The 144179-nt window shown below is 45.9% G+C and overlaps 1 protein-coding gene across 3 annotated transcripts; it reads left to right on the top strand.

Annotated features, from left to right (window-relative positions):
* The first annotated feature begins 55889 nt into the window (after positions 1-55889).
* DSP (desmoplakin) lies at positions 55890-130447 on the top strand. Of its 3 annotated transcripts, none has more exons than XM_075314783.1 (24): positions 55890-56326; positions 84264-84360; positions 101478-101626; positions 101712-101880; positions 102940-103068; positions 103836-103886; positions 104537-104698; positions 107463-107567; positions 108335-108430; positions 108676-108801; positions 109034-109186; positions 111511-111665; positions 112092-112218; positions 112728-112968; positions 113786-114018; positions 114886-115052; positions 116721-116859; positions 120755-120948; positions 121222-121384; positions 121547-121630; positions 121960-122067; positions 122599-122697; positions 123335-125629; positions 126709-130447. In XM_075314783.1, exons 1-24 carry the CDS (start codon positions 56121-56123, stop codon positions 129883-129885), a joined length of 8625 nt encoding a protein of 2874 aa, XP_075170898.1. In that variant the 5' UTR covers positions 55890-56120; the 3' UTR covers positions 129886-130447. The 3 variants fall into 3 exon arrangements, with proteins under 3 accessions (XP_075170898.1, XP_075170900.1, XP_075170899.1); XM_075314785.1 differs by having other exon boundaries at positions 55891-56326; positions 123335-123832; XM_075314784.1 differs by having other exon boundaries at positions 55891-56326; positions 123335-124300.
* Positions 130448-144179: the final 13732 nt, after the last annotated feature.

The raw sequence follows: 144179 nt of genomic DNA, 5'->3' as shown, positions 1-144179 counted from the left end.
GGGTAAGGTCCCCCTCAAGAGGAACCCCAACGTATGTTTCACATTCAAGTGACTTGCTTCATCAGGGAAAATTCCCAGAGGGTTGAATAGTTATGCACACTGACGTTTTCAGTTATTTCTTCCTATTTGTTGTTTGCTTCACAATTAAAAGAAAACCAAATGTTCACAGTTGTAGGCATGTGCTTTAGGCTACTTTCACACATCCGGTTTGAGCAGTGCGGCTCAATCCGGCTGTGAAACCTATGCAACGGATGCGGCGAAAACACCGCATCCTTTGCATACGTTTTTACATGCGGCCCGTCCGTTTTTTTCTGGTTGCGGCACGCTACTGAGCATGCGCAGTGGAAGAAACCGCGGCGGAGGCCGGATGCGTTTTTTTCCGCATCGTGCCGCATCCGGCGTCCATAAGCATGCATTGAAAAATGCGCCGCAGCGGCTGGATGCGGCGCGATGCGTTTTTTTTTGCCGGAGCAAAAAACGTTGCAGGCAACGTTCCATCCGGCCGTGGCATCGGCTAAATCTGCCGCATGCGGCAAAAACCGGACCGAACGCAAGCCCATGCGGCACAATACGGCACTAATGTAAGTCTATGCAAAAAAAACGCAACTGGCGGCAAAAAAAAACGGTTGCGGTTTTTCTGCAGAGCGCCGTATTGTGCCGCAGAGCAAAAACCAGATGTGTGAAAGTAGCCTTACATGAACTGATGCAAATTCTCAAAAAAACAGTGAAATTCCAGGTTGTGAGGTAGCAAAACATGAAAAATGCCAAGGGGGTGAATACTTTTGCAAGGCACTGTAGATCAATTCTGTGGAGGCATAATTAATTATATGGTTTCAAAAATATCACAGAAAAAAAAGAGGACATACGGTATATCACAAACATAAGTATACTTCTCACATTTTTTAAAGAATTTTATTACATCTTTTCATGGGACAGCATTGATCATATGACACTTTAATACAATGTAAGGCCCGTTTCACACGTCAGTGAAAAACACAGACGTTTTTCACTGGCGTGTAAAACACGCACATGTCCCTGCGTATGCCGAAAATTACGGCACACGTGGGTTGTCTAAGTGCAATCCGGGCTCCGTTCTCCGTGGCCCGTGCTTGCACTTAGAGATTCACTCACCTGCGCCCGCTCCCGCTGTCCGTGGTGCTGAATCCTCCCGCGACGCAGCATCCGGCCGGCGGTGACCCCTGCAGCAGCTGCTTCCGGGTCGGCTGTGTCGCGCATAATGAATATGCGCGACAGTAATCAGCCGGCTCAGAAGCAACAAGCTGCACGGGCTGCAGAGGACATCGCTGGACGCCGGGTGAGTTAAAATGTTTATTATTTTAAATGCACGTTTTTTTCTGGCACGTGTTTCACGGACCACACCACTGCGTGGTCCGTGGAACATCAGTGATGCCAGAAAAAAATGGACATGTCTCCGTGCGGCAAACATGCACACGCGGGTACGCCGCACGGAGACACGTGCAGTGAAAAATCACTGACGTGTGAGCAGACCCATTCATTATAATGGGTCTGCGTATGTCATGACCAGCGGAGGGAGGATTCTCCGGTCGTGATGTTTGTGTAACCAAACACCTTATCCTCTAAGAATAAACACACGGACTGCATGCGACTTGGTTCAAATGGCCACAGCAGCCTTTTATTGCCTATTGTTTTACAAACTAGCACCTTAGGGACGCCGTCCAACGGGCGACCCAAAACAACCACATAAAGGTAACAATAGACAATAACATTTACAATACCCCCCGGGGTAGGCCCAGTCCACTAACTACTACTCCCCCTGTCCCCGGCCGCAACACACCGACCCAGAGACGAGGTGCCAATCAACCACGGATTGACACCCCACACTTTGGCAGAACCCCGTGCCTGCCACATCCCGGAACCGAGAGCCACCATACCAAGACAATGACTCCCGGTCCAGCCACCAATCACTTCCAAACCTCTGGACCAGACCTACCCCACTCGCCACAGGACAGACCACGTGACCCCTTACGTGGCCTGGACCCGCCACACACCAAAAGCCCGCTCCACACCATCCTGCAGGCCCAACGCCCATAAATCCGCACCGACATCGTTGAGGTGCACACCATCACCCCTCCGAAATCGCCAATCTGCCGGCTCCAAATCCCTGTGCCTTACCACAATCCCACCATTCCTGGTCACAAACCTAGCCACCACCCTATTCACCTGGGCCCTGGCCTTGTTGACCTTCTCCACTGACCGAGCCCCCCTCCATGCCAACCTGGTCACTATGTCGGACAACACGACCAGCAAACCAGGATACTGCTTCCACAACCGCAGTAAGTCGATTTTTATATCTCGGATCAAATCCCGCGACGCCCGGGCACCAAGATCATTACCCCCCACATGTAATACCAGCACATCCGGGGGCCGCTCAACTTTACAATGGAAACGAAATTCCGGGACCACCCTGCCCCACTCCATGCCCCGAACTCCGATCCATCGAACAGTCGCCTGCGCGCGATCCAAACCCAGCTGTCGACCATTCGGGCGGACCTCAGCCCGACGGGCACCCCAAAATACGAAGGAGTGCCCCAAGATCCAGATCTTCCCTACAACAAATAAAACAGAACGAAAAAATCAAAACCAATAACATCACAACCACCAACACGGCTAGAAACACCCCCTTTCGCAAACCTCCCGCACGTAACCAAATTACCATGATGCTACAACAAGTGCGGTCTCAGATACCGCCGAAAACAAGAAGATTCCCATCTACCAATACGCTTTACCACCTCATCTCCAAGCCCCCAACGAGCTGCCTCCGTCGCTGCACCAATTCGGAATGAATGCGACCCGAATTCCTCCGGGCGCTCACCCGCGTTACGTAGGCTTAGCCGCAGAACCGCCACAAACTGAAACCTTGACAAAAACGACCCATTCAAATGCCACAACAACGGGCCAGGTAAGCCTCCCCTCACGGCCATAAATCTCTCGACTAAACACACAGGGCACAATTCCTCTCCTGGAACCACATATAACACAACCAACCTACCACGGCCCAGCTGATCCATTTTTGACCGGCGAATCCGGCACTCCACCTGACTACCGCTCAATCGCACATCCTCAAGCATCAAACCACCACCCGTCACCCTGGACGGGCTTACCAGCTCGCCTATCCGGAAAGCCCCATAAAAAGCGAGACCGAAAGCCGTTGTAAACAGAACCGTCTCGTACACCGACTCACAAATGCCGCTCAGGCCACCCACCATCCGTCTCAACAAACCGAACGATACAGGACGCCTCTTGTCCCTCTCCCGTACGCCGCGGCGAAACCCCCGCAAAGCCTGACGAACCCGAAAATCCTGCGAAACATCACGCTCCCCTCTCATTTTTAACCAAAACGCCACTGCCGACACCCAGTGTGCCACAGCCGATGCCGATCGCCCGGCTGAGAAATCCGTACTCACCAACGACAACAAAGCCACCAAGTAATCTACGCTTTCCCCACCAAACATCAGACACAACAACTCCTCCCATTCAGCCCACACCTTAGCATACCGGCACCGTCACCTCGGTCACCGAGTTCCGAATCAATTCTGAGATCACCGCCTCACCAGATGCCACAAATCCTCGGGACACTCCACTCCGACTTCATCCGCCCACGGCAACAGCGCCCGAAACCTGCTGAACTGAAAACGAGACAAAGCATCAGCCACCTCGTTGTCAACACCCGGAACGTGCCTTGCCACTACCTGCACATTCAACTGCAGACATCTCAACACTAAATGCTGCAAATACACCACCACTGGCTCCGACTTAGCAGACAAGTTGTTAATCGCGTGCACCACTGCCTGGTTATCACAATGAAAACACACTTTCCTTCCGGCAAAGTGCGACCCCCATAGCTCCACTGCCACTACAATGGGGAATAGGTCTAACAGAGCCAAATTCCTAACCAAGCCGCTCTCCCGCCACGCCTGTGGCCACTGCCCGACACACCAATGACCTCGGAAGACGGCCCCAAACCCGGCCGACCCGCCGCATCCGTAAACAGCTGCAACGCCCCGTTAGACGCCACCCTCTCCATCACCAGCGCCCGGCCGTTAAAATGCTGCAAAAATTGATCCCATACTTCCAGATCGTCCCTGATCGCCTTCGTGATCCGCACAAAATGCGCCGGAGACCTTACACCGGCCGTCGCCGTCGCCAAACGCCTCGCAAATACTCTCCCCATCGGCACAATTCTGCAAGCAAAATTCAATTTTCTAAGCAAGGACTGCACCGCCTTAAGCCGCACCTTCTTCGCCGCTTTCACCCCCGTCACTGCGGTCCTCAAATCACGGACCTTCTCCGCCGGAACCTGCATTCCATAGCAATGGAGTCAATCTCAATTCCCAGAAAACACATCACCGGCGCCGGGCCTTCCGTCTTATCCGGCGCCAAAGGAATCCCGAAGCTGGCCGCAACTTTTTGCAACGCAAATAGCAAACCCGCACAAGCCATCGAACCCGCCGGCCCGACACAAAGGAAATCGTCCAAGTAATGAATGATGGACGTAAGCCCGGACACGTCCCGGACCACCCACTCAACAAACGAACTAAATGCCTGGAAGTACGAACACGAAATGGAACAGCCCATTGGCAAACAACGATCAACATAATAACTGCCATCCCACCAGCAACCCAACAAATGCTGACTATCTGGATGAACCGGTAACAACCGAAACGCCGCTTCTACATCCGCCTTTGCCATCAATGCACCCCGCCCCGCCGCCCTGACCAGGTCCAACGCCTTATCGAACGACACATAATATACCGCCGATAACTCCGGTGCAATGCCATCATTCACCGATAACCCTTCCGGGTAAGACAAATGATGAATCAGCCGAAATTTATTCCGCTCTTTCTTTGGTACCACCCCCAACGGCGAAACCACCAAATTCCAGCACGGCGGGGCGACATAAGGACCGCCCATCCTGCCCAAAACCACCTCCTTTTTTAGCTTCTCATCCACCACTTCCGGATGATCCCGAGCGGAACGCAAATTACGATACGGCGGAACCGATGCATTAACAACCGACGGGGTACGAAAACCATCAGAAAAACCAGAACATAACAATGCCGCAGCCTCCCCGTCCGGATACCTAGTTAAAAACGGAACCATCACTTCGACCTTCACCGGCGTCGTCCCTCTTACCAACCCCGTCACCAGCCTTTCCTTTTCCTTTTTTAAAACATTTGGACAAGCTATGTCCTCCCCCACATCCGGAGCATTCATGCTTAAAACGGCATGCCGCTCCAAACCTGCACTGCCCTTCATTGTACTGCCAACAGACACCTTTTTTGAAACTTGCCGGGGACCCGGCCCCCGGATCCCCGGCGCCCCCCCGAAAGGGCTGAGTCGGTGCCAACATCAGAAATGTCCTTATGGTCCCATCGCATACCTGGCCGCAACACCTTCCGCTGCCGGAATTGCTCGTCGTAACGCAGCCACGCCAGCCCGCCGTAAACCCGATAAGCCTCCCCTATCGCATCCATGTAACCAAACAAAGCCGAACAATGCTCCGGCTCCTTCTCCCCGACCATGCTCGACAAAATCGCAAATGCCTGTAACCAGTTAGCAAAAGTCCGAGGAATAAGCCTATAACGGCGCTTTTCCTCCTCGTCCTTCTCCTTTTTGGAGTCGCTCGGCTTAACCCTATCCAGATTAAATTTCTCCAGGGGAAGCAGAGAAAATATCTATACATATTCCCCTTTCCAAATCTTTTCCCGCACCTCCTTCTTTAAATGGGCCCCCAGCGGGCCCTCAAAACAAACATAAACTTCGCTTTTAGCCCTATCATCTAGGCGCACCACCTCATCCTCCTTCTCCTTTTCCTTCTCCTTTTCTCCCCCCGTCTCACTCCCCCCCTCGTCCCCCCCTTTGCTCGCACCCGCTCCGTCACCCTTCGTCACCGATGTGGCCCCTAAACCGGCCGCTCCCACCCACGCCGCCACTGGCGCCTGAGCCCCCTCCCCCGCTGCCCCCGAAGCCGCCGCCAGCCTCTGCAACAGCCCCAACAATTGGCTCCACACAGCTAAACCAGCGGGCGCTGCCGTAGCCGCAGCCACCCTCCCCCCGAAGCCCCCCGCCAGCGCAACCCCTGCCGCCTCCGCGGCCGTCTCACCAGACCGCAGCTCGGCATCCCCCGAGACCGCCGCCTCGCCGTCCTCCGTCTGTCGTCCATCCGACTCCTCCGAAACAAAAGCCTCTTCCTCCTCCTCGCCGCTGGCCTCATCTTCCATCCGACATCCGGGGAGCGCCGCCGCAGCACCCCCCCCACCACGGCCGCCAGACCGGGCCGCCGCGTGGACAGAGTCATCCCCGCTCCGTCTCTTGCCCCGGGGTGACAACCCAGGAGACCGTCCTGTCCCCCGCGCCGGCACCCCGGGCCTCGATCTCTTGCGCCCGCCCCCTTGCCGACTGCAAGGGGCCTCTGGACGCGGACGGACAGACGCCTGGCTCCGGGTCCCAGCCGTCGTCGCCTCTGGCCCTCCTGGGCTACTGCAGGCCTCCGTCCGCCGAGTCCTCCCGCTCCCACGGGAGACTGCCACATCCGGGGGCTGCACAGCGGTACTGAGTGACCCGGCGGTCGCCGCAGGGCTCACGCCGTCACTCCTTCCCTCAGCCGCACCGGGGTCAGGCACCGCAGACCCCCCCCGGTGCCGGACCTACCGCCACCTGCAGCCCCGCGGTCCCCCTGCCGACTGCAGGGGGATCTGCTGACCTCTCTCCTGCGCTGAGCGCGCTCCCAACCTGGAGCCGCTGCACTCACAGGAAATCCAGCCCGGAGGCCGGGACCGGAAGTAGGCCCCGTGCTGGCCACTCCCACCTCCCGACCGCCGCGGCTGGAGCGAAGATTCCTCCCGCCGGCTTCTGCAGCAGCCAGACGCTGCTGCTGCGCAGCACTCTGCGGAGGGTCCCTGGAGGGGCTCTTGCATCTCCTCCTCGCCCCCCCCGCGCCCGGGGAATACCTGCGGGGGGGCCGCGACTGGCGCCCGCCGCTGCTGAGGGGACGAGGGGCAAGCGACGACGGGTTAACCCCGGCAGCCCTGATGTGGGTCTGCACTGCCAGGGGCCCGTGCGCTGCGACCGCTGCCTGGATCAGACGCTGGAGCTCCTGAAGGTCTGCCATGGAGGTCCACGTGCAGATCGTTCGGCGTCCAGAAACAGAAGAGGAGGTAACTCTTCCCTCTCCCGGACTAACCCTTTCCCTACTCCTCCTCTTCCTCCCATTCTAAGACCATCCCCAAAATGCCATATTAGGCATACCTCCAACTGTCCCTATTAACCCCATCACTCCCTACCTCCCCCTTTGTCATGTCGCCCCTCCCCCCAAGTGGGTCCGTGGCTTTCTGTGATTCTGGTACGTTTAAAAAAAAGCACAAACGTACCAGAATCACTGACGTGTGAAAGGGGCCTAAAGTAGTCAGTGCACAGCTTGTATAACAGTGTATATTTTATATGCCCTCTAAATAACTCAACACACAGCCATTAATGTCTAAACCACTGGCAACAAGTGAGTACACCCATAAGTGAAAATGGCCAGATTGTGCCTTTTTTTCATCCCGGTGTCAAAATAAAATTTGTCTTTAAATATTAGAGGATTGAATTCCCTTGCAAAATGGTCTATGATGTGGCGAGAGGCAATTAAAGCTATATGTGATATTCTATGTATAAATATGTAGTATAACATAGAAATCGAGTATATACCGCGCTGATACTCAATAGTAGATTAATATGATTCCTTTATTGTTCATGCAGGTCTACACGTTTCAGAGACATCCGTCTCCTTCCTCGGGACATCAAAGGAACAATACATCAGCAGTTCAGAAGGAGCCTCTATATACAGTTAGGTCCAGAAATATTTGGACAGTGACACAAGTTTTGTTATTTTAGCTGTTTACAAAAACATGTTCAGAAATACAATGATATATATAATATGGGCTGAAAGTGCACACTCCCAGCTGCAATATGAGAGTTTTCACATCCAAATCGGAGAAAGGGTTTAGAAATCATAGCTCTGTAATGCATAACCTCTTCTTTTTCAAGGGACCAAAAGTAATTGGACAAGGGACTCTAAGGGCTGCAATTAACTCTGAAGGCGTCTCCCTCGTTAACCTGTAATCAATGAAGTAGTTAAAAGGTCTGGGGTTGATTACAGGTGTGTGGATTTGCATTTGGAAGCTGTTGCTGTGACCAGACAACATGCGGTCTAAGGAACTCTCAATTGAGGTGAAGCAGAACATCCTGAGGCTGAAAAAAAAGAAAAAATCCATCAGAGAGATAGCAGACATGCTTGGAGTAGCAAAATCAACAGTCGGGTACATTCTGAGAAAAAAGGAATTGACTGGTGAGCTTGGGAACTCAAAAAGGCCTGGGCGTCCACGGATGACAACAGTGGTGGATGATCACCGCATACTTTCTTTGGTGAAGAAGAACCCATTCACAACATCAACTGAAGTCCAGAACACTCTCAGTGAAGTAGGTGTATCTGTCTCTAAGTCAACAGTAAAGAGAAGACTCCATGAAAGTAAATACAAAGGGTTCACATCTAGATGCAAACCATTCATCAATTCCAAAAATAGACAGGCTAGAGTTAAATTTGCTGAAAAACACCTCATGAAGCCAGCTCAGTTCTGGAAAAGTATTCTATGGACAGATGAGACAAAGATCAACCTGTACCAGAATGATGGGAAGAAAAACGTTTGGAGAAGAAAGGGAACGGCACATGATCCAAGGCACACCACATCCTCTGTAAAACATGGTGGAGGCAACGTGATGGCATGGGCATGCATGGCTTTCAATGGCACTGGGTCACTTGTGTTTATTGATGACATAACAGCAGACAAGAGTAGCCGGATGAATTCTGAAGTGTACCGGGATATACTTTCAGCCCAGATTCAGCCAAATGCCGCAAAGTTGACCGGGCGGCGCTTCATAGTACAGTTGGACAGTGCAAAAAAGTGGAACATTCTGCAATGGCCAAGTCACTCACCAGATCTTAACCCAATTGAGCATGCATTTCACTTGCTCAAATCCAGACTTAAGACGGAAAGACCCACAAACAAGAAAGACCTGAAGGCTGCGGCTGTAAAGGCCTGGCAAAGCATTAAGAAGGAGGAAACCCAGCGTTTGGTGATGTCCATGGGTTCCAGACTTAAGGCAGTGATTGCCTCCAAAGGATTCGCAACAAAATATTGAAAATAAAAATATTTTGTTTGGGTTTGGTTTATTTGTCCAATTACTTTTGAACTCCTAAAATGTGGAGTGTTTGTAAAGAAATGTGTACAATTCCTACAATTTCTATCAGATATTTTTGTTCAAACCTTCAAATTAAACGTTACAATCTGCACTTGAATTCTGTTGTAGAGGTTTCATTTCAAATCCAATGTGGTGGCATGCAGAGCCCAACTCGCGAAAATTGTGTCACTGTCCAAATATTTCTGGACCTAACTGTATACACATGTGTGATGCCTCGTCAGTAGATCCGCCCGCCACAATTCAAATCATGGCGGGACGTTCGACTATTATATTACCGGTCATATAAACATTCATATTATGCATAAAAATAAATGCAGAAATTCACAGAATTACATTAATTTAAAATTGTGCATGAATTATTTTCAAAACATCAAAAATAAACAATGATAAAAGTGGAAAAATTGGGAAAGAAAAAGGCTTCATTATTTGAAAGTACGGGAGGACCAGGAGAAACTGAGTCTAGAACTCTAAAACTTCAGTGGAATATATTGTCAAAGTATTGTGGATTTACTCACAACCCTATTACTACAGGTAAGGTCAGTGATATATCACTCAGGTGGGCTTTGAAGGGTTAAAAATATGTGTATTTAAACCAATAATATGATAGTTATATTTGTAAATCATTTGGTGTCATTTTATATGTCCAGGTAAGAGACTCTTGAATTACGGTACTTGATGGGATATAAAAATTACTTCATATATAATTTATTAGTTATTAGAAGAGCAATTGACAATGTGTTATAAAGTGGGGGGCACCTGATTGCTTATTCCCAGCAGGAAATGGATATTGTCGCCAAGACATGGTTTCATTGAGAGTCCTTTCTCTCTTCCCCCCTCTATCGTCACATCCTGAAATAACGTGCAATGATCTGTTTCTCTCCTCTTTTCTAGGCTTATGTTCCACTCTCTTTCTTTCTCCGCCTTTATCTTTCTTTTTTCCTTTCCTATATTTAAGAGACTCCCACGTTAGGGGGTCTAGGTTGGTGATTCGCCAGAACATATGATTGGCTATAAATTCTCCACTGACTATAGGATTTATCAATGCCAGGAATTCTCTGTAAAGTATTTTGTCTGATGATTATCGTTATTGCTAACTGAGCCAAATTTATACTGTATTGTGGTGATTGAAATAATTTTGTATATAAAGGCCACGTCACACTAAGCAACATCGCTAGCAACATCGCTCCTGAGGCACAACTTGCTAGCGATGTTGCTGTGTGTGACATCCAGCAACAACCCGGCCCCTACTGTGAGGTCGCTGGTTGTTGCTGAATGTCCTAGACCATTTTTTAGTTGTTGCTCTCCCGCTGTGAAGCACACATCGCTATGTGTGACAGCGACAGAGCAACAACTGAATGTGCAGTGAGCAGGGAGCCGGCTTCTGCGGACGCTGGTAACCAATTTAAATATCAGGTAACCAAGAAGCCCTTACCTTGGTTACCTGATATTTACCTTCGTTACCAGCGTCCGCCGCTCTCACGCTGTCAGTGCCGGCTCCCTGCTCTCTGCACACGTCGCTGGAGTACACATCGGGTAATTAACCCGATGTGTACTGTGGCTAGGAGTGCAGGGAACAGGGAGCCGGCACTGGCAGTGTGAGAGCAGCGGACGCTGGTAACAAAGGTAAATATCGGGTAACCAAGGTAAGGGCTTCTTGGTTATCCGATGTTTACCGTGGTTACCAGCGTCCGCAGAAGCCAGCTCCTGCTGCCTGCACACGTAGCAGAGTACACATCGGGTAATTAACCCGATGTGTACTGTGGCTAGGTGTGCAGGGAGCCAGTGCTAAGCGGTGTGCGCTGGTAATCAAGGTAAATATCGGGTTGGTTACCCGATATTTACCATATTACCAAGCGCAGCATCGCTTCCACACGTCGCTGCTGGCTGGGGGCTGGTCACTGGTTGCTGGTGAGATCTGCCTGTGTGACAGCTCACCAGGAACCCGTGTAGCGACGCTCCAGCGATCCCTGCCAGGTCAGGTTGCTGGTGGGATCGCTGGAGCGTCTCTTAGTGTGACGGTACCTTAACTCAGTAGTATATTCCTGCTATCTCTTTTCATTGTGTGTATTGATGACTTCAAAACTTAATAAAAATGTATGGTTTAAAAAAAAAAAGTGGGGGACACTATTCTCAAGGGGAGAAATGACGAAGAACCATGGGACTGTTGCAATGAAAGCGAACATGAAGAACGGAAGGGGAATGAGAACTCAAAAAGGAAGCGAGTGCCTGAGGATTGTGCAACTGCGCCTGCGTGAAAGGGTGACAAAAGTTTAATACCGTGGGAAAAAAACCAGTGCACCTGCGCAGGGTTGATCAAGGTCAATACCATGAACTGGAGTAAAGGCCCCGTCACACGCAGCGACGTATCTAACGATATATATTCACTGTCGTGACTAGTTATGCACACTGATGGTTTCAGTTATATTTTCATATTTGTTGTTTGCGTCACAATAAAAAGAAAACCAAATGTTCACAGTTGTAGGCATGTGCTTTACATGAACTGATGCAAATTCTCAAAAAAATGTTGAAATTCCAGGTTGTGAGGTAGCAAAACATGAAAAATGGGGGTGAATACTTTTGCAAGGCACTGTATATCAATTCTATGGAGGCATAATTAATGATATGGTTTCAGAAATATCACAGAAAAAAAAGAGGACATACACGCAGGGGTCTCAAACACGCGGCCCGCGGGCCGCATGCGGCCCATCAGGCTGCTTCGTGCGGCCCCCAGGCCCGTTTCCCTGTTCACTATCGCGGCAGGTGCAGGGGCCGCAGCCACTGTCTGCACTTTGTTAGATGAGTGTTTTGCCGGCGCTGTGCTCTCAGAGGCAAGGACTGTGCGCGCGCTGCGCCGGCAAAACATTCATCTGACATAAATCGCTGCCAGGGGCAGTCACCGGGGCACGGCCTGCAGACAGCGAGAAGCAGAGGTGAGGAGCCGAGGGAACGCGGGACAGGTGAGAAGAATGGTGGTTTTTTATTTTTTGTGTATGTGAAGGACGGCACATTAACCCCTTAGCGACCTATGACGTACTGGGTACGTTATGGCTCCCTGGTACTTAAGGACCCATGACATACCGAGTACGTCATGGCGAAATCGCGGCCCCAGTGGCTACGATCGCTGTTTGCATTGCAAATAGCAAATATACCTTAGATTCGGGGAGGAGGGAGCCTCACGAGGGGTGGTGTCTCCTCCCTGGACCTACGGAGGCTGTGATTGGCTGTGCGGCGTTCGTCAGCCAATCACAGCCACTGTAATGTTTCAGTCATTAAAAATGGCTGTAACATTGAAATCCAGCCCTGATCAGTGCAGCTGTAGCACTGATCATTGGCTGGAGCTGGGTGACCTCAGTTTCACCCGCCCCCAGCTCTGATTGGAGAGATCGGTCACAAGGCCGGTCTCTCCAATCACTGTGGATCAGGGGCTGGAGACTGCTCCCTCAGCTTCACTCCAGCGTCCGTGGGTGGAAGCTGAGAGCGATTGGTAAATTATAGCGCCCCCTTTCACAGGCCGCCGCCACTGCCCCCACCACCCATTACTACAGGATGGGGACATTACTATAGAATCGGGACAAGGCGGGCACATTACTATAGAATAGGGACAAGGTGGGCACATTCCTATAGAATAGGGACAAGGTGGGCACATTACTATAGAATAGGGACAAGGTGGGTACATGTCTATAGAATAGGGACAAGGTGGGCACATTACTATAGGATGAGGACAAGGTGGGCACATGTCTATAGGATGGGGACAAGGTGGGCACATTACTATAGAATAGGGACAAGGTGGGCACATGTCTATAGGATGGGGACAAGGTGGGCACCTTACTATAGAATAGGGACAAGGTGGGCACATGTCTATAGGATGGTGACAAGGTGGGCACATGTCTATAGGATAGGGACAAGGAGGGCACATTACTATAGAATAGTGACAAGGTGGGCACATATCTATAGGATGGGGACAAGGTGGGCATACTATTGAATAGGGACAAGGTGGGCACATGACTATAGGATGGGGACAAGGTGGGCACATTACTATAGAATAGGGACAAGGTGGGCACATGACTATAGGATGGGGACAAGGTGGGGACATTACTATAGGATGGGGACAAGGTGGGCACATGTCTATAGGATGGGGACAAGGTGGGCACATTACTATAGAATAGGGACAAGGTGGGCACATGTTTATAGGATGGGGACAATGTGGGCACATTACTATAGAATAGGGACAAGGTGGGCACATGTCTATAGGATGGGGACAAGGTGGGCACATTACTATAGAATAGGGACAAGGTGGGCACATGACTATAGGATGGGGACAAGGCGGGCGCATCACTATAGAATAGGGACAAGGTGGGCACATGACTATAGGATGGGGACAAGGTGGGCACATGTCTATAGGATGGGGACAAGGTGGGCACATTACTATAGAATAGGGACAAGGTGGGCACATGTCTATAGGATGGGGACAAGGTGGGCACATGTCTATAGGATGGGGACAAGGTGGGCACATTACTATAGAATAGGGACAAGGTGGGCACATGTCTATAGGATGGGGACAAGGTGGGCACATTACTATAGAATAGGGACAAGGTGAGCACATGTCTATAGGATGGGGACAAGGTGGGCACATTACTATAGAATAGGGACAAGGTGGGCACATGACTATAGGATGGGGACAAGGTGGGTACATGACTATAGGATGGGGACAAGGCTGGGGACATTACTAAAAGATGGGGACATTACAAGGATGGGCATAATACTATTGGATGGGGACATTACTATAGAATAGGGACAAGACTGGTGTCATTACTATAGGATGGGGACAAGGTGGGCACATTACTATAGGATGGGGAACATTACTAAAAGATGTTGGCCAAAATTTCTATATAGTGATAATTGTAAGACTATTAGTTACAAGAAAGGGATAAAATGTAAAAAAAAAAAAAAAAAAAAAAAAACATGACTTTTTTTTACCATCAAAATTGTTTTATTTTTTTTTTTATATTTAACCAAAGAATGTGCACATTTGTTATAATAAACAAGTGAAAAATGTTGAAAATCAGTGATCCAAAGGTGTGTAAAAAAATATATATGGTACCAAAAAAATGTCACTTTGTCCCGCAAAGAATGCGGCCCCCCAAATTATTTTTCTCCTCTGTGTGGCCCATACACCCAGCCGAGTTTGAGACCCCTGACATACAGTATATCACAAACATAAGTACACTTCTCACATTTTTTAAAGAATTTTATTACATCTGTAGTCAGTGTACAGCTTGTATAACAGTGTATATTTTATGTGCCCTCTAAATAACTCAACACACAGCCATTAATGTCTAAACCACTGGCAACAAAAGTGAGTACACCCCTAAGTGAAAATGGACAGATTGTGCCCCATTAGCCATTTTTTCATCCCAATGTCAAAATAAAATTTCTGTCTTTAAATGTTAGAGGATTGAATTCCCTTGCAAAATGGTCTATGATGTGGCGAGAGGCAATTAAAGCTAAATGTGATATTCTATGTATAAATATGTAGTATAACATAGATAGAAATCGAGTATATACCGCGCTGATACTCAATAGTAGATTAATATGATTCCTTTATTGTTCGTACAGGTCTACGCGTTTCAGAGACATCCGTCTCCTTCCTCGGGACATCAAAGGAACAATACATCAGCAGTTCAGAAGGAGCCTCTATATATACACATGTGTGATGCCACGTTAGTAGATCCGCCCGCCACAATTCAAATCATGGCGGGACGTTCGACTATTACATTACCGGTCATATAAACATTCACATTATACATAAAAATAAATGCAGAAATTCACAGAATTACATTAATTTAAAATTGTGCATGAATTATTTGCAAAACATCAAAAATAAACAACGATAAAAGTGGAAAAATTGGAAATAAAAAGGCTTCATTAATTGAAAGTACGGGAGGACCAGGAGAAACTGAGTCTAGAACTCTAAAACTTCGATGGAATATATTGTCAAAGTATTGTGGAATTACCCACAACCCTATTACTGCAGGTAAGGTCGGTGATATATCACTCAGGTGGGCTTTGAAGGGTTAAAAATATGTGTATATAAACCAATAAAATGATAGTTATACTTGTAAATCATTTGGTGTCATTTGATATGTCCAGGTAAGAGACTCTTGAATTACGGTACTTGATGGGATATAAAAATTACTTCATATATAATTTATTAGTTATTAGAAGAGCAATTGACAATGTGTTATAAAGTGGGGGGCACTATTCTCAAGGGGAGAAATGAAGAAGAACCATGGGATTGTTGCAATGAAAGCGAACACGAAGAACAGAAGGGGAATGAGAACTCAAAAAGGAAGCGAGTGCCAGAGGATTGTGCAACTGCGCCTGCGTGAAAGGGTGACAAAAGTTCAATACCGTGGTAAAAAAAACTGTGCGCCTGCGCAGGGTTGATCAAGGTCAATACCATGAACCGGAGTAAAGGGGGCTTTACACGATAGCGATATCGGTACCGATATCGCTAGCGTGTGTACCCGCCACCATCGTTTGTGCGACACGGGCAAATCGCTGCCTGTCGCGCACAACATCGCTAACACCCGTCACACTACTTACCTGCCCTGCGACGTCGCTCTAGCCGGCGATCCGCCTCCTTTCTAAGGGGGCGGTTCGTGCGGCGTCACAGCGACGTCACACGGCAGGCGTCCAATAGAAGCGGAGGGGCGGAGATGAGCGGGATGTAACATCCCGCCCACCTCCTTCCTTCCGCATTGCCGGCGGCTGCAGGTAAGGAGATGTTCCTCGCTCCTGCGGTGTCACACACAGCGATGTGTGCTGCTGCAGGAACGAGGAACTACATCGCTAATGAGAGGTAAACGATATTTTGTTTTAGGACAACCTCTCCGCGGCAAACGATTTTGGCCGCTTTTGCGATCGTTTTAGATCGCACATAAGTGTTACACGCTGCAATATCGTTAATGACGCCGGATGTGCGTCACTAACGACGTAACCCTGACAATAAAACATTAACGATATTGTAGCGTGTAAAACCCCTTTAACACACAACCATTGCTGGTCTTACTGTGATAACAGAGAGAGATAGTCATCAGTGCAGTATGGTCGTGGTTAGGAGAAAGATGGTTGGGTGTGCAATTGGCATATTCTGTATATAAAAACATATCCTGATTGTATATGAATAAAAAAGCGACATGAGGAAATATATAAAAAGGATGTATGTCCGATCATGAGGAATTTATAAAAATTAATAAATAAATAATAAATAGTAAAAAGGATGCCATTATATGGAGCTGTGCGGTACACTAAAGATCGCTTTACACGCTACGATTTTGTAAGCGATCTCGTTAGCGATGTGACATGCCCAGGTCGTTGATACGATTTGCCGAGATCGCACATAGGTCGTCTAGTAGCGGTCACACGTGCATATTCTAAACGATGCAAAAACGTTAAACAATATATCGTTAGGTCAAGGCGATTGTGTTGACGCTGTCACACAGCATAATACACAACGATTCCGGCAATAACAGAGGCATATCATTTTCCATAGTATACACCCTGGCATGTGTGAAGCCTCGCCCTCTCCACGCCCCAACGTCAATACCGTCAAAATCTCCGCTCACCTGATTTTTGCGATTGGTCGTCTTTAGTATATAAGGCTGCATCTGCGGCTGTCCCGTGGCTCAAACACCGGTGACGCAAGTGCATACTGTGGAGTGTGTGTGTGGATTGATAATCTTTATCTGCGTTATACAAGGTATGTTTTGTTGAATGTTGGTTTTTACTGTAATTTATCTGAATTGTGTTTTTTGTTTATAGTTATCTTATTTTTACAGGGCTGGTCGTCATATGTTCATTCTGTCCTGCAATACAACACCATGTTCATGTTAATATGTTATTTTTTTTTTTTGTATTTTAAAATTTTTTAACATGATGTGTTTCATTTTCCAGATGTTGGGGTCTCAAAATGAGAATTTCATTAGAGAATTTATTGAAAAATATCAGACATTGTCATGCTTGTGGCCAATTAAATCTGCGGAGTACAGTAACAAACTCATTAAAAAAAAAGCCTATATGGAGTTGGTTGAGGTAGTCAAAAAACATTGCCCATCAGAACGCGTAGACATCAATGTAGTAAAGAAGAAAATCCAGGGTCTCAGAACAGTCTTTAAGCAAGAATTAAAGAAAGTTGAAGACTCACAGAGGTCCGGAGCTGGCACAGCGGACATCTATGTGCCACGCCTCTGATATTACAACTTGCTACTGTTCACAAGGGACCAGGAGCTCCCTCGACCCAGGACAAGCATGCTTCCCCTGAAGGAGGAAGATCTTGAGGCAAATCCACCAGAGACTCAGGTTGAGGATGTAAGTTTTCTTTTTTTTTTCCTTTTTTAATTACAAGTAATCTAAAAATATTTCCATTAACTAATTTTAAAATGTAAACTTTGTGTGGCCTTTGTATATTCATCTCATTTATTCAAAAGTAACCTTACAGTCCTGGACATTTTTCATCAATAATTTTGTGTTATTTTAACATAACCTGCCTACACACAATAATAATATTATAAAATAGTTTTAATGAAAATCTACAATTATGTAGATATTGCATGGCTCTCCATGTGTTTAGCACATGCTAAACCTTGGCCACACCCTCAATTATGTCCTCAATGTATGTTCTTCATGTTATTTTTCAGAAGCTAAATAATACCCAACTTTTTTATAACCACAGGAAACAATTATTGAATCCCAATCAATGGGCGGACCCAGTTCAACACCATCCATTGTGCCAGAAGTTCAGGAGGAATGTGTTGGAAATCCTGCAACTCCATCCATTCCTATGCGTCTGATGGCAAGACGCAAGCGAAAGGCATCATCCCCTGCAAGGTCCAGTGACTGGTTGGCCTTTGTCACAAAATTCTTGAAAAATATAATAGACCACCCATAAGTGGCTTCTCACACTACATACAGTAGATGATAAACTACAGATGGTCACAGATGTGCAAAGAGAACATGCAGAGCGTGTTATCATTGATGTTATAAGGGCGGCCCAGGGTGGAGTTTTGACAACATCATCATCCTTATCTGTAGGGGATCAACCAGGTCCATCTTTAGTTGTCCATGAGGCATATAGTTAAGGTACCATCACACTAAGCGATGCTCCAGCGATCCCACCAGCGATCTGACCTGGCAGGGATCGCTGGAGCGTCGCTACATGGTCGTAGGTGAGCTGTCAAACAGGCAGATCTCACCAGCGACCAGTGACTAGCCCCCAGCCACCAGCGACGCGTGGAAGCGATGCTGCACTTGGTAACTAAGGTAAATATCGGGTAACCAAGCGCTTGGTTACCCGATATTTACGTTGGTTACCAGCGCACACCGCTTAGCGCTGGCTCCCTGCACTCGTAGCCAAAGTACACATCGGGTTAATAAACAAACCGCTTTGGTTATTTACCCAATGTGTACTCCGGCTACGTGTGCAGGGAGCAGGGAGCTGGCACTGACAGCCTGAGAGCGGCGGACGCTAGTAACCAAGGTAAATATCGGGTAACCAAGCAAAGCGCTTCGCTTGGTTACCCGATTTTACCTTGGTTACAGCTCACCGCAGGCTGTCAGAAGCCGGCATACTGCTACCTGCACATTCAGATCGTTGCTCTCTCGCTGTCACACACAGCGATGTGTGCTTCACAGCGGGAGAGCAACAACTAAAAATGGTCCAGGACATTCATCAACAACCGGTGACCTCACAGCAGGGGCCAGGTTGTTTCTGGATGTCACACACAGTGACATCGCTAGCAAGATCACTGTTGCGTCACAAAAAACGTGACTCAGCAGCGATGTTCCTAGCGATGTCGCTTAGTGAGACGTGGCCTTTTAGACTTCGGAGCTAAATCCTAATGAAATCACTGTATCAACCAGGTTCCAAAAAGGCAGGGGTTCACAGAGGCAGAGTGAAAAATTGTGAGTTTGGATGCAGCATGGTTGTTGTTTTTTTAGTATTTTTTTTTTTTTTTTTTAAGAAACAAAAATGTAGAACTAAACATTCTTTTTGCAGCCAGTGTTTTCATCATTGTTTTTTTTTCTGCTATGAATGATGGAAATTTGAATTGTGATTAAATAATTTGATTTAAAACTTTTATTAGTTTTATTTATTGATAATTATGTGTAATTAAGACCACATGTTAAAAGGGGTTTTGAGGCATCGCAAACTCTCAATCACACACAGCTGGTACACATTTTCTAAAATCAGTTATTAATAGTGTTCTTTCACCTCCTAGGCCCTTCTAAGAACATTGTTAGCTATATGTTCCTAACCATGAATCCATATTATTTAACCAAACCCTGCATCTTGTTAGTACTAATGGCCACTGACACTGCATGATGTCATATAACAGGCTTGCAGCTGGACACACACGCATTACTCAATAGTTTTTGTTTTTTCAAAAACATAAAAAAAAACAACATTGTTATTTTTGAGTGTAATTTTTGTGCCCTGTTTGCTTTCAAACCTAATTGACTTTATAACAATTGAGTGAGTGAAAATTTGTAGCATTTAAAGGCCTAAATTTTTATTTTGGGCATATGTTAACAGGCTTTAACATATAACATATATTTTAACAAAAACATTATATTAACTAAAACAATTATCTGGCGGCAACCAGTCCTTCCATGTACTTGCGAACAATATCCTCATGTTTGCGGACAACAGCTTTCAGCCTACTAGTTGATGCCCACACATCATGGATTGTTGGGTAGCCTGTAGATGGAATGTGATGGATTCATCTTTTCACAATTAATATAACGTGACTGCAAAATTTGTATATTTAAACATAACTAAACCACACTTACGATTGTGGGGATGCATTTGCTCCTCATCTGAATTGGAGGCTGAACTCAGTTCCCAACCAGCTTCGGCAGCACCAAAAACTATGTTACCAAAATAAAATAAAAAATGTAATACATGATACCAAACCATTTATAAATAATGTTGCATGGATGTTTATCATTGAAATTTTTATATGGCATAAAAATACCTTGAGGAGAACCTGCACCTATGTCCTGAAGTGATGCAGGTGAGTGACCTTCTCCAGAGGAGGAATGTGGTGACATTGCAGCAGATGGTTTATTTTCTGATGTCATACTTTCAGCAGGTGATGAGTGGCTGAAAGAAACAGGAGGGGTGGCATCAGGGGGTGGTGTGAGTGTGTTGGTTGGGCTTTGGGAATGCAGAGGTGTTCCCGTAGAGGATGGTGAGGCTGGAGGTGATGGTGTCCCATCATGCTGTGGTAGTTCTTGTCCTATTGTATGGAGACAACAAACAGCTATGAGTAATGCATCCTAGCTAGTTGATTATTCTTTTCTAAAACTTTATTATATTTCTTTAAAGCAGGGGTGGGGAACCTCCGGCCCTCGGGCCGCATGCGGCCAGCCATGACCTTTTCTGCAGCCCGCGGGCTCATTTCCGGGGGTGGCAGTGCTATGGCCGCCACCACGGTATTACCGGTTGCCGGCTCTTTAAATCTCCACATGCCCTGCTTGCGCACACCAATGAGTGTTCTCGGTGGCAGGTGCCAGCGTGCTCAGGACTTACTTTGTGGGCGGGTTTATCGCTCTGTGATTCCGTCCCATATCACCTTCACCGCCTCTAGCATTGTGCCGCCCACTCTCCAGCACTTGTGTGCCGCCCGCTCCACAGCGCTGTGTGCCGCCCGCTCCCCGCCCCTTCTCCGGTGCAGCATGCCCCCTCCACTGCTGTGTGCAGCTCCAAGTGCTGTGTGCAGCCTCCCCAGTCTCCTCCTAGTGATGTCTGTGCCCCCCTTAGTGAGGTCTGTGTACCCCCCTTAGTGAGGTCTGTGTGCCCCCCCTTAGTGAGGTCTGTGTGCCCCCCTTCAGTGATGTCTGTGTGCCCCCCCTCAGTGATGTCTGTGTGCCTCACCTCAGTGATGTCTGTGTGCCCCCCCTCAGTGATGTGTGTGTGTGACGCCTTCGACTAGTCAGGTCGTCCCAGGTAGTCCCATGCACACACCCCCCCTCCCTGAAAAGGTGACAGCAGCCAAACTTCAAAACCTTGTCACCACCCTCCAGGTTTGATGTCCACACCAGGGGGGCGGAGCGAGGTGGTTGGCTCCGCCCACCGAGGAGTTCACAGGCCTGGAGGCGGGAAAAAGACACAAATTCAGAGTGTGTAGTAGTCTAGTCTTGACAGTGAAGGACAGAGGTCAAGTTCAAGGGCAGACCTGTGACTAGGCCTGCCAAGAGTCTACTCAGGTGTCTGGGTCGGAGCCCAGTCACCTCTGGCAACAAGACAGACGGTGGTGGCCGCCTGCAGGAGCTGGGATTACAGCCGGTGGAACCGTAGGGACCAGGGTCGGGCGGTGGCCGAACCGGGGAACCGATTGGAAACCGGAGCACCAGGAGGGGTACTTAGACTCAGTACGAAGCCCCGAACCGACAGGGCCGAGTCAAATCAACTGATTGAGGACTGGACTTAAGGACCTTTCCCACACAAGACCCGTTAGAAGACAACAGCCCAACCATACAGGGTAAAGCCACCGCCAAGGCATAGAGACCGAAGGGGCCAGCGTCTGCGGGCAAACAGGGCTCTTCCGACACCCAGCAAGCCGGGGAGCGGACTACCGTTGCTTAGGCATAGGAGTCAAACATTCACACAAAGAGGTGCAGGAGAAAGGCGTAAACCACGAACCTGTTAAGGGAGAAGCTGCAGCCGGCTGCGGGCCCCGTTCATCACCTTGTTTGGTTTACCAGAGACTCCAGTGTGTTGTGTCATAGTGAGTACACCAGTGCCTTTGGGCCACGCACTGTGCCGCATCGCACCAGCACCCAGCACGCACCATTCCCTACTCCTTAGCACTTCCCTTGGCCCCCCGGGGCCATCACTCCCCTACCCACGGAGGCGTCAACACCAAGGTGCGCAACACCATCCCCGGGAGGCCTAGTCAACGGCAGCGGTGGTGTCCATCCATTCACCACAACCCGTGGGTGGCGTCACGAACTTATATCCCTTACAAACCACCGTGGCCCTGGCCGTGGAACCCCCCACCAAAGTCCCTGCGTGTAGCGCCAACCCCCTTACAGAGTGACGTGACCCCGAGGTCCGTGAGGAGCTCGAGCCACCCACCGTACGAGCACGGATCCGAGCGGCTCGGCGGTCGCAGCCGAGCCCGCTGGGTGGTACATGTGTGCCCTCCCTCAGTGATGTCTGTGTGCCCCCCTCAGTGATGTCTGTGTGTCCCCCCTTAGTGATGTTTGTGTGCCCCCCCAGTGATGTCTGTGTGCCCCCCCTTAGTGATATCTGTGTGCCCCCCCTTAGTGATGTCTGTGTGCCCCCCTTAGTGATGTCTGTGTGCCCCCACATTATTGATGCCTGTGCCCCCCCGGTGATGCTTGTGGCTCCCTAGTGATGCTTGTGACACCCTAGTGATGTCTATGCCCCCCTAGTGCTCTCTGTGTTGCCTTAGGGATGTCTGTGCCACCCCAGTGCCATCTGTGCCCCACAGCAATGCTTATGCCTCCCAGTGAACTAGTAATGTCTGTACCCCAGCCCCTCTTGTCATGTATATGCCCCCAGCATCTCTTGTCATGTATATGCTCCCAGACCCTCCTGTCATGGATATGCCCCAGCATTTCCTGTGATGTGTATGCTCCAACCCCTCCTGTGATATATACATCACATTGGAGATGCTAGGAGCATATACATCACAAGAGGGGATGAAGCATATACATCACAGTGGAGACGCTGGGGGCATAAACATCACACTGGAAATGTTGGGGCCATACATATCACAGGAGAGGCTGGGGCATACACATCACAGAAAGGGCTGGGGAATCTACATCAGAGGAGGGGCTAGAGGGGCTGGGCGCATAGATCTCACAGGAGGGGCTGGGTACATATACTTCACAGGAGGGGCTGGGCACATATACATCAAAGGAGAGGCTGAAAGCATATACATCACAGGAGGGGGCTGGTGGCATATACATGTCCCCAGCCCCTCGTGTGATGTATGTGCCCCCAATGTCTCCAGTGATATAGGTGTCTCCTATGATGTACAGTATATACAGCAGTCCCAGCGTCTCCTATGTGATGTATATACAGCAGTCCCAGTGTCTCCTATGTGATGTACATACAGCAGTCCTAGCGTCTCCTATGTGACGTACACACAACAGTCCCAGCGTTACCTATGTGATGTATATACAGCAGTCCTAGCGTCTCCTATGTGATGTATATACAGCAGTCCCAGCGCCTCCTATGGGATGTATATACAGCAGTTTCAGCATCTCCTATGTGATGTACATACAGCAGTCCCAGCGTTTCCTATGTGATATATATACAGCAGTCCTAGCGTCTCCTATGTGATGTATATACAGCAGTCCCAGCGTCTCCTATGTGATGTATATACAGCAGTCCCAGCGTCTCCTATGGGATGTATATACAGCAGTCTCAGCGTCTCCAATGTGATGTACATACAGCAGTCCCAGCGTCTCTTATGTGATGTATATGCCAATAGCCCCTTCAGTCATATATGTGTCTCCTGTGATTTATATACTCCAGTCCCTGTGTCTGTTGTGTGATGTATATAGTGTACCAATCTTATTATCACAAAGAGTTGCCTGCGCTCCAGACCATGACAAACCTGGAAAAGAGAGAAGCAACATAAGTATCGCCGAACATCACAGCCGCATAAAACAGAAGCAGCTCCGGCCACCACAATAGGGGTGAGTTAATTAACTGTTTGACCAAATATAGTCGGTTCATTTTCACACTGATAATTTTGTGCGGCCCCCGAAGGTTGTCAGAAATTTCCAAATGGCCCCCAGCAGTAAAAAGGTTCCCCACCCCTGGTTTAAAATATTGGTCATGATACATATCTCAACATTACTATCAAAGATCATAAAAACCGCAAATTATACCATACACAACATCCCTATGTGCACCTTTTTTTCAGCAGCAGCGTCAAACGTTGATGTGAATAGGAATATGCTAAACATTTTGTGTCCTTTTTGTGACACAAGTAAGTTTTGTGCGCATTTGCGTCATGTACAGTTCCCCCCCCGCAACTGACACGGTGCATTATTTAACATTTGTAATGTTGTAATCTCGTTGCAACGTCACACTTATCACACACCAAATTTTTAATGGATATATGTGTTTGCAAACTTAACACTCACCACGCAGCCTGCGTTGTGATATGCAGATGCTTTCAATCCTAGCTAATGATCTGTATAGGAGATCCGACCATTTTTTTCTGACTTGTTTACTCCAACGGACAACTCAAAACTTGCATTCCAGGCCTCGGCGGATCTTGCGCAGGACCGCGGTTTTGTGGGCCATGGGGCGTCCATGGAGACTGTGGCATCCATAATCCAAGCCATCCGTATGCTGAATCAGAAATGCTACCTCCCCTTCACCCCATATGGTGCTACGCTGACGGTGTGCCATCTTTTTTTCCAGAGCTTATTACATCCTGAAGTTTGCATCATAACAACTACGTCCAGAGGAGGGAGGGGGGCCATGATCTCACCATGCACCTAAAACCACTTACCCATTTGCATTGGCATCAGTGTCAGCATATCCAGGTGGAATGTAGGTCTCACTATCCCTTTTTACGTAGGAAATTATGGAGCACGCAACAGGCCAATACGACACTATCTATTGAGGATAGCTTCAAATTGATTGGTGTTGCAAAAACTCTAAAACTGCTTGCCATGATGCCAAATGCGTTTTCTACAACTCGCCGTTCCCTAGATAGTCTATAGTTAAAGACACGGCGAGATGCAGACAATGTAGATTGGGAATAGGGTTTCAATAAATGCGTTTGAAGGGGGAATGCCTCATCTCCCACTACTACAAAATTTAAATTGGCACAATTAGCAGAGTTTGCAGGAAATGTAACGCCTGCCTGGATCAACAGACTCAGGTGGGATGTAATGGACAGACTATAGGGAAGCCACTCACCAAGCAGAACCCCCATAACCCTGAAACCCTTTAACCCCATGGGTGGCACGGTGGCTCAGTGGTTAGCACTGCAGTCCAGCAGCGCTGGGGCCTAGGTTCAAATCCCACCAAGGACACTATCTGCAAGGAGTTTGTATGATATCCCCGTGTTTGCGTGGGTTTCCTCCGGGTACTCCGGTTTCCTCCCACACTCCAAAGACATACAGATAAGGACTCTAGATTGTGAGCCCCAATGGGGACAGTGTTGCCAAAGTATGTAAAGCGCTGTGGAATTAATAGCGCTATATAAATGAATAAAATTATTATTATTATTATTATTATTATTATTATTAACCCGTCTACAAGGATTTGGAATTACACAGGGCCCTGGAGATCACTACCTGTGGAAGGCTGCAGTCTGATGAGAGTAGTCGTCAGGCAGGGTCAAACCAGGAATAGCAGAACAGGGACAGAATCGTCAGGCAAGGACGCAATCAGAAAACGTAGCAGAGGTCAAATCCGGATCTGGCAGCGAGGTACAAAAACAGCAGGCAGAAGGGTAGTCAGAAAACACGCAGAAGTCAGCACACAGGAATCACAAAACAGAATAGGGTGGACCAGGAGCCAGGAAATCAGAACTATCTCTGGCAGAGGTCAGCAGACAGGAGGGGAACTAAGAAGGGTGTGGTGTCTTCCCATTGGCTGTAGCTGAACGCTGGCAACTTCAGCTGGAAGACACACGCCACCCACAGTCAGTCAGTAGTACTGCAGATCCCAAGATAACCCAGCCCAGTGGGTGATCGGAGCCTGCGCCCACCGGTGCCGCTGGCATCGACTCCTCTCCCATCACCAGCACCATCCACGGCAGGAACACGGCGTCGCCTGGCGATCGGAGCAGAAGTCACTGGAGCGGACTCTGGTGGTGACGTAACAGGAAAGGGGAAATCACATCTGGCAAGGCGTTGCCCAAAAATGGTGTTTTCTAACACACCACCATCTGAGACCCTACCATTCATGCCAACATCCACTGTTATGAACTCATACTGGGAATTGACTGGGGCCATTAGTATGATACTAAAGTATCCTTTGTAATTATAATAGTACGATCCAGTGTTGGGTGGCTGTGTTATACCGACATGTTTGCCATCCAAGGCACCACAACAATTGGGAAACTGCCATTGGCTTGCAAAGCCTTCACCTATTATTGACCAATCCTCTGCTGTTTTTGGGAATGGCATGTAGTCACGAAGGCAGTGTATTATTGCCTCACATGTTTCGGGAATTCACAAACTCAGTAGGGCCCGGGAAACAGCTGCAGAATATTGAAGGTCCGTTGTTAGTGACCGGCCAGTGGCGAGGTAACGCAGGGTGACGGGCAAACGTTCCTCAACAGGCACAGCAGCACGCATCACGGTGTCCTTTCTCTGTATATATGGACGCACACGGTTTACAATGTATGCAAATGACTCCTCGGACATCCGCAGGTAGTTCCTAAAATCATGTGGATGTTTTTCTTGTAAGTCACGAACTAGCTGCATGTGCGTTATCTCTGGGCGTGTCATTAGCCACTCACGAGACCACAAATGCCGTCTTTGCTGAGTGCCTTGTGGTGGTTGTTCCTCCTCCTCCAAGTACGCAGTCAGAATAAAGCCAACTGTCAACACTGCATCTTCAACATTGGAGAGCATGGTGTCCCTGCATTTGCAAAAACACATATCAGTGGTGTGGCACAGGCACATGCAATTTTTGGTATATTTTTTTTTTTTTCTAAATTCAAACATTTTTGGACAACACAATAATGTAAAGGTAAAAAATAATTATAAAAAAACCCAAAGCATACAGGTGTATTAACATGTGTAAAAAGCCAAATTTTGATGTGGGTTTTCAAAATAAAAAACTATCCCCAACAACATGGTCTATAATACATTTTGGATTCAATATAAACCTACCCAAATGAAGCACTGTAAAAGGGACCAAATGTAGTAGGCGACAAATGAATCGCAAACACGCCACAGCTGAGCTCTGAAATGAGACACAAACAGGACCGCAGACAGGGACAAATGGCTTAAATAACACTTTGCATCTGCCTTATCAACCACAGCGGACAAATATGAATGCAGTTGTGAACACCAATCATAGCAGGGGGCGTGACGCATTGCGTGTAGAGACACGCCCGTGTCGCAGATGACGTACGCACTAACAATGTTGTTCGTTGTTGGCAGGGTGTCACACATATCAATATGTCTGCTGCGTTCGACAAGATGAATATTTTGAAAATTAACGCCGTGTCTGCGATCAACGATTTTCGCAACTTGTGCGATCGTTTAGGGTCGCTCATAAGTGTCACACGCAACGACGTCGCAAACTATGCCGGATGTGCGTCACGGAATCCGTGACCCCGACGACATATCTCCCAATAAATTGACGCGTGTAACGGGCTCTTTATATTATGATTGTTTCAATACGACGGGAGACAATGAAAACAGAAAAGAGAAGAAAAGGATAAGTGAATAAAAAGAGCATTGTGCCACCGCGCATGAATGAAGGGTGACGGGAGTTCAATATAATCTGCTTGCGAAGGGATAATTAAGGTCAGTGCTATGGACTCGAGTATCGCACAGCCATTCCTGATACGGTGATAACAGAAAGAAATAGCTCATGTTAAAATTGTATAGATTTATAGTCCGATAAGGGCTGAGAAAATAATTGCTCATGAGAGCTGCCCCATCTATATATATAATTGCCTTATTCTGTCTGTCTGTCTGTCTGTCTGTCTGTCTGTCTATCTATCTGTCTGTCTGTCTGTCTGTCATGCTCCGAAATTGTGTCCTTACGGTGACACAAAGCTGATTGGCCGCTGGGCTCGCCATGGCCCCGCCCCCCCACACGGATTGGCCTCTCGCCCCGGCTCTCTGCAGGCCCCGCCCCCCTCACGCAATGCACGCTCGCTCTGGCCCAACTGACACGGAGCCGCGACTCCCAGGTGAGTACACACACACATCAGATCACACTCACTCTCACACATCACATCCACACACTCACAACATCCTGGGATATCGCTTGCTTCTACACCGGCTCCATCAGGATCCCAGCAGCGCCACACATAACCTTGCGATGCTGGCATCTTGACGGAGGCCGTGAAAGCTGGTAACCATTATACACATCGGGTAACTAAGGTCCCTTAGTTACCCGATGTGTATCATAGTTACCAGTGTACACCGGCTCACACTCACTCTCACACACACCTCACACACACATCACATCGCATCCACACATCAAGGTCCTGCAGCTGCGGAAAATACAGACACATAACAGCACACACATAACAGCACACACATAACAGCACACACATACACACACACAAATCAGATCACACTCACTCTCACACACACATCGCATCCACATACTCACAACATCCTGGGATATCGCTTGCTTCTCGGCAGCGATACTGTGCTGTTGTGAGCTTCCAGGACCTGCGGGAGGATCACATGGCCAGAAGCATGTGATATCCCCGGATGTTGTGAGTATAAACGCGTATGTGCGATATCGTCAGTGTCTGTGTGTGTGAGTGTATGCGATCGGGTGTGTGTGAGTGGATGCGATCGGGTGTGTGTGAGTGGATGCGATCGGGTGTGTGTGAGTGGATGCGATCAGGTGTGTGTGAGTGGATGCGATCGGGTGTGTGTGAGTGGATGCGATCGGGTGTGTGTGAGTGGATGCGATCGGGTGTGTGAGTGTCGGCAGAGGAGCACGGCGTGCTGGAGGAGGCTGGGAGCAGAGAGGCTGATCATGGGGAAGGCTGGGAGGAGAGAGGCTGATGCTGGGGGAGGCTGGGAGGGGGAGGCTGGGACGAGGGAGGCTGATGCTGGTGGAGGCTGATGCTTGGGGAGGCTGATGCTGGGGGAGGCTGGAAGGAGAGAGGCTAATGCTGGTGGAGGCTGATGCTTGGGGAGGCTGATGCTGGGGGAGACTGGGAGGGGAAGGCTGATGCTGAGGGTGGCTGGGAGGAAGGAGGCTGGGAGGAGAGAGGCTGATCCTGGGGAAGGCTGGGAACGGGAGGCTGATGCTGAGGGAGGCTGGAAGGAGAGAGGCTGATGCTGGGGGAGGCTGGAAGGAGAGAGGCTGATGCTGGTGGAGGCTGATGCTTGGGGAGGCTGATGCTGGGGGAGACTGGGAGCGGAAGGCTGATGCTGAGGGAGGCTGGGAGGAAGGAGGCTGGGAGGAGAGAGGCTGATCCTGGGGAAGGCTGGGAAGGGGAGGCTGATGCTGGGGGAGGCTGGAAGGAGAGAGGCTGATGCTGGTGGAGGCTGATGCATGGGGAGGCTGATGCTGGGGGAGACTGGGAGCGGAAGGCTGATGCTGAGGGAGGCTGGGAGGGGGAGGCTGGGAGGAAGGAGGCTGGGAGGAGAGAGGCTGATCCTGGGGAAGGCTGGGAAGGGGAGGCTGATGCGGAGGGAAGCTGGAAGGAGAGAGGCTGATGCTGGGGGAGGCTGGAAGGAGAGAGGCTGAGGCTGGGAGGAGAGAGGGTGATGCTGGGGAAGGCTGATGCTGAGGGAGGCTGGGAGGGGAAAGCTGATGCTGGGGAAGGCTGGGAGGATGGAGGCTGGGAGGAGAGAGGCTGATCCTGGGGAAGGCTGGGAGAGGGAGGCTGATGCTGGCGGAGGCTGATGCTGGGGGAGGCTGGAAGGAGAGAGGCTGATGCTGGTGGAGGCTGATGCTTGGGGAGGCTGGGAGAGGGAGGCTGATGCTGAGGGAGGCTGGGAGGAGGGAGGCTGGGAGAGGTAGGCTGAGAGAAGAGAGGCTGATGCACACACACACACACACACACACACACGCGCGCGCACTGCACAACACACCACACACACACACACACACACTGGGAACCACAAACAACTGCCCTACACAGACACCCACACACACAGACAACGCTGCACACACACAACACCCAACACACAAACACCGCGGCACACACAAATATACGCACATACCGCACAACACACACATTGCACAAAACATACCTCCCCCCAAAACACACCACACACACACAAACCGCGCAACACACACACACAACGCTACAGACACACAGCGCTCCACAAACAACGCAACACACGCAACACACATACAACACCGCTCTCACCCCCCGTCACACCCAGACAACACCCAGAACATGTACAGCGCCTACACAAACACTTGGTAACTACACACAACAACATCTCTATATATATATATATAACAAAAATCATACATGAACTACACAATACGTAAATTCTAGAATACCCGATGCGTAGAATCGGGCCACCTTCTAGTAGAATAATATTGGTCCGAGTGGAATGCGGCTTTTTATCGCATTCGACTCGCACCGTTTTTCCTCGCCGTCTGTCCTAGGCCTTATAGTCATTACATAAGGCTGTTATAATAGGACACATGATTTAAATTGCTTTTAGGGAAAAAAAGAAATGTGCTGCAATAATAGATGAGTCTCCCTCACATATAAATAACTTAGAGGCATCACATATAAATAACTTAGAGGCAATCAATAAAATAGCTCCTAGTGTGTGGCTGTCTTCTAAAACAAGATTTCTTAGGTCCCAACTACGTCAACTATATTTACACTCCTATGAAAAATATTTATGATGGTTTAGAATGAATTTTAATTCAATGGGTGATAAAGCTGGTGCCTTTTTGGCAAGACGAGTTTTAAAAAGGTAAATCAAAAATAAAATTGAATTTCTCTATGGTCCTCAAAATACTAAAAATCAGAAACCCTATGGAGATAAGCAACTCGTTTGCGGACTTTTATCAATCTCTTTATAATTTAAAAAATGATCTTAATATTTATCAACCATCTTTTATGGATATTCAAATATTTCTAGAGAATATTGGTGTTCCCCAGCTTTCCCCCTCACAGTTAGAGAAACTGAATACCCCTTTTACTCTTTTGAAACTTCAACACGCTGTTACGACATCTAAATTACTATTCAGCTTCTGGTCTGTATGGTTTATCAAATTCTTAGGTGGGCTTTGCACACTACGACATCGCAGGTGCGATGTCGGTGGGGTCAAATTGAAAGTGACGCACATCCGGCATCGCATGCGACATCGTAGTGTGTAAAGCCTAGATGATACGATTAACGAGCGCAAAATCGTCGTAATCGTATCATCGGTGCAGCGTCGGCGTAATCCATAATTACGCTGACGCGACGGTCCGATGTTGTTCCTCGCTCCTGCGGCAGCACACATCGCTGTGTGTGAAGTCGCAGGAGCGAGGAACATCTCCTACCGGCGTCACCGCGGCTTCCGTAGGATATGCGGAAGCAAGGAGGTGGGCGGGATGTTTACATCCTGCTCATCTCCGCCCCTCCGCCGCTATTGGCCGCCAGCCGTGTGATGTCGCTATGATGCCGCACGACCCGCCCCCTTAGGAAGGAGGCGGGTCGCCGGCCAGAGCGACGGTCGCAGGGCAGGTGAGTGCATGTGAAGCTGGCGTAGCGATAATTTTCGCTACGCCAGCTATCACACGATATCGTACCTGCGACGGGGGCGGGGACTATCGTGTGCGACATCGCAGCATCGGCTTGCGATGTCGCAACGTGCAAAGCCCGCCATACTGTCATCATTTTTTAGAAATACTGAGCCCCTACCTTCTGTAAACTTATAATTACTGGCAAGTCAGGTCTAGTATTACCCCTACTAATCTAGAAGCTATAACAACTACTATATCGAAACCTGGGAAACCTTTCAATTTCCACTCAATATTTCTACTAAATTATGATCTTAAATTATTTTCGAAAATTCTCTCTAATCGTCTTTACAAAATTATCTCTCTTTTAGTGGGACCTGATCAGGTAGGATTTGTGCCCGGAAGGCAAGCCAATTGACCTTACTGGAGTAATAGAGCAGCGTGAGTACCCTAGTGTACTCTTGAATTTGGATGCTGAGAATGCATTTGACAAAGTACACTGGGGCTATCTGGAGGCCATTCTGAATAAATTTGGTTTCTGTGGCCCTATTAAGTCATCAATAATGTTGTTGTATTCTGTAACAGTGTGTCCCTCCCCCACCTTTGCTCATGGTGTAATAGTCTGTCTCTCCTTGACTGTCCTGTATGTAATACTGGTGGGGGATTGTTTGTTCTTCTCAGCATGGGACTTCTCCAATCCACAACTTGGTAAACAAGAAAGAGCCAGGACTTCTAAAGTCCATTCATGTATCAAGTGTCCAGGCGGAGTTGGATTCTTCTGCCCACCTAAGGGGCTGATCCCAGGAGAGAAGAACAATGAGACCCATGTTAGTTCAGTTAGTTGGATCTCGGCTGGAGAAGGACTAGGATCTATTGCTGAGGATGGATCCTAGAGCCTGTGTATGGACTGCCACAGATTGGAGATCAGTGGCCACGTGGGATTGCGTTTTGTTGTTCACCCTGTTGGACTCAAGGAACTCATATAAGGACCATTGCCATATTTTCCCTGGCATTGGAATACCGGGAGGTGCCCTTGGATCTTTTGTTTTGTTGTGGACTTCTAAGGATTTATATTTGTTTGGTGCTTTATCTTTGTGGTTCCAATAAAGCCCTTTGGATTGTTCCTTGGCCGGGCGTCCCTTACTGCTCTGCCGCATACCCCGTCACATATTCTAAATCCAAACGCCAAATTACTGGCAGCGGGTGTCATCTTTCGAAATTTTACTATATCAAATGGAACCCACCAGGGGTGTCCTTTATCTCCAATAATATATGCACTGGTGGTGGAGCCGCTGGCGGAGTCCATTTGTTCCAACATAAATATCTCAGGTATTACAGTAGGGAGCACGAAGCATGTTATGCAGACAACATCATTATTTCATGTACTAATAAGGAATCGTCATTACATAATGTTTTGCCTTCCCTGGCCTCTTTTTCTGCTGTCTCTTATTATAAATTAAATGCCTCAAAGTTGGAAATGTTTCCCCTGTGCACGTTTCAGTGTATGAAAGAGAAGCTTGTTCTGGAATTTCCCTTTAAATGGGAAGAAGGTGGTATACCATATCTGGGTATTTTCCTTACTTTCTCTAATCAAATTGTTAAAAAAAATCTAGCTGATCTTCAGAAAATTTCAGAGGATGAAATCCCACATTATTCTGGCCTTCCTTTTTCTTGGATGTCTAGGATACAAACTTTTAAAATGATGCCTTTGCCAAAAATAATTTATTATATCTGTGCCGCCCTTAAGCAGGCGAACTGCTCGGATCCAGGATTGCTGTGGCTCGAGGGTCCCCGGACCTGGGGCTTCGCGGCCACTCAACGAAGGGGGTATTTACAAGGGATTATTTCGTGAAGCCACCTGCGGGTTGTGGTGATGGGAGTACCACCGCAGCTGGAAAGAGTACCAGGGCAGATAGTGTTGGGCAGCAAAGTGTCAGTCCCTCCACAGGTAGGGAAGGCCCCGGACTCAGGGTGTTGGAATTAACGGAGACCAGTCCGTGGATTGTATTGTTTGGTGCTGGCATGCGGCGCAGTGTGCCGGCAATGATTCAGTCCACACAAGTGCTGCGGTTGATGTCACTTTACTCACAGTAAAAAGTGCAGCCGCCTGGTACTGTCTTCTACCAAGGTGGACTCCAGGGAATCCCTTCTTCTCAGACTCCTGTGCCGGTACCGTGTCAGATGAACCCTTCCTGTTCCTGCACCTTCAGTTTCACTAGCGGTTAACAGACAGAACCTGGGCTGAACTTAGTTACCAGCCCCAGGCTTCACACAGGTACTTAAGCAGCTTCGGGCCCTGCCAACTGGCCTCTCTAGCCCCTCACTGCTGTCTTGTCCTCTTTCTGACTGCTCCTCTGGTCCACCCGACACCTGTGACCAGGTCGGACCCCAGTCCTTACATCGCCCAGACTGCGGGTCCCACAGAACTCTCCTCTCTCTTCTCTGTCACAGACTTCACTCTGACTCACTTCCTGCCAGCTCCCATCTACCACACCACTGTTCCCTCCCCCCTGCTGGGTCTCTCCCTCCCCAGTTGGCTGCCTGTCATCTCAGTGCCCAGCCCTGTCACCTGGTGCTAAGGGGAGCCTCCCAGCCTGGTTTTGGGATGTATATATGTACCTGATGGTGCTGGTGTGTTGTTAGTGGCTTTTATCGGCACAGGAGTCCTTAGAAAACAGGATGGGTATCACACCTCCAAGAGATGCATTACCCTGTGGCAACCTGGTGTCTCTACTGTTCAAAAAAATCTAGCTGATCTTCAGAAAATTTCAGAGGATGAAATCCCACATTATTCTGTCCCTCCTCTTTCTTAGATGGCTAGGATACAAACTTTTAAAATGATGCCTTTGGGAAAAAGAATTTATTATATCCAATGCCTCTCTCTTATATTTTCTTCTCACCAACTTGCTAAACTGCAGTCCCTAATTGGAAGGCTGATCTGGAGAAATAGAAAATCAAGAGTATCCATGAGGTCTTTACATCTCCCCTTCTCCTTTGGGGGAATGGGAGTTCCCAACGTGGCCTTACATCATAAAGCGGCAATCCTGGAGGACACTCGTGATAGGTGGAGAGACTCTGTTGAACATAAATGGCTTCAAATTGAATCTGAGGCAATCTGGAATTACACCCCAGAAGACATCTGGAAGCCTTGATGTTAGACCCTAAAAAAATAAAAATCTCTTCCCCCTTGCTACTATTGCTGCTGTGCAGTGTTATTGCCCCTCTGGGGAACGTTCATCTTTTTTGGGCCTGCTTAAGAAAACCTGTCATCCTTGATTTAAATTTAGTCCAATGGAAACATAGAAGCCCAATTTCGTTTTCTGATCTATTAGTGGAAGGCAGCCTCTCTCAATTTTCAAAAAAAGAGACAGTTTGCACTCTGAAAATGCTAAAGAATGAAAACCATGAATGTATGAACATAGATATGCATTACTGCTAAGGAAATTCTACGAAAAATTAGATATTTAGCATACAAAAATGGCCATTTTTATATTTGCCCAGTCGTCAAATCACGGCATATCTCATATCTGGGTACCTACTCTATGTTAAAGCATCTCTCTGGGTTTAAAAATCCCCTGTGCATGGGCAAGTAAATACCTGCTATATAGGATAAAATCACCTGTGGCTAGTGGGGGAGGGGTTCACGGTCAGAAGGTATGGCCGCCTTTAATCTAGACAAAAAGACTGACGGCACTCACCAAACTGCAATGTGAACAGGTACAACATAACATAAAAATACAAGAAAAGACAGTTTGCACTCTGAAATGCTAAAGCATGAAAACCATAAATGTATGAATATAGATATTAATTACTGCTAAGGAAATTCTAAGAAAAATGAGATATTTAGCATACAAAATCTGTCCAGTCACCACGTCACGGTATATCTCGTAACTGGGTACCTACTCTATTGAAGCCTGTCTCTAAGTTTAACACTAGAACTACTGGACTCGTGACACCTATATAGAAATACATGGTGCAAAGTAGTCAAAATGACTACCTCAGTAGTTCTAGTGTTAAAAACCTCCTGTGTATGGGCAAGTAGGAACCTGCTATATAGGATAAAATCTCCTGTGGATAGTGGGGGAGGGGTGCACGGTCAGAAGGTATGGCAGCCTTTAATCTAGACAAAAAGACTGACGGCACTCACCAAACTGCAATGTGACAAGTTGCATAACTGAACATTACATAAAATTACAAAAAAAGAGAGACAGTTTACACTCTAAAATGCTAAAACATTTGTAACATACAGTACATCCACCGATCAGTAATCATACATGATGGGAATGATAATAGTGTTCACCTTTATATGGCATAGACCCTGGTGGTCTTTTGCCCCAGGATAAATGTCAAAGTTGTCTTCACACAGACAACATTTCCCAACATGAAACCTTCCGTACCAATTCATACATTTCCTTGGATACCACATGTTCTCCTCCATCACTCACCCCATAAAGATCACTCTCACATGTAGAAAATATAACCAACAATCAGTAATAAGACATGATGGGAATAACAGTCTTCCCCTTTACCTGACATAGACCCTAGAGGTCTTTTGCTCCAGGACTTCAATGTTATCATTGCATATGCTATAGTCAGGGGCGTAACGATCACGGTTGCAGAGATCACAACTGCGACAGGGCCCGGCGCCCCCCCAGCAGAGAAGCAGCTAGCTCCTCTCTGAGAGAGATGAGCTGTGCTGATTAGTGGCAGACCAGGCAGTCGCAATATGGGACATGAGTCAGGGGACCCGGTGCCAAAGGTGGCATCGGGCCCCCTAGCCCACGGACCCTTGCCCGTCATCGCTCAAAGTAATGTTGACGGATGGAGCAGAGCTCTCCACTCCATCCTTCATCATTTTCCCCCTGTGGCTGCGCTCGACGTCTCAGTGCAGCAAAGCGCAGTGACATCACTACTGCGCACCTGCTGTGCTGAGACATGCAGAGCGCGGGACATTGACCAAAGCAGTGGGGGAACAAGGAGAGGTGAGTACTTGTTTATTTTTGTTAATCACTGAGTACATGGTGGCCAGAGGCCTGTGGGGGTGCATTAATTGGTATGAGGGCTGCATAATACAACATGAAGGACACCTTATGCATGGACTATGGGGTGAATTATAATACATGGAGGAGTATGGGGGTTCATTATACTATATGGAGTACTGTGGGGTGCAGTATAATATATGGAGGACTATGGGGTGAATTATAATTCATGGAGAACTATGGGAGGTGCATTATAATAATTGGAGGGCTATCTTATACATGGATTACTATGTGGTGCATTATAATATATAGAGGACTATGGGGTGTAGTATAAAATATGGAGGACTATGGGATGAATTATAATACATGGAGGGCTATGAGAGGTGCATTATAATAATTGGAGGGCTATCTTATACATGGAGAACTATGGGGGTGCATTATAAAACATGCATGACTATGGGGGCTGCAATATAATATATGGAGGACTATGGGGTGCAGTATAATATATGGAGGACTATGGGGTGAATTATAATACATGGAGCACTATGGGGTGCATTATAATACATGGGGGACTGTGGGATACACCATAATATGTGGAGGACTATGGGGGTGCAGTATAATATATGGAGGACTATGGGGTGCAGTATAAAATATGGATGACTATGGGATGCAGTACAATATATGGAGGACTATGGGAGGTGCATTATAATACATGGAGGACTATGGGGGTGCATTATAATACATGGACGACTATGGGGGTGCATTATAATATATGAAGGTTATGTGGGACCAATTATACTATATAGTAGGCTATGTGAGAGCCATTATAGTGTTTGGAGAGCTATATACCAGGGGGGACAAAGCTAAAAGCATGGAATGGGAAAGATTTGTGCTAAGGGAAAGAGGCTCTTTCCCTCAGCATCCAGCTTTCCCATGCTCTAATATCATGGGATAGCTGGGTGCTGAGGGAAAGATGTATAGCAGAGCATGGGGAACGTGGTTGCTGAGTACAAGAAGGATATTGGAACATAGGATAGCTGGGTGCTGATAGAAATAGGGATTTCAGATCATGGGAAACATGGGTGCTGAGGGAAAGAGGCAAGTGTCAGCGACACTATTACATACCGCGAATGTCAGCATCATTATCCTGTACCCTGAGTGTCAGTGTCATTATCCTGTACCACAAGTGTCAGTCTACGGTTGGGGGGTCCCAGGTCCAAACATTGCACTGGGGCCTATCAAACTCTAGTTACACCACTGGCTATAGTTCCCAACATCCATACCTATCCATGCAATTTTTTCGGATATCACATGTTCTCTTACATCACTCATCAATTACAGAACACACTAACATACACTTGATTGTCAGTAGACAAATATAATAGACATTGTAATAGTCTTCACCTTAAGTGTGACACCTCTCCGACAGAGGTCTAAAAACCTAGGTAATCTTTTGCCTCAGGACTTGTTTTCTTTTTATCTGCAGCAGTTCCTCAGGAGACCATCTTTCTTATCTACATAGAAAATACAAGACATACAAAAACGGTCTGGATACAAAATTTATCAAAAGGGATTTATTAAGTATATAAAATGTACTTGTAGCCTAACCATCATTTTAAGTTTTATTTCATAAATCAATAGTACAAATAAAAAGAGGCAAGATGAAAATAGTTTTGTTTTTGCCTAAAATACAAAGGAATAGACTAAATGGAGCCCACAGCGGAGCCATGGGCAAAGTGACCCATGACTCACTTTGGAGGGCAACAAGAGGTTAACCGTGGGGAGGAAAGGAAAGCGCGGGCTCTGGGAGGGTCAAAAGTTTAGGGGGGTTGGTATAGGAGTGGGGGGGGTGGTTTAAGTTTGAAGTGGGTATATAAAGTCAGGAAGGGGATGTGACCACCAAGAAAAAGGTCCCGTGCCCTCCTCACCCCTGCTGCCGGTGACTTGGATGGAGCGGCAGTTAGGGGGCAGGCATTGGAGATCCTTGGAGGTCCGGCTGCAGAGGTGTCTGCTGCAGATCCACCTGTCTGGCCGGTGTGCTGGGTACCAGCACAGGAGAGACTTTCACGTGATGCGGCTCCTAAGTCTCGGCAGCACCGCAGGAGCCCTACCGGGGATCCTTCCCATCCGTCCCTCCATCTTGCTCCCTGGGCCGCAGGACACGGTGGGGGATGAATCCGTACAGGCGGCCGAAGCCTGCGGCAGTGGGTGGAGCCTCGGCATATCATGTAATCGAGCCTCTGTTCCAGGCCTCTAGTGTTCAGGACTACACAAAGATGGCGGCGGTTCTTCCTGGTAATGTACCTGTGTACCACCCCTAGCAGTGGTCGAACCGCTCGGATCCGGGTGTCGCTACTCATGGCTCAAGGGTCTCTGGACCCGGGGGCTCGGAGTCACTCTTACTTGTAAAAGGGGGGTTATTTACAGGGGATTAGATAGTTGGTGACGCCACCCGTGGTGTGCGGTAATAGGGAGTACCACCACTGCCGATGTAAGTACCGGGGTTGATGGAACGGGGGCAGCTAGATGACGTTTTCCCTCCATGGGTAGGGAAGGCCCTGGGACTCTGGATGGTGGTATGGATTGCAGGGGGAGCACAGTTTTGCTGGTAGCAGGGGCTAATCAGGTACTCACTCAGAAAGAAAGCAGACGCTGACAACGTTGCAAACCAAGTCTCTGGGTGCCGCTGTCCTCTCGGGCGAGCTCGTCTGGGTCCCATTCCCCTGCAGCACTGCCTGATGGTCCGAATCCTGCCTCAGAGCACATAAATTTAGTAGTGTCCAGATTGCCTGTAAGCTTGTAGCTGTCTGGGCCCGCTCCCTACTATGGACAACGGAGGAGCTTGCTCTCAGGGGCTCACGCTTGGGATTTCAGTGGGCTGCTTTGCTTGGAAAGCCCTATCCCCCTCGTTGCGCTAGTGCCCCCGATCTCTGAGCTTCGTAGGGACAGTCCATAAAGGCCCTATCCTCTGCAGGTTAATTGCCGGGTTGCTTGAAGCCTCTCCCCGACCTAGGGTCCAGTACCCCAAAATGCCTTCGGCCCAAGCTATTGTACTGCAGCTGCCGACCGTCCTCCTAGACTCAGCCAGGCACCAAATCCCAATATCCCGCGACCGGGTCTCCGACTCCTCCGGGTCCAGACCACCGTCTGCAACCTAATCTCCTTCTCCCCTGGCAGCTCCAACTCCCAGCTTCCTCGAGCTCCTCACTGCTCAAGGGCTACCACTCAACTCAACTGACTTGTCACCTCCCAACTCCCTGTCTGACCCCTAGGTGGGCGGCCTTATTCCAGCTTAGCAGCCCACTGGTGTGCCTGACAGGGTGTGGTGCGAGGTGTGATTAGGATTTGTGCATGCTGATGGAGGCAGTACTGCAAGGTGGGAACCCAGAACCATGGGGGGTTGAGTCCTGCACTGGGAGATAAAGAGCGTGCAGTACCCTGTGATGCCCTGACTAGTCCAGGGGCGTCACACCTGTCGGGGGGGACCGCTTGCGATGGCAGCAGGAGACCTGGAGCGCCCCTTAGTCTGGGGGTGCAGAAGAGAGCATGAACAGATCATCACCAGGGAGATCAGTCGGGAGGAGGTCATTTTCAGGGAGGAGGTCACCAGGTCAGTCACCAGCCGGAGGTCGGACAGCTTGGAAGTCGCCATCTGGAAGGAGGTCGGTGCAGAGGTCGGCATCTGGATTGTGGTCGCCATCATGGAGAAGATCGTCATCCCATCAGAGGTCACCATCTGGGAGGAGGTCACCTTCAAGGAGGAGGTCGTTATCTTGGAGGGAATCCATTGTGTCCCGGGAAGTAGCTCAACAGGAAGTCCGCTCCCTGGTGGTCCAGCCAGGTCCAAGTGCGGCCGCTTGCCAGGGTTCCCCTGTGCGAGCTGCTGAAGTAGCTTTAGTGCTCGAGCATCCGAGAAAGAGTCGTCGTCTGGAGAGGGGTGTTCCGGGTGGTGGGTGTCATGCGCTGATGCAGCCTGGTGAGTATGATTCTATGTTGTGTGCATCTATTGTTAGTTCAGTTGTCCCCTGGGCTGGTGTTCATCCGGCATAGAATAGTGGTGGTGATCTGAGTTTTAGCACGCCAGGGGGGCATCAGTGGGGTCCGACAGTAGGGTTAGCAGTGTATTGGGGAGAGTACGGGAGTTTCTGGAGAGTTTAGAGTTTGTTGTCGGGGTCCCCCGCTCCTGTTTGGGTATCGGGCATTGAAGCAGCGGGGCAGGTCACCAGTCGACCGGCAAATTGGGTTATGCCTGGTGGAGGGGTTTCGGTCTCAGTGCAGACTGAGAAGGCGAAGGAGGGAATAAGATAGTTCTGGATGATAGAGCAAAAGGGGAAGTATACATGTGTTTTGGGGTTCCTCTCGGGGCTCACTTGAAGAAGGAGGTCAGGGAGAAGATCTGGAAGGATGAATATGTGGATTTTTTTCCTCCTTCCATTAGAGAAATTTCATTTGGACAAGGGAAAGAAGGATGAAAGTAAGAAGGAAGAGGAGAGAAGCGGAGGGGGCGGCTTATCCCCCAGAATTTTTCTAATTGTCTTTAGGCATTTGCCATTCGGCAAGTGTCATACATGAAAAGCCCCTGAGAATTGTTCTGGTCTGATTGGATATATAGATGCTATAGGAGAGGCTCATAGGGTCTATGGTGGTCAAACTTGGTTAAGGTATGATGAGCAGTTCAGGCAGAGGAAAGCGGTGTGGCCCAGCATAGGGTGGCATCAGAAGGACATAGGGCTTTGGCTGAAGGTTATGGCACTGGCTCATTACAGCTAGTCCTTTCAGAGGGGGCTGGGTCATCCGGCAAACATGCCACTGATGGGGCCTCGGCTCATGGCGGGGGTGCCGGAGCAAAATCAGGAGTTTGTTGGCAGTTCAATGAGAGGCAGATTCAAACACCAGTGCTCAGTCTGCAGCGGGTCCTCGGATGGAGCGGCCTGTTATTTTAAAAAAGGCAAGAATAAATTTGGGGGTGTGACTGGAAAAGGGGGCGAGTCTGGTGATTCTTCCTGAAATGGCCCCTTATCTAAGTAGGTACCCTAAGCGAGATAAGACAGCTTTGTTGGACGATGGTTTTCATTTTAAAATTCTTTCCCCGCCATATGTTGTTCCTTTTCAATTAAAGAAATTGGCATAGGCTTGTCAGCACCCAATGGTTGTGAGGCAGAACATTTGGAGTGAGGTGTCATGCTGGCATGTTTCAGGCCTCTTTGATTTGTGACGCCCTGGCAAAACCAGGTTGTCACAGATGACTGTACCCCTCCAGGGTGCAGGAATCTCCTTCTCCTAGGAATTTTACCAACATCCCACACACAGTTACAAACACCAGCCACAAAAGCCTAGTCACCCCCACCCGGACAATAGGAACACACCAGTAGGCGGGGCCAGGCAGATGGTGATGCCCACCTAGGGGTTCTGAGGTGTCAGGGGAGGGAACCAGTTAGTTGAGTCTAGAGAGAGGAAGTGAGAGGAGCGTGGAGTGTAGTGTGGTCGGGGTTGGAGCTCCCGGACTACCTAAGCTGACTAAGTGGCAGAGTGCAGAGCAGGGCCACAGGCGACGGAGATCCGGTTGCGAGAGAACTTATGTGGACCAGGGAAGGGTTGTAGCCCGCTGGTGCCGACAGCGGGAATCTGGTCCGGAGGCCATGCACAGTCGGGGTACTTGGACCCCGGAGCAAGGACAGCTTTAAGAACCTTCCTAATTCACCAGCAGGGGACAAGAATCCAGATCTTGTTCCATTAGCAGCCCGGATAGAGCGAAACAGCAGCCCAACGCGGGGGATATGGCGTCTGCATGTGCCTACAGAGATCCCAAGGGTTAGTTCTTGCGGGCCACAGCTCTCACAGCAAAGACACAGGGAGTGGACTTTCCCCGTTTCATGTGGACGAGTCACCACACAAAGAAGCAACACAAAAGTGCAGGAGGAAGGGACCCTGTCCTGTCACCGGTGTGCGGGACCCAAGCACACCCCTCCAGAGGCAACCGGCATCCGGCCTTGGTTTACAATACAGACTGTGTGTTTACTGACCCTCAGCACAGCCTCATCCAGCACCACGACTACCAACTGTAAGTTCCCTGTTTCCTGCCTCCTAAAGACTGCTCCCTGCAACCCCTCATAATACCCTGGGCCCCGGGACTACACCTCCCCTACCCATGGAGGGGATCCCACCTTGCTGCCCTGCTCCATCAGCCCTGGGCATTTCCATATCTAGGCAGCAGCGTTGTCACCATCCATCACCGCAACCCACGGGTGGCGTCACTCACAAAGATTCTATCTCCTGTAAATAACCCCTTTTCACTCGTGGGCGATGGACAGCTGCGCGAGCCCCGGATCCGGCTGCCACTCGAGCCACAGCAACTGCCCGGATCCGAGTGCCTCATGCGGCCCCCCCTGTTGTGGTCTGTCCCCTGCCCGTGACAGATTCACTCCCGATTCCTGGTTTGGTTGTTTTACCATTGGCAGTTGTGCCAAAGGAAAGGAGCCGAATAAATTTCAACTCATTCAGCATCCTTCCCAAAAGGTTTGTCGGTTAATGACCCGGAGCTTTATTCTGTGGTTTATACTTCTTTCGGTGCCGCCGTGTGCTGGGTCGGGGCATACGGAAAAATAGCACTGTTTGCAAAGACGGACATTTAATAGGCATTAGATTTGTTGCCAGTGCACCCTGACATCATGTGTACCGCCTCGTGCTCGGCGGCAGCCGAGCTGCTCGGATCCGGACCTTCTGGGAATGGCTCGAGGGTCTCCGGACCCGGGGGTCCTGTGGTCACTCCAACTGAAAAAGGGGGGGATTTGTGGTATGGGGACGTAGGTGTACGGCCGGGGCCGTGTTTTGAGTTTGTGACGCCACCCACGGGATGTGGTGAAGGTGGACACCACCGCTGAAGTTACGGGGCACCCGGAAGAGATGGAATGCAGCAAGTTGTTAACCCCTCCATGGGCAGGGATGGTGGCCCCAGGACCCGTTGGGGGTGGTTTGGTGGTGCAGGGAGATGGGCGGCCGGAGGGCACTGGTGTACTCACTATTAGAATTAAACACTCGAGTCTCTGGTAAACCAAGATGATGGTGGTCGGTGCCCGCAGCCGCCTGCAGTCGGGTTCCCCCACCCGGTTGGTGGTCTCTGCCTTTCTCCTGCACCTGTTTGAGATGTTGTACTACCTGTGCTTGCAGCGTTAAGAGTCCGCTCCCTGGCTTGTGAATGTCGGAAGAGCCCGTTTGCCCGCAGACGCTGGCCCGTGGGATCTCTGAGCCGTGGCGGTGGCTGCTTATCCCCCTCGTTGGGCTGTTGTCTTCTATGAGGGACTTTGGGTGGGAAAGGACCTCAAGTCCAGACCGCGATCAGTTAATTAACTCAGTCCAGTAGTTTTTAGACCTCGTTTCAGGTTCTGAGTACTCCCTCTTGTGCTCCGGTTTCCGAGTCGGTTCCCCGGGTCGGTACCGGCAGGCCACTACCCTGTCCCGGTCCACCACTGTTCCACTGAGCCGTCTTCCCGGCTCCTTCAGACAGAGGCCTCCGTATGCCTCCTAGCCAAAGGTACCAGGGCTCCTACCCTGGCACCTGTCAGTTAGTTGCAGACCTGTCAGACAGGCCTGCCTCCTCCACTCAACTCTCAAACTGATCTGCCTGTGTTTTCCTGCCTCAGGCTCTCTGAACTCCTTGGTGGGTGTGGCCAATTACCTGGCTCCGCCCCCTGGTGTGTACATCCAGCCCTGAGGGAGGTGACTAGGCTTTAATGTGGTTGGCTGGTGTTACCTAGTGAGGGGACTGGTGTTGTGCGGGGCTCTATCTGTGACTACCTGGCTTGTCCAGGGCGTCACACATGCATTTGCTATGATGTTTTTGGGACGGTTCCTACTTTGTGGACAGGTGTTTACCTATGGGATGTTCTATCTCTTGCGTCTATGCTGAAGCGTTCAGTTCATTTTTGGAGCGGGTGGTTTGTGATGTGGCTAGGTTACCGTCGGTGACTCATGACCTTCCTTTTTATCGGGCTGCCTAGCTCTCCGGTCTGCCAGTCATTACTGCAGACTATGGAGTGGATAGCTCAACAATTTGGGGTCCCATTAGCGCAGGATAAGAGGGCGTGTCCTAGCACATGTTTAAGTTTTTTTGAGCATCACCATTGACACTGAGAGGTTCAAGTGTAGGTTGCCGGAGGATCAAATTGTGGCTTTACGGGCAGAAATACGTAAGGCAGGTCGCCTTAATAAAATTCAGTTAAGGGACCTTCAGTCATTGTTGGGCAAGCTTAATTTTGCTTGTCGAATCATGCCTATGGGATGGATTTTTTCACGCCGGATGGTGGCAGCAACGGCAGGAGTAAGGTCCCCCAAGCATTATATACGGCTGTCAACGGAGCTCCAGGATGACCTGGCAGTGTGGTTGGGTTTCCTTGATTGGTATATTGGTAGGTCACTGATGATTTTGTTTTTATATTGGGTGGCTCTGCGGGCAGATATGCGGAAGAACGGGCACCAGTTGGATTGGTTAAGAGATTAGATATTTGGTGAGATGGATTGGTGTTCGCAGTATGAGTTGGCAGCGGGTGTCACTGGATTTTCATAAATTTTCCAGGTTGAATAGTTTCCCTGATGTGCTGGTACTGCATGTGGGAAGAAATGATTTGGGGGTTCGGCCCTGTAGGGAGCTGATCAGAGATATTTGCTACTATTTGCTGTGTCTGTGGTCACATGTCCCACAGATGAAGATAGTCTGGTTGGATATCATGCCTAGGAAGATTTGGCGGGGAGCTTGGTCATTTGAAAGGATCAATGAGACCAGGATTAAGGTGAAGTGGGCAGTGGGGAATTTTGTGGCTTGGAACGGAGGGGTCGTGGTGCGGTACACGGTTCTGGAGTCAGGAGAGGGGAATTTTTGGCAGAGTGATGAGGTGCAACTCACCGCGGTTGGGATCGCTCTCTGGGTTTTGACTATTCAGGAAGGAGTGGAGCGAGCGCTTGTTTTGATGGGGTGTCTCGCATTATGAGGTCTCAGGTAATGCTCGCGGTGGCGGTAGTGAGGTGGGTTCTTGGAGTTGGTGGTAAAATGGTGGTGGGGGTTATATATCAGGTGGATGGTAACCTGCCCTTTTTTTCCTTTTGGAATGATAATCATCTGGCGGACTTTGGGGCTCTCCAGGGTGAGGTCCCCTGGGAGTCGGTGGTAGGGTTTTCCAGTGGTGACCACGAGAATGTGGTCGTGGTTGGGTTCAACGCTGGATGGTATATCAATAATATGGGAATGTCCACCAAATTGTTTGGAGCTCCAAGAACCCTCCTTGCGTAAAGAAAGTTATTTACTGTTTCATTTGTGGAATAAAGGGCCGATTTGGCCAATTTATCTAAGCAGGTGTCCTGTGTTTATTTGGAGGGGGAATTCATGGGAAAGGGGTAAATGCATGGTTTTTTTTTGGTTAAGACGGGAAGGAATCATCTACAATAGTGCAGTCAAGACTGAATGGAGCCCACAGCGGAGCTATGGGCAAAGTGACCCATGACTCCTTTTGGAGGGCAACGAGGGGTTAACCGTGGGGAGGTAAGGAAAGCGTCAGGCTCTGGGAGGGTCAAAAGTTTAGGGGGGTTGTATAGGAGTGGGGCAGTGGTTTAAGTTTAAAGTGAGTATATAGGGTCAGGAAGGGGGGTGGAGACTAACCGTCCCAGCCTACAGTAGCATACATAAAGAGATCTTTACAAACAGTATTTCTACAGATCCTCTGTGATATGCTAATGAGCACAGGGACTAGTCGCAAGGGCGGTAGTTCCTGCGCTCATTCCGCTGTCTTAGCAGGGGTGTGCTAAAATGCTATTCAATGGCCATTGCCCAGTGTCATCATCAGCAGTGACGCGCGTACCTGTGTCCGTGTGTGACGCCCTGGCAAAACCAGGTGCCTTTAGCTAGGTGGCAGATGGTGGTCTCTGTTAGCAGGAGACGGGAAGACGGCTCGGCAGATGCGAGGTGGACCGGGACAGGGTTGTAGCCCTCCGGTACCGACACGGAGAACTGACCCGGAAACCGTAGCACAGAGGGGGTACTCGGACCCTGAAGCCAGGACCGAAACCAGCGGCCTAGCTAATTAACCGATTGAGGGCAGGATTATAGGTCCTGTCCCACCCAAAGTCCCTAAAAGAAGACAACAGCCCACCGATAGGGATAAGGCCACCGCCAGGGCCCATAGATCCCACGGGACAGCGTCTGCGGGCACGGTTCCTTAGGCCACAGCCAGCCGGCAGTGGACTCCTGAGTTCCAGACCAGCCAGTGCACCATACACAAAACAAGTGCAGAGGAAAAGGACAGTGACCACCAGCCTGGGCGGGGGACCTGAATACAACTGGCCGCGGCGGCCGGCCACCAGCACCTTCGTTTACCAAAAGACTCATGTGATTCATTTACTGTAAGTAACCAAACGTCCCCCTGCTTGCTCGGGCGCGCCGGCCCTTGCCGTCGCTATACCCTGCACAAAGACACTGGGCCCCGGGGTAACCATCCCTACCCACGGAGGGGTTAACATCCAGCTGCCACTACATCTCCCCCGGGTGCCCCCACAACAGCAGCGGTGGTGTCCCACCTCACCACCCACCGTGGGTGGCGTCGCAAACTTAATAAGGCCTAGCCCGTACATAAACGTCCCCCCCCTTTTATTCGGCATGCCCGCGAGACCCCCGGGTCCGGAGGATCCCTCAAGCCACAGACACACACAGTGGATCTGGACCTGAGAAGCGGCGGCTGCTGGCACGGGGGCGGCATACCCCGAAACTTGGCGTCACGAACAGGATTCAAACCCATTCACCTACCTGGTGGAAGTGCACCTTGAATTGGACAGTCAGCGGTGATCCGTTGAGAAATTTTCAGAAGTTGCCATTTTTGCCGCCATTTTTAGGCGGGAAAACCGCAGCCCAGCGTCTTCTTTCCCGAGAAAGGGCGCAAAGCTGAAGCCCCGCCCCTTGGGAACACGGCGGGAAGGTGAACCCCGAGGTCGTAAAACGAAACTAACGAGCCACACGAGAGATTGCCAGCAAAAGACCGAGGGAGAGAAGCGGGAAGATGTCGGCGCCAAATATGGATGGCGGTGCAGTGCCCGCCGCTGGAGCGGCGGCACCCGTGAATGAAGCAGTTGGTGAGGAAGCTGCAACTGCCGCTACGGTCGCAGGAGCAGTGGACCCCTGGACTCTGGTAGTGACTCCCCCTGTAGCAGCTGGCGGTGATCCGCCTGCCACAGGAAGGATTTCGGCTCCGGTAGTCCACCCGGCCGCAACGGGAATGGCGCCCAGCCTAGAAGACCGCCGCCAGCTCAGAAATCAGAGGAGACGGATGAGAGCAGCCCCGGTGTCGACGCCTCAGTAGCTGCGTATATCACGCAATGTGGTGGGAATGGATACCGGATGGCTCTATCGACCCGTATTACCGTGCGCTGGAGGCGTACATGGCTGAGGTGGAGTCCACCTCCGAGGATGAAGCCCCGTCTGCCGTCGGGGGTGTGATAGTGCCAATCTGCCGGCACTGCGAGCTGCCTGGGCACTGTGCCAGTATGTTCCCCGGGAATGCCCGGCCTTGAAGGGGCTGGAGCCCGCCACAAGTTTTAAAGTTTGAAGATGCAAGTTGCTGTTAAAATGCCTGTTACCCCTGTTGAACGTCCTCGTGTTCCCCGGAGGAGGCCATCTGCACCGCAGTTGGGGGGTGGCAGGGTAGTTGAAAAGTTAAAATCCACAGCGCCCCGTTATTGTTGAACGTCTTCACCCCTGCATGTTAAAAGTGAAGAGGCCATCGGGGGTCGGAGCCCCAGGTGGAGGACGGAGCCCGTTCCGGAGGAGCAGTCGTACCCGCACCGTCGGCAGCTAAAGACGGAGTCTTTTGGACAGTGCCACCAGTGAGTGAAGGTGGCATTGGGGACTCATGCTGTCCGGTGGTGGACCGGGGAAAAGCTGCAGGAGGAGGCTATTCCGGCAGCGGTATTTAAAGGTTTTCAAGAATTGGCTGACCAACCTTCTCACCCTGCAGCAGTCTCTGGAGAGGCTTATTGGAGGAAGGGCCTGCGGTAGAGTCGGCCGAGGCCCAGTCACCATCAAAACCGGTGACTACCCTCCGGGTCAGGGGTCCCCTGGACGTGGGGCCCTTCAAAAAGGACTGCTGGGTAAGGAACTTTTTACCCGGCCCGAACGGGCAACACCCAGACCTAACCTGAACTTGGGCAAGGGGTGCCAACCTGTGTTTGAGAGGTGGCATCAGGGCTAGGTTGTTTTGGGTGGGTGAGGTGAGAAGGACCCGGTCCGTCCCGTCCCGGTTTTAAATGTGCAACGTTTAAGAAAAGTGCCTCCCGTAAGGGAATAATAGTATGTAAATATGTTAGTATACTTGTAACCTGTTTTACCCTTTTTCATTTTCAACAGTTCCTGTTCAATAAATGTTGGTGGTCGGACAGCCCGCTGACGGTCTGTATTAAACCAAGGGGGAATGTGATGCCCTGGCAAAACCAGGTAGTCACAGATAGGCCCCCCGCATAACACCATCCCTCACCTAGGTGACACACAGCCGACCTGAAACCCTAGTAACACCCCCTTAGGGAAAGATAGGCATACCAGTGGGCGGGACCAGGCAGTTGGACACGCCCACCAATGGGTCTAGACAGCCCGGGGCGGGAAAACAAACAGATTAAGTTGGAGTTTAACTTGAGAGGAGTGTGGGCTGGAGCTAGGTGTAGCTCCAGCAGAGGAAGTTCAAGTTGAACGGTGCCAGGGTCGGAGCCCTGGTGCCTTTGGCTAGGTGGCAGACGGTGGTCTCCATCAGCAGGAGACGGGAAGACGGCTCGGCAGATCTGAGGTGGACCGGGACAGGGTTGTAGCTCGCCGGTACCGACACGGAGAACTGACCCGGAAACCGTAGCACAGAGGGGGTACTTGGACCCTGAAGCCAGGACCGAAACCAGCGGCCTAGCTTATTACCTGATTGAGGGCAGGATTATAGGTCATGTCCCACCCAAAGTCCCTAAAAGAAGACAACAGCCCACCGATAGGGATAAGGCCACCGCCAGGGCCCATAGATCCCACGGGACAGCGTCTGCGGGCACGGCTCCTTAGGCCACAGCCAGCCAGGAGCGGACTCCTGAGTTCCAGACCAGCAGTCCACCATACACAAAACAAGTGCAGAGGAAAAGGACAGTGACCACCAGCCCGGGTGGGGGACCTGAATGCAACCGGCCACGGCGGCCGGCCACCAGCACCTTGGTTTACCAAAAGACTCGTGCGATTCATTTACTGTAAGTAACCAAACGTCTCCCTGCTTGCGCGGGCGCGCGCCGGCCCTTGCCGTCGCTATACCCTGCACAAAGACACTGGGCTCCGGGGCAACCATCCCTACCCATGGAGGGGTTAACATCCAGCTGCCATTACATCTCCCCCGGGTGCCCCCACAACAGCAGCGGTGGTGTCCCACCTCACCACACACCGTGGGTGGCGCCACGAACTTAATAAGGCCTAGCCCGTACATAAATGTCCCCCCCCCTTTTTATTCGGCGTGTCCGCGAGACCCCCAGGTCCGGAGGATCCCTTGAGCCACAGACACACACAGTGGGTCCGGACTCGAGCAGCGGTGGCTGCTGTCACGGGTGGGCACACATGCCGGGGACTTCAGATCATTTGCACTGAGACGAAAACCAGCGTCAGCCACAGTGGCAGCAGGGAGGTGAGAGCGATCATGCCTTTGATGTTGGGGATTCATTAGCATGTTAGCATGCCCACAGGGGTGTGCTTACATGCTAACGGGGCCAACTAGCCAAGGGAAGTAACGCCCTTGCGACTAGTCACTGACCTCATTAGCATATTGTGACGCCCCTGACTATCTCAGGGTGTTACAGTGAACTGCATCCTCTCTTTCTATGATGCAGGACCTACCCCCCATGGTTCCAGGTTCCTGAAAACCGGTATCACTCCCATCAGCACTACAAATCCCAACCACACCTTACATCATGACCTGTCAGACACACCAGTGGAATGGTCTAGCTGGAAAAGGGCCAACCACCTAAGGGTAATGCAGACTGGTGGAAGGGAAGGAAGTAAGTTTAGCGTTAGAGTTTCAGTTGTCAGAACAGTGAGAGCTCCCAAAGAATGAGGAGCTGGGAGTTGTAGCTCCCTGGAGTTACCAAGGTTGGGTCGCAGATGGTGGTCCGGGACCAGAGGAGTCGGAGACCCGGTCGCAGGGTATTGGGAGAGGATTCCCAGACTTAGTCTTGGAGGACGGTTGGCAACCGAGAGTCCAGTAACCGAACCGGTACCAAGCACGGCGGGGTACAGGACCCTAATCAGGGAGTAGCTTCACGCAACCTGATAATTAACCTGTGGAGGACAGTCTCTTTATGAACTTTCCCCAAGAGTTCAGGATCGAAGGCACCAGCACAACGAGGGGGATAGGGTTTTCCAGCTTATGCAACCCTCTGATATTCCAAGTGCCAGCCATCGAGAACACAGCTCCACTATATATAGGGAGCGGGACCCTGACAGCTTCAGGCCAAGGGGGTCACAAGAACATCTAGATTTCTGCATGGAGGCAGGCTCCGGACCATCAAAGTGATACTGGTGGGAGCGGACACCCGGACGGGCTACCCAAAGTGGCAGTGGTACCCAGAGACTTCGGTTTACTACAGTGTGTGAGTCTGCTTCCTTAGCTGCATCTAACATAACAACCTGAGTGAGTACACAGCCCCTCTCCCTGCATCTTGCCTGCCCAGCAAGCCTGCACAGCACCATCCACCAACCCTGCAGAGTCCCGGGGACTCTCTACCTGCGGAGGGAACTGTCACCTAGCTGCCCCTACGTCATCCACCCAGGTACTCCCCTCGGCAGCGGCGGTAGTCCCTTCTTACCGCAACCCGCAGGTGGCGACACAAACTAATCCTCTGTAAATATCCACCACCTTTCAATCGAGTGGCCACTGAGCCCTGGGTCCGGGTCCCTTGAGCCACAGCAATTCTGGATCTGAGCAATTCGCCTGCTTAGGGGCAGCACAATATCATAAAGGATCTTTAGAAATATTTTTTCTAAAGATCTCTTTATTAATGCTACTATAGGCTGGGACTGCTAGGCAGGGATTAGCAAAATGCACCCAGAACTGCTCTTGGTTTTGGGTGCATACAGCACCTGACAGGTTCCCTTTAATTAATTTGTAATCTTGCAATTTTCACACTGGCCACTTGGGCTTTTCTTGGAGTCATACTTCCTGTTCTTACAGGAAGAGTTTTGAGCAAGACTTTTTTATCAGAGGCAGGAATACAATAACAGGTAACACCTCTATGTATCGCTGCCCACCCTCCCTGCTTCAATACCTATGCCTCATTCAGACGTCCATGTGGTACGTACGTGTTGTACACGTTTTTTCAAGCATTGAACATGTACCCAATTTAATCTTTGGTGCTATTCACATATAGATGTTTTTTCACGGACTATATTGTCTTGCAAAACTCACAGATGTCTGTTTTGTTCTGATATTACAGGTTAAAAAAAGTGCCAATACAAGTCTATGGGTCCGTGATCCTTTTTTTTTTTTTTTTTTTTCACTCAGACGTGTGAATAAGGCCTAATATAGGGTCTTATGCCCCAATTCATCAAAGCTTTTACACCAAAGTTCTCACACCATTTTGGGAGACAGAATTTAATAAAGCTTCAGTGACCGATATCAAAATTACAAGAATTCTTATTTAAACTTTTTATTAAGATTGTAATGTGGCAAAAATTGCCAATTTTTGTAAATACAAATTTTAAAACAATAACCTAATTTAAACAATAGGCCATATACTGATATCATATTACCTTTAAAGTCTTTTTAAGTGCAATTATAGGCATTTAACTGATCAAAAAGAATTAAAAGAATCCAAGAATCCCAGGACTGAAGAGAGGCAGTTATTGTAAATTTGGTTTGTTGTAAGAGTCGTCTGTGACTGAAAATGATTCCATTCCATCCATTGGAGTTTCATTCTTTTGGTGTCAATCACATTGATTTGTGCACTTGCTATTTGGAATGGGACAGGTGCAGACATTTTTGGAACAGATCTATTATCATTCCCCATGTGGGTATATTGTTACCTGTGATGCTTGGGAAACAGCGTTAATTGATTATCTCATTCCACTGATATCAGGTTTTGTTGCCCCGGCCATTGCTTAGGGGTGCATTGTGCTGTCTCATGGGCAAATCTTACTAATAATAAGTTTGAAAAAGAAAGTTGGGTTAAGAAAGAATCTGGCTGAGGAATTAATTTTGTCTATCACTGTGTGAATGGGGAACAAAGGCTAAGAGTTTTTAGACATTACATTCGTGAATTAAGGGTGCTTTACACGCTGCGATATCGCTAGCGATGTCGCGATCGTTAGCACCCGCCACCGTCGTTGGTGCGATATGTGGTGATCGCTACCGTAGCGAACATTATCGTTACGGCAGCGTCACACACACATACCTGTTCTGCGACGTCGCTGTGACCGCCAAACAATCCGTCCTTCAAAGGGGAGGTGCGTTCGGCGTCACAAAACGGCCGTCCAATAGCAGAAGAGGGGCGGAGATGAGCAGGACGTAACATCCCGCCCACCTGCTTCCTTCCACATTGCCGGTGGACGGAGGTAAGGAGATGATCGTCGCTCTTGCGGTGTCACACATAGCGATGTGTGCTGCCGCAGGAACGAGGAACAACATCGCTACTGACTCGCTCACCCCAGCGCTATGGGACACCCGGTGCCGTGGCCCTGGTGGGTGTCAATTAGTATGGCTAGTGACTTAGGGGTGATTAAAGTTTATAATTCATGACGCCACCTGTGGTTTGCGGCTATTAAGCCGCCACTGCTGTATGAGGCCTCCGGGGTGATGGAACGGCAGCAAGGGTGGTACTGCTCCCCACAGGTGGAGCGGTGCCCCGGGGCAACAGTTGGTGCTCGTGAGAGTCTATGGTGTGATGGAAGTCTATGCAGGCGAAAATAACTGAGACAACACCAAAGGGTGCAATTCCAAGGTCTTTACTCACATTTCCTGGGCTGCAGCACACTGGTGCCTTTGGGCGGCTGGAATCCACTGTCAGGGACCTCCGCCGATCCTGGGTAGATCCTGGAATGAAAGCCGGTACCGTTCTCTAAAGTGTCTCTGTCTTCAGCTGTCTCCTTAAGCCTTGCCCTTGTAGGATGAACCTGGCTCGGCCTCCACTACAGCCTCCGGGCTGGGAGCTCGCCTGTCGGTTATTTGCCCCTTTTCTAGAGGTTCTGCTGTGGGCTATGGCCGGGGAGTTTGCAACTTTCCCTGGGCCTCGGTTTTTACTGTTGGAGATGATTTTTCACTCCTTCGGTTTCTAGGGACCGTCCCCTGTTGCAGCTTGATCCCTCCACCGATGTTCCTGTGGAACAGGCCACCAGCTCAAAAGCTATCTGTGGCCCTGGAATCCCTTCTCTTCCTCTGCTTGGTGTCACCTGGACCCTCTGAGTCCCAGGTTCTTCACCAGGAAGCGTCACTTTCTTCTCTTAGCTCCTGTCTGACTAGAGGTTTCTTTCTGCTTCTCCTTCTCGTCTGCCTCCCGCAGACCTCCTCCTCCTTCCTCCCTCTCCAACTTCAACTCCTGACTAACTACACTTGACCTTCCTTTTTCTGTCTGCTCTCGGGTGGCTCCTCCCACCTCCCCAGTTGCCATGATCTACCCTATAGGAGCAGGGATGGGTCTTACGGCCCCTCCCAGCATGCAGCATGGGAGGGTTGCTGCCACCGTCCCTGGTCCTAGTGTGTACCTAACAATGGGTGTAGTGTAGATTTGCCTGAGTACCGGCGTTCACTCCTTTCCTTACCCAGAATGGGACATCACACCGCTGGCTGGGGTGCAATGTTCCTGTGGCGACGGAAGCCTCAGGGGCGCCACACTACATACGAGACAACGATTTTTGGTAAATGAACGACCGCTCATATACCAACGATTTTTGTCTCTTTTGCGATTGTTTAAGGTCGCTCCTGCCTGTCACACCCTGCGATGTTGCTAACGGCGCCGAATGTGCGTCACAAACACCGTGACCCCGACGATATATTGTTAGCGATGTCGCAGCGTGTAAATGGCCCTTTAGGATTTGTGAACGACTGGTTGGATCAGAACCATAAATTGTTAAGATACCAGCTAAAGAGCAGAAAAGTGAAGGCAGGTATTTAGAGCTTTACAATGCGGAAGCTGTCTGATACTTGCTGAGTGGCAGTAAGGAGGGAGAAACACTGGAGTACTTTTGTCTTGGACACAGACAATGCTCAATACAAGGTAGGACAAGACAATCCAGTCCAAAGCTCACCATGTCAAAAGTTTTACACTATGGTGGGCTGAAACAGTGAAAAGGACTCAACCGAGGATGATCTAGTGACCTGTTCTGCTCGTCTTTGTTAGCTGACCACAGCTTAGTACATTGACTCATTTCCAGCCCTGTATTTATTCTCCAGTGATCAGTTCACTTCCTTAGAAATATCCATTATGTTCAGTGCAGGGAGGGGCGCTGCTCCGAGCCCTGAATGGAATTTGCATGGTTCAATGAAAGCTCACATCTCTGCTTCTATAGAGAGACACAATGGCAGTACCTCTGAAATTACCTTGCTAAATTTGATGCTTAGCTTGCAAATAATAACTGAGCTGATCTCCATGCCAGCTCCCACCATCTGTCACTTACGTAGACGCGCAGCAATCGCCCCTTTACTGTGCATTATTCGATATGACAGTACACATCAATAAATTGTAATGAAGTACTCTTTCGTAATAGATTTGGGTGGCCTGGAAACTAGTGTACAAAGTTTTTTTTGTACAAAAAGTTTTTATAAACTACTTATAACACCTGATTTCTTGAAGAGTGTTCATTTAGTTTGGAGGGATGGGTTGAAAAGTTTAATTTCATTCTCAAGTTCAAAAACATTCGACATGACCACATCTGCATGATATGACCACCTAGTATGTATCTCTATGATATTACCACCTAGTGCGTATCTGCTGAAAGTCATCTGTAAAAAAAAATCTATGTAATCGTGTTGTGCTGACACAGACGTGCTCAGGTGAAGAGCTGTCATATTTATGAGGTGGTGCAGGGCTGGGGCAGCAGATATTTAGGGTGTTGCCTGCAATCACAATACTTTTGAAAAAAAAACAGACACAGAAACAAAGGTGTGCCTCTGGCGTTCTCACAGGAGAGGGCTGGGTAAGACCTGCCACCTCCTACTCCTCCCCTGTCTCTTGGATCACATTCTCTCTGATTCCAGAGGCACAGAGCTGTAGAGCAAACAGGAGGGAGCTCTGTGCCTGTACTGCCTGATTCCGGCTACCTACATTTATTTTGGCCTCTGGAAATTGTGGCCCTGGATTGGGCTAGCTTTACCTGTCTTCACGTACGCTTCCATTTCCACACCTGCACACATAGACCTCTTTTCCTTTTCAAGGTGGATGCTTTGTTGGCTACAAATATTACAACAAAATGAGTACTAACGGAGGGTCCCATACCCGGATCAATACCCTAGGCAGGCTCACTAGAGCAGAATCTGGCCCGGATCTAACCGGCAGGTACGAGATGAACAACCACCACAAAATGGTTGTAGGAGGTGGAGGAGGAGGAGGACTTATGCCGCAGAAAACCTACTATGTCCAGCAGTCCTACAGCGAACAAACCGGAGATGGCTACGGGTGAGATATATAGATATTCTATGGTGTACTGTAATTAAAAAGTGCAAATTGGACTTACCTACTGTCAGGAAACTATATGACAGCTGGTAAAACCCATCAGAAACTTCACTATCGATACAAAGATTCTTTTGCTTCTTTAGTAGGTTGTTGAGCGTTTTATAGAACTGCCAGTCCGGTTGTCTCATTGGACAATATGGTGCAATTTTTATATATTTTTGAAATCCAAAGCCAAGAGTGGATTTTTTTTATCTACTCGTATGTTCCACTACTGTGGTAAGGGGCAATGTTTCTCCTTGTGGAGAGTGACAGGTCTAGCATGACTGTGTGGTGAATTCTACACACGATAATTGTAGTCCTCAGAGTCCGGTTTCCAAGGCTTTTCTTAACGTGACTTCTTGGTATTATTTCATATTCCAAAGCTAGTAATCTGATGAGTAAAATTAACATTGACCTAAAATATTGATGAGCCTAATATCAAAAAAATGTGAAAAATATTTTTTAACATATTTTCCTACATGATGTTTTTTTACTGCACACCAGTCATTGCAAACGTCATCCGGATGTAGCACACTGTTTGCGGGGTGAGTGTCTTATGAGGACTGAAAGAGTCGCTGTCAGTCGCACCAAGTGTGGCATGTAGGAAATCATACATATGCTAGAGGAAGTCACCGCCATACCTTGTGAGCGTTACCTGTGAATTATTTACTAAGATCCAAGCTTTGCATCCCCTACAGATTACGTAAATGATCTTGACTATAATATGATAATGGTCGCTTCCTTAGTGTTATGTCTTGTCCTGAAACTGTTTTTCAATGACAATGTTGTACACAGGCTGACAGGGCGGTCTACCCTGCCCCCATAGCCAAGCTGGTGGAGACAGGTCTGGCTCTGCGGTGAGATCACTAAGAGAAGTTGCTGTGCAGACTGAGGAATTTTTTTGTTTTTGCTTTAGGCTTTCTCTCAGGAAAGATAATGTGTACAGAGGAGGTTTAGCAGTTTACTTTACATCTTTCATTTTCTCACAAGACATGAACTCCCCCTCAATCTGCACACAATGATTTACTGCCATGACTGCAGCTTTGTTTTTCAGAGTTAGATAAGTCACATATTGTAAATTCATTCATAGTTTTCCATTTCAGTGTTTGATTAGAGGTTACTTCTAAAAATGGAGCACAACTTATTTACAAGGTTTATCATGAACGGCTGGCACTGCAGCGGTACATGGGTCCCCCGATTTTGGTGCACATAGTCTGAATCATCATTTTGCTATTTATTGAAGTCACTTTTTTTTTTTACCCTTTTTATGTGGTATTTGATGTTTATTTACAAATTCTTCAAAATGGCACAAAATAAAAAAATATTTTTATTTTTGTCTTTAACAAGTTTTTAGATCTTTTTAGCACCAAAAGTCACAAAAATGTGGCCAATTGGAAGCGTTACTCCAGGCAGGCATTAAAGTGAGATACCCCACAAAATCGCCTTAGTTGGTAAAACTTGCATTTTATGAACCTGTCTTTAAGCAGCTGGAATAGAAAAAAAAAAGTTAAAAAACAAAAAACAATTTAAAATGGTGCAAAACGTATAAATAAATAGGTGCAAATACTAAAGTCTCTAAAAAGGAGAAAATTACTCCAGAAAAATGGAGAAACAGCAGTGATGAATTGGGCCTATAGTCTACATCCAACGCGTTCTTGGAAGACGTATGGGCCTATAGACATCGCTTTTATCTCTCTCTTGGGTTCCTCCATCTTGGATTTATTGAAACGTTTTTCAGGTAACTTTTTTTTATAGTCACGGAGAATCTTTTTTAAAAAGGTTGTCCAAAAGTTTTCAAACACAGGCGGAAATAGGTTGCCATCACGCTTTTCTCAGCTGGTATCACAGTGCCAACCATGTTGTTTGTTGTTGTTGTTTGTTGGTTGTTGTTTATTATAGCGTCATTTATTCCATGGTGCTTTACGTGTTAAAAGGGGTATATATAGTATGACCAATTACAATAATCATAAACAAAATAAGGCACAGCCTGGTACAGGAGGAGAGAGGACTCTGCCCGCGACGGTCCACAGTCTACAAGGGATGGGTGAGGATACAGTAGATGAGGGGAGAGCTGGTCGCTCGGCGCTATAGCGGACTGAGGGTTTCGGCAGGTTGTAGGCTTGTCGGAAGAGGTGGGTCTTCCGGTTCCTTTTGAAGCTTATCAAGGTAGGCGAGAGTCTGATATGTTGTGGAAGAGCGTCCCAGAGTAAGGAGGAGGCACGGGAGAAATCTTCGATGCGATGGTGGGAAGAGAAGATGAGAGAGCAGTAGAGAAGGATATCTTGTGAGGATCGACAGTTACGTGCGGTAAATACCAGGAGACTAGGTCACAGATGTAAGGAGGTGACTGGTCGTGGATGGCTTTGTAGGTCATGGTTAGGATTTTGAACTTGAGTCGTAGGGCAATGGGAAGACAGTGAAGGGATTGCAGACAGGAGAGGTTGGGGAGTAGCAGTGGGACAAGTGGATTAGTCAGGCAGCATAGTTTAGTAAAGATTGTAGGGGTGTGAGGCTGTTAGAAGGGAGGCCACAGAGCAGGAGGTTGTAATAGTCCAGGCGGTAGATAAGAGCATGCACTAGTGACTTAAGCTGGTCTAGTTGCTATGGATAGCTTGCCTTTTAACTGGGGTTGTTGACAACTCATCCTTAGCAACCAGACTGCTACATTAGGCTATGTGCGCACGTTGCGTAATTACATGCAGTTACGCTGCGCTTTGTAATCTATGGAGATTGTGCAGGGGCCGTGCGCACGTGGCGTCTTAGAGCGCAGCGCTTCGGCTGCTGCCCGAAGCGTGCGTTCTAAGAAGTGACATGTCACTTCTTCCGTGCGCTTTGCCGGCAGCCCCTGCTCTGTCTGTGGCAGGAGCTGCATGCAGAGCGCACGTTCTCTGCCGAAACCATGCGCTTCAGAACAGAGCTTTTCAGCTGCGCTCTGAAGCACACCTTTTAGGTGTGGTGCAGAGCGCACACGTGCGCACATAGCCTAACTTAGGTCCTCTTTCTTTGAAGATAGAGAAGGAGGGGTGTTTCCAGCATTGCCTCATGAGCATTTCCTTACCACCCTTTTAAACCTCATGCACATGTTTAGCTTTTGTGAGGATTTTCTACCTCAGTATTTGTATCCAAAGCCATGAGTGGAACAATCAGAGGAAAAGTATAATGGAAACACGTCACCACTTCTGCATTTTTACACACTCCTCGTTTTAGCTCACTAATATTGAGGTAAACTCCCCAAATACTCACCGTGTGCACATGGCCTGAAGCAGAGTTTTCTAAAAATACCTTTTTGGCTATATATTAGCTGAAAATCAACTAGAGAGGCTGGTGCTAAAATATAAATATCTTGTTTTATGCAAAAGCAAACTTTGCGTCTTATGTTTTTTCTCTGTGCTAGATATCACTGCAATTACTATAAATACTTTAAGGAGTTGTCTACCACTGAACGCAACCTTCTTAGGTGCCAATGCGCTCAATATTAAAAAAAACAAAAAAACAAAGTGTATACTCTCTTCCCAAACGTCCATGAACTCTGGAACTCCAGCATTGTGGAGCATCACTGAATCCAGGAGGTTACCATACATTTTTTATTATATGTGGGGCACACTAGCACTAAGGAGTTTTCCAGAAGTGGACAGCCTCCAAGTTTATTTAGCTGAGCTGACATGGATCCAGTAATGAGAGCCGATCAACTACATACAAGTCAACTAACGCCTGTTTCTGCTGGCTGCCGATAACTAATGATCATTAATTTGACCATTTTGCCCCCAGAGAGCTTCATGTTGTTGGCGGCACATTCCCTCTTTACATTTTACATGGGGCAATATGCTGCTGATAACTACGATGTTTTTTGACTACATTAATGATCTGTTCCACCAGTTAAGTAGCATTGTGCTTGTTCGTAGGATGATCATTGCCATGTTAAACTGGTCATCTAAATGCACTTTTTAAATTTACTTATACTATGCTTTACTTATGCTTGCTCTCGGTCCCTGAAATGTTTTGCAGTAACACAGTTCAATCTTAGAATCTTATTCAGTCTTGGAGTGTGTAAAGCGAGGTTTTAGGGTCAATTTTTATGATCTTTACAAATTGGACAGCATACTAGGCAGTCTAAAGACCCGCCCCAAAGGATTCTGTGAGCCACATCCCCTTTTATAAAGACAAAAATTAGCATTAAATAAAAGGCCCACATATCTGGAAATATATGGGGTATTTAAAAAAATAAATATTTTATTTATATCTGTTTATGGAACACTTAAGATATAACACTTTGAGATAATGTAAAGTAGTCAGACAGCTTGTCTAACAGTGTAAATTTATTGTGCCCGCTAAATAACTCAACACACAGCAATAAAAGTCAAAACCGCTAGTAACAAAACTGAGTATGTGGCACCCCTGAGGCTCTGGTCGCCACAGGGTACTACACCTCAAGTAATGTGCGTTATCTATCTCAGGTAAGGAGGGGGTTAATCACCGGTGTTACACATTCACACACTACACACAGCCTAGCAGCCTTCACACAGGGTGGGTTGGCTCAGGGTAGGCGGGGGGGTGGCCATACGAACATTGACTTCCCGGTCACTGAAGCCAGCCACCTGGGGGAGAGTTCCACTTGGGGTATAAATAGGCACTAAACACGGCCATCATGGCCAGTCAGACCCGTCAGGACCATAGTTCTGGCAACACATCTCTGGAAAACTTGGACTTTGCTGGGCCCGGTGGCTTGGAGCAGGAGCTCAGCCAGGGTACCTAACGGCGGAGGGGGACACCCTAGAAAAAGGACACTCTCTCTCCTTCTCTTTTCACAACGCCGGTGGTGACTTCTTACCAGATCTGGGATTGACCTGAGCCCATCACGGCAGTGACCAGTGTGATCGGGCTGGAAGCTGAAGTTGTGAGTAAACTACACCCTGAACCCGCAGTGACTGTGTTGGCTCATCCTTACCTGCGCTGGTGTCCAGCGCTTAGGCGCCAACGGCCATTACCTTCTCCCTCATCATCCACCCGGGGCCCGCTCCGCCTGTGGGGAGCGATACCATCCCGGCTGCCTTAACACCTGCCCCGAAGAGGAATTCTGCAGCGTTGTTTACTACTGGCCGCATACCACAGGTGGCGTCATGACAAACTATCCCCAATACCCCGCTTTCCCGACCATTTACTGTACGCCATGGGGCAACGAAACTGAGCAAGGCCACCCCGTGACAACGCCTGACCCGACCCAAAACGGCCCAACGACGAGTAGCTTAACCGCCTGCCCCGTGGGGCACTACAAGTACACCCCTAAGTGAAAGTCAAATTGTGCCCAAAGTGACAATATTTTGTGTGACCATCATTATTTTCAAGCATGCTGTTGGGTATTGAGTTCACTCGACCTTCACAGGTTGCCATTGGAATCCACTTCTACTCTTCCATAATGATGTAATAGAGCTGGTGGATGTTAGAGACTTTGCATTTCTCCACCTTCCATTTGTGCATGCCGCGCAGATGGTCAATAGGGTTTGGGTCTGGAGACATGCTTGTCCAGACCAGCAACTTTACCCTCAGTTTCTTAAGCAAGGCAGTGGTCATCTTGGAGGTGTGTTTGGGGTCGTTATCATGTTGCAGCCACGTTTCTGAAGAGGGAATCCTGCTCTGCTTCAGTATGTCATAATACATGTTAGCATTTATGGTTCACTCAATGAACTGTAGCTTCCTACAGTGGCAACACTCATGTAGCTCCAAACCAATGGACTTGCAACACCATGCTTGATTATAAGCAAGAGACACTTGTCTTTGTACTTCTCACTCGGTTGCCATCACACAAGCTTGGCACCATCTGAACCAAATAAGTTTTATCTTTTTCTCATCAGACCACAGGACATGGTTCCAGTAATCCATGTCCTTAGTCTGCTTGTTTTCAGCGAACTGTTTGCGACCTTTCATCTGTAGAAAAGGCTTCCTTCTGGGACGACAGTTATGTAGATCAATTTGATGCATTGTGCGGTGTATGGTCTGAGAACTGACAGGTTGACCCCCCCCCCCCACCCCACCTGGCAACACTTACATGTCTGTTTTAAAAAGACAACCTGTGGATTTTATGCTGAGCATGTGTATTCAACTTCTTTGGTCGACCATGGCAGCCTGTTCTGAGTAGAACCTGCCTTGTAAAGCCGCTGTATGGTCTTGGCCACTGTACTGCAGCCCAGTTTCAGGGTGGTGGCAATCTTCTTGTAACCCAGACCATCTTTATGGTCCATTCTTTTTTTCAGAAGCGCAGAAAATTCTTTGCCATGAGGTGCCATGTTGAACGTCCAGTGAACAGTATGAGTGTGTGAGCGATAATACCGAATTTACCACACTTGCTCCTCATTCACACCTTAGACCTTGCAACACTAATGAGTCACATGACACTGAGGAGGAAAAATGGCTAATTGGGCACAATTTGGCCATTTTCACATAGGGGTGTACTCACGTGTTGCCAGCGGTTTAGACATTAATGGCTGTGTGAGTTATTTAAAGGGCACACCAAATTTACACTGTTATACAACCTGTGCACTGACTACTTTACATTTTTGTATTAAAGTATCATATCTTCAGTGTTGTCCCATGAAAAGATATATAATGTGAGGTGTGTACTCATTTTTGTCATATACTGTGTGTATATATATATATATATATATATATATATATATATATATATATATATATATATATATAATTATTGTTTATATTGCGATTATGTATTTTACGTGCAATGGGCTGCTAATAGATAAAATAGTCACATATACTTTAAATATGTAAAGAAAAAAAATGCTGCTGTAAACCAAAGAAAACTGGAAACTTTGGAATTTTTAAACTTGCTTGGGGGTAGGGTGGGGTAACACGACTGCTCGGCAGCTACTCTTTACAATGTGGGTGTATTACATTTCTCTCCTAAACATTTCTACCAAGAATCATTTGAAAGTAACCAGTTAGCTCTCTGTCCAATAAAATGTGTTGATGTTGGCCTTCCTGCGTGTTTTGAACATTGCCTTGAACTCTAGGGGTTAATTCTTACTGCTTATGTGACCTTACATTCCAGGATGACTCCCTACCCACTCCTGATAAAGGGCCTGTCTGAGGACAAAACTGAGCATAGTAAATCTTGCAGCTCTTCTATTGTCTCCATTTTACATTTCTTCTTTGCAGTGACTTCTTTTGTGTCTTGAGTTTATAAACTATAGGGATTATTTGCCTATTTAATTCTATAGTTATTAGGTTGTGAAAGTGAATGAATTGACCTTTGTCCGCACAATATAAATCTGAAGATATAAAGGCTAATGATTACTTCCTTCTTGAAGTATGAGATATGATCTCCGCTCACTGATCATTTTTTATGGTGACACTCACACATGATTCATCCCTAGTACGTCCAGTACATGGTTATAAAGAACTAATATTGAGAGACTAAAACGTCTACCAGGAAAGCTATTTGGGTTCATACAGACCTCAATGCAAATTGGTCCGATCTCGGACTGCAATACAGTGACTGGCTACGGTTCTCTAGACCAGAGCATGACACCTTAATATATTTCTATTTAGGTTTTGAGGCTCGGGTCGGGAGAGCCGTGGTCAGCCTGTATATTGTAGTCCAAGATCGCACCAATGTGTATGCAATCTTCTAATGTGTATGGGGGTTTGCCTATTGTCAGTTGGAAGATTGTCAGGGGACATACGTATCTGGTGGTTGGAATTAATTTGCCTAATTCTTTTTTTTTAGAGGGGAGATAGGGCGCTGGTAAACGATTCTGGCAGCAGCTGTCTCGTAGAGATCACAAAAGTGCTGGGCTGAGCCAAGAATTACTGTGTATTGGGCAGTCGGGAGAAGTAGCTGTCAGGCAATTGATCATTCAGCCTTCAACTATCTAACTTGTATGGACAGATTTAGTCTATGCTCACATGTTGACATAAAAATCTCATGGGTAATTTCCACACCAGGTTGACACTCATATTGATTTCAATTGGAGGCGGCTGTGCATTACCCGGCCACAGCCACTATCAGAAGACTGGACAGCTCTGGAACTGAGCATTTACTGCAAAAGGCTGCCGAGGACTGCTGATTGGAGTGCTGGGTCTCTGATTCTGGCAAATCAGACATTGATGACCTATCCTAAGGATAAGTCATTAGTGTGTAAGTAGTGGACAGCCTCTTTAATTTTGCTCAATATTAATATTAACATTATTTTACAGTAATATGGTATCGCTTATATTAGACAGAATTAAGTATGATGGCATCCCCTATATAGCGTATAAGCCCACATGTAGCCACCCGTAAACCCTATGAGCCCAAACACAACCCCCCCATATACAATATAAGCCTTCACATAACCCCTGAGACTCTTACATAGCCTCTCTATATACAATCAAAAAAGAGATGACGTATTCAGCAGCAAGAAAATGGCCAACGTTTTATTGCTGCTGGATACATCCACCCTTTTTTTTATTACTTACTAGCTGCCCTTCATCTGAGCACTGTTCAGAAATGTTCTCTCCTTTTGGAATTGTTTCATATGGTGAGCTGATCAATTGATTTATTTATTTTTCCTTCCTATACACAGTATGAGCCCCCGACATAGCCCCTTATATAAAGTATTAACCCCTCCCACATAGTCCATCCATATTCAGCATGAGCCCCCGGACAGCCCTCTATATCCAGCATGAGCACCCACACAGCCTTCTAAATACAGCATGAGCTGCCACACAGCCTCCTGAGGATGCGTATAGCGGTGACATCAGGCGGCAGCAGCACAGGGCGTGGTACCAGACCCGCGGGCTGTACTTTGCGCAATTCTGGTATGGGCATATTTATCATAAACTTTTATGCCAAAAAACTGGCATAAAAAGTGTTTAAAAATGTCTTCAACACATAGCAGACCAAAATTATTGCAACTGCTGGAGCTTTTACGCCAGTTTGAAGTGGCTCAATCTAAACAGCGTAGCTGGGGAGAAGATAGGATGTGGCAATGCCTACTCATCAAATTCAGCAAAAGTGGCACCTTTACCACTGCCAGAAATAGAAATGTTACTCCAGTCACCGAGCTGTCAGACGCCACTGAGAAAATGTGCCTAATTCGTTAAAACTGGTGTACACATCCTTGAGGTTTGATCACTGTGGATGACCATTTGACTTGAAGCATATCATTACATATGGGTAGCTTGATGTGTGAACTAGGATCTAGAAATACTGTTCTATTTCTTTTATTATTAAAGCTGCTTTTAACATTGTGTGTATTCAGCTCTCATACAAGCAACAAAACATGACTTGCTGTAACCTTATAAAAATATTGGGCCAATGTCAACATGTACTCCGTAAACTTTGTAGGAAAGCTTTGAATTACTCCCATTTCCTGCATAGCTTCTATTCCAGTTAATAAAAGAATACAAAAATAAGAATGGGCTACTTTTATGTTGTACTGAACTGAAAGTCATGGCATAAGTCATGGGCCCCCTACCAGGCACAGGGCCCAGTAGTAACTGCTACTTTACCACACCTTATAGTTACTCCAGATCTACTGATCCTTCTGTATCTGTGAGCAATATGCCGGTAAATCTTTATCAAAGCAACAGACTTAGAAACTCAAGAAAAATTAGTCATTTCTAAGTTGATGTTTGCATACCCTGGGATCAGTGATAAGAATGCTTCCCTGGTCTAAAGTTCATCTTTTATTCCATGTAACAAATGCTATACAGTGGGTGACATAAGTATCGAACACGTCACCTACTTTTTGCGTAAATATATTTCTAAAGAGGCTGTTGAAATTAATTTCTCACCAAATGTCTGTAACAAGCCTTTCAATCCACACAGGCAAAGAAATCAAACCATAGATGTCTATAAATTTAGTGACGTGTAATAACGAGAAATGACAAACAGAAAAAGTATTGAACACCTGAAGAATGGATGAGAAAAGCCATGGAAAGTCATGACACCAGCTGAAATCTATCAGTAATTGGAAGGCAATCCTTCCGCTTAGTGAAAAATATATCATGTGGTTCAACTGATGGCTTATAAAAAGGTGTCTCATTACCAAGGTGCCATACAAGAAACATCTCAAGATGGGGAAAACCAGTGAGCTGTCTCAAACCTAATTTTATTGCTGCAAAACTATTGATGGCATTGGTTACAGAAGAATTTCTTAACTACTGAAGCCTCCAGTGAGCACTGTTGGGGTCATAGTCTGAAAGTGGAAAGAACATAATGTCATCATAAACCGACCACAACCAGGTGCTCATCACAAAATTTCAGACAGAGGAGTGAAAAGAATTGTCAGAAGAGTTATCCAAGAGCTAAGAACTATCTGTGGAGATCTATAAAAAATAAAATTAAAAGGTACAATTGTTTTAAAGAAAACAATAAGTATTGCACTTAACTTCCAAGGCCTGTATACACGCTCATCACACAAGACTCCATGGATGAACAAAAGGCATGTTCAAGTGCGTTTAAAGTTTGCTCAACAACATTTAGACAAGCCTGTGAAATATTGGGAGAAAATAGTCTGGTCAAATGAGATAAAAATTGAACTCCTTTTTATGCCATAATACATACCATGTTTGGAGGCCAAAAAGCAATGCATATAATCCCCAAAACACCATACCAACAGTGAAGTTTGGAGGTGGGAACAGCATGGTGTGGGGCTGTTTTTTAACATATGGCACTGGCAAATGTGCCGCCCCCGTGCCAGCAGCCGAGCTGCTTGGATCCGGATCAGCGGTGGCTCGAGGGTCTCCGGACCCGGGGGTCGTGCGGCCACTCAAATGAAGGGGGGTATTTACACGGGATGTATTAGAGTTCGTGACGCCACCCGTGGTATGTGGTAATTAGGAGTACCACCGCTGCAGTTGGGAGAACCCAGGGATGATGGAATGGGGCAGCCAGGTGTTATGACCCTCCACGGATAGGGGGAATACCCAGGAACTCGGTGATGGTAAGGGATTGTCGTTGGATGCAAAAGGGGTCACTTGCATACTCACTCAGTCCATTAAGCTGACACCGACAACTGGATAAACCAAAGTTCTGGATACCGCTGCCGCTGAGGGGAGCTTAGTTCGGGTCCCGTCCCCAATGGTGCTGCCTGGTGAACCGTGACCTGTCTCCTGGCACTACGTTTACTTCCTTGGTGGTCCCGGTGGTGTGAAACTTGCGGGGTCCAGCTCCCCACTATGGCTAAGTGTGGGAGCTTGCTCTCAGGGTTCACGCTTAAGATTTTCTGGACCGTTTTGAGTGGAAAGTCCTATCCCCTCGTTGTGCTAGTACCCCGATTTTGGAGCGGGTGGGAACGGATCTTGAAGGCTCCGTTCCTTGGGGTAAATTGTCGGGTTGCATGAAGCTACTCCTCGACCTAGGGTCCACGTACCCCGTTGTCCCTTGGTCCCAGCCCAGGGATGATGCAAGTCCACCGGCTGTCCTCCTCGACAGATCCGTGCCCCTTGCCGCGATCCCCTGCGACCAGGGGTCCAGCTCCTCTAGGCCCACACCACCGTCTGCCACCTAGATAGCTTCCCAGGAGCCCTGATCCTGACCACCTCTCACTTTCACTTCTCAAGCTCTACTCACTCCTTCTGACACTCCCAACCCCCCCAGGTGGGCGACTCTATTCCACTCAAGCCGTCCACTGGTGTGTTTGGTGGGTGTGGTGCAGGGTGTATCTAGGATTTGATTAGCTGATGTAGGCAACACCATATGGTTAGGGACCCATAACCAAGAGGGAGGTGGATACTGCACGGGAGGGCAGATTGTGCAATACCCTGTGACGACCTGATAGTCCAGGGGTGTCACGCAAACTTCATGTAATTGAAGAAAGGATGAATGGACAAATGTATCAAGACATTCTTTATGCCATATACGAAGGTGATGATGAAATGAGAGTGAAGATTTCAGCAAGACAATGATTCCAAACACACAGTCAAGGAAACTCTGAATTGGTTTCAGAGAGAGTGAAAATAAAGCTTATAGAATGGCCCAGCCAATCACCTGACCTGTATCCAATAGTAAATTTATGGAAGAAACTGAAGTTCAGGGTTAATAGAGCCCACAAAAGCTTAAGGATTTGAAGAGTTTGTGTGGAAGAAGAGGCCAAAATCATACCATACAAGAGACATCTTGAAGCTGTCATCACCAACAAAGACTTTTTGTAAGAAGTATTAAATTTCAGTAAGTGTTGTCAATACTTTTTCCATGTGTCATTTCTCACTATTACACATCACTGCATTTATGGACATCTATGGTTTGACTTTTTGGCTTTGTGGATTGGATGGGTTTTTACGAACATCTGGTGAGAAATTCATGTCAATAGCATCTTTAGAAATATATTTACTTAAATAATTGATGACCGTTTTCAAAACTCATTTATCTCACTATATATAACCGGTATAATGGGTCTCATTTACATGAAGGAAGGCATAGGCCAAACCTGCCATTCTAGAACAATTCATATTCTGGCGAAACCAGACAACTAAAAGCAAAAAATATTGTATTAGCCTTAGCAACATTTTATTTATATATATATATATATATATTATATTATATATTTGATCCATCCTTAAATATTAATGGGTGGATGGTCAGTGGCCTTCCAAGCTACAGCTCTACTTGGCCATTGATACTGTCGATCCCAGGTTTATAGATACTAATCAGTCTCTTCCATGGAACTGTAAATATTCTTGATTTACTCCTATTACATAGCAATGTTTCACAGCCTGGACTTTGAGCTTACTTACTATAGTTTGTGGTTGGAATTGTGTACTTGTACAACACCAGCTGCATGTGTTGGTGACCTTTGGGTGGAACAGAAATTCCCATTGTAATTAGTTTTCAGACTAGCGAATAGGTTCTCTTCTGTTCTGGAGGTTGCACATTTGATATTTGGTGAAAAGGAGAGGAAACTCATGTTTTGGTTTTTGTTGTTTTTTTTTGTTTTGGAAGTGTTCTTTTTTTTTTTTTTTTGTTTTGTATTTTTACTCCATGCATTGTTTGAGTGTTTTTATGTTTTAATTTTGGACTGTGTCTGAAATGGGTGTAAGTTCATGATGGTTGGATTTGGGCAACACCATTCTCTCAAGTTGAACTGCCTTTTTTTGTATAAGTTCATACCTGATCCCACTGATTTAAAACCCGGGTAAATGTTTATTTGAGCGAACATTCAGACGAACACTCCTTCTCAATCATGGCATTGTGTAAAAACGCTAAGGGTACCGTCTCACTAAACGACGTACCAGCGATTCCGACCACGATATGACCTGGTCAGGATCGCTGGTGCGTCGCTACATGGTCGCTGGTGAGCTGTCAATCAGGCAGATCTCACCAGTGACCAGCCACCAGTGACTCGTGGACACGATGCTGCGCTTGGTAACCAAAGTAAATATTGGGTTACTAAGCAAAATGCTTTGCTTGGTTACCCGATATTTACCCTGGTTACCAGCGCACACCGCTTTTAGCACTGGCTCCCTGCACTCGTAGCCAGGGCACACATCGTGTTAATAAGCAAAGCGCTTTACTTAGTTACCCGATGTGTACTCTGGCTACGTGTGCAGAGAGCAGGGAGCCGGCACTAGCAGCCTGAGAGCGGCGTACGCTAGTAACCAAGGTAAATATCGGGTAACCAAGCAAAGCACTTTGCTTGGTTACCCAATGTGTACCTTGGTTACCAGTGTCCGCAGCTTCCAGACGCCGACTTCCTGCTCTCTGCACATTCAAATCGTTACTCTCTCACTGTCAAACACAGCGATGTGTGCTTCACAGCGGGAGAGCAACGAGCAAAAAATGAACCAGCACTGTGTATAACGATCAGCGATTTCACAGCAGGGGCCAGGTTGCTGCTCAGTGTCACACACAGCGAGATCGCTGATGAGGTCACTGGTACGTCACAAAACCTGTGACTCAGCAGCGATCTCGCTATGTGAGAAATACCCCTAAGAGATGGCCCAGTGGCTTATCTCTCGCAGAACAAAAAGTTCAGTCACTGGAAAACCGATATGTCTTTCCCTTCATGTTATTTGTAAAGGGAGGGTCAAGAAGTCCCCATTATTTTGGGGTTCATCAAACTGTAGTCTTAGGCTATGTGCGCACGTTGCGTAATTACATGCAGTTACGCTGCTCTTTGTAGCGCAGCGTAACTGCATGCGTCCTGCGCCCCCTGCATAATCTATGAAGATTATGCAGGAGCCGTGCGCACGTGGCGTCTTAGAGCGCAGCGCTTCGGCTGCTGCCCGAAGCGCGCGTTCTAAGAAGTGACATGTCACTTCTTCCGTGCACTTTGCTGGCAGCTCCTGCTCTGTCTATGGGAGGAGCTGCAGGCAGAGCGCATGGAATCAGCTTTTTTTTTTTTTTTCACTACGGACATTTTCTGCAGCGATTTGAAGCGCACGTGTGCTGTTCAGATCGCTGCAGATATTTCTGCAGTGACTGTACGCAACGTGCGCACATAGCCTTAATGTGTTTGGGGATCTTTAGGCCCCATTTCTTTGTGTTATGATTGGAGGAGAGATTGTGGTGGTAAGATTTACAGAACAGCATGAAAGCACATAGCACAGAGTTGTCACATTAGCTAATCTATCACTGTTAGCAAACATTCCACCAGAGCCCATCTTGATGATAGCTGCTTGTTTGTATGTACATGGCTTATGCTGGTCATTGCATGCAGCCTATACAGATGTCTGCTCAGGGGAGTATGTGTAAATAAATGACTACCCCATGGTAGCACACCATAGTCAATTAAATCATTTTAACTGCAAGAATATTAGGACCTCAGTTGCAATGAGACTCGCATGACACTCAGCTCCCGCTGTGCTGCTAGTGTGAGCCGAGTGTCATGCGAGGATCGCAGTAGTCCCTGGCCTTAAAGTCTATTTTCTCTGAAAAGCTGGAGCATTTTAGAAAGTAATATACCTGGCTCCAATCATTTAGATAGGCTGTCTGAGGCTTAGGCAGCATGAATCGCCTGACAGGTTGTGGGCTCTTTACATTATCATGTGGAATGTACTATTATACCAAGCAAAGATTTCCAAATGTTGCCCGGTATAAATATGTTTAGCAATTGCATGATCAGCTGGAGTTTCCTTATTTCTTATTGACTGAATATTTAATGATGGCATAACGTTTTTTGTTTACCTGTTGTATAAAATGGAAACTGCTAGTCGTTAGCAGGCGACCTAAGGTGTAAGGACAAGTGATACCCAAACTATGGAAAATTCAAGGGTGCCACCCTTCAAATATGAGAGACCTGGTGCAGTTTGCAAAAGAGAGGTCCAAAATTCCAGTTGAAAGAAGTAAGAAGCTTGTTGATAATTATAGAAAGTGATCAATTACAGTTATTTATTCCAAAGAGTGTGCAACCAAATATTACATTTTAAGATCTCTCCACATGTGTTGAGTGGAATTTCGATCCACTCATTGCTTGCCACTTCAGAACTCTCCAGTGCTTTGTTTCCATTTATTTTTGGGTGCTCCTTGAAGTAGGTTTCGGGTCATTGTTCTGCTGGGAGGCATGACCTTGGAGGCAAATCCCGCTTTCTGACACTGGGTACTACATTACAACCCCAAATGCTTTTGGCAATCTTCAGATTTCATGATGCTTTATACAAAGCCAAGGCACCCAATGCCAGAGGTAACAAAACAACCCCAAAACATCATTGCATTTCCACTGTATTTGACTGTAGGTACTGTGTTCTTTGTACTGTAGGTCTCATTCCGTTTTCGGTAAACAGTAGAATGATGATGTGCATTACCAAAAAGCTCTGTTTTAAACTCCACTATCCACAAGATGCTTTTCCAGAAAGATTTTGGCTTACTCATGTACATTTTGGCAACAGCATGTCAAGCATTTCTATGTCTCTGTCAGCAGTGGGGTCCTCCTGGGTCTCCTGCCGTAGCGTTTAATTTAATTCAAATGTTGACAGATTGTTCATGCTGATACTGATACACCCAGAGCCTGCAAGACATCTTAAATATTTTGGGAACTTCATTGGGGCTGCTTGTCCACCATCCGGATTATCCTGTGCTGTACCTTTTTAATATATTTTGTGTTCTGCTGTCCATGTCCAGGGAGATTAGCTACACTGCTCTGGGTTGTAAACTTCTTGATTATGTTATGCACTCAGGACAAAGGAACATCAAGATCTCTGGAGATGGACTTATAACCTTGAGATTTGTTGATATATTTTTTTTTTTTATCAATTTTGGCTCTCAAGTCCTCATACAGTTCTCTTCTCCATGCTTAGTGGGGCACACACAAACGTAATGCAAAGATTGAGCCAACGTCTGCCTTTAGTTTGTTTCAGGTGTGATTTTATTATTGTCCACACCTGTTACTTGCCACAGGTGAGTTTTAATGAGCATCACATGCTTCAAACAAAGTTGTTTACTCACAATTTTGAAAAGGTGCCAACAAATTTGTCTGGCCCATTTTTGGTGTTTTGTGTGAAATTATGTCCAATTTACCCGTTTTATTTTTTTTCTCACTTTTGTGTTATTCAAATACACACAAAGGTTATAATTGCAATTATTTTCTGAGAGAAATATTTCATTTTCTGGAACAATTTCAAGTCTGCCATCACTTCCGGACATGACTGTATATTGATAACCTAATAGTGAAATATTTATCTGGATGTAGTTGTAGGTAACTGGAATGTGGCAATAGACCATTAAATAGGTAGATTTGTATAATTTATTGTCTATTGTTAATCAATAACCTACTATATGAAGATGTTATAGGAACAAGTCTGGTTGCCACAAGAAATAACTGTTTCCTTTTAAAAAATAAAAAATGTCGTCTTCTTTATAGGGCCCATTATTGGGTCAGAGGCTGATACTCTAGTTGGCTAGTTTGTACCTGATTATATAATCCAATGAGTGACTTTTTTTATACTAAATACAATCTCCCAAAAATGTTTATGTCCAATTAGACAAGAAAAAAACTAAATGCAGAAAATGCATTTACTTTCTTCATCTTCCATTGATATGTTTTTTAGTTATACTACAAACTGAGGTGAACATTAAAAAAAAATCTGGTCTGTGTGTCTTCTCCTCTCGTCCTCCTACTATCCTGTATCTGGCTCCAACACAACTAACTACAGCAAAAGCCTCCCTCCTTCCCTACACTGTCTGCAGTACGAATCTACTATTACCCCTCAGGCTTTAGAAATAGGCAGAAAAGCCTGAAAATTTCCAGTGTTTAACTAACTAATAATCTTTTGTATATCGGTCACATCTCTATTGGCGAGAGAACCTTTACTGAACCTTCCATGTTGTAGTATCAGGAAACTTTTGCTTGTAAGGGGTACTTCTCACATAGCGAGATCGCTGCTGAGTCACGGTTTTTGTGACGCACCAGTGACCTCATCAGCGATCTCGCTGTGTGTGACACTGAGCAGCGATCTGGCCCCTGCTATGAAATCGCTGCTTGTTACACACTGCTCTGGTTCATTTTTTTGGACGTTGCTCTCCCGCTGTGAAGCATACATCGCTGTGTTTGACAGCGAGAGAGCAACGATCTGAATGTGCAGGGAGCCGGCTTCTGGCAGCCTGCGGTAAGCTGTAACCAAGGTAAATATCGGGTAACCAAGCGAAGCCCTTTGCTTGGTTACCCGATATTTACCTTGGTTACTAGCGTCCGCCGCTCTCAGGCTGCCAGTGCCGGCTCCCTGCACACGTAGCCGGAGTACACATCAGGTAAACAAGCAAAGCGGTTTGCTTATTAACCCAATGTGTACTCTGGCTACGAGTGCAGGGAGCCAGCGCTAAGCGGTGTGCGCTGGTAACCAAGGTAAATATCGGGTAACCAAACGCTTGGTTACCCGATATTTACCTTAGTTACCAAGCTCAGCATCGTTTCCATGCGTTGCTGGTGGCTGGGGGCTGGTCACTGGTCGCTGGTGAGATCTGCCTGATAGACAGCTCACCAGTGACCATGTAGCGACGCACCAGCGATCCTGACCAGGTCAGATCGCTGGTGGGATTGCTGGAGTGTCGCTAAAGTGTGACGGTACCCTAAAGGAGCAGCTACAATTTGATAAGGGACACAATAGGGGCTGGCATTACTGTAAGGCTGCTTTCACACATCAGTTTTTTTTTGCAGCAGGCTCAATCCGGTTCAAAAATCTACGGATGCGGCGAAAAAAACGGATTTGTTGCATACGTTTTTCCATGCGGCCCGTCCGTTTTTTGACGGATCCAGTTTCATACTGAGCATGCGCAGCTTATAAAACCGCATCCGGCCGCCGGATGCGTTTTTTTCCACAGAACGCCGCATCCGGCGTCCATAGGCTTGCAATGTAAATCAGATCCGTCGCGATGAGGTTTTTCGCCACAGACAAAAAACGCTGCAAGCAACGTTCCATCCGGCTGCCGCATTGGCTAAATATGCCGTATCCGGCAAAAAACGGACGCAACGCAAGGCCATGCGGCACAATCCGGCGCTAATGCAAGTCTATGAGGAAAAAACGCATCCGGCGGCAAAAAAAACCAGGATGCGTTTTTTCAGCAAAGTGCCGGATTGTGCCTGATTTGCAAAAAACTGATGTGTGAAAGCAGCTTAAGGTACATATTCCCTCATGCTCCGGGTGTACACTTTATATGAATTGCCAGGCAGTGTAGTATGTAGGCAGGACTATCGTACATAGCTCTTCAGTGTTCACTTCAATTACTGTCTATAGTTACGCCTTTATTGTATTACTCATAGAAACCTATAATGCTCATAAAGTGTTTATTAATTATATAATGGGGTTTGCTGAGGAGTGACCCAAGATTAAATGGCTTACTATTATTATGGAGTGGAGCATTTATTTGGCAAAGAAAACAGAGCATATCTGTCATTTGTCATGCATGCACAATATAAAGCGTGACCTCTGTCTGCAGGATGGGCTTAGTTGCTCCCAGTGGATCACTTGGCCCATTTAGGCATCAGAAGATTCTGACATTAACACTGGACCTGTTTATCAGTCCTGCCTGAAGACAAAGGGATCAGGTAAATTGAAATCCAATTTTCCATCCTTCAAAAGCTGCACAATCTGAATCCAGAACTGACAACCGATTTGCGATGTTTCCCAATTGGCAGTCATTTCATAGCGTGTTTAGACAAGCCGACTGCTCTTCCTATTCAGAGAAAGGTGAATAGTTCTGTGCGCATAGGCTGTCATTGTTTTCAGTAACACTGGTCCCGTTTACACAGGATAATGTGTTGTTGAAAATGATTATTTTTAAGCAAGCTTAAAAATAATTTGAACAGGCAATCAAGTGTTTTGTATGGTGACATACCGTATAATCTATATTGTAAAAACAAATATTGGTTGTTTAGCATATCCAAAGTATGTCGTGTGTGTGTGTACATATACATACATACATACATACATACATATATACATACATATATACATATATATATATATATATATATATATATATATATATCAGCCACCTTCTGCTTTTATTCTTAAGATACCCCCCCCCCCATGCATCATAAATGGATGTCCGCTAGACGAAGATTTGGTGGGTCATTTGGCTGGCGATTATCTCTGTTGTTTCTCACATCCACGCTGCTCACTCTGCCGAGTGCTCCTGTTTTCTCTGAGTGAGACACTGCCAGACATTTCTGGCAATGGCTTATAGCTGAGAACGCAAGGATTGACAGTCCGAAATCAGTCCTGCTGGATCATTATCTTCCCCCACAATCTTCTGTTCGGGGCACCCATCGATAACGACTTACAAATTACAGATCTGTTGGTTCCCCCTCTCTGACAAGTTGAAGGTCCCATTTTAGCTTTGTAATTTCTTCAGAGCAGGTGTATATTCAGACTTCGTATATTTATTTCCAGGGAATGTTAACTATTTTAATACTTGCTGCTTGTAGATAGGTGTTTTTTTTCCCCCAGTATGGTTTGTTACCATTTTCTGAAAGATTTGCTGTTTTTTTTTTTTTATTTTATTTATTATTTATTTAATTTTTTATTTTTTTAACAAGCTTTTTACTACATACAAAAGCTACAGCTTAGTTAGAGCAGACGGATGCTTCATAGTCATTAATGCATATTGTGTGAAAGCACATTCCAGAGATCTCAACCAAACCTGTTCTGAGGGAAAACCTCAAGGTGCTGTATATGATATACCTCATAAGTTTTTCTTTTCTCGGTGTTCTACTTTTTAATTTTGTATTGATTTTACAGCAAACCAAATGAAGCTGCTAAATATCTCCTCCTCTGATGCCAACATTGAATGAGGACGGCCATTCTGTAGACCATAAATTAGGGAGAAAGTTGTGTTCCGTATGACGCACCTTGTGATGGACACACAAAGAAGGGCGGTTCCTCTCATTGTGATTGATTTATACACTGACAGAGGGTGATGGGAAGAATGATCCCAATGACCCTGAGCTGTATTAACCCATGGCTGAGATCCTAGGCTTTCAGGTATTTCAGGCCTTCTCCAGCACATCAATCTTTCACCACTACCTAAATGAAATAGTCTGATGGCTTCTTTTCTTATTCTTTTCTGAATTCTTGAGTCAGTAAAGTTATTTTTGCCTCTTACTGTATATTTTGGAGACTAATGTAAGATATTTTGGCTCTAGGAAAGTTTTGGCTATAAATTCTGTGAGCTCTATTGAGTAGATCTCTACAGAGCACACAATTTGGTATGATAATACTGTATATGTGGGATTTCCTTAGGCTGTACTTGAAAACTGAACTCTTTTCCTAAAAAAATATTTTAGTATTATTATTTTTTTTTCCCAAGCTTTTTTTATTTTTCCACCACTGTACTTGTGGGGCGTTTTTTACATTGTTGATGTACGGTAACAATAAGCTTATGACCACTAAACCTTAAGTCCGTAGGCCCCAATGAAAAAAAATCTCTATTGGGGTTACATGTATATTGTGAGGTTTTAATACTATTGGTCTTCTCATATGAGCTGAAGGGACTTTTTAAGTCTCTAGGTCTTGGATACAACTGCTACCCCAGTACCCATTAGAATTACGACCCTGTATCCAAATTCGTATTTTTTCTCTCAAGCCCAATCATGTTGTATAGGAGGGTGGCATTTATCTTAGACATAGGTCAAAACATGTATTTGCTCATGCTATGGTGTCAAAGTATTTCTGGTTCCCAGTTTTTTTCAACATACTTTATACTCCGTTAGTCTTTGGTGTTCTGTCCTTTTATTACAAAGTAGGAACTGTGTATTTCCCAAAACGTTGGTCCACATCATCATAAAAAGCTCTTGGGGAACTTTTTTTACTTTGCTGTTCTTTACATATTTGCACACAGTTCCTGTTCAGGTGATAAGAAGTCTACAACTATGGATCCAGTGGTGTTAGCGGTGACTATTTTGGGAGGCACAGCTGTTGAGTATGGAACATGGATGAATTTGCTCCCGTGAACTCATTTTGAAATAAATGTCTGGCATGATAAATCGGATATCAGACAGGTAGATATGGCTTTACGCACAGAATACAATGAAGTTTGCTGATAAAGGCCTGACTCGTGTCTAGCGTCTGAGTTAGTCATGCACCACTCCTTTCTCTGGGTTGTCTGCTGTAACATTAAGACGATACATTTGTCTTGGATATCTTACATTTTTCCTAGGCTGGTCTGCTGTAATCCAGTTGTGTAATAACAAGTGGACGTTTCTTCTGATGCGTGTATCCATATTTCGCACACCTTTTTCAGTGAGTCAGCATAATTACTCTTTTGTTGAAGGAAAGATTATTACTTACAGGCTGAGACACTGCACACATGAAATCACCCATACCCACCCATACCAGACAAGAAATGGCTTGTTCTGGCAAAGAAATTAAAAGCTCTCAGTATCTGACAGATGCTTGGGAGAGGTGGCACTGACATGGGCTTGGGATTGTTGGAAATCATTAGAAGCTTTCCTATACTAATGATGTGGGAATTTAAAAGCAACTGAACCAAGAGAAACATGAATCAGAAAGCTGAGTTTTTGACCAAAGTTCTGCCACAAAAAGGCAGCATTTTGAACAACATAGTGTGAACAAGAAACCCAAATTCCCATAGACTTTGCTTGAATAGAAGAACACTTCCATTTTGGTATTAAACAGCGCAGAAGAAAAAGCAGCAAAAAAGCAGGTAAAAAGCAGGTAAAAAGCAACGTGCGCACATACCCTCAAGGTAGACTTAAAGGGTATATCCAGGAGTCGGGACTAAACAGTGCCTAAGCAGTAACAGGCAGGTAGTTGCTACCTACTTGCCTGTTGTGCTCAGCGCCACTCCCCATCAACATAAAGCAGTCATAGACCGCTCCTGCTGGCGATTCAGTGGTTTTGTCAACAAAGCAGAGGCTTCTTTTCCACTCTGCTCTGTAAACTGGGCAGGAAAGGCAACATCATTCTGATTAACAGCTAGCTCCCTGCTGCCTAATTGGAGGAGCCTGCTGTCAATCTGCATGAAGCTGGCAGTAAAGCCCATCTACAGAGGCAGAAAAGATGAGAAGCCACTGCTCTGTTGTCATGTCAGCGGAAGTCGCAGAATCTCCGTCAGCTGCGACTTGTGACTGCTTTGTTTCGGCGAAGTATGGCAAAGGGCTCGACAGGCAGGTCGTCTTCTTTTTTTTTGTTAAGTTCCAGATATACCCTTTAAAGGGGGTGTTACATGCAGCGATATCGCTGGTGAAAGCACCCGCCCCTGTTATTTGTGCGTCACAGGCAAATCGCTGCCCGTGGCGCACAAAATCGTTTGGAGCCATCACACGTACTTACCTGCCTAGCGACGTTGCTATTGCGGCGAACTGCCTCCTTTCTAAAGGGGGCGGTTCGTGCGGCGTCACTATAAGCGGCCGCCCAATAGAAGCAGAGGGGAGGAGATGAGCGTGACGTAACATCCCGCCCACCTCCTTCCTTCCACAGGTGTCACACATAGCGATGTGTGCTGCCTCGGGAATGACGAACAACCTGCGTGCTCAATAATCAACAATTTTTTAAAAAGTAACGACGTGTCAACAATGGACGATTTGGTGAGTATTTTCCATCGTTAACGGTCGTTCCTTGCTGTCACACGCAACGACGTAGCTAACGATGCCGCATGTGCGTCACGGACCCCGGCGATATATGTTAGATACGTCGTTGCGTGTAACGGGGCCTTTAGTCCATCGCGTTCAACCCATAGCCTAGGTTGGCAAATTAACAACTATATTAAATATCGGGCACAATATATATTATCTTGGTTTAAAGATCAGAAATAGTAAAAAAAAAACCCTAAAAATGTCTTCAATTCGGGCTCAGCGAGACATAACCCTGTATTAGATCTTTAGATAGGATTAAATATCGAGTTTGCTTTAAATATTTTGTGTCATGCAAGTATGAAGTATTTCTGCTGCATATTCTGTGCTGTAATCCTTTATGACTGGGTATACTCCTTTTATATACCGGATGATCCCTCACATAACCCCTTTTATATACAGTATTATTTGCCGTATAAGCCTCCACACAGCAACCCCTACATGCAGTATGAGCTCCCATATAGCCCCTCTATATAAAATGTGAGCCCCGACATAGCCTCTTTATTTACAGTGTCAGCTTCCACATAGCCTTTCTATATACAGCATGAGCCCCCACACAGTGTCTCTTAATTCCCGTATATGCCTTCATATAGTCTCCTATATACAGTGTGAGCCCCCACATAGCCTCCTATATGCAATAACAACCCACACGTAGCCCCTCTATATACAGTGTGAGCCCCCATATAGCCTCCTGTATACAGTATGTGTGTCACCCAGGGATAGGGGGTACTCAGAGGCGGGCCAATGGTGTCACTTCTAGAAGTATCATGGTGGCGTGATCCGGTCTGTGATCCCAGGCTCAACAAAAGTGGAATATGTAAAGGGGGATTGTCTGTGATGCCACCCGTAGGTTGCGGTGATGAGATGGTGGCACCGCCGCTGCCTCTGGGGACCGTGCCCGGGTCTGATGGTATGGGGCAGCAAGGTGGGATCCCCTCCACGGGTAGGGGGGTTGTAGTCCCGGGGCCGAATTGGGAGTTGTGGTGGTGGCAGGTATTGCAGGGAGCAGGAAACTCAGTTCGGTTGTCTTGGTGTTGGATGAAGCTAGGCTGATGTGTGTGGTCAGGAAACACAGAGTCCTTTGTAAACCAACTTGCCAAATGGCCGGTCACCGTTGGCGGGTGTCTTCGGGTCCCACACCCAAATGTACAGCCAGGGGCCCTTCTTTCCACACTGTGTCTGTCTCTCTCTTGTCTGGACTAGTCAGTTTGAACGGCCTCCGGATTGGGTCCCTCCCCCAGCACCGGCGACCTACAACTCTGCCCCGGTCGCCTCAGGATCCCCGCGACTGGATCTCCGTCGCCTGTGGCCCTCACAGCCACTTAGTCCGGTAGCCCAGGGCCACAACCCCGGCTACTACTGATGTGTCGGTCGCGAACGATCCAACACAAAGATCCGGCTCCCTGCTGTGAACGACAGGAGTCGTATCACCAGTGTGAGCCACTAAAATATCTAAACGGCTCTTTTCGCAGTCAAAACCCCGCCCACCCGCTGCTAAACTCCGCCTACTCAGCAATCTAATTGGCCCCTTGTAAGTGGGCGGGGTTTAGTCGTGGGTGGGCGGGGCTTTAGCGTCCGAGAACGAGCTGAAAGATCCGGCTCTTTTTGGTGAGCGGAGCCATGGGAACCGGATCACCAAAAAGAGCCGGACTGCCCATCACTACCGGCTACCACCTTCTCTGGGGAGCTGCAAGCCTCCCCTGTCAGCTTTCCACTGACTACAGCACAACTGAACTAAATTCTGCTCTGTCACTTCCTTAACTCCTTTCGCCCCATCCCTTTTCCTGGGGAGGGGGTGAGTAGGGCCCTGATTGGCTGCTGTACATCTGTGTGGGGATTGTGTAGCTGCCAAGGAGGATTAACTCTTTCTGTGACTACCTGGTTTTACCAGGGCGTCACATATGAGCCCCCACATAGCCTCTTAAATACAGTATGGGCATACAATGAGCCCCCAAATAGCCTCCTAAATACAGTGTGGGCCCCATATAACCTCTATATACAGTGTGACCCCCCCCGTACATAGCCACCTATATACAGCATGAGCCCCCACATAGACTTCTATATACATTATGAGCTCACATAGCCACCTATATTCATTATGAGCCCCATATAGCTGCCTACATACAGTGCCTACAAGTAGTATTCAACCCCCTGCAAATTTAGCAGGCTTACACATTCGGAATTAACTTGGCATTGTGACATTTGGACTGTAGATCAGCCTGGAAGTGTGAAATGCACTGCAGCAAAAAAGAATGTTATTTCTTTTTTTATTTTTTTTTAAAATTGTGAAAAGTTTATTCAGAGGGTCATTTATTATTCAACCCCTCAAACCACAAGAATTCTGTTTGGTTCACCTAAAGTATTAAGAAGTATTTCAGGCACAAAGAACAATGAGCTTCACATGTTTGGATTAATTATCTCTTTTTCCAGCCTTTTCTGACTAATTAAGACCCTCCCCAAACTTGTGAACAGCACTCATACTTGGTCAACATGGGAAAGACAAAGGAGCATTCCAAGGCCATCAGAGACAAGATCGTGGAGGGTCACAAGGCTGGCAAGGGGTACGAAACCCTTTCCAAGGAGTTGGGCCTACCTGTCTCCACTGTTGGGAGCATCATCCGGAAGTGGAAGGCTTATGGAACTACTGTTAGCCTTCCACGGCCTGGACAGCCTTTGAAAGTTTCCACCCGTGCCGAGGCCAGGCTTGTCCGAAGAGTCAAGGCTAACCCAAGGACAACAAGGAAGGAGCTCCGGGAAGATCTCATGGCAGTGGGGACATTGGTTTCAGTCAATACCATAAGTAACGTACTCCACCGCAATGGTCTCCGTTCCAGACGAGCCCGTAAGGTACCTTTTACTTTCAAAGCGTCATGTCAAGGCTCGTCTACAGTTTGCTCATGATCACTTGGAGGACTCTGAGACAGACTGGTTCAAGGTTCTCTGGTCTGATGAGACCAAGATCGAGATCTTTGGTGCCAACCACACACGTGACGTTTGGAGACTGGATGGCACTGCATACGACCCCAAGAATACCATCCCTACAGTCAAGCATGGTGGTGGCAGCATCATGCTGTGGGGCTGTTTCTCAGCCAAGGGGCCTGGCCATCTGGTCCGCATCCATGGGAAGATGGATAGCACGGCCTACCTGAAGATTTTGGCCAAGAACCTCCGCTCCTCCATCAAGGATCTTAAGATGGGTCGTCATTTCATCTTCCAACAAGACAATGACCCAAAGCACACAGCCAAGAAAACCAAGGCCTGGTTCAAGAGGGAAAAAATCAAGGTGTTGCAGTGGCCTAGTCAGTCTCCTGACCTTAACCCAATTGAAAACTTGTGGAAGGAGCTCAAGATTAAAGTCCACATGAGACACCCAAAGAACCTAGATAACTTGGAGAAGATCTGCATGGAGGAGTGGGCCAAGATAACTCCAGAGACCTGTGCCGGCCTGATCAGGTCTTATAAAAGATGATTATTAGCTGTAATTGCAAACAAGGGTTATTCCACAAAATATTAAACCTAGGGGTTGAATAATAATTGACCCACACTTTTTTATGTTGAAAATTTATTAAAATTTAACTGAGCAACATAACTTGTTGGTTTGTACGATTTATGCATCTGTTAATAAATCCTGCTCTTGTTTGAAGTTTGCAGGCTCTAACTTATTTGCATCTTATCAAACCTGCTAAATCTGCAGGGGGTTGAATACTACTTGTAGGCACTGTACATTATAAGCCCTACATAGCCTCCTAAATACAACACCAGCCCTCACAAAGCCTCCTATATACAATATGAGCCCCACATAGCTTCCTATATATAGTATGAGCCCCTATATAGCCTGACTATACTCATCTTGTTCCTGTTCCCCCAGTGCTCTGCTCTCCGGTGCACTTACGCGCCGCACAGCCCATTTGATGGTATGACCTCATCGTCCTTAACCAATGTATTCAACGGAGTCTGCATCCTGAGGATGCAGATAGTGGTGATATTAGCAAATGGGTGGCAGCAGACACGCATGGGGGAGGGAGTAGTGCAGCTTCCAAGTCCACTGTTTTCAGCCGATTGGCTCTTTTAGTCTGCGGGCTGGACTGGAATGGCCAGAGAGCCGAATGTGGCCCACTTTGTCCAGCCCTGCTCGACCTTGACTCAGTCTATTCATTAGCATCAATTTGTAAATTATAAGATTGAGCGTTAATTTTCTGTAAAATTCCTTTATATAGTCACTCCCTATTATGGTACTGAAGTACCTAAACGTTACTTATCTATCAAATTGTTTTTAAAGGTCATTCATACATAAGTCTAACGGGTGCATTTTTGCACCTACATTCCGGCCACACGTCCTTACCCTCACTGTGGGTCTAATGTCCTGATCGTACAGCATCATAGGGATCTATGATGCTCTCAAACCATTCTGTAGACCTGTGGTTGGGCTGAGATTTGTGATATTAAAACTGGACTTGCGTGGCGTTTAATTGGTTCTTTCTGTTCATTCATGTGATTCTAGACTATGTGCACCAGATTAGAGCTCATAGACTACTAGGGGACATATTAAAGGAATTGCACTGTATATACAGTACATATAGTTTTGGGTTTTTATTTATTTTTTTTAATTCAACAACCATTCATTGTTCTCATAAATGTTGCTGCGGGTAAGGTATTTTTGGTTTACATAGCTCCACATTGTTTTCTGTGCAGGCAGTCTTGGAAGGAGAGAGAATACTTTGGATATGTTCATTCATAGCAATGTATGTATATTGTTCATCCAAACAGCATAGAGCCGGGGTCCCTTCACATTCCAGGACCTGGCTGATAACTTATATTATTCACTATCCATTCATTAATGCAAACCTTACTCATTTATTCATCTGCTTTCTTTTTTTCAGGCAAAGTGGGACAATGTCCCGCCGTTCAAACACCGTCCAAGACATGCTTCAGCGCATCTCTGATTGCTTAATGCGTGCAGAACTGATTGCAGCGCCGGTATGTACTCCATCTTATTATAGTTACACAAGAAACTTAAAGTATATAGAATATACAATTGGCCTCATATGTGACAAAATATGGTGGCCGGACACCTATGGAAATTCTATGTTTATATAGAGCTTATTGACATACGAAACATTATTAAAATCTATGAACAGGGGCTACATGCTTTTTATAGTTAAAGGGAACCTGTCATGTTAAATGGCATCTAACCTGTAGTAAGCATATTATAGAGCAAAACGACCTGATCAGATTGATAGACAATTTTGTAAAAAAAAAAACAAAAAAACCAAACAAACAGTTTCCGTAAAACTTGGATTTGATTTACTAAAATCCCTGGTATTTATTTGCATATGAGTCCAGTGGTTATTCCTATGTAGTGATTGACAGTCGCTCGTCTACAACTCTGCATACAATGTCAATAACCACAGAAGACTGCCCACTAGATTCATATATGGTGTCATTTTGAGGTGCCAGGGATCACCAGTAACATGGACTCTGGGGACCCACTGTTCAGGTACCTGCAAATATTTAATTACCCTGACGCACAAATTTACATAGGTTTCTAAATAATAAACTAGATAGTTGTGTGTTTTGGCTCATGCCGGACCTTTCACAAGTCCGTGCCATGACAGTCATCATTCATTCATCCAACAAACTAACAACAAGGGTTACACGGTGACAAAAAATGGGTACATCGGGGACACTTTAATAATGGTGGGCCCTAGGACTAGTGAGAGGGAAGATGGACACCTCCTTCTCTTACATGCCGCTGTACTCTACACTCCTAGTGTCGCGGGCGGAGGAGGGGACGCTGCGCTCTCCCACTGCTCGGGTCCGGCCGCTGGTGCTGCTGCTCGGTGGTGGCTCGAGCGGTGGGCCGGATCCCGGGGACTCGAGCGGCGCTCCTCGCCCGTGAGTGAAAAGGGGGTTTGGATTGATTGTGGGGATTTATTGTCCGTGATGCTACCCATGGCTGTGGTGATCATGGTGACACCACCGCTGCTCTGGACGGGGATCCCGGGAGCGGTGACAGGGAGCAGCTCTGTTGTTAGTTCTCCCCTCCGTGGGTAGGGGGTTGGTTGTCCCGGGGCCCGGTGATGGGGTAGGGATGGATGGCAGGCGGGTTACGGGGCCTGGCGAGGTGCAGGGTCGCAGGGGCATCGCTGTGCCGCACGGCACGGTGGTACTCACTCAGCCCAATGATGAAGACACAGTTCTCGGTAAAACACTCGGCTGGATGGACGGGTCCCACAGACGGCTGCGGTGTTGTTTCTCCCGGCAGGTTGATGGTGACTGCCTTTCCCTGCACCTAAGTACGGTTGATGGTTCCGATGGGTTCCCACCAGTAACCTGCTCCCCAGCTTGGATATGGGCTGGAGGAGCCCCTCTTTGCCCGCAGGCGCTGGCCCTGAGAAATGGTTGCCTTGGCGGTGGCGGTGTCTCCCTCTGTTGGTTGGATTGTTGCCTTCTGTCGGGACTTGACTTTTTGGAAACCCAGGAGGTCCCCTTCACTAACGGATTCGGTAAATTCACGGCGACTCCTAGCCTTGCCGGGGTCCGAAAAGCCCCTGCCAGATGGTGCTGGCTTCTCTTTGTGTACCGGTCCGGTACCGCCGGGCCACCGCCCGTCCACGGTCCTTACGGTAACTCGGATAGGCCACTCCTGCAGACGGTCACCACCGTCTGCCAACCTTGGTGTTCTGTCCGGGCCACACACCCGGACCAACTTCTGTCTGCTCCTTTACCACTTTCCTTCCTCTCACTTTCACTTCCCTCACTCAACTGTCCTCTTTTCCCGCCTCCAGGACTGTGAACTCCTCGGTGGGCGGGACCAACCGCCTGGCCCACCCCCTGGTGTGATCATCAGCCCCTGGAGGAAGGCAACAAGGGTTTTGTGTCTGACTTCGGTGTGCCTTCTGGGAGTGTGGGGTGAGTGGGTGTTGTGCTCTGTGGCCCCTGGCTTGTCCAGGGCGCCACACTAGCAGTCCCTATCTATACAGGTTCCTCGCCTGTCACCGAGCAAGAATCTGAAACCCTGAAAAGACTCTACAATAGTCCCTGGCTAGGGAGTGGGCAAGTGAAGGACACTAGCCCCACCGTTGCACTGAAACAACACACCAGGGAAGGAAGACAGATGGGGGAACACAACAACAGACTGCTACAGTCAGCACCAAGACTGCAGCTACCACTGCAACTTCTGCAGAGGGTTTTCAGCAGCCCCTTCCACCTCCTGACTCCGCATCCAAATGGCAAAAAGAAGAACCGGCACCCATTGTAGGTAGCAGAGGGTATATAAAGGGACTGGGAGTGGTCCCCATCCAGATACACCTGAGCAGGAGTCAGGAATTGCTGGAAAGCAAACTGACATTAACCCTATAACTGCCAAAAGAAAGGATAACACGTTTAATATTGAGAGTCAAGAATGGAAATGATTCTCAAGTCCCAGATCTGTCACAAGTCTCATATAGCAGAGAGAAGACCGTGACAGAAACACTGCCTTTGTCTCTTCATAGTGAATGAAGTGTACTGTGCGAACTACCGCTCATATAGAGGGGTGGGAGGGCCCCCTGCTATACAGAGACCCACCGGAGGATTCACCGGTTTCCCGGAGGATCAGTCTGAGCCTGCATATACAAACATACACAAATTGCATTTTAATATATAACATACAAGTTATACTGAATCTTTCCCAACAAACCTATATATCATTCTGCTAAGCATTTCCTCTGTACCATGCTGTCCACGGATGGAACTGCTGAACATCGTCACAGGTTCCCTTTACGCTCCCTTTGGAGCTTCAGCCACATCTGCCTGGCAACTGAATGAGCAACTGAAATTCCTATTTGGCAGCAGATTAGTTGATTCTTTTAGTTAATTATCATCATAATGCTATTCCCACATATAATATTTTATGTGTACATATACTGAAATCTCTTCAACATCTCTACAAGAAAGCCTTAGAGAAATCCACTTCTTTAGAACACCACCTCAGACATTTATTAGATTTTTATTTCCAGATCTAAGGCTGGGGCCACACGAGCGTTACTCCGAGTGCATCGCATGACACTCTGCTTCCGCTCTGCTGGAGTGTAAGCGGAGTGTCATGCCACTATGATGCGAACCTGTGATCACAGCACAACCGCGGAGGACAGGGTGGGCGCTGCGGAGAAGGGACTAATCTCCCCATTTCCTCCATTGTCAGCTGATGCGTATATCGCACTGCACTTCACTGTAATGTGAGTGCAATACGATGTTTCTTTCGCACCCATGGACTTGTATGGGTTCGAGAGAAATCAAATCGGATTCCATCCACAGCATACTGCGACTGTTTTCTCGGTCCAGTTAGGGTTGTGAAAAAAAATCGCTCATGGGAGCAGCCCCATAGAGCAACATTGGTCCGAATGGTATGCAAATTTAATTTTTTTAATTTATTTTTATCGCATTCCACTCTCTCCGTTTTACTCTCTGTGTGTCCTTAGCCTAATATTCATACTTGACCAACTCCTTTCATTTTTCAGAGTAATTTTCGGTAGCCCTCTAAAAGAAATTTTACTGTCTCAATATATCTTCCTAAGGCTATGTGTGCACTTTCCGTCGTCCTACATGCAGTTGTAAACGCACGTTTTAGCCTTAATTGATTTAGCCAAAGTTGCCTTTTTCAGAAATTTAGCGCAGAAAACGCATCCGTATTTACCGCGTTTTAGATGCGTTTTTAGCGCTTTTTCCATGCGTTTCCACATGCGTTTTCACAGATGCGTTTTGAACATCAAGACTAAATAAAGTTTAAATAGTCAAACAGAATGGAAAAAAAAGGGACAAATCTATATTAATGTGAAAAATAATTGAAAAAGATATATTTAATAAAATTATAGCTTTAATATACATTTTATCGGTAAAATAGCAATAAATGCATAATATTCTTAAATTTAATTGTCGGATTATGTGTGTGTGTAAAGGGACATATCAAATCATTATTTTGAAGTTCAATAAGCATGCGTTTTGGTAGTCCAAAACGCATGTTTTCTGAAATGAAAAAGCAGGTAAAACGCTGGAATTTTGATGTTTGTTGCTTTTTGCTACTTCTCATTGACTTCAATGTTAACAAAACGCACCACAAATGGCAAAAACAATTGACAGTCCTTTTCTGAACGCATGGTTTTTGACCAAACTTATGCAAATTTTGAGATGCGTTTGGAAACGCAAAGTGCGGACAAGAAATCATGAATTCTCATTGTCTTTAATGGAAAACCAAAACGCATGCATTTGGGCACAAAAACGCTGCAGTTCAAAACTGATGCTAAACGCACCTGAAACGCAGGTGAAAACTGAAAGTGCGCACATAGCCTAAGGGCTGCTTCTCACTTGCAATGCACAGTAGAGCAATGCGAGAAAATCTCGCATTGGAATCGGACACATGTTGACACATTCAGCTCGCATTTGCGATTTTTTTTCTTTTTTTTTTTTTTTTTCTCTCAGTCCAAATCGGACTGAGAAAAAAATCGCAGCATGCTGCTTTTTTGCGAGTTTCTCAAACTATTTTTTTTTCAATGATTCCCTATGGAAGCGGATTAAAAGTAGGATCACACACGCGCACCAGCGTTCACATTTGCGAGTGTGGCAGGAACTATGCTCATTAAATATTCAACAGATGGATGTGACATCACATTCCCAAAGGTAAATTAACTGACACATGTGTAATCACTTTTATCTAGTTAAGATGTTGCAGGAAACTAGCATCGCAAACGCGACACACAGGCGTCGCACACGCGAGCCAAATCATTAAATTATTCAGAAATAGCATCGCACTTGCGTTGCACTCGCACCTAACGTGAACTAAAATCAGCCGAGTTTTTTTCAGCCGAGTCGGACTGATTTTACTCGCATAGATGTGTTTCCAGCCTAAAGGGGGCTTTACACGGTAGCGATATCACTAGCAATTTGTAGCGATAGCGAGCGTGTAAGTACCCGCCCCTGTCGCGCATGCGATTGTTTGTGATCGCTGCCGTAGCGAACATTATCGCTACGGCAGCGTCACACATACTTACCTGGTCGGCGTCGTCGCTGTGACTGCCGAACAGTCCCTCCTTCAAGGGGGAGGGACGTTCGGCATCACAGCGACGTCACCGCAACGTCACTAAGCGGTCGGCCAATCAAAGCGGAGGGGCGGAGATGAGCAGGACGTAACATCCCGCCCACCTCCTTCCTTCCGCATTGTGGCCAGCGGCAGGTAAGGAGACGTTCCTCGCTCCTGCGGTGTCACACATAGCGATGTATGCTGCCGCATGAGCGATAAACCACCTGGATAAACAACCCTTACCGATTTTTGAGTTTGGGACGACCTCTCCATGGTGAACGATTTTCACCATTTTTGAGGTCGCTTAAGGTCACTGGTCAGTGTCACACGCTGTGATATCGTTAATGACGCCGGATGTGCGTCACTAACAACTTGACCCCGTCAACAAAACGTTAACGATATCGTAGCATGTAAAGCCCCCTTAAGTCTTGAAAACAATTGCAAATATGGGAATACAGCCCATACCTGGCTATTACAAACGCTGAAAATGTAATGTCCATAAAGAACTATAATTGTAGACCAAGTTCAAGCCATAAAATCTAGTTATATAATTATTAATCATTAGGTTGTGTAATAAATTGCACAATATTGGATTGGGATAAGTAGAATGAAGAATATGGTATTTTATCAGATGTTTTATTTAGCTAATTTACTATAAAGTCATGACCAAAAGCGTTGGCACCCTTGAAATCGTTCCAGAAAATGAGGTATTTCTCCCAGAAAATTATTGCAATTACACATGTTTTGTTGTACACATTTATTTCCTTTGTGTGTTTTGGAATGATACAAAAAAAACACCTTTCATTTTAAACACCCACAATTTGTGAGGTTTTGTGTCAAATCATGTCCAATTTGCATTTTTTCCTTTTTTTTTTTTTGTTTGTATTGTTCGAGTTTACAGAAAACAAAATAAACATGTGTATTTGTAATAATTTACTGGAAGAAATATTTCATTTTCTATAACCATTTCAAGGGTGCCAACACTTTCAGCCATGATATGGATTCTTGTTTGAGGTTTGAGTTCCTATATATCACAGAAACCTAAAAATTTAATATACCAATGTCTTTGGGCAATATGGCAAATTAAATGTGTTTAGGGCAATACACAACAGTGAGATACTAGTCTGTGATCTCTAATTGAACTACGGGAGACATATTTCATGCTTTTTGTCTCGTGTTCTTTATTTAAACCCTTATTCATACATTCGGTGACCTGAAATACTGTGCAATTTGTATATAATGGTGCTATGTTCTTATTTTCTAGCATGGACTTCCTAAAGGTCACTAATTGCTACTGTAACAATATTATTATTTATTATTATAGCACCATTTATTCCATGGCGCTTTAAGTGAAAAGGAGTATACATAAAAACAAGTACAGCAATCATGAACATTACAAAAACAGACTGGAACAGGAGGAGCGAGGACGCTGCCCGTAAGGGCTTACAGTCTGCAGGGGTTGGGTGAGGATACAGTAGGTAAGGGTAGACCTGGTCGTGCAGCGGTATAGTGGACTGAGGGTTATTGCATGTTGTAGGCTTGTTAGAAGAGGTGGGTCTTCAGGTTCCTTTTTAAGGTTTCCATGGTAGGTGAAAGTCTGATATGTTGTGGTACAGCGTTCCACAGTATGGGGGAGGCATGGGAGAAATATTGTATACGATTGTGATAAGAGGGGACTAGAGATGGAGATCCTGTGAGGATCTGGGGCTACGTGTAGGTAGGTACCAGGAAACTAGGTCACAGATGTATGGAGGAGACAGGTTGTGAATGGCTTTGTATGTCATGGTTAGTGTTTTGAACTGGAGTATTTGGGCAATGGGAAACCAGTGAAGCGATTAGTAGAGAGGAGAGGCTGTGGACTAGCAAGGAGAGAGGTGGATTAATCGAGCCACAGAGTTTAGGATAGATTGGAGGGGTGCAAGAGTGTTGGAAGGGAGGCCACAGAGAAGGAGGTTGCAGTAGTCGAGGCGAGAGATGACGAGAGCATGCACTAGTGTTTTTGCTGATTCTTGGTTAAGGAAAGTACGAATCCGGAAGACATTTTTGAGTTGTAGTTGGCAAGAGGTAAAGAGGACTTTGATATGTGGCTTGAAGGATAGAGCCGAGTAGAGGGTTACTCCAAGGCAACGAGCTTGCGAGACTGGGGAGAGTGAGCAGCCATCAAGTTTGATGGATAGGCTTGTTGGAGGGGTTGAGAGAAGAGGAGGAAAGATGATGAATTCAGTTTTGTCCATGTTAAGCTTTAGGAATCGTGCAGAGAAGAATGAAATAGCAGACAGACATTGTGGGATTTTGGTTAGTAAGGAGGTGATGTCAGGTCCAGAGAGGTAGATCTGCGTATCATCAGCGTAGAGGTGATACTGAAAGTTGTGGGACTCTATGAGCTGTTCCAGGCCAAGGATAATATAACAGTATTTAGTCTAAGGGTATATGCAGATGGTGACTTAGACTTTGGTGTACTGGCAGAGTTTTGCCAGAGGAAGACTCTTCAGTAAAATGCTGCAGCTGGCGGTGTTTTTACTGAAGAGTCTTCATGGTGTTTTTGCCAATGGCATAATTTTTGTTAAATTACTCTATATTAAATAATGCCAGATTCCAAGCCGAAGTCACCAGAAGAATGGTCAGGTCACTTTTTTTCTATCTAGTTCATGGTGTTTGAGGCATGAAGCGGTTAAAAGAAACTCTGAAATATTGAACATGCTGTTTTCACATTACTGTGGTCATAAATTACCTGAGGGAAACTTTAAAAAGAAGGGAATTTTGTTTACTTACCGTAAATTCCTTTTCTTCTAGCTCCAATTGGGAGACCCAGACAGTGGGTGTATAGCTACTGCCTCTGGAGGCCGCACAAAGAACTACACTTAAAAGTGTAAGGCCCCTCCCCTTCTGGCTATACACCCTCCCGTAGGAGTACAGATTCCTCAGTTTTAGTACCAAAGCAAGAAGGAGGAAAGCCAATAACAGTTTCAAAAACAAATTCAATCCGATAACTAGATCGGAGAACTTAAGAAACAACGTGAACAACATGTGCACCCGAAAAAACGAAACCCTAAAAACAGATAGGGCGGGTGCTGGGTCTCCCAATTGGAGCTAGAAGAAAAGGAATTTACGGTAAGTAAACAAAATTCCCTTCTTCTTTTTCGCTCCTAATTGGGAGACCCAGACAGTGGGACGTCCAAAAGCAGTCCCTGGGTGGGTAAAAAGATACCACATGAACGGGCTGTCATACAGCCTCTTCCTACAGGTGGGCCACCGCCGCCTGAAGGACCTGTCTACCTAGGCTGGCGTCTGCCGAAGCGTAGGTATGCACTTGATAGTGTTTGGTAAACGTGTGCAGACTCGACCAGGTAGCCGCCTGGCACACTTGCTGAGCCGTAGCCTGATGCCTCAACGCCCAGGACGCACCAACGGCTCTGGTAGAATGGGCCTTCAGTCCAGATGGAATCTGAAGCCCAGCAGAACGGTATGTGTGAAGAATTGGTTCCTTGATCCACCGCGCCAGGGTGGATTTGGAAGCTTGCGATCCCTTATGCTGACCAGCGACTAGGACAAAGAGCGCATCCGAACGGCGTAGAGGCGCCGTGCGAGAAATGTAAATCCTGAGTGCTCTCACCAGGTCCAACAGATGTAAACCCTTTTCAAATTGGTGAACTGGATGCGGACACAAAGATGGCAAAGTGATATCCTGATTGAGATGAAAGGAAGAAACCACCTTGGGAGAAAACTCTAGAATTGGACGCAGTACTACCTTGTCTTGGTGAAATACCAGGAAGGGAGATTTGCAAGATAACGCCGCCAGCTCGGACACTCTTCGAAGAGACGTGACCGCTACAAGAAAAACTACCTTTTGTGAAAGCCGAGAAAGGGGAACCTCTTTCAAAGGCTCGAAAGGCGGCTTTTGAAGAGCAAGGAGAACCTTGTTCAGATCCCAGGGTTCCAATGGCCGTCTGTAAGGAGGAACGATATGACAAACTCCTTGGAGAAACGTGCGTACTTTAGAAAGCTGTGCCAAGCGCTTCTGAAAGAATACGGATAACGCGGAGACTTGACCCTTAAGCGAGCTAAGGGACAAACCTTTTTCCAACCCAGACTGCAGGAAGGAAAGAAAAATTGGCAATGCAAATGGCCAGGGAGAAAACCCTTGAGCCAAGCACCACGCTAAGAATATCTTCCACGTCCTGTGATAGATCTTAGCTGAGGATGGTTTTCTAGCCTGTCTCATTGTGGCAACAACTCCCTGAGATAAACCTGAGGCCGCTAGGATCCAGGACTCAATGGCCACACAGTCAGGTTCAGGGCCGCAGAATTCAGATGGAAAAACGGCCCTTGAGACAGCAGATCTGGACGGTCTGGTAGTGCCCACGGTTGGCCTACCGTGAGATGCCACAGATCCGGGTACCACGACCTTCTTGGCCAATTTGGAGCGACGAGTATGGCTCGCTGGCAGTCGGACTTGATTTTCCGGAGAACTCTGGGTAACAATGCTAGAGGTGGGAACACATAGGGGAGTCGGAATTGCGACCAATCCTGAACCAAGGCGTCTGCCGCCAGCGCTCGGTGATCGTGAGACCGTGCCATGAAAACTGGGACCTTGTTGTTGTGCCGTGACGCCATCAGATCGACGTCCGGCGACCCCCAGCGGCAACAGATCTGTTGAAACACGTCCGGGTGAAGGGACCATTCTCCTGCGTCCATGCCCTGGCGACTGAGAAAGTCTGCTTCCCAGTTTTCCACGCCTGGGATGTGAACTGCAGATATGGTGGACGCTCTGCTTTCCACCCACGTCAAAATCCGCTGGACTTCTTGAAAAGCTTGGCGACTGCGTGTTCCCCCTTGGTGGTTGATGTACGCCACCGCCGTGGAATTGTCCGACTGAATCCGAATCTGCTTGCCTTCCAGCCATTGTTGGAAGGCTCGCAGGGCAAGGTAGATTGCTCTGATTTCCAGAACATTGATCTGCAAGGTGGACTCTTCCTGAGTCCACGTCCCCTGAGCCCTGTGGTGGAGAAACACCGCTCCCCACCCTGATAGGCTCGCATCTGTCGTGACCACTGCCCAGGACGGGGGAAGGAACGACTTTCCCTGTGACAATGAGTTGGGGAGAAGCCACCAACGTAGAGAATCCTTGGCAGTCTGAGAGAGGGAGACAGTCCTGTCGAGGGACGTCGATTTCCCATCCCATTGGCGCAGAATGTCCCATTGGAGAGGGCGCAGATGAAACTGCGCGAACGGGACTGCCTCCATTGCTGCTACCATCTTTCCTAGGAAATGCATGAGGCGCCTCAGTGAGTGCGACTGGCTCTGAAGGAGAGATTGCACTCCAGTCCGTAGCGAGCACTGCTTGTCCAGTGGAAGCCTCACTATCGCTGATAGAGTATGAAACTCCATGCCAAGATAAGTCAGAGATTGGGTCGGGGTTAGATGAGACTTTGGAAAGTTGATAATCCACCCGAAAGTCTGGAGAGTGTCTAGCGCCACCTTCAGACTGTGTTGGCATGCTTCTTGAGAGGATGCCTTTATAAGCAGGTCGTCTAGGTACGGGATGACCGAGTGACCCTGCGAGTGCAGAACAGCTACTACTGCTGCCATGACTTTGGTGAAGACCCGGGGGGCTGTTGCCAGACCGAAGGGTAACGCTACGAACTGTAGGTGCTCGTCGTGTATGACGAAACGTAGGAAACGCTGATGCTCTGGTGCAATCGGCACGTGGAGATACGCATCTTTGATGTCTATTGATGCTAGAAAATCTCCCTGAGACATTGAGGCTATGACGGAGCGTAGGGATTCCATCCGGAACCTCCTGACTTTTACGTGTCTGTTGAGCAACTTCAGATCCAGGACGGGACGATACGATCCGTCCTTTTTTGGGACCACAAACAGATTGGAGTAAAAACCGTGACCCTGTTCCTGAAGAGGGACGGAGGTCACCACTCCTTCCGCCTTTAGAGCGGCCACCGCCTGCAACAGAGCATCGGCTCGGTCTGGTGGCGGAGAAGTTCTGAAGAAACGAGTTGGCGGACGAGAACCGAACTCTATCCTGTACCCGTGAGATAGAATATCTCTCACCCAACGGTCTTTGACATTTGCTAGCCAAATGTCGCCAAAGTGGGACAGCCTCCCACCGACCGCGGGTGTGGGCATCGGAGACCGCAAGTCAGGAGGACGTCGTTTTGGCAACGGTTCCTCCGGCTGGTCTTTTTGGGCGTGACTGAGACCTCCAAGAATTTGAACGTCTCTGGTCCTTTTGAGTCTTTTTTGACGAGGCGAATTGGGACCTGCCCTGTCCTCGAAAGGACCGATAACCAGACTGACCCCTCCTCTGTTGGGGCTTGTTTTGTCTGTGTTGCGGTAAGGAAGAGTCCTTACCCTTGGAGTGTTTGATGATTTCATCCAAACGCTCTCCAAACAATCGGTCACGAGAAAAAGGCAAATTGGTTAAGCACTTCTTGGAATGAGAATCTGCTTTCCAATGTCTCAACCACAGAGCCCTACGCAAAACAACTGAGTTGGCTGACGCCACTGCCGTGCGGCTTGTAGCGTCAAGAACAGCATTAATCGCGTACGACGCGAATGCCGCCATTTGCGAGGTCAATGGTGCTACCTGCGGGGCAAATGCACGTGTGACTGAGTCGACTCGCGCAAGCCCGGCCGTGATAGCTTGGAGTGCCCATACGGCCGCAAAAGAAGGCGCTAATGACGCTCCAATCGCTTCATAGATGGATTTCAGCCAGAGCTCCATCTGCCTGTCAGTGGCATCTTTAAGTGCCGCTCCATCTTCAACAGCAACCAAAGATCTGGCTGCAAGCCTGGAAATTGGAGGATCCACTTTTGGACACTGGGTCCAACCCTTGACCACTTCAGAGGGAAAAGGGTAGCGTGTATCTTTAAGTCGTTTAGGAAAACGCCTTTCAGGATAAGCGTGGGGTTTCTGGATTGCGTCTCTGAAGTCAGCGTGGTCCAGAAAAGTGCTTAATGTACGCTTAGGGTATCTGAAATGGATTCTCTCGTGCTGCGAAGCTGACTCCTCTACAGGAGGAGCTGGTGGAGAAATATTCAACATCTTATTGATGTTAAATATAAGATCATTAACTATTGCGTCACCATCTGGTGTATCTAGATTGAGAGCGGTCCCAGGATCAGAATCCTGATCAGTTAAGTCCGCCTCATCACCCATAGATTCATCCCGCTGGGATCCAGACCATTGAGATGAATGTGAAGGCCCGTCATAACGAGCCCGCTTAGGCTGCCCGGGGCCATCGTCCGAGTCAGAGTCTTCACCCTGAGGTGTAGATGCCCGTCCCGGAGCTAGGAGCTGAGGGGGACCAGGGGGCAATACATGCACAGTGTCCGTGGTCTGAAGTACAGGCCTAGCTCGCAATGTGTCAAGAATTTGTGACATAGTGAGAGACATTCTGTCAGCAAAAGCTGCAAACTCAGTTCCTGTCACCTGGACAGCATTCACAGGTGGTACACCCTGGGACACGTCCAGCAGAGGTCCCGACTGTGCAAGCGTCGCAGGGGCCGAGCACTGCACACAATGGGGGTCCGTGGAGCCTGCCGGTAGAAAAGTCCCACATGCGGTGCAGGAAGCATACAATGTCTGTGCCTTAGCACCCTTGCGTTTTACGGGCGACATGCTGCTGGCTCTCTGCATGTGAGAGAGTCTATAGCCAAAGGGCAACCAGCGCTATGTAATACCAAGTATTTGTGGCAACAAAATACTAAGAATACTACGAGCACAAGAGGGGGTGAGCCCTGAGGGCTGCTTACCGCCCGCTGAACAGCGGGTAAGAGGCTGCAGAATGCCTTGTCTGGGTCTCCCCGGCTCCCCTCTGCAGCTCAGCGTGTCAGCAAGAATGGCTGCCGGCTTCTGTGGAGAGGGGCGGTCCGTGGGAGTTCCCAAACAAAAGTGCGGGAACAGTGTCCCCTCTGTGCTGACTGTGAGGGCTGGAGTATGTAAAAACGACTCCAGCCCTCAGCGCTGATGCACTGGCCAGCGTCCCGCCCCTCTCCTGACTGGCAGGTCTGTGGGCGGGAACGAACGAAAGCAGGCCGCAAAAGCCGGGGACTCGAGTTATCAGCGCGGCCGCCGTAAAAGCGCGGGCCGCGCTGAAGTCCCCGGCGCACCGCAAGTGCCAGCCGCGCCGCTGTTCGAGCGGCCGGCGCGACCGAGTTCTGGACGTGGGCAGCGTCCCGCCCCTCTCCTGACTGGCAGGTGTGGGGGCGGGAACGAAAGGAAGCAGGCCGCAAAAGCCGGGGACTGTAGTTATCAGCGCGGCCGCCGTAAAAGCGCAGGCCGCGCTGAAGTCCCCGGCGCACTACAAGTGCCAGCCGCGCCGCAGTCCCAGCGGCCGGCGCGGCCTATTCCCATAAATGTGCCTGCTTCAGCAAAGCTGAATGAGGCCATGGCACAGGCGCCGCAGCGCTGATGTCCCCCGGCGCACTACAACACCCAGCATGCTGCGGTGTGAGCGCCAGATACACGGGGACACAGAGTACCTTGAGGAAGCAGGGCCATGTCCCTGATGTACTCCGCTCCATCCAGCATCTTCTCCAGGGGCTGTAGATGGAGCACGGTCTCTGTGCCTGGAGACCGGTAAATCCCACTTCACCCAGAGCCCTGTAAAAAGGGATGGGGAAGGAATCAGCATGTGGGCTCCTGCCGCCGTACCCGCAATGGGTACCTCAACCTTACAAACACCTCCGACATAAGTGGGGTGAGAAGGGAGCATGCTGGGGACACTATATGTGTCCTCTTTTCTTCCATCCGACATAGTCAGCAGCTGCTGCTGACTAAAAACAATGGAGCAATGCGTGCGTGTCTGACCTCCTTGCGCACAAAGCTAAAACTGAGGAATCTGTACTCCTACGGGAGGGTGTATAGCCAGAAGGGGAGGGGCCTTACACTTTTAAGTGTAGTTCTTTGTGCGGCCTCCAGAGGCAGTAGCTATACACCCACTGTCTGGGTCTCCCAATTAGGAGCGAAAAAGAAAAGATAAGAGTTAGAAACTTTCACATAGGACTGTCAGAGCGAGCTTACTGGCGGTTTCCCAGTTAACGAATTATGCCGCCAACAATAGCCGTTACCATACATAGACTATAGGGGGCAAAGAACATTTTTCATGACACCCAATTATAATTGTAACCAAAAATAATGTTAAATATGCCTTTTAAAAAATAAGACCGTTTTTGGATGACTATAATTCATGACTGTTTCTAAAGCAAAAATAAATGTCCATCAACTATTATTTATTCTTTACTCTGTGCTCGTACACCTCACATAAATGTCAGAAATTACCAGCCGAGTAAAGGATGGGTCAACTATGGGCACGATCTTGTTTCCACTCTTTCATGTCAGCCGATGTGCATGTTGGAATTCAAAATGGCTGATAACTTTGTTCTCCAGTGACATAACACAGAGGGGGGCTTCTATTTCCCCTCTATCCTTTAAGACAAGTAATAATATACACAAGCTTCCAAGCTAAACTTAAACAACATCTATTACATTCTTGTGTGATTTGCAGAGATGACCACAATAGATTCCTTGTTCTTATAAAAGTGATTGTACGTTGTTTTGTTAGAGCGCGCTAAAATTATCTGTATGGAATATATGATACTAGTGGAGCTGGTCTTACAGTGTGTCAGTAAACTCTGAAATACTGTCAAGGCCTGCGGGAAAGTAGGATTTTTTGGGTGAGGACTTAATGAAAGTTGGTTTAGTTATGTGTTGAAGCCTAAGGGCTAGGACACATGGCAAGTAAAACGGTCCGAGGGGAATGCGATAAAAAAATATCGCATTCCACCCAGACGCATGTTACTCTATCGGGCTGTTCCCATCTGCGACTGTTTTCTCTGTCCGACTAGGGCTGAGAAAATAATCATAGTATGCTGCGGGTAGAATCTGATCTGTTTTCACGCTCACTCATACAACTTTATGGGTGCAAGAGTAACATCGCATTGCACTTGCATGACACCGGAGTGTAATGTGATAATCGATTCAGCTGGCAATGTACGAGATAGGGAGGTTAGTCCCTCCCCCTCCTCAGCGTCTGCACTCTCCTCCGCAGCTATGATCCGATCGCAGCACAGTGGCATAACACTCTGCTTACAGTCGCAGCACAGCGGGAGCCAAGAATCGCATCGGATGCCATACGCTTATGTGGCTTTATGCGGGCATCACACGAGACGAGCTATCGTGCGATGCATCGTCGGGGTCACGGTTTTCGTGATGCACATCCGGCATCGTTTGCGACATCGTTTCGTGTGACACCTCCGAGCAATGCTGAATCGGTCACAAATCATGAGTCGTGTACACGTCGCTTATTTTTTAAAAAATCATTTACTTTTCATGGCGCCAGTTGTTCATCGTACCCGCGGCAGCACACATCGCTCCGTGTGACACCCCGGGAACGATGAACACAGCTTACCTGCGTCCCGCGGCACCCGCCGGCTATGCAGAAGGAAGGAGGTGGGTGGGTGTTACGTCACCGCCGGAGTCTGCTCCAGCGACTTCTGCTCCGATCGCCAGGCGACGCCGTGTTCCTGCCGTGGATGGTGCTGGTGATGGGAGAGGAGTCGATGCCAGCAGCACCGGTGGGCGCAGGCTCCGATCATCCACTGGGCTGGGTTATCTTGGGATCTGCAGTACCGCTGGCTGACTGTAGGTGGCGGGTGTCTCCCAGCTGAAGTACCATCATTCAGCTACAGCTAATGGGAAGACACCACACCCTTCTTATTCCCCCTCCTGTCTGCTGGCCTCTACCAGAGAGAGTTCTGATTCTGGCTCATGTGCTGTTTGTTTTGTGATTCCTGTGCGCTGACTTGCTTGTTGTTGACTACCCTTCTGCCTGCTGTTTTGCACCTCGCTGCCCGACCCGGATCTGACCACTGCTACGTTTTCTGTTTACTCCTTTGCCTGCCGATTCTGTCCCTGTTCTGCTGTTCCTGGTGTGACCCTGCCTGACGACTACTCTCGGACTGCAGCCTTCCACGGGGAGAGATCTCCAGGGCCTTGTGTAATTCCAAATCCCTGTATAGGGGTTAAAGGGTTTCAGGGTTCTGGGGTCCTGCTTGGTGAGGGGCTTCCCTTTAGTCTGTCCATTACATCCTACCTGAGTCTGTTTTATCCAGGCAGGTGTTACAGTGGGATGTTTACATCCCGCTCATCTCCGCCCCGCCGCTTCTATTGGCTGGCGGCTGTTTGACGTCGCTGTGCCGCCGAACGTCCCTCCACCTTCAGGAAGAGTATGTTCGCCGCCTACAGCGAGGTCGCTCAGCAGGTAAGTACATGTGACAGGTTTAACGACTTTGTGCGACACGGGCAGCGATTTGCCCGTGACGCACAAACGACGGGGGCGGGTACGATCGCACGATAGATCGTACTGTGTGACGCCCGCATTAGAGAAAAGAACTCTCCTAGTTTTTCAAAAAGAGATACCTTTTTTCCTCTAACGCATCTTTTTTTTTTTGCATTTCTGCTGGTCATTTCCGAAGTCCTATTATTAATGTTTTGGCCATCTGCATTTTTGTGGCGCCTTTTTTTTTTTTTACTGTAGTTTTTTAAAGCTTCATTTAACAATGGAAAAACTACTAGCGGTGTTTCAACTAAAAATACAGGCAAACTGTTTAAAAAGATGCCCTGGTGTCCTCTGGTCTCTGTTTTGAGCCTTCCAGTTAACTTGTATTGTAAAGTATAGAGAGCATCTTTAGAGCAGAAAATGCCTGAGGAATGGTCCGGTCAATTGTTTTAACCGCTTGTTGCCTTTGGAGATCTAAAGTGGTTAAAAGATGCTCAGAAGCATGAATATATGAACAGAAAGTTGTTTTAGACATTTGGTCGGCGCTTCTTCAGGAGGTTTTAAATGTTGAATGCACCTGAAAAGATCTCATGTGCACATAACCTAGTACTCTGCTTGTTCTGGATATAAAACTTCAGGGCTAGGGCGGCAAACTGAAACTAAGACACAGATTCTAACAACGCCAACCTGTATCATTTCAGAAATCGCATATCCAATAATATAGGCATTTTATTTTCCAGGAAATAAAGTATGGAGATGGAAGTCAGTTGGTCCGCAACAGAGAACTGGAAGATTGTCTTGGTACAGCCCATGAGGAAATGGAGGTGGTTGAAGGTCTGATCAAGGAGATGAGAATGATGGGACAACCATGCGATTCCTACTACAGGAAGTATGGCCATACAACGACCAGTTGATTTTATGTCTGACAAATAGAAAATCTGAATCACATTAATATGGCTTGTTGTACTTTGTAGATTGCTTCAGCTTGCTGACCAAATGCGTGCCCTTGATAAAGCCATTCATGGCCCACGAATGCGCAAGGGATCTAAGGGTGGTGGATATTCTTCTCAGAGTGGCTCAGGATGGGATGATCACACTAAGCGGATCACTACAGAAGCATTAAATCAAATTCGGCAGCAACGGGTAAGTGGAAATTCGTACCATTAGAAAAATAGCGGCGAAACAAAACATCTATATTCCATGTAAGTGGAAATTATTTGATCTTCAGCAGCCAAAATCTCATGCAGAGAATTGTTCCTAACAAAGTGTTCTTATAGCATTGTTTTGAGCGAAACGCTTCACTAAGTTCTACATAAGTTAAGTGCCTCTTAACAGCTGTCTAGTATATCTGTGGTAGTCTTGGTTGAGTGGCCATAACTATTACCCGTGATGTTCCTGGGCAATATGCCAGAACATGTGATTTGGGTGACCTGGCTATTTTGTTTCAGCATGACTGTAAAAGCTTGAAGTTTTCTGTGACTGTGAATGTAAAATGGCTGCTACTTTTGGAAATCTGCCATAATGCCCTGGGCGAAGGTGTGCCACTGTGCAGCGAGTTACCTCACCGCAGCTCGAACAGCTCTAAATTATACATCAGTCTGGTGTATGTCCACCCAACCTTGTTAACTAGAACTACATGTACGAAAAGCAAAAGGACAAAATATCTTCTGTAGAAAAGGCACTTTGCTTTCATAAATAAAACCATATTGATTTATTATATTGAATTGTTTAATAAATATATTTTTACATATATATATATATATATATATATATATATGTATATATATTTTTTTTTACCATAAAGTTAAAATGTAAATTAAAAGAAAAGACTTGTTTTCAGATCTCACATCACACAAGTTAGTTCAGAGTGAGCTTGATTTACTCAGTATTTTGCTTTTCAAGTTTTTTCTATTTTAGCCAAATATCATGATCGCTGCAATTATAGTAATTCTGTTGGGCTATGTTCACACAACTGTATTTTTGGTTCTACTTCTGCTCCGGAATCAACTGACAGCACTTTGACCAAAGTTATTTAATGGGGCTGTACAGATGACAGATAAAAAAAAATTCAGTTTTTTCACAATGAAATACGCTCATGTGAATTTAGCCTTCCAGACATTATCATTGTGACTGAGCATTGAAAAGCATGTTGCAACCTATATCCTTTGTTAATCTTATTAACTCTTTGTTTACCTTCTTTAGCGTCAAATAGAAATTGTTGATTGGGGATTTGATGCCGCTTCGGTAGAACAGCAGATCGGTAATCACAGAAAATTCCACAATGCCATCGCTGACTATCGGTGGGAGCTGGACAAAATTAAAGCCGATTTGGTAATGAATCCTTGACATTATTAATTATTTATTGCATAATTATTATTATTATATTAATAAAATGTGCTACTAGTTAATTTGGACCATATTGCATTGTTTGGGCACCTTTTATAAGAGTTATTGCCTACATACACAAATGTATATACTCAGACAAGTGATGAATGGGCACGCAAGTTAGTGATTACACTGTGGCTTTATTCTTCTTAGATTTCTTCACATTGGCCTCTATTCATAGTGTTTTTTTCTCCAGAATACTGGCGAAAAACACTTTGATGTCATAAAACTTTTGCTCTTCTTGAGGTTGGGAAAAATGTTGTGTCTTTTTGGTATTTTATTGAAAATTGCGCCAAAATGAGTGTAATTGGAGTATGAAGCCACGGCTTGTCTAATTTATAATGAGCTGCATCATACCTTATGCCAGGAATCTTACTCCAATCTGTGACTGGAGTAAGATTTATTGCAAGGCACAAGGAAACAAATGCTACTGTTCAGGCGCGTCTGATTCCGGTGCAGACATGTGCCTCTTAACAAATCAAGCAACTTTGACTACAGTATCAAGAACGGTGTGAACAACGCCAGTCTGATTAATGGGGCTTCTGACTGTACTTTGGATTGTAAAAAAATGTTCACACACTAGTTCCCACATGCCACCGGTTCTTTCAAGTGCTGCAGTTTATTTTTTATATTTAAATCAATACCTAGAATATTTCTATTTTAATTTATAACTGTGCTAATATAATGTTTGTTTTTTTTCATTACTTGTCCAGCGTGAGAAAGGAGCAATTTATCAGCTAGAAGAAGAATATGATGCATTGCTGGTAAGTAACTTTTATGACCACAAGTGCCACTATTATTACCATACTTGAAATCTCTAGGATGCTGCAAAAAATCATTATCCATATGAATGAATGAGATTCCTTGCAATCGGCATACACATAGGCGACCTCTTCTTTCTCTAAACACTCTATATTAGGATTTTTAGTGATGTAAACAGAGTTGAAGGTCTTGTCTACTTAAGAACCCAATTTACAGGGACACATGTTCATCCTGGTCAAACATTTCTTTGACTCTTAGGCTATGTGCGCACGTTGCGTAAATTCATGCAGTTACGCTGCGCTTTGCAGCGCAGCGTAACTGCATGCGTCCTGCGTCCCCTGCACAGTCTATGGAGATTGTGCAGGGGCCGTGCGCACGTGGCGTCTCAGAGCGCAGCGCTTCGGCTACTGCCGAAGCGCTGCGCAAAAAGAAGTGACATGTCACTTCTTTTCTTGCTCTTTGCCGGCAGCTCCTGCTCTGTCTATGGCAGGAGCTGCAGGCAGAGCGCATGGAATCGGCTTCACTACGGACATTTCTGCAGCGATCTAAAGCGCACATGTGCTCTTCAGATCGCTGCAGAAATTTCTGCAGGGCTAGTACGCAACGTGCGCACATAGCCTTATTCTAATATTCATCTGTTTTTCAAATTTAGAAATTCTCTTTTGAAAGAATGGATCACCTGCGACAGCTACAGAACATCATTCAGGCCACATCCAGGGAAATCATGTGGATCAACGATCGAGAGGAAGAAGAACTGCTCTACGATTGGAGTGACAAGAACACCGACATCCCAAGGAAGCAGGAAGCATTCTCTGTAAGTCACCAGTGCTTGACTATTGGTTTCCTTTTCTTTTAGGCTTTTTCGGTTTTGGCATCAAGAATGGAGAACTTTGCAGAGTTGTTCTGGAGGCTGAAAATGTCAGAATCCAAATGAATAAATGGCTGTTTCTACTTTAAATTGATTTAAAAAAACAAGATTCATTAGGCTTTTAGCAGATCTGCGATCCCATCTGTGGAAGTAGACCTTGTGTTATGTTTTACAATGGAATAATCTTCAAAAGAGGCTATAGATAATTCTTAGGATAGTTCTGTGTGTGATAAACCCCCACTTTGCCCTACTGCTTTATTCATTGTCTGAGTGGTGATGATAGCTGAGTTTAGTGGTTGCCTATCTTTGTCAGTGTCATACCGGCAAGCTACATGGTCCACTACTGTCTCCACCTGGTCACATTCATACCAGGATAGAACTGTGATAATCATTATATAGTTTAAAAAATATCATGTGGTCCCCCCTATTTTTGATAACTAGCCAAGGTAAAGCAGACAGCTGGGGGCTGGTAATATCAGCCTGGGAAAGCCCATGGTTATTTAGCCCTTCTCAATCTGATAATAGCAGCCTCCAACTGTCTGCTTTACCTTGGCTGGTTGTCAAAAATAGGGGGGACCCCACATCATTTTTGTCTTTTTAATCATTCTCTATTCACATTTGTTTGCAGGGCGATTGTCTTGCTCTTACCCCCATTTACTTCCTCTTGAAGCCCCTTAGTCATTACTACCACCATTTTACAATACCAAAGTTCAGGTCCTTTTAACCAAAGTCCAGGCAAACCCGAACATCCATGGGTCTGTTCATCCCTATTCCTTAATCTATGAAGATTGTTCTATAGCAATGCTTGTGGTTTTGCTTGTTCCATAACACAACAAAATATGTTCAAGGGATTATGTCTGAAATTCTATTAACTTAAAATGTGATTCGATTTGGGAGCAGTTCAAACCTATTCACGGGACAAGTCATAACTTCTAGATTGGTAGGGTTTAACTATGGTGACCACCACTGATCTCCAAATTGGGACACTTTTATCCACGAAAGAATGAAAGGGCTGTGCATATGCCTCACTGCTCATCTATGCTTTCCTTATGGGATTGTGGGAGCACTGTACTATGGTTTTCTCCAGCAGTTCCACAGGGAATGAAAACACTAAGTGGAATAACAGTGCCCCATTTTGATGATTTGTGTGGGCCTAGTGGTTGGACCCTTTTTAATCTAAAATTTGTCACCTATCCTATGGATACTTGATAGGTTTTAGCACTTTACATGGGTTGTCCTTAAGCTGGTGTCACACACAGCAACAACGACGTCGCTGCTACGTCACCATTTTCTGTGACGTTGCAGCGACGTCCCGTCGCTGTCGCTGTGTGTGACATCCAGCAACGACCTGGCCCCTGCTGTGAGGTCGCCGGTCGTTGCTGAATGTCCAGCTTCATTTTTTGGTCGTCACTCTCCCGCTGTGACACACAGATCGCTGTGTGTGACAGCGAGAGAGCGACGAAATGAAGCGAGCAGGGAGAAGGAGCCGGCATCTGGCAGCTGCGGTAAGCTGTAACCAGCGTAAACATCGGGTAACCAAGGGAAGACCTTTCCCTGGTTACCCGATATTTACCTTCGTTACCAGCCTCCGCCCTTGCTGCCAGCGCCGGCTCCTGCTCTGTGCACATGTGGCTGCAGTACACATCGGGTAATTAACCCGATGTATACTGTAGCAAGGAGAGCAAGGAGCCAGCGCTAAGCAGTGTGCGCGGCTCCCTGCTCTCTGCACTGTGACATGTAGCTGCAGTACACACCGGGTTAATTAACCCGATGTGTACTGTACCTAGGAGAGCAAGGAGCCAGCGCTAAGCGCGGCTCCCTGCTCTCTGCACATGTAGCACAGCGACGTTATGATCGCTGCTGCGTCGCTGTGTTTGACAGATAAGCAGCGATCATAACAGCGACTTACAAGGTCGCTGTTACGTCACAGAAAATGGTGACGTAACAGCGACATCATTGTCACTGTCGCTTAGTGTGAACCCAGCATTAGTAGGCACTAATCCACTGTATAACAAGTTGTTTGACAAGTTGTTTGATACTCATTTACCAGCCTGTTTACATAGGCCATCAAACAATGGGGACATAATGATGACTTCAAGGGATACTCCACTACTGACAACCCCTTCTTAATTATTATATTCCCCTATGTAAAATAAACACCGCCTGTACTTACCTCTTGTGTTGGCATTGTTCCAGCAATACTGGTGCCTGGTCTCATGTGAGATCATGTGAGCCATGAAGCCAATCAGTGGCAGCTGATGGGCTGCTTCACTCTTTCACTTCTCTCAGATAAAAATGACATCCAAAAAAAGGTAGAGCTGCGGCTGCGCTCCGACTTTCTCTGAATTAATTGAGAATGAAGCTGCTGCTAATTGGCTCCATGGCTCACATGACATAGTGAGCGTAATCCTTGGGAGATCAGGCGCCGATCTCGCTTTAATTGTGCCTGCACTAGAGGTGAGTAGTACAGGCTGTTTATATTTTAAATGGGAGAGTATATGAAAAGGGAATTTCTAAGTAGTGGACAGACTCTTTAAAGGAAACAAAAAACTTGTCTAAAATTAGAAGACAGACAGGATTTCCACATACACACTAGATCTGTGGCCATGAAATTGTCTAGATTGACCAATATTAATCTATTGTGTATGGCCAGAGTTAGCCAAATATATGAAAACTATAACTAATCAACTTTTTTTCACTTATTTTCTAGAAACTTATGAGTCAATTGGAAGTTAAGGAAAAAGAACTGAACAAGCTGAAACAAGAAAGTGACCAACTGATTATGAGTCAACATCCAGCATCGGACAAGATTGAGGTAAAGCTGCGATAGAGATGAAAGTCAAAGATCACAGCATCCAGAGAACTCTGAAATGAGTTAATTAGTTTTGATGAGAAGTACATAACTGGCATGAAATAATCGTACCTTTATGCTATAATTAAAGGCAAAGTCTTGTCTCCATTGCAATTATATAAAATTGGCTATTCACATTAGAAGAATGTTGCCTTTCCAGCTGATTTCTGCAGGACCAGTCAATTGTATATGGTGGTGTCCCATTAGTAGATGTCAAAGGAAAGAAGGTCCAAACATGTTAAATTTAATTTCCAAATTATTCTGTTCTTAAATTCCCATCTCAAAGTTCCTATCCCGAGTACGTAGTAGGCGTAATAATAATAGCAAATCTTCCAATTAGAAATGTAGTATAGTTCTCTTGAAATAGCCATGTCTCTTGTGTGTGGGCATCTTTATTCTCCAATAAGTTAGTTAATTTGAACTTTTACCTTGGATTAGAGCTGGTTGCTCTTTCATCATTGGGGTCAGCTGAAGATGTTAAAAAATGACCATGACATATTGAAATGAATGGTCTGTTGGACGTGATAACATCCATTCTTTGGAGGTAGAAAAATGCTTTTCTCGCTGCTCTTCACTCTAATAAATGAGTTGATTGGGAGACTGTTTAACTCTACAAGCACATAACACCCTAATAGGTTATTCTAAAAGTGTACATAGTTTTACTAAACCATACACTTGATGTATATTGTGTCTATTCTTTGCTGCTAATAATGGAGGCTGCTCTTTCTCAGGCTTACATGGACACGCTGCAGACTCAATGGAGTTGGATTCTTCAAATCACCAAGTGCATTGATGTCCATTTGAAAGAAAATGCTGCCTACTTCCAAGTAAGTTATGCTCATATTTTGGAATCTCAACAGGGACAGTTTACCTAGCCAAGCCGATCTTGCCTACTGCAAACCATGCTGCCCATACTTCTGGGAATATGTTCTTCGGCCTAATGTGGCAAATTGCTTTTGATTCTAAAGATAGTTTAGATTTACACAAACGTTGAAGAAATAGATTCTTACTAATGAGTTATTTGTTTATTTGGAATATTTTCTTTCATTCTCACAATGTTATTTATTTTCAGTTTTTTGATGAGGCACAGAGCACCCAAACTTACTTAACAAACCTTCAAGACACCATCAGAAAGAAGTACCCATGCGACAAAAGCATGCCATTGCCACGAGTCCTGGAAATGATTAAAGACTTAGAGGTATGATACTGATCTCTTTTCATTTCCTCTCCAATCAGACCCAGAATACATACACATCAATATACAAATTTACTAATTAGGCATTTCCACTCTTCTGTTTCTAGTCTTGTGAAAATCCGCACCATATTACAAAGTGTTAGACTTTCTAAGAACTGGAGGCCCACAGACTTACAATATTTATATTACTAATCATTTATTGGAGTTTTAATGGCTAAAATTTCTTTTTTTGCAGAAAGAAAGAGACAAAATTAATGAATATAAGAGACAGGTTCAAAATTTGGTCAACAAATCCAAGAAAATAGTACAGCTCAAACCAAGAAACCCGGACTACAAGAGAGAAAAGCCGATTGTTCTTAAAGCTCTTTGTGACTACAAGCAGGATCAGGTATCATTCATTTCAAATTTATAGAATGTATAATAAATCCTTTAGCATTTGCTTACATTTTTATTAAAGGGAACCGGTCAGGTCCCCAGTGCAGTTCTGGGTGCATATCTAGCTTCCCTCCCTAACTGTCCCTGCATCTAGTATCAAACATAAACAGATTAGGAAAAGTATTTCTAAAGACAGCTTATGAGATGCTAATGAGGGCTGTGACTAGTCGCAGGGGCGTTAGTTCCCTGGCTACTCTGCCCACTTAGCTCAACACACCCCTGTGGACATGCTAACATGTGTTACAATGCCCAGCATCATGGCAACACAATACAAAGCCGCCCATGATTGCAGCTTTGTACCCGTTAACATTGAGCTCCTTTGAAGCTGGGTGTATGCACCCTGGCTTTAAAGACATTCACTGCAAGTCGTCCATACTTCCAGTCATGTGCACTACTGCTGTTTGAAGCCGGGAAACATACACGAGTTAACATGTTAGCACACCCATAGGGGCGTGATAACAAGCTAAGTGGGACGACTAGCCAGGGAACTAATGCCCCTGCGACTAGTCACAGCCCTCATTAGCATCTCCTAAACTGTTTTTAGAAATATGTTTTCTAAAGCTTTGTTTGTGTGCTAGTAAATGCTGGGCCAGTTAGGCAGGGATTCTAGATATGCACCCAGTACTGCTCGTGGTTCTGGGTGCCCAGGGGACGGGGACCTAACAGGTTCCCTTTTAAGTAGCCAGATAAAAAGATAGCAATGTGTTTTAAAGAGGACCCGTCACTTGCTCAAAAAATTGACCTAAAAACTTTTAAAAATCCTTGACCTTTCCTGATTCTGTCTTTTTCCATTTTGAGCTGTGTCACTACATTACAGACTAAAGCGGGCTTTACACGCTACGATATCATTAATGAATTATCGTCGGGGTCACATTGTTTGTGACGCACATCCGGCGTCATTAACGATATCGCAGTGTGTGACACTTATGAGCGACCTTAAACGATCGCAAAAGCGGTCAAAATCGTTTACCGCAGAGAGGTCGTCCTGAAACAAAAAATCGTTTTCTGCTTATTAGCGATGTTGTTCCTCGTTCCTGCGGCAGCACACATTGCTGTGTGTGACACCGCAGGAGCGGCGAACATCTCCTACCTGCCTCCACCGGCAATGCAGAAGGAAGGAGGTGGGCGGGATGTTACGTCCCGCTCATCTCCGCCCCTCCGCTTCTATTGGATGGCTTCCGTGTGACGTTGCTGTTACGCCGCATGAACCACCCCCTTAGAAGGGAGGAAGTTTGCCGGCCAGAGCGACGTCGCAGGGCAAGTAGGTCTGTGTGACGGGGGCAAGCGAGGTTGTGCAGCACGGGCAGCGATTTGCCCGTGTCGCACAACTGACTGGGGTGGGTATGATCGCTTGCGATCTCGCTAGCGAGATCGCAGCGTGTAAAGCCCGCTTTATTCACATTTGTTGCTTTTGGAGCGCAATATGTGAAATTTCCACTTGCCGACCAACTTGGCATTTCTACAGAGTGGAAGTGGGAGCATTCGCTTTCATCTTTTTTGCCACAATCTGAAACATCTGGATCAGCTGCCAAACTATGACTTGCAGCGTCTGGGAGGGAGGGGTGAAAGCACATGCCCCCTGAGAAGACTCTGAAGAAATGCCTAGTTGGTGTGCTAGCAAATATTTCACACCGCGCGCCAAAACCAACAAATTTGAAAATCTCTGAAATGCTAAAATGCAGCGCAAAACAGAAAAGAGCAACAGAATTGGGAGAGCTCAGGGATTTTTATAAGTTACCTAATTCAATTTTTTTTGTGGAGATGACAGGTCCTCTTTAAATTTACCCATGACTTATCCTCAACAGAATAAAATCAGAATATTAAGTACAGTAACCTATATTCCTTGAATGCTATGAACCAAAAACACACTGCGACAGTCTCACTGCTCACTACGCTTACACAATACAGACTGTCTTTAGTGGCTTCTATATTCTGCACACTCATATGAAGCTAGAATTAATCGAATTTGCTGATAATAATTTTTAATCTCCATGTAACTTATGTCTTATAGAAATGAGCAATTTGAGCCTCACTAGCCTGGTTGAGTCCAGATCTCTGTGGCAGAAAGTTTTCATTTTTGTGGCACCATACTTTCCGAGGATGCCGGGTGCAGAAGTGAAGACTTGCTGCCTCGGAGAACTGGACTGGAAGCTGGACAAGGGCAGAGCAAATTGACTTGCTTTACTCTATTCCCCTGCATTAATAATGTGTAAAGTATTTGGTAAAAATGTACGAGATGAATACTACATTATTTTTTTTTATATAATTTCTGAACAGAAAGTTATCCACAAAGGAGATGAATGCATCTTGAAGAACAATTCTCAACGCAGCAAATGGAATGTGACGGGTCCTGGTGGGTTAGACATGGTGGTTCCATCTGTCAGTTTGATCATCCCCCCACCAAATCCTGGTGCTAACGACTTGTCTTCCAAGTAAGATCTTCCAGCATTTTAAATGTTTTAGCCAATAGGGATTATAATGGATATATCAATAAATGTGAAGAGAAGAGTTTTCCGAACCTGCCAATGAGTCAGGCTGACGGGTTACCAACTTTTCTTCAAACAGATGATGGTAATGGCACATAATTGGCATGTTGATTAGTATTGCCCAATATTTTTGTTCTCCAGGGAGATGAGACATTACCAGAGGTGTCTAGCAGTTATGTAAGGTGTATGGACACCTTGAGTTGTAGATTTTCAAAACTGGTCACATGAAAAATTGATGTGATTGACCAAGGATCACGCTTTTTATGACTTCAATGTTAGATAGAAAGAACATACCCCTGAACTGATAATTGTCTACTTGTATGTCCTCTCACATCGTGAGCATAAGTATAAACTTGTGCTGTCATGTTTCAGGATAGAACAGTTTTATGAAGCAATTCTGACTCTCTGGAACCAACTGTATATCAATATGAAGAGCTTGGTGTCCTGGCACTACTGCATGATTGATATCGAGAAAATTAGGACTATGACACTTGCTAAGGTATGAGTTTATACCGTACGGTAAAGATAATGGAATTTCACTTTCACTTGTTTTCATTTTGTTTTATCACTGAAAAAGACCACTAAAATACACTTTCAATATTTTCCGTCTGTAATAATTATTATAATTGAGACACTTGTGTTTTTTTTTTTTTTTTCTTCTCGATTAGTTGTGGAGTTACTAACAGCAATCAGACTGGCCATGACTTTTTCTTAATCTTTTTTTTCTTTGCTTTTTATTTATTTTACATGTATCTCTCATATCCCCCACCTCCTCCCCCTTTTAAAATCATAAATGGTTTTGTTTTATCTGATGTCCCCTGTAACTCTAGCTAATATGTTATCCCCAGTTACAGTAGAAATTCAGCTCCCGCATCCTCATGATGTCATGCAGTTGCTCTGCTATACAGTGAGGTTTTAGAACACATTGCTCCAGGACATTTATCATTTATGGTATGTCCAGAAGTGGCTAAAAATGTACATAACTAAAAGAAAGTCTTTTCATTACAGCTAAAGACCATGCGTCAAGAAGACTACCAAAAGGTTGTTTCAGATTTGGATGTACATTACCAGGAATTCATGAGAAACAGCCAGGGCTCAAACATGTTTGGTGATGAAGACAAAAGAAAAATGCACAGCCAGTTTTCTGAAGCACAGAAGCATTATCAGACCCTGGTGGTACAACTTCCCAGCTACCAAACTAAGGAGACCACATACATCAAGACACGACCACAACAGCAAATTAATACTTGTATGTAAATCTGTTCAAGTACAACTTAAAAAACTACATTTCTTACCACCTCCTGTCCTTACCCTTTAATAGGGTCAGTGTGAACTGATCGTTTAGGGCAGAACCAGGTGGTCATAAGATGGTTATACAAAAAGCGATCACCCGTTTGATTAGATTTCAGCTGTCATGTTTTTCAAATACAATGCAATGTCCACTAGTGTTCAAGATTTGTAAGAATGTAAAACTTTAAGGTCTCATTCATACAACTGATTTCAGTATAGTTATCATGTAGATCTAGAATATGGTGCAACTGGGCTTGCATGATGGGACCATGCAAGCCCAGTTGGATCCATCTTCATTTCAGTTTGTCCAGAGACAAGATATCACTAATCTAGGAGTCCATTGAGCACAGCTGATCTGCAGCTAGATGTAATTTGTTAATTCTATTCTAAAAGGGATTGTCTTGCCATAAGATATTGATGACCTATCCAGTCCACCCACACCAATCAGCTATTTTTTCAGCTCCTATTCTGGAGAGTAGGAACTCTTCTGCAGTACTTGGCAGCAATGACTACACATTGAACATAGCTGATCAGTGCAACTTCAGTTAGTAGATACATCTGGCCCTCACTGGAGTGAATATCAACTAATCAGTGGGAGTGGACCCCACCAGTCTGATATTATGACCTAACCTTCAGATAGGTCATCAGTATCTTATGACCAAATAACCCCTTTAATGATGGTTAATGAAGGTATTTACCTCTGATATTTCATCTTTATGCTCATAACTGCATTTTATGGTCACATAACATCTGTGTATCTGGTTATTTCCTTTCAGCTGAAAGAGTTGAAGTTGTTACCCAAAATACTGCCTCCAATTTGAAGGGAAGCAATACTTCTACTACTGTGGTAGATAGTGACAGGCTAAAACAGGAGAACTGGCTGCTGTTAGAGCTCCAAAAGATCCGCCAGCAAATGGAGATCCACGAGACCAAGCTTCTGCAAAGAAATGTCTACAATGTCGATCAAGAAACATTCAGAGATTTCTCTTACAGAATAAATGATTTAGAGGTATGTCAGTATTAAAAATTATGGGAAATTCCATTTATTATTTTCATTCACGCTTGTTGTGCTTTTGATATTCTGTTTATAAAGTACATGAGGGAATATAAGCAACGGTGTCTGTATGTAAGCCCTATAAGCAAACATAATGCACTTTTTTTGGCATTATTGCAAAACAGTGATGTTTGGAATAATGTAAAAAAAATTAGAAAAAAAGCAGTAGGCGATATTGACCTAAATCCATAGGATTATGTGAGGCCTGTTTTGGGACTAAAAAGTACACATCAAAGTAATTTTAAGAGCTCCCTCTAACAATAGAAGGGATTTATTATTTATTTAGCTTACTTTATATAATTCCATTAATTCTATGGTGATATACAGATATCATCATCACTGTTCCCATTGGGGCTCACAATCTACATTCCCTATAAGTATGTCTTTTTTTTAGTGTGGGAGGAAAACTGAGTACCTGGAGGAAACCCATACAAACACGGAGAGAATATACACACTCCTTGCAGATGTTTCCCGTAGTGGGATTTGAACCCAGGACCCCAGTGCTACTTAGAGAAGATCTGAATTTTTTTTTGATGAAGCAATTCTTGAGAGTACACAATAAAAGGAACTGATGACCTACAGTAGTGCCCATGTTCATGCCCATAAAGGGGATGGGAAAGTTTGAGGGAAAATGTAGTGGGTATGGATGTATAGTATATTTACGTGTGTGTGTGTGTGTGTGTGTGTGTGAAGATAAGTGCAAATTATGAGCGTTTTCTTGGTATAATAGTGTGTTTTAATGATGAGAAGGGCCTGCTCGTGCTTTACACTTGGGTGTTGAAGATCTAAAACTCTGGTCTTTCTTACACTTGTCTTTGACAGACTTTGAGAGGAGATGGACAAAACTTTGCAAAACAACTTACAAAGATTAAAGAGATGATCCTGAGCTTAAAGGACTCGGACAAGTCCGCGTATCTGCAGTCTGAGCTGAATGCGCTACTGAAGAAAATGGAGACTATCCAAGGCTTTTCTGCAGACCACTTGGAAAGGTAGAATAAAGTATTATTACATCTCAGATAAGAACTCAAAACACATAACAATGGAGGTTTAATAACTCTAGATAACGTACGTGTTTTATGAGTGTTTTCAGCATTTATTATTTTTTCAGCGCCATATTAGACAAAAAAGCTATTAACCAATAAGAACCCATCATTAAACCATATGTTTATTATATGAGCTTCCTCTAAAGGACAAAATGAGGTTATGCCTTGTAAACCATTTACATGTCCAGGTAGCTCACTTTTCAAACAATTCAAGCTTGTTCCATTATGTAAATGAGTTAGCAAGTCTCCCATCTTGCTACTCTAAAGGCCCATTTACACACAATGATATTGCTAACGAGATATCGTCGGGGTCAAGGTGTTGGTGACGCACATCCGGCCTCGTTAGCGATGTCGTTGTGTGTGTGACACCTTTTTGCGATCAGTAACAATCGCAAAAATGTGTCAAATCATTCGTCGTGTACACGTCGTTCATTTTTAAAAAATCGTTCCTCGTTTGCAACGCAGGTTGTTTGATGTTCCTGCGGCAGCACACATCGCTATGTGTGACGCCGCAGGAAGGAGGAACAACATGGTACCTGCGGCCGCCGGCAATGAGGAATGAAGGAGGTGGGCGGGATGCTCCGGCCGCTCATCTCCGCCCCTCATCTCCGCCCCTCCACTTCTATAGTGCGGCCACTTAGTAACGCCGCTGTGACGCCGAACGAACCTCCCCCTTAAAGGAGAGATTGTTCGGCGGCCACAGCGACGTCGGTGAACAGGTAATTGCGTGTGACGCTGCCATAGAGATATTGTTCGCTACGGCAGCGATCACCCCATAACACGCCACCGACGTGGGTGGGTGATATCGCTCGCGGCGTCGCAGCGTGTAAAGCCAGCTTTACCCTCGGCTAATGCCACCCCCTTAGCCTTGATGACCAGCTGCATTGTCATTATAGTAACTGTGAGCGGTACTGAAATCTGATGCATGCACAGTAAGTCAGTACAGCCATTGCCCACATTACGGGCAGTACAGTTAATAAGCCAGATCGGGAACACACAACATGTGGCAGATTTCAGTACAGATCAGTCACTGGCATAATGGTGCAGTGATCCATTAAATGTATTAAAGGAAATCTGTCAGCAGGGTTTCACCCACCAAACTATTTATGTATGTATGTATACAAGTCTAGCAATACCTCCACATGACCAGTTTGTGCCTTCACCACTGAGAAATTAGCGTTTGATATTATATGCAAATGAAGCTCAAGAACTATTCTAGATCTGAAGCCTCTGTCACTCCAGCTCTCTTCCTCTCCCAAGGCTGTCTCGTCCTGCTTGACTGACACCCAGGGAGTGATGTCAGGCAAAGGAGCTTTTGAAAATCCCTAACTCTGAGCTGTAGACGGTTTATTAGGCATAATCTGACATATTCCTTTTACCAATAATAAAAACAATACAGCAAAATTCCATTATTCTGACACTTGACTGTCTGGATTTTGCTAATCTGTCAAGACTGAAAAAGCATCCTCCGGCAGATTGGCATATGCGACTTAAACTTAAAAACAAATATTTTCCTAGTAAACAGCATCCACCAGGAAATTAGTGTGCAGTCTTCATTCTGTAGGCAGGTTTCCTGTATTTATTTTCTATTAATTATTCTTATGTGTCCTTTAGACTCCAGGCACTGAGGATTCTACTTCAAAACATTCTTCAGCTTGAAGATCTAATAAAGGTTTATGAAGCTCGACTGACAGAAGAAGAAACTATTTCTCTTGATCCAGCAAAAGTTGAAGCATATAGAAATTCACTGAAGGTAAGAAAATTGCCAACCAACATACTAAAATGTTAAGTTTCCATTCCTCCTTAGCATGTGGCTTCAGATGTGCTGGACTGAAATTACATTTATATCCCTTAACACCATTTTTCAACTTATGGAATAATATTGCATTTTAATTTCTTAATATATGATTCTTTGCTACAAATTTCTAAAACTGGGTTTCAGATCACCAGCTAAGATATTACATTCTGCCTCAATGGGTGTGCCTAGGAGCTTACTAAATACTGTTTATACATTAAACACAATACACCATAATTAAAGGGTGTTTGCTAAACCCTTAAAGGGGTTGTCCTACACTGATATAAATTTTTCTTTTAGGCATGCATGATTTTAACATAGTGAACTGAGGCATACTCGCTATCAACCTGCAGATCTACTGCACATGGCTCCGTAGGTTTGACCCAAGTTTGGAAGTCACAGGATAGTCAGGTGACTGGAAGATGTTTCATTGTGACGCGCTCTTCTTGTCACCTGACTGCTACAGCCTGTGATTTACCACAGCAGTAAGGTTATAAGAAGAGCTCGGAATCAGAAAAACATCCGATGACACATGCTTCCAGATGATTGTCTTCCTGAGGTCTGCAAAGACCTCAGGATTGTCCTTCGCTGTATCCGTGGATATGCTAGAAAGGGAGTATGCCTCTGGTTATCACTAATGTATATTACGTCTGTGTATATGTATGTATGTGTGTATAAAATATATATATATTTGCCTTATTCTGGCTGTCTGTCTGTCTTGCTCCAGAATGACGTCATTACAGTGACAACCTGTCGCATTGGCCACTCGGCTCGGCCCGGCCACGCCCCCCACACGCTGTGCCCACTCGGTTACGCCCCCCGCACACTGTTGTCGCGGGCGGGGAGGGGACGCTGCGCTCACCCACTGCTCGGGTCCGGGTGCTGCTGCTGCTGCTCGCTCGGTCGGTGGCTCGAGCGGTGGGCCGATCCCGGGGACTCGAGCGGCGCTCCTCGCCCGTGAGTGAAAGGGGTGGTTTGGTTTAGGGATATTGTCCGTGACACCACCCACGGTTTGTGGTGAGGTTGGGACACCACCGCTGCTCTGTACGGGGATCCCGGGAGCGTTGACAGGGAGCAGCTGAGATGTTTTCTCCCCTCCGTGGGTAGGGGGGTTTTGGTGGTCCCGGGGCCCGGTGGTGGAGGTCGGAAGGTGGGTTGCGGGGACTGGCCGGGTGCAGGGTCGCGGGGCAGCGCAGTGCCAGACGGCACGGTGGTACTTACTCAGCCAGTAACGCACACGGAGTCTCTGGTAAAACAAATGGCTGGATGGACGAGTCCCACAGACGGCTGCGGCAGTCACTCCCGATAGGTTGGCGGTAACTGTCTCTCCCTGCACCGATGTTCTGTTCTCGGCCCCAATGGCTTCCCACTGATAGCCCGCTCCCCAGCGGTATGTTGGCTAAGGGAGCCCTTCCTTTGCCCGCAGGCTCTGGCCCTGAGTGCTCTAGCTCTGGCGGTAGCTTTATCTCCCTCACGGTTTGGACGGTTGCCTTCGGTCGGGTCTTTACTGCTGGGAAACCCCGGAGGTTCCCGTCGCTGATGGATTTGACCGGTTTTACGGCGACTCCTAGCCTGGTCGGGGTCCGTAGGCCCTGCTGGATGGTGCTGGCTTCTCTTTGCTCCCCGGTTCGGTACCGGCGGGCCACCGCCCGTCCCCGGTCCTCACGGTTGTGCGTCAATCGGCCTCTCCTGCAGACGGTCACCACCGTCTGCCAACCTTGCTGTCAGGTGCCCGGGCCACGTACCCGGACACAGCCAGTCGGTTCCTCCACTACCACTTCCTCACACTTCAACTACTCAACCTGATCTCTCTTCCTTTTCCCGCCTCCAGGACTGTGAATTCCTCGGGTGGAGCCAACCTCCTGGCTCCGCCCCACCTGGTGTGGACATCAGCCCCTGAAGGAAGGCAACACTGTGTTTGACCTTGATGTTCCTAACCGGGGCCACACTGTGCCCGCTCGGTTACGCCCCCCACACGCTGTGCCCACTCGGCCACGCCCCCGCCACTGTATATTATATCGAAAAAGGTAAATACACTAAAGTGCCTATTCACAAGGAGCAAAATTGACGATTTATGGACACCTTGTGTGTAGGACCCTTTCGACTCTCCCTCAACAGTTGTCAGGATAAGGAAGAATTGGATGTGTAGACTTAAGGCTGCTTTACACACTGCGATATCGGTACCGATATCACCAGCGTGCGTACCCGCCCCCATCGGTTGTGCGACACGGGCAAATCTCTGCCCGTGTAGCACAACATCGCCTGGACCCGTCACACGTACTTACCTTCCCTGCGACGTCGCTGTGACTGGCGAACCGCCTCCTTTCTAAGGGGGCGGTTCGTTCAGCGTCACAGCAGCGTCACTGAACCGCTGCCCAATAGAAGCGGAGAAGCTAACATCCCGCCAACCTCCTTCCTTCCGCATTGTGGCCGGGACGCAGGTAAGGAGAGCTTCCTCTTCCTGCGGTGTCACACGGAGCGATGTGTGCTGCCGCAGGAACGAGGAACAACTTCGTTACTGCTACAGTAACGATATTTGAGAATGGACCCCCATGTCAGTGTGGTGCCCTGGTCTAGCCAGGGGCCACAGGTAACAACACACACACCCCCACCCCCAACAGGTCACAGCAGTCATCTCCAGTGAGACCTGATTTCCTCTCTCGGGTTCAGACAGACACACCAGGTGGGCGGAGTCAGGCAGATGGACACGCCCACCGAGGAGTCTAGCTGGTCTGAGGCAGGAAACAGAGACAAGTCCAGGCAGAGGAAGGGAGAGGAGGTGTGCAGAGTGGCAGAAGCAGACAGGGGCCTAGGTTGGAGCCTAGGACCCTCTTGTAGCAAGTCAGGCAGACGGTAGTGGCCGTCTGCGGGAGCCGGGAAGACAGTCTTGGTGGAACCGTAGGTAGCCGGGGTCGGGCGGTGGCCCACCGGTACCGAACCGGGGAGCCAGCTGGAAACCGGAGCACAGGAGGAGCGTACAAGAAGGTGCAGGAAAGAACTTACACTACCAAACTGGGGTCAGGGGAAAAACACCGCAGCCGCCTGTGGGACCCGTCCATCCAGCTGTTTGTTTTACCAGAGACTCCGTGTACGTTACTGGCTGAGTACCACCGTGCCGTCTGGCACCGCGCTGCCCCCGCGACCCTGCACCTCACCAAACCCCGCCATCCACCTTACAGTCACCATCACTGGGCCCCCGGGACCACCAAAAACCCCCTACCCACGGAGGGGAGAGAAACATCTCGGCTGCTCCCTGTCATCGCTCCCGGGATCCCCGTCCAGAGCAGCGGTGGTGTCATAACTTCACCACAACCGTGGGTGGCGTCACGGACTGACTTCCCAAACCTCAAAAACTATTCCCCTTTCACTCACGGGCGAGGAGCGCCGCTCGAGTCCCCGGATCCGGCCCACCGCTCGAGCCACGGAGCAGCAGCAGCAGCCGGACCCGAGCCGCGAGCGTGCTCGAGCAGCGCACCCCCCGCCCGCAACATCAGCGATGAGCGATTTTGCACGTTTTTGCGACGATGCAAAATCGCTCATAGGTGTCACACGCAACGGCATCGCTAAAGCGACTGGATGTGCGTCACAAATTCTGTGACCCCAACGAGATCACTTGAGCGATGTCGTAGCGTGTAAAGCCCGCTTTATTTTTGTATATTTGGTACCCATTGATTCAGAGATTTTACCTCCAAATCAGACACTGACAGAATGAAATGTCATGTTATCCAAAGTTATCTCCTACACAATGCTGTACCTACGCATAAAAAGCTCTAACCATACCACTTTAAGCGTGTGTTTCCTTTTAACCTCATACAGTGTTTCAGATATTAAAATTTATAACCTTGAATTTCAGAAAATGAAAGCTGAGCTAGAACAGAAGAAATCCCAGCTGATATCTCTAGATACAGAGTTAAAGAAAACTTTACAAATTAATGACCGTGTTGTCCAGGCCTACCCATATTGTGAAGTAGACCTCTCCAAATTCTCTGACAAATCCAATCAACTGACTGAGCGCTGGCACAGGATTGAAAAAGAAATTGATGACAGGTAATTGTGTTTTTTTAGAGAAATGAAACACAAGCATTTCTCTTCTGGACACAGATCTCTATATGGTAGACAATACAATCTGCTTTGGATGGTGCTAAAGAACTTGTATGTATATAAGTATGACCTTAGACTGGGAATGTTGGCCACCTAGTGCTGTCATTGGACTACTGTGACTGTGGGACTAGTATAGAGAATGAATAAAAGACTTCAGTGGGCCTTCAACTCTTATGAGGTTGCATATATACATGTCGTAATAATGCTTCCTTATTCTAGATCTTGGGAACTTGAGAAGCAAGGAAAACAGCTGAGAAATTACAAGGATATGTATCAGGTCCTGAGCAAGTGGATCAGCGACACCAAACAGAAGATAGATGTCTTGGAGTCCTCAAAGCTTTCAGATGCCAACACTGTTGCAAGATACCTAAATGAACAAAAGGTGGGTAAAATGAATTGTCACTCTTCTTTTAAACGTTTTTGTTAACATATTGTGGGTTGCAATTTTTAGATCTTTCACCTTGGCCTATAAAAGCAACCTTTTATGAATGTGTCTCACATACTGCAAATCAAGAATTAAATAGTTTTTTCTTTTGCTTAATAGAATTTAAATGTTGAAATACAAGGCAAGAGAGAGAAGGTAGAAGAGGTGATGAAGACTGCAGACCAATGCGCATCTTCTATCAAGGTAAGCAGATATTGGACCCGTATGACAGAACACTGTAAATAGTGGGCATGACTTGTACTCCATAGTGTTCCATAAAAGTCCATGACATATAGGGAACATACAGCTCATAATTCAACCTATATACAATAGGTTTTATCAACCACATCCCAAGTATTATACGATACGCTGTTGTAGATTTTCAGTGCAATGTCTTCACTGAAGTCTACAAATCCATTATATCCACAGATAACATGAGCATAAAGAATCCCCATCTAGTGGCATACTACAATACGTTATGTAGAAAGGCATTTATATGAATAATAATGATATTCCTATTTTTTATTATTTAGGATTATGAGCTCCAGCTGGCGTCATACAGCTCTGGACTGGAAACCTTACTTAACATCCCAATAAAAAGGACCGTGGTACAATCTCCAGCAGTCGTTGTCTTGCAAGAAGTTAGTACAACATTCTTTTTTAATTCTGTTCATAAGTTATAACGTTTTTAAAATTAGAATAACTACTACCACTAGTTTTCAATCCATACCACAGATATAAATATATTTTAGGAAAAATGAGATTGGCCATTATTTTGTATGTAGTGGCCAGTGGCGTAATTTGAAGCTCGTGGGCCCCAATGCAAAAGCTTCAATGATGCCCACAATTATTATAAGTCTCTAATAGCATTGGTCTTTTTTTATATAGGCCAGAAGGACTTTTTGGACCCCTAAGCTCCAGGGCTTGGGTGCAATTGGAACTCCTGCATCTTACATCCCTGATAGTGGCTACAAGATGTGCATTTAATATCATTATTGTCAGACTAATTATTATAAGACAAGTAATAAAGTTGTCACTATATTAGGAAGCAAGTTAATTACAAAATATATAATCGCATGTTGTAATGTTGCATATATTAGCGATATAAAGAAGCATGTTGCACAAATTGTCTAAGACCACCACAATCATAACCATATTTTTTTTTTATTCAGGCTTCTGACATTCAAGCTCGCTACATTGAGTTGTTAACTAGAGGAAATGATTTATACAGACTTTTGCATGAAATGTCAAAGAGCATGGAAGACCTAAAGGTACTTTACTATACAATCACCTTTTGGAGTGTTTAATTTAACCCAAGCTGATACTTGTCAATGGAGAAGAAATGCCTAAGAATTGATTTTTAATTAAAGTGTAGCTACATAACACTTCAACAGATGTTTGATATGTCGTAGATTTGTCAGATGTTTTGATTGGTGGTGGTCCAGTGTAAAGACCTCTACAGATATCTAAACCAAAAAGGCATAAGAGCTCAGCCAAGGGTTTGTCTTCTAAGAGGCCAAAGTCAGACTTAGAGACTTTCTATAGAACTGTCTTTAGTTTCAGAAGTATGTTGGAAAAAACTATGCAGTTGGCACTCATACACTTCTATTTCCATGCAGCAATAATAAGCATGTGTAAAGTGTATGGAGATGAAAAGCTTGGATTACAAATGTTCATCCCTTTACAGTTTGCACACTTTGCTAACTGTGTGTTCTATTGACTAAAGCTCATATATTTAGGCCCACATAAAAAATGCAATTTATTGACTAACACTGGCATATTTACATCCAACAATATTCATTCATTCATTCATTCATTCAAATAAAACAGTGTTAACTTGGATATGCAAAATTATAATTGGTTGACTGAATTGTGACAAACATTTTACTTTTTTTTTTTTTTTTACAGATGAAAAACACTAGGATTGAGCTTCTTGAGGAGGAACTGCGCCTTGCCAGAGATGCAAATTCAGATAACTCCCAAAAAAATAAATTTCTTGATCAAAATCTGCAAAAGTATCAGACAGAGTGCTCAGATTACAAAACAAGGCTCCTCCTTCTGGAAGATATGAAGAGGAAGGCAGAAATAGAAGGGTCTTCTGCTAAGCAAAACCTTGATAAATGCTATAGTCAAATAACTGAGCTCAATGAAAAGATCACCAGGTTTACATATGAGATTGATGATGAGAAAAGGAGGAGAAAAGCTTTGGAGGACAGATGTGAGCTCCAGAAGAATGAATTTAGCCAAATTCAGCAAAAGAGGCAAAGTGACTTAGAAGGTGTCAACCGTCAAAAAATTGAAACTGACAAGATAATCAAGGAGAAGGAATATGAGATAGAGAGGCTAAGAGTTCTTCTGCAGGACGAAGGCCAGAGGAAGCGGGACTATGAGAATGAGCTATCAAAGGTAAGGAAGCAGTATAGTGACGAAATCGGTAGTTTGAGGAACAAGCATGAATCTGAAATAAACATTACGAAAACCACAATACAGCAAATAACGGTTCAGAAGGAAGAAGATGCATATGAATTAAGAGCCCAACTTGAGAAATTAGCAAGAGAAAATAGAGATCTGACCCAAGAAATAACTCGACTCAATGAAACCATTGTTCAAACAAATGAACAACGCAGACGGGCAGAAGATGATGCTCTTCAGCAGAAAGCTTCAGGGTCTGAGATAACTCAGAAAAAACAGCAATTAGAAAAGGAACTACAAAGGTTGATTAGTTGTAGCTCAGATGAAGTTACAAGATTTAAGATATCGCTGGAGGAAGCTAGCAGGACAATTCAGGATAGAAATGGTGAGATTGACAAATTGAAGTACCAACTTCAGGAGGAGGCTGCACGTCAGAGACAATATGAAAATGAGTTTGTAAAGGTAAGAAACAATTATGACGATCAACTTATAAATTTAAGAAACAAGTATGAGACAGAAATTAATATTACAAAAACCACCATCCACGAATTAAGTATTGAAAAAGAAGACAACCTCACTGGCTTGAATCAACAGATAGACAGTCTAGCAAGAGAGAAACGAGACTTGTCATCAGAGCTAAACAGATTAAGGACCTCTTTGACACAAATGACAACTAATTTTAAGAAAACAGAAGATGATGCTCACCAGCAGAAGTCATTCACATCTGAGTTGACTCAAAGGAAGCAACAACTGGAGATTGAGTTGATGCAACTTACCAAGCTTAAGTCTGAGGAGGAGCATAGAAATAAAAAATCCCTTGACGATGCTGCAAAAACAATTCAGGATCGTAATAAGGAGATTGAAAGATTGAAAAAAGTTATTGAGGTTGAAATAAACCAAAAGAAAAAACTTGAGGAGGAGCATGTCAAAGTACAAAGGAACCAGTTTGATCTACAAAAAGCGAACACCACTGCCACAGAGACCATAAGTAAATTAAAGATTCAGGAGCAAGAATTAATAAGGCTTAAATCAGACTATGAAAAGCTATCAATAGATAAACAAGGGAAAGAAAATGAAATAAACAGACTTCAAGCCTATCTGAAAGAATTGGAGTCACAGAAGAACAAACTTGAGGAAGAGGTTAACAGGCAAAAAAGAATTGCTACAGATGAGCATGCAAAAAATAAAAGGTTAGAAGAAGAGTTGGAGGCTCTTAAAAGATCCAGTACTGAACAAATGAAAAAGATCACAACGCTAACACAACAAGTAGAGCAAGTTACGATTATTAAAAGGCAAACTGAAGAAGATTTAAGACAACAGAGAGAGTCTTTAGATGGTCAGCTCAGAGACCAGCAGAGAAACATTGATGAGCTGAGTAAGCTTGTAGCCGAGGTGGAAAGTCTACGTCGCCAATTACATGTAGAGCAAGAAAACTTACGGCAGGCTCATATAAGAAATGAGCACCTCCAGAAAACTATTGAAGAGAGAAACCGTAGCCTTAATGAGAGTAAAATAGAAATAGAGAGGCTACAATCAATAACAGAAAATCTGACTAAAGAGCACCTGAGGTTGGAAGAGGAGCTACGTTATGTTAGACTGGAAAATGAGGAGGTCAAGAAATGTAAAGATGAAGTGGATGGTGAAAAAAATGCAACTATTACAGAGTTAAAGAACCAGCTGCAAATCAGCAACAAGAGATCTTTGGAGCTACAGGGCCTAATAAATGAATTACAGAAAGAGAGGCAAAATTTGAGACAGGAAATTGAAAAATTCCAAAAGCAAGCACTAGAGGTACTCACATAAATTTCCTTTCATGTGTTTTCTGTCCAGTAATTTCTTCATTCTATAATCTAATATATGTAGTTAACTTCTAATAACTTTGTAATTGGATTTCTCATTGCCAAAATAGTAGAATTTCTAAAATTAAGGCACCTTGAGGACAGGGGTGAATGTTTGGTTATCTACAAAGCAGTAAGCGGGCATTAAACTGTTCTGAAAACCTCACACACAGTCCACATTTCCAAATAGGATAAATTTGATGTTCATTGGTAATAACCAAATGGCATAATTAAAAATGATGCATTATTAATATTTTAATTAAAAATCATATAATATTTAATACAAGGCCAGTTACACTTAGATGCACTGACTACTTACTGTATTTGTTATATTTAAGCCTGGTAGCTAAATACTATTATATTTATATGTATTTATCATATCACATATATTTAAAAGAGCACACACATTTAAAATGTATTTAGTATAGTAATGCATGCACTTATTTAATCTACAATATTTAATAACCTAATAAAGCTATTTCTGTAACTTCTAAAATGACAAAATCTCCATATTGTCAATCTTATTAAACATTTCTCTTTTTGTTTATCTTGTGATTTGGTTTACTCTCCGAAGTCTTAACTAACCTCATTTTTTATGTTTTAATCATTGTATTCGTGTCAGATGTCAGTAAATCAAGTCTGTTGTCATTAAATTTTGTCTTTCCATTTGTAAATGTTTTTGTTCTGTATCTTTGTATTTTTCAGAAATTCATACTAATTATAGAATAAAATCACCAAAAACAAAAGGCCTGCAATAATCAACCATAGCCTTACTCTTGCTCGATCGTTATTTTAGCACAGTGTATTTTTACATTTTAAATATTTCATATTGTAAGTGAAGGGAAAGTAGTCAAATATATAGTTTATACTTCATTATATAGATGCTTCATTATCCAAAAATGAATACCACAATGTGTGAGATTTTAGACCCCATACTGGTAGTATTGTGAATGTGTGTAAATTGTTGAGGGTGTTGTAGGCAGATTATGGCAATAAACATTCTTTTATTTGTTGTTTTTTCTTTTCTTGTAGGCCACTAGTAAGATACAGGAATCTGGTATGAAATGTACAGAAATTATTCAAGAAAAAGAAAGTCTCTTGATGAAAATAAAACTTTTGGAACAGGACAAAACAAGGCTGCAACGCCTTGAAGAGGAACTCAATCGTGCAAAGACTTCATTAGATGCAGAATCCCGTAATAAGCAACGCTTGGAAGAAGAGAAACAGCAAATTCGAAATGATCTTAATCAGTGGAGAACACAATACACCCGCAAGGAGGAAGATGTGAAGAGAATTGAAAGTGATTGGGAGAGAAGTGAAAGAGAAAAAGTTTCATACAAAACTGAAATTGAAAGATTGCAAGCAGAGATTAGGTCTATTGAAGAGCGATACAGACGGAAGATGGAGGAGACCCAACGGATGACTCAAGTAGATTTTGACAATCAACGACTTGCTCTTGAAAGGGAGCTAGACAATCTTAAGAGACGTCCTATCTCATCAAGTAAGCAGATTCAGACTGATGAAGACATGTCAGTTGATCTTTCCAAGTTTGTTTTCGATGGTCTGAGGAAAAAAGTTACAGTGCATCAACTTCTGGAATGCCAAATAATAACAAAGGCTACTTATGAAAAATTAATAAAGGGCCAGAGAACACTGGAAGAAGTTGCCGCTGAAATTGAACCCTTCTTAAAGGGTGCTGGTGCAATTGCTGGAATATCTGTCACACCTAAAGAGAAATATTCATTTGTGGAAGGAAAGAGAAAGAATCTGATTTCACCTGAGAGCTCGGTCATGCTTTTGGAGGCTCAAGCTGCAACAGGGGGAATTATAGACATAAATAGGAATGAAAAGCTTTCAGTAGACAATGCTGTAGCTAGGGACCTCATTGATTTCCAAGACAGAGAGGCCATTTATACTGCAGAAAAAGCAGTTACTGGTTTCAAAGATCCCTTCTCAGGAAAAATCGTATCTACTTCAGAGGCGATCAAGAAAAATCTCATTAGTAGGGAAGTTGGAATACGGCTCTTAGAAGCTCAGGTAGCTGCAGGAGGGATAGTTGACCCAGTGAACAGTGTCTTTGTACCTATTGAGGTTGCATTATCTCGTGGCTTGATTGATCGTGATTTACAGAAATCTCTTAATGACCCCAGTGATGATGGAAAATATTACATAGAACCAGTCACTAAGAAGAATGTCAGTTATGCACAACTTAAGCAGAAATGCAGAGTTGAACCCCACACAGGATTACTTTTGCTTCCAGTAATGAAGAAAAGCCTTTCATTCGCAGGTATCAGACATCAAGTACCTTTGACAGAGTTAGTAGAGTCAGGTATTATTCGTTCTTCTACAGTAGATCAATTAGAATCTGGGCAAATATCTGTGGAAGAAGTCAGTGAACGAATTAAAGATTTTCTGCAGGGATCCAGCTGTATTGCTGGCATCTACAATGAGGCTACAAAAGAAAAGCTAGGAATCTATGATGCAATGAAAAAGGGACTGCTAAGACCTGGAACCACGCTGGAACTACTGGAAGCGCAAGCAGCAACAGGGTTCATAGTAGACCCAGTAAATAATCTAAGACTTACCGTTGAAGAAGCTTACAGAAGAGGACTTGTTGGAATTGAATTTAAGGAAAAACTACTGTCTGCAGAAAGAGCTGTAACTGGTTACAAGGACCCAGAAACTGGGAACATAATTTCACTGTTTCAGGCTATGAACAAGGAGCTTATTGAAAAAGGACATGGTGTCCGCCTGCTGGAGGCTCAAATTGCTACTGGTGGAATCATTGATCCAAAAGCAAGTCATCGTTTACCAGTTGATGTTGCATATAAACGTGGTTACTTTAATGAAGAACTGAATGAAATCCTTTCAGATCCTAGTGATGACACCAAAGGCTTTTTCGATCCTAACACAGAGGAAAATCTGACATACTTGCAATTAAAAGAAAGGTGTATTGTTGATGACAAAACCAATCTTTGTCTACTGCCTTTAAGAGAAAAGAAAAAGTTAGTCCAGGCATCCCAAAAGAAAACCTCTAGGAAACGTAGAGTGGTAATAGTTGACCCAGATACCAACAGGGAAATGACTGTACAGGAAGCTTATAACAAAGGTCTTATAGATTATGACACTTACCTTGAGCTTTCAGAACAAGAATGTGAATGGGAAGAAATAACTACTACAGGTTCAGATGGATCAACCAGAGTTGTACTTGTCGATCGCAAGACAGGCAATCAGTATGATGTCCAAGAAGCAATAGACCTGAATATAATCAGTAAAAGCAACTTTGAACAATACCGTGCTGGTACTTTGAGCCTTACTCAATTTGCAGACATGATCTCAAACAAAAATTTAAGTGACGATGTACTAGTTACTTCCAGACAAGAGTCCCTCTTATCTCCCAAACTTCGAACAACCTCTTGGTCTAAAAGTGGTTCATTTTCAGACTCTTTAGAGGAAATTAGTCCTATTGCAGCCATCTTCGATACAGAAAATTTAGAAAAAATATCCATTTCAGAGGGCATCAAGCGTGGTATTGTTGATACAATTACTGGACAGCGTTTACTTGAAGCACAGGCATGCACAGGTGGCATTATCAACCCAAACTCTGGTCAAAGAATTCCTCTGCAAGATGCTGTCAACCAAGGCATAATAGATCATGATATGTCAGCCAGGCTGAAGCAAGCACAGAAAGCATATTCTGGTTTTGATGGTGTTAGAGGGCAGAAAAAATTATCTGCTGCAGAAGCCATGAAGGTTAACTGGCTGCCATATGAAGCTGGACAACGTTTCCTTGAGTTCCAGTACTTAACAGGGGGCCTTATAGATCCAGAAACACAATCCAGAATTACAACAGAAGAAGCTATACGGAAAAGTATAATTGATGGTCGAGCTGCGCAGAAACTACGAGACATCAGCAACTATCCCAAAATTCTGACTTGTCCAAAAACTAAACTGAAAATCTCCTACAAAGAAGCAGTTGATCGTTCAATGGTTGAAGATGTAACAGGTCTAAGAATGCTGGAAGCCGCTTCAGTGTCCTCTAAAGGAATAAGTAGCCCATACAATGTATCTTCAGCGCCTGGATCCCGGTCAGGATCTCGATCAGGTTCTCGCAGTGGATCTCGAAGAGGAAGTTTTGATGGTTCATCAGCCTCTTCTTCATACAGCTATTCTTTCCAATCTGTTAGCAGTAGTTCTTTTGGAAATTAATTGGTAAAGGGTTTAACTATCTAATGGGGTAAACTATATTGGTTTTCGCCTTTAAAAATAACATTTGGCTAAAGTATGTGCTTTATATTTTCTTATTTGAAATGTTTTAAAATGTGCACTGAAAAACAAACTTTAATCTTTTTGATATGAGGGGCATAATGGCTTTTTTTTTAACAAGCTCTTTGTTACCAAAATGGTTAAAAATATGTTTTATGTATTTAGAAATGTGTATGGGTAACACAATATTTGTAATGTAGTTTGCATTTGCTGTGCCTTTTCTACAAATTCTTATCAGTTAAGAGAAAATTGGTGAAATCTTACTTGCTATTTCTGCATTCTCATTTTTGCATTTTGACTTTGAATTACCTTTTTAATGCAGTTCTAAAAGTACCAAAATGGTTAAGGTTCCAGTCTTAGATTTTTATATAGATTCATTCCCAGCTTTAACAAAGCTGATTTTGTCATACTTGCCTACGACTGTATGGTTGACAGGAGTTAGCCTTTTATATTCAACTATGCTTGTTTGTTATATTGGCTGGCAATAAAGTTTGAAATATTTTAAGTTTTTATGTTGTACGTTAATGATGTTTGGGTGAATATTTGATAGCAACATTATTTCACAAACGTAATATCCTTTTAAGTTAAGCCCCATTTTCATAAATACTGGCTTACAAAGTCTACTATTGGAAAGTATAATGCTAATGTTTTTAACATTAAGATTTATTAGGGCTGGGCTAATTAATTTAAATGGAATTTAATTCTAACCAAATTATACAAAATCCTTAATCTCTAAAAAAGCAGATTTTTTTTGTAAATCGCAACATTTGTTCAGCACAATAGCAACAGAATTCTGCTAAACCGCCAAAAGTTGGTGTGACACACCACAAGCCTTATATAGATAGATCCTGGTTGTCCTTTTTAGCTTACCCCGTACCCCTTAGAAAGAGGGAGCTGATTCTAGACATCATCTTAATGGTAAACTAAAGCCTTGTGCTCAGATCCAACATGATTTGGCCTGTTTTGTTGTTTTGCTAATTTACTAGTTTATAGAATACAATAGGAGAATAGACTCACCTATTTTTCTCATAACGTCAGCAAAAGTAAATCAGCGAAATACAAATCAGGCAAGGCATTACTTCACCTCCAACCCCTGGGCCAAAGCTTTACCTCAAACAAAATATGCAAGAAGATATTCTCGTATGTAATGCAGCCCACGAAAATGATGAAGATACAAGAGGAAGATTAATAAGCACAAGGAAGACATGATTTCTTGTAAAGGATTAATCTGTCAAGAAAGGAATTGGTTATCTATAAGAGCTTAATCTGAGTCTCAATACATACTGTAACAAGACAATCACAGTCATAGCACACTGAGAAACTGACAGGACTGCAACTGCTATCTATTTTTTTCTTTTGCTTGATCACACAGGATTATACATTAGGGTACCGTCACACTAAACGACGTACCACGAAACGACCTGATCAGGATTGCTGGTACGTGGATACAGGGTCGCTAGTGAGCTGTCAAACAGTCATCTTCCCAACGACGCAGCAATGATACGGCGGTCGCTGGGACCCTGTCACATAGCACGATTCAAATCTTGATTAGTAACATAGACGTGCATCTACATTGCCTTTTCCGCGCCCCCTCTACTCCGATTGGTGGTCGGAACTGTGTTGTGACTGGGCGGCCTTGCCTTTAGAGAAGGCAACATAATTGCGCTTCCATCCTTCTCCATCCTACAGTCCCGATGCAGAATGGACTGTATTACGATCTGCTGCTACACGCAGTCCGGGACAAGTGAATTCAGCCCTCTGAAATGTACTGCGATCTACAAGCCAGAACAGAGGATGGAAGCGGCCAATCCGAACGCAGTAGCAATCACCAATCGGAACAGAGAGGGCGCGGAAAACAATGAAGATGCACACCTACGTGAGTCGCGAACGAGGTCGTTGGGTAAGATGTCACACACACTGATGCGTGCTGCCCTGCGGGAGCACAACAACCAAAAAATGAACCAGAACAGTGTGTAACGATCAGCGATTTCACAGCAGGGGCCAGGTCGCTGCTTAGTGTCACACACGGCGAGATCGCTGATGACGTCACTGGTACGTCACAAAACCTGTAACTCAGCAGCAATCTCGCTAGTGATCTCGCTATGTGAGAAGTACCCTTTACATTTCTTCTTATCTAACAAGATCTATTATCAAGCTAACAGCACCTTTCTTGTTTACTAAGTTAACAGTATCTACTCTCAATTTGCTTGCTGCACATGGAGTCTGCACTATACAGTGCTATCTTCCCATTGACAAGCAGGAAGTCTCACACAACTTTCAATAGCAGAGAGCCCCAGCCAATCTTTCTTAAAGGGCTAGAGTTTTTAATGCTAAAGAGGACTGTTTGTTGTTTTTCTTTCCTAATTATTATATTCATTGAACAAATATTGCATACTTTGGTTTCCTTTTTACATCCTGAAGCTTTCCAGGAGATAACAGGTCCTTTTTATCAGCAAATATGTGAAATATTTAGTTGGTCTAAAGCATCAATACCACTACGTTACATTGTAATTAAATAATTCCTTCTAAAACTCCACCTTAAATGTCATAATCTAACACTAAGTAGAAAAACAAGTTAATGGTGTTAATAGCAATGATACTCTTTACTAACTTGAAGAAGAAATTGGTAAGTATACTGTAAAATACACAATGGAAGATACTCATCTCAAAATATATGCATTAATAACTAACATTTAGAAAGGATGTCCGCATTTGTTCCGAATATCAGCATAGGGTGATTCAATTCCTTTGGTTGAGAGAATCTGAGCACACTCTAACGGGAAGATGGAAAACAAAATGTATCCATCTTCTCTATTGTATGAATCTGCAGAAATTGGACTGCACTTGGTTGTCAATCAAGTGCAGTCCTATGTTTTCCACACACCAACAGACACTAGTGGGTGTATGGCATCCAATTTGAGTTTCAAATGACAGCATGCTGCAAGTTTGTTTTTTGTTTTTTTTTGTTTTTTTTTCTCATGTCAAATCAGTTTGAGAAAATAAAATATTGAACAGCATTGTTATGCTCGCTGGTTAGCGGACCCACTAGGCCACAGCACACAGAAAACTTAAAGAAGCTTGACTACATAACCACACCTGATTTTCATCAGAGCCTCTGATGGTGAGGGTGTTCCGCTGCAGGTATGAGACCAGGTGCCGCTCTGGAAGACTGATGCTACGACAGCTGGCCCTTGAGGTATGAACACTGACTGTCTCTGATGGTAGAAAAAGCAGCAGCTGGTGTCGTGGATTTAGTATCAGAGAATGGTCCCGACACTCACTGGTTGCATTAAAGTAATACACCTGGGCCTTCAACAGCAAACCAGGGGAGGCTGAAACATTCAGATGTGAACAATAAAGGTTACTTTATTGCAACCAGCGAGCGCCGGGACCATTCTTTTTTATGCTGGATTTTATCTGTCCATGTGCATAGTGACTTGGGTGGAGTGCCGACTCCCTTTTTCCTGTTTGGTGCTGTGGATTTGGCCAGGAAAGATGAATGGATACAGTAGCAACGGATAGCATTGTAGGCAACAGGCGTAGATTCCTGCAGCAGTGGATATAGTTGAAGTGACTGGGATAAGAGTGTTGCAGCAATACAATGAAACTGGGAAGCAGCAACAGTACAATAACAGCAGTGGCAACACAAACAGACCTTAGAACTAGCAACATTTAGAACTCGCTGCCCAGGTGCCCCTCTTAAGAGGAAGGTGCCTTAAATACCTGCTGCATCTCGGCCAAGCTGAGAGGCACTTCTGAGTTAGACCATACTGGTCCTTTAAAAAAAAAGGAATGTTTCCAAGCGTGTACCCTACGAGAAATTCCCAGAAGGTCTGCGCAGTGTACGCAGGCCCTGGGAGACAGCAATATGGACCAGGAACAGAGCAGCCACTGCTGGACGGCTGTGAAGGTGAGACTGCTGGCGTTCCCGCCGGGGGAGGGGGGCAGGACAGTGAGGGGATGCTAATAAGGGCATTACAGTACCGCCCCATATGCCAGCCCTTTTCCAGGAATCTCTTAAGGAGAAAAGGATGGCTTTTACCATAAAGGTGTTTTTGCCTCTGACCAGAGGAGGCAAGGTACCAGGATCCCTGTAGTAACTGCTCAGGATGACAGGTTTGAGGATGGACACATGGAATGAGTTGGAGATATGTAGGGAAGCCGGGAGCTTTAAGTTAAAGGACACCTTTTTAATTTGCTGGAGCACCTCAAAGGGCCCGTTAAAGTGGTGACCCAACGTATAGGAAGGCACCTTGAGGTGGATGAATCTTGAATAGAACCATACCTTGTCTCTGTGCCAGAATAAAGGAGGTACTAGGCATCTCTTGTCCGTGTGCCTCTTTATACAGATCAAGGACTGCTCTAGGGAGGAATTGGCCACAGGATTGCCAGAGGTGAGCACCACTGGAAATAGGATCTAGGGTCACTGTCCACACAAGATGTGAAATGGAAACTTAGTGGAGGATTCACTAACGTGATTGTTATACAATTTCACCCAAGAAAGGAATTTGACCCAGTCGCTATCGTGCTCGTCGTCGAAGTGCCACAGGAAGTTTGTCAAGATTTGATTCAGCCATTCCACTTGACCGTTTGACTACAGATTATAGGTCAACAAGAAGTCCAACGTGACATCCAGTAACTTGCAGGTGGCCCTCAAGAACTAAGATGTAAACTGGACACCTCCGTCAGACAAGATGTGGAGTGGTTGACCGTGCAGCCAGAAGATGTGCTGGATGAAGTGCTCAGCCAGCACTGGCGAAGAAGGCAACCTGGTCAGCGGCATGACATGGGCTATTTTTTAAAACCTGCTCACTACCACCCAGATGACGATGCAAACGGAGGACTGGGGCAGGTCCATGTTAAAGTCCATCGTAATATGCTGCCAAGGAGCAGATGGCACCGGTAGAGAAAGTAGTCACCCAGCAGGAAGCTTCTTTGAGATTTTGTTGCGGGCACATGAGGGACACGCCAAAATGAACTCCAGGACATCTTTGAACCTCGGAGCTGGTAGGAAAATTCTGGTGTAAGTGGCAGTGGGTATTTATTCTTTACCGTAATTTGGTTGAGACCTCTATACTGGATACATGACTGAAGAGACATGTCCTTTTTCTTTACAAAGAAGAATCTGGCTCCGGCTGGTGAGGAGGAGTTTTTGATGAATCCTCTTGCCAGATTCTCCTTAATGTATTCGGACATGGCTTGGGTCTCAGCCTCAGACAGAGGCTAGATATGAACGTGAGAAAGGTGGTCAATAGGACAGTCATATGGCCTATGTGGCTGCAGGGTCTCAGCTTCCTTTTTGTCAATGACATCCACATATGCCCAGTAGGTGAATAGCAGCTCTGGAAGGTTAGAGTGTTTCACAGGTGCCCAAGCAGGTTTCACGGAAAGGAGACAACTTTCATATCAGGAGTGACCCTACGTGAGTGACTCTCCAGATCTCTAGTCCAAAACCAGTTCATGCTTCCGAAGCCATGGCAGGCCTAGTAACAGTAGATGAGACATTACTGGCAATACTTGGAGGGTGATTTTTTTCTTTTCCCTGTAAGCAGCATTCCCACACAAAGATCAACTTCCTTGGTGACGAACTGGATGGCCTTGAAGAGAGGCTTTATATTCACCGACAGCCCAGTAATAAGGGTTTGCAGCTGACAAACAGGAATCAGATACCGATTCACTATGGCCTGCTGTATGAAATTCTGATCAGCACCAGAGTCCAGTAGGGAACCAGGAGTCGCCACTAGTTATGGACACAGTCATATAAAGAGGTGAAGAGGACTTGCTCTCACGTAGCTTAGCCTCTCCTACCAGCCCTAGGCTGGGCGTTTCCCAGCTTTTTAGGAAAGAAGCGAATCAGGTTTGTAGAACGTCCGCAGTAGAAGCACCCTTTACTGGTGAAATGGATGTCACGGTGATGACTTGCTGGTTGCATTTGATCTACTTACATGGGATTGGTGGAAGCAGCGGAGGTTACTGGTAGCGTCATGATGAACCACTGGAATGAAGGAGCCAAGCGCAATGACCTCATCTTCTGATTTATCTCTCTCTGGATCGTTCTTGGAACCGAAGGTCAATGCGGATAGCCAGTTATACTAGGCCATCCAGAGAAGATGGCACATCTCGACGCACAAGCTCATCCTATATTCTTCTAGACAATCCTTCCCAGGATACAGCCACCTGTGCTTCATTATTCCAGCCCAGTTCAGAGAACAGGGTGCAGAACCAGACGGTATATTAGCCCATGGTGATACTCTCTCTTGGCGGAGTCTGAGCAGCGAGGATGTGGCCGAAGAAACTGAACCTGGCTCGTCAAACACCTTGAAGAATGTTTCCAAGAAGGCCAACAGGTTATGGATGATAGGATCATTGCTCTCCCACATTGAGTGGATCGAAGCCAAGCTCCCTTGGTCCGATCCAGGAAAACCGCTGTGACAGCAGTTTGAAATACAGGGAGCACTGGTTTATGAAGCCCCTGCATAATTGGAAATCCCTGTCAAACCGAGGAGGAGATATCAGATGAAGACTGGGACTTGGGGCTGGATTTGTTGTAGGAGTAGGAGTCACAGCCGGTATCATTTTCTACAGAATCATGGCTTGAAAGTGGGTGGCCAGTGACCGAAGAGGAGTCACATGCGGTCCTGTTGTTCACGCTACCGGACTATCTCCTACTGTAGCCCAGTGAGTTGAATGTTACTGGAACCAATGGGAATCATGGTATGGGCAAACTGTTATGCTTGATGGGTGATCACAGGGTTAGCAGACCCAAGCCATTGTCGTTGATTCGGCTGGGAAGGATGCATTAGCAGTGGCCATAGTGGATACTTGGAGCAGTGTCAGCGGAGATCGTGGAAGGCGACTGGCATAAATATTTGCAGCAGTGGATATAGTGGAAGCGGCCAGCATGGATAGTTGAAGCAGCGGAAATCATAGAAGCGGCCAGTGTGGATAGTTGCAGCAGTAGGCTTGTAATGCACTGAAACACAGGAATCAGAAACAGCACAACAGCAGTGGCAGCATAAAGGGACCTGAGAACTAGCAATGTATAGAACTTGTTGCCCAGGCATCTCCCTTAAAGGTGTCTTAAACACCTGATGCCTCTCAGCTGAGCTGAGAGGTACTTCTGGGTCAGGGCTTATTGAACCTTTAAGAAAAGGGGTGTGCAATGTGCACAGGCCCTGTGAGACAACAACATGGACTGGGAACAGATTAGCTGCAGCTGGGAAGGTGAAAGTGCTGGCTTCCCTGCAGAGGGAGGGGGCAGGACAGCGCGGAGATGATGGTATGGGTGTTACACACTGCCCCATTCCGTATCATTGGTCCAAGTGCTAGCCAATACAAAATCGGCTAGCAGTCGTATAATTTAATATGGTAGTGTGAGAGAGCACTTTGAAACCTGTGATACTCTCTATATTGGTTCTTTTCCACTTGCGTACCGCTTCCTATGCGAGAGCAATGGAAGCGATATGCTAATGACCCTCTGCTGCGTGCGTCAGCCGAGCGTCATGCGACTGTGATGCGATCTTGCGATTGTATCACAGCCTCGGAGAAGAGGGAGGGAACACTTTCTCCCATCTCCTCCGCTGTTTGTCTCTGCTTATATCTCACTGCAGTCGCATAACATGTGAGTGCAGTGCGATGTTTCACACACTCCTATAGGCTTGTATGGGGGTGCGTCAGCCGTGACTCGCTGTAAAACACAACATGCTGCGATTGCACCGAGAGCACGATTTGTGACGAAGAAAAGTAAGCAAGAGAATACTGCCTCGTTGATTAACACTGGTGCGAGTACAATCCGATGTTTTATCGGATCACACTCGCACATAGAAATTGCAAGTGGAAAAGAAGCCTCAGTTGGAGTATTTATTAGTCTGGTGTTTGTATACATACATATATGGGGTTTCCAAGTTGTATTACAACTGTTTTATTGGGTACATTTACATAGAAATGCTACTAGTCTTTTTACTGGCAAATGACTTATAAAGTTCTGACACTTTTGATATACTGTATACTATAGTTAAGCCATTGAAGGTATTTTCTACTTTCGGAACATAGGCCCAAAGTGTGTGAAATACTTAAACTCAGAAGGTGCTCACCCTCCCTGGGTCCAGCACTGGCTTCCCACAGCTGCTCTGCTTCCAATGTTTTGACGAAAGCGATTAACTTTTTAAATGCATGCCTTTCTGCTCTGGGGGGTCCAGAGTCTTAATCTATATTCCACAACAAAACCAACAGCACCACTATCCAGGTCCACTCCCGCAAGACCCATAAAGCTCCAAACAAACTGTAAAAATCAAATGAGTTCTGAAACAGCATTAAACAACTCCATGTCCTTTTACTTGAAGACCCAGTACTATCAACTGCAAGTTCCTCCATCCTCCAGATATTAACCATCTCATTATACCAATCCACTGCAGTGAGAGATTCAGAAGACTTCCAGTAAGGCCTAGCTCCTACTTGTGTATGGCATCCAGTGTTTGGTTTTACAACAATCCCACCAAATATGGAACATGAATCTCGTTTTATTCTCACGCTGCCAGCAAGTATCAGAGATTGTTGGGAAAATGTCATGTAACTTAGAAGGGTAATGATGCCACCTTGTAAAGCTCTTGTAATTCTTTTCCTGAGATAAGCAGGCAATAGAGAGTTTTTAAGTGAGTAGCAATCTATTTTTCCAATCTAATAGGGTTAAATCCAATCTCATTCACTTCCCATTCCCTTGCCTATTGAAATTTCAATTTTCCCATATTATCCTGTCTCATCAAGCTGCTGTATATCAGAGAAATCGCAAGACCAGATGGAGAATCCTGCAAGAGCAACTTATCAAAAAAGGTGAGAGTAGACAGAGATAGTCTGTCAATTTTCTAAAATGATAATTATTGCAGCTTGTAAGTATTCAAACCACAAAAGTCTTCTGGAAGGAGACTGAATCTGTAAATACATAAATGAGGATAATTTACCACTGTCAACAAACTAGTATCCTCAACTGCCCTCCAACCAAGAAAGGACCTGCTTAAATATCCGGGATCGAAAGAGGGATTGGAAAAAAAGTGATGTGAGTGGGCTAATTGTCCAATCCAGAAATAATTTACCACTGCGTGTATGCCAGATTCTAAAGGCCCCGTCACACACAGAGATAAATCTTGGGCAGATCTGTGGTTGCAGTGAAATCATGGACATATTGTTCCATTTGTTCACAGCCACAAACCTGGCACTGATTGTCCACAATTTCACTGCAACCACAGATCTGCCGCAGTGACAGGGCCTTAACACTAGAACTACTGGACTCATGACACCTAATAGAACTACATAGTGCGAAGTAGTCAAAATGACTACCTCAGTAGTTCTAGTGTTAAGTGTTCCTTTAGTTAGGATTCGGAATGTTGAGCTGTCCACTAGTGAAACATATTTTGCAGAGATCCATGGATGTTTCTTCAATGGAATAGGTAATTTCTACTCTTCCAGGCGAATCCATTGTTTGGTGACTGGTTGAAAATGCAAATCTAATAATTGAACAAGAATGGAAGCATGAAAGTATGTTTTGAAATTAGGAAGACCTGCACTGCCCACAGATTTAAGACAGGTTAGAGTTTGTATGCCTATTTGAGGTTTAGACACACATCATGATGTCAAACCTGACTAGGGCAGAGCGAAGCCTACAGAAAAAGCTGTGGCATGTCAGAATTGGGGACAGTTTGAAAAATATACAAAGAACAACTCAAAACATCCATTTTGACAATGTTCATCCTTCCGAAACAGGACAATTTTAATTTACTATACATTGACATCTTTAAAAGGTTGATTTAAAAGTGACTGATAATAAAGTTCAAAAACTTTAGTGGAATCAGAAGGGACGAGCACTCTCAAATATTTCAATGCCTCCGATTACCACCGAAAGGTGAATCTATCCATTACATGCATGCATTAAAGCTTCTGTTTTAGAATAATGTAACTTAATAAGAAAGCCAAATCTGTCAAATGTCTTTATTAGGGCAGGTAAAGAGATCTGAGGCTGAGTGACATAAACAAGATCATCTACATACCGAGCTGTTTTATAAGATTTAGATCCTATTGAGTACTCACGAATATTGGCGTTATTTCTAATAGCATTGGCCAGATGTTCCATTACTATAACATACAAAGTGAGCAACCCCGTCTGGTTCCATTTCTAATCCCATAAGGTGAGGACAACATATCGTTAACTCTCACTCAAGCTGTGGGCCCAGTATATCAAGCAAGGATCACCTGTATAAAGCGAGGGTCAACACCTATCTGACGTAAAGCCTCCTCCATAAACCACGATTGTACTCTAGCGAATGCCTTTTTTTGCATCTACAGACAGTAGGCCAAGGAGTGTAGCGTTAGATTTTGCTTTTTAAATAATGAGAATTGTTTTAATGGGGTGGTCTCTTGCCTCCTGCCCAATGACAAATTCCACATGGTCCGTATTAATGAAAGAAGGAAACAGAAGCAAATCTATCTAAAATCTTTGAGAATAATTTAATGTCAACATTCAGTAAGGAAATTGGCCTGAAATTTGCTATAACTGAGTAATCTTTACTTGGTTTGGGAAGTACATTAATGTGTGCTTCCAATAATTGGGGGATAAAACATATATTTTCATTCAATGAGTTAAAAGTTTTGGCCATTACTGGTGTAAGTTGCTCTCTAAAAATGTATAAAATGCCGAAGTGAAGCCATCTGGTCTAGGACACTTACCAGATAATGTAGATTGCATTGCAGAATTAATTTCCACCTCTGAGATATCATCCTCCAGTGCAGTAGAGTTAGGGCTATCCAGGGAACGAAAAGAAGTTTTTTGAATATACTTTTTTTAATCTGAGTAAAGAGGTCTTGTGAAGATATATCTCAGAATTGACCTTTGATATATAGTTTCTCATAATATAAACAATTCAACAATTTCTTTAGAATTATGAGTGCCCCCACCATCATATCCCTTGATGTATGGGATATACTGTATTTTCCAGTTTGTAAGACGCATTTTTTCCCCCCAAAACTGAGGGAAAAATGGGTGTGCATCTTACAAACCGCATATGGCTTACCGGGGCAGCAGTGGTGGCGCAGGGTTGGCAATACAGAGGGCTCAGAGGGGGTGTCACTGCAGTGGAGTAGCTCAGGAGGGTCAGTGTGTGGCAGCGAAGGGTCGGCAATACTGTGGGCTTATGGGATGTCGCCGCAGTGAGCGCCAATGATCTGCCAGCAGGCTCGGAAGAGGCGGTGTCTCGGCTCAAGAGGGTTAGTGTGCGGCAGCGGAGAATCAGTGATACTGTGGACTCGTAGGTTGACGCGGTGGGCGCCTTTGATCTGCCGCCGGACTGTGGGCTACTTTGAATCACTGGCGGTTGATGCGATTGACATCCAGAAAATTGCCGCGTTGGCCAATCTGCGCACGCGGCGCCTCTGCAGCAATTTTCTTGAAATACATCGTGTCAACCACTGGCAATTCAAAGTAGCCCGCAGTCTGCCAGCAAATCAACGGCGCCCGCCGCCACGACACCACACGAATCCTCAGTATTGCTGACCTTCCGCTGCCGCACTCTGACGCTCCTGAGCCACAACACCACCTCCTCTGAGCCTGCCAGCAGATCAATATCGCCTACCGCCGTGACACCCCACGAGCCCGCAGTATCGCTGACCCTCCGCACACTGACCATCTTGAGCCACGTCACCCTTTCCTCCAAGCCCGCAGCATCGCTGACCCTCCTGAGCTGAGACACCCCTTCCTCTGTACCCACAGCATCAACTACCCTGCCTCCTGGGACTTTCCTGAGCCACTCCATCACCGCCTCTCTCCCCGGTGAGCTAATATAAGAGGCATTAGGATTATAAGATGGACCTTCATTTTAACAGTAAAAATTACTTTTTTCCTATTTTTCATCTTCAAATTTGGGGTGCGTATTATAATCCGGTGCGTCTTATAAAATGAAAAATACAGTATGTTTCAGAAGAACAAGGGTGTAGTAGTCTTGAGAGAGGTCTCCCACATTTATTTGATGGTTCATAGAAGAAACGTTTATATTTTTCCCTATGTATCAGATACTTCTCATCAAGGAGAGCTCTCAGATCATTCCTTTTTTTTTGATAAGTCTGCAGGAGTGGACATGGAAAGTGTTTTTGTTTTTTTTTTTTGTTTTTTTTATGTGGTGTCTCCAGTGTATGAATTTGGTGTAGTAATTCATCAACCTCCAGAGCCCTCTCCCCCTTAAGCCTAGATCCAATATTGATTAGGATACTTCTCATAACACACTTTAGAGTCTCCCACTGTTAGGGGATTTATGTTTGATCTGAGGTATGTACTTGAATAAAGAAATCAATAGATTCTTTCAGGTCTGTTGGGCATCGATTATCCTTCAGAAGCATTGGACAAGTGATGGTAGAGATAAGGAAAGGAAGATTGGAGCATGGTTCTGACCATAAAATATCTCCAATTGTAGCTAGAGGATTCCACGAAAGAACATGGTGACCCAAAAGGAAGAAGTCTATGCAGCTATATGAATTATGAACAGGGGACAAATATGTGTAGTCTTTACCTTTGTGGATTTAATACCCACCAGACGTCTGTCATTCGGAGGGTATGGAGGATGCGCTTTAGTGGGCAAAGTTGTCTCAGTGGAAGAGTACCCAGTCCAGATGAAGAATCCAACGGATTGGATTTAGAATGAAATTGAAATCTGCACCTGCAATTAAAGCACCTTCTGTAAAAATGGAAAGGGATGTTAGAACAATCCGCTATTGTGCAAATTGAGTTTTCCATTTTTATTTTAAGAAAAATTAATCTACCCTGATCATCAATAAAAGAATTAATAAGAGCAAATTCTAAAGATTTCTGAATTTCTATAGATACACCTCTAGATCTTTACTCCTGCTTAGTGCTGTGGAACCAATGGGAAAAATATTTATCAATTAGTATGGAGACGTGTTCACACTTAAAGTGTTTTTTTGTAAAAAAAAGAATATGAACTCTTAGTTTACGCATGAAATCAGGGATTTGTGAACATTTCTGTAGAACATTAAAACCTCTTACATTATGCAAACTGATTTTAATAAATGCCATTTTAGGGAATAGAAGAAGGGATCAAAGGAAAGGGGAAAAGGTAAGGCTATGTGCCCACAGGACATTGCACCTGTGGATATATCCGCAGGTATGTCCGCAGGTTTCTCGCAGCAGCTCCCCGGAATCCGCAGCTATCCATTGCTGTGGGATTCCAGCAAAATATCTGCGGTAAACCCGCGGACATTCGTGCGACTTACCTGCAGAAGTCCCGCCCTCTATCTCCATAGTGGAGAGGCGGGCTTTTCGCAGCTATTTCCACAGTAATAATTGACGTGCAGTTATGTGTGGCTGCAGGACATCCGCAGCATATTCCACAGCCGCACATACTGCAGCATGGACACAGCACTCGCCATGTCCCATAGGATTACATGGGGAGTGTCTGTACTTGCTAAAACCTGCGGATTTATCTGGAAAATCCAGATATGTCCGCAGGTTTTCCGTGGCAAAATCCGCGGGTACGTTGTCCCGTGGGCACATAGCCTAAGAAAAGAAAAAGCCCCCTGAATGGTTGGAAGCGGACCCCCCCAACAATCAAAGAGTAGTCCCAACCATCAGGGTAACTCTTATTGAGAAATCGCAATAAAGAGAAGGGGAGACAAATATTCCACACCTGCCCAGCATAGTGTAGGTCCCCTATTTACAGAGCATAACTCCCGCCCCTCCCACCCCTTCCCCCAAGACCTAACGTCAGACCCCAGCCTACATGTAGAATAGTGGGAAACAGGCCCAACAAACTTAACTTTGACGTTATGAGCATGTAATCAGCAGTAGTATTAAACAGTACAAGCTCTTATGAATCAGCACATAATGAAAGTCAACTGTATCCCATAAAAAACAAGACTGCACCTATATACAGGGGATACAACTAGAGAGCATCCAAGTCTCTGGCACCCTGTCTCCCGGAATGCTCCCTGGAGATGCATCTTAGGTTATGGGATACCATCCAATCTGGGACCTTTGGGAAGACTTGGCTAGTCCATGGACGATACTGAAATAGTGAAAATTCCCAGTTTCGAGACTAAAGCTGGAATGTCCCTAGGGCAATGAAGAACTTGCAGAGAGCCCATGTGACGGACTTGAATTTGAAAGGGAAATCCCCACGAATACAAACTGTTCCATTGTCTCAAAGCTTTCAGCAAAGGCCTCAGAGCTCCCTTTTTTTGTA

This window comes from Anomaloglossus baeobatrachus, chromosome 6, assembly GCF_048569485.1.
Source record: "Anomaloglossus baeobatrachus isolate aAnoBae1 chromosome 6, aAnoBae1.hap1, whole genome shotgun sequence".
Classification (NCBI taxonomy): domain Eukaryota; kingdom Metazoa; phylum Chordata; class Amphibia; order Anura; family Aromobatidae; genus Anomaloglossus; species Anomaloglossus baeobatrachus.
This window is presented reverse-complemented; position numbering and strand designations above follow the sequence as displayed.

Coding starts and splice junctions, on each gene's coding strand:
- DSP (XM_075314783.1), top strand. CDS start 56,121: ATGAGTACTAACGGAGGGTCCCATACCCGGATCAATACCCTAGGCAGG. Junction 112,219..112,727: donor GGACTATGACACTTGCTAAG/GTATGAGTTTAT, acceptor TTTTCATTACAG/CTAAAGACCATGCGTCAAGA. Junction 116,860..120,754: donor CATATAGAAATTCACTGAAG/GTAAGAAAATTG, acceptor CTTGAATTTCAG/AAAATGAAAGCTGAGCTAGA.